The sequence below is a fragment of the Podarcis cretensis genome (genome assembly GCF_951804945.1).
Source record: "Podarcis cretensis genome assembly, chromosome: 5".
Lineage (NCBI taxonomy): Eukaryota > Metazoa > Chordata > Lepidosauria > Squamata > Lacertidae > Podarcis > Podarcis cretensis.
In genome coordinates, this window is record NC_137174.1 from 63,381,338 (window position 1) to 63,490,681 (window position 109,344).

Consider the following 109,344-nt stretch of genomic DNA (forward strand, 5'->3'; position numbering starts at 1 on the left):
AACATTATAGCAACTCTCATGAACCAGTGCAGTTCTACTCAGAAGTAATCCCCACTTTGTTCACTGTGTAGGAACTTCTACTTGTTACTTTGTTAATGCTCCTGTTAACGAAAAACAAATAAACGTCTTTAAAATGGTAAACGCAAGTTGAACCCTATGCACTATACAGTACATTTAAAGCAGAATCATGTGACTTTAAACAGTCATGGCTTCACCCAAAGAATCCTGGGAACTGTAGTTTGTTAAGGGTGTTGAGAGGTGTTACGAGACCTCCATTCCCCTCACAGAATAAATTTCTCAGATTTCCCTATAGTGCGGATGTGGCCTTGATCTTTAAAGTGGCATGTTCACAATATCTGCATAGTTTCTGCAAGTGGGTGTGGAGGATCCAGTGAAGCATGCTCTACAGTGATCTCCTGTATGGTGTACTGGTGAGAGTGCTGCATGTACAACTAGAGTGACACAGTTTCAGGTTTTTGCCTGGGCATAAAGATCACTGAGCAATACATAGCACTGCAGGGAACCTCAGGAGGGGGTGAGAATGGGAGAGGCACTTAAGCATCACTAGAAAAAAAAGGAAATGTATCACATGCCCCCAAGGGGGAAAAAATAAGACACAATTTAGCATAAAAATTGCATATGCTAATTTTTGTATTTAGATACACATTTGTGGGGGCTTCTGTCTTCATATATTCTGCTGTTCAGTCTGCTGATGGGCAGTTACAAGGTCCCTACCCTTCTTATGGGTGAAGCTACCTTTAAACCAGACTTGGACTAGAGGACATCTTCAGATATGTGAGTGACCTTCAAATAGGTCAACCCCTTCACTGCCAGTTATACACATGGCTATCATGTCTAGGTTCCCAATATGTAGAACCAATAAGCTAGCCAGAAATATAGGTGTGCTTGAGCAAAAATCCTATGTTGCCTGAAACAGAGGTGGGGGAAGTATGGTCACTGGTCATCCCCATGTCTCCTTAATTGGTGCCCCAGCCCATGCAGCAACTGTGTTTAATATTTGAGGGCTGTTATTTCTATTCAGTCACCAGAACAGGAGAAAACGTCTTCCCTTGCCTTTATTTTATTGCTTTAAAGTGAGAGCAAACTAGCCTGGCTTGCCTATCCCCATGATTCAGCTGGGAAAATAAGTGCAGAAAATGTGTTTTGAAAGGGCATCAGGCTGCCTTGTAAATCTATGGATATACTCCTTTGTGGTTTTATAGTTCCTTATTCTGATTGCCCCACTTCTTCATGTTAAACCGCTCACTTTTGCTTTCTCTTGCTCACTCCCATCAGCAGAATCCATTGCTGTTATTATCCCTGTAGCTCTATAGCTTTCACAGAAGCGCTTTGGAGATTGAGATATATATTAAAGGTTTTTCCTTACTGACTGCAATAGCATAGTTACACCACTGTGCTTGCTGCTGGGGCCAGGACAGCAGCAGATAGGAAATATGTGTGAGTACAGGATGTTTTGTTTCTTTGCTGACAAAACACCAAATCAAATTTTAAAAGAGACAAAATTATATATAGAGGGAGGAAACAATGCAAAAACTGGATTCTATTAAAACAATTATTTAAATGCAGCTTTTTTTATATAAAAGGCTTACAAATATGCATAAGATATTCTTTGTGGACTCAGTCCAGTTTAGGGTTTGCTAAAGGGTCCTCAACACCTAGATAATGGTGTTAAAAACACAGTGGTCACAGATTCACATTAAAATTGCTAATGACACAACCTTGATGGCAGAAAGTGAGGAGGAATTAAAGAACCTTTTAATGAGGGTGAAAGAGGAGAGCGCAAAATATGGTTTGAAGCTCAACATCAAAAAAACGAAGATCATGGCCACTGGTCCTATCACCTCCTGACAAATAGAAGGGGAAGAAATGGAGGCAGTGAGAGATTTTACTTTCTTGGGCTCCATGATCACTGCAGATGGTGACAGCAGTCACGAAATTAGAAGACGCCTGCTTATTGGGAGAAAAGCAATGACAAACCTAGACAGCATCTTAAAAAGCAGAGACATCACCTTGCCAACAAAGGTCCATATAGTTAAAGCTATGGTTTTCCCAGTAGTGATGTGTGGAAGTGAGAGCTGGACCATAAAGAAAGCTGATCGCTGAACAATTGATGCTTTTGAATTATGGTGCTGGAGGAGACTCTTGAGAGTCCCATGGAAGATCAAACCTATCCATTCTTAAGGAAATCAGCCCTGAGTGCTCACTGGAAGGACATATCCTGAAGCTAAGACTCCAGTACTTTGGCTACCTCATGAGAAGAGAAGACTCCCTGGAAAAGACCCTGATGTTGGGAAAGATGGAGGGCACAAGGAGAAGGGGACGACAGAGGATGAGATGGTTGGATAGTGTTCTTGAAGCTACCAGCATGAGTTTGACCAAACTGCGGGAGGCAGTGGAAGACAGGAGTGCCTGGCGTGCTCTGGTCCATGGGGTCACGAAGAGTCGGACACGACTAAACGACTAAACAACAACAACACTTGATATATGCCAATTTAGAATCAACTGCTATAATTTAAATCAAAATGCATCTCACCATAGTGGAGCACACTGTGAACAGGTGACTTTGGCCTGGATTTAACATTCACTGATAGCCAATGCAAGGGCCCTAGCATAAGAGCAAGAATAATGGTTGTGCAATATGAAACCCAGAGCAACAGTTGCACTAGCAGAAGCTTGTTGTGCAACAGGAAGTACCGGGCCTACAGCAATCTGTTGCACTATTATTATTATTATTATTATTATTATTATACCCTCCCCATCTGGCTGGATTTCCCCAGCTACTCTGGGCAGCTCCCAAAAGAATATTAAAAACACGATAAAACATCAAACATTAAAAACTTCCTTAAACTGCCTTCAGACGTCTTCTAAAAGTCTGATAGTTGTTTATTTCATTGACATCTGATGGGAGGACGTTCCACAGGGCAGGCGACACTACCGAGAAGGCCCTCTGCCTGGTTCCCTGTAACCTCACTTCTTGCAGTGAGGAAACCGCCAGAAGGCCCTCGGAGCTGGACCTCAGTGTCCGGGCTGAACAATGGGGATGGAAACTCTCCTTCAGGTATACTGGGACGAGGCCGTTTAGAGCTTTAAAGGTCAGCACCAACACTTTGAATTGTGCTCAGAAACATACAGAGAGTCAATGTAGGTCTTTCAGGACCGGTGTTATATGGTCTCAGAGGCCACTCCCAGTTGGCAGTCTAGCTGCTGCATTCTGGATTAATTGAAGTTTCTGGGGCACCTTCAAAGGTAGCCCCACAACCAACCTCGAGAACCATGTTGGCTTACTGCTCCTTCTCTTGCACATGCCATTTTGCTAGCACCACTAGCATGTCACTAAGGGACTTCAACTTAGTGCTACATTGAAGTCCTCCTCTTATGCCTCCTCATTCTGTTGTCCAGATACTAATTGTTGATGAGCAACTTCAAGGCTCCACCTCTCCCTTCTTAGGGTTCTTTATCTTTAAATACTGAGACTGAGCTGGACAGCCCTTCACTTTAGAGAACCCTTTCAAATGGAAGAAAGGTGGAATATAAATGGATATTACAGCTTTATTTGCGGGGTAAGAGGTCAGATTTCAGTGGGAGCTTGGGTTGCAAACTATGACTTCACAATGCTGTCACACAGCTTGGTTCTGTTCTTGGCTCATAGTTGTGCCATTAAACTGACAACCTGGTAGGCATTAGTTATAGAAATGGAAAGTGTGGAAGAGACCAGCTTCTTCATTTGGTTTCCACAACCCACTGGCATTCATCTGAACACCTCCACTCATCTCTGATCTATATTTTGTTCCTTCAAGGCAACTTTACCCCTTGTTTACTGTAACACAAAGTAGTCATCATGCAGCTCATCTATCTCGATGTGGGCTTCTGTAGCAAGACTTTTCACATTGTTGTGAAGTGAGACCACTGACGCTTGCTTTTGTTTTTAAGGTGCTGTTTCAACATCATACAATTTCTCCAGGTATTCAAGGCACTGTGTCAATGTATTGTGAGTTTGTAGGTGCCAGTATCCCCTAAATTCCTGGGTCTGATAGATATTAGAATTCCACCAATGCTTGCAGTGCTAACATTGGCTGCCAGACACTGGATTTAGCAAAGTGTTAAGGCAGGCCAAACCACTTTCCTGAGTTCAGGAGATTGCTGAAAGATGGGCCATTAACAGAGAACAAAGACAGGGAAGATGGGCTATCAGCAAAGCAGACTCTGTGGCAGTTGGCAAATGGGTGGATCCCTTACCTGAGCTCTGAGATAGTTAGCTGAGACAAAGCAGAGTGGAGAGTTTAGGGTTGCAGTTGGGGGTGATGTAGGCTGGAGGAAAATGGCTTCAGTCTGTTAAAGGCTGCAAAGTGGACCGAGAGTAAGAGCCATGGCCGGTATCTGTTTTGATCCCAAGTTGTGCCTATGAAGGAAGCAAGACCCTTTTGGAATGCTGTAAGCCCCTCCATCATTTGACTCAGGTTGTATAGATGTGTGAACAAACCATATATCATAAAGACACCACAGTTTCCACTGTTTCCAAAAGGAAACATGAATCCTGGGTAAGCACCTAGTCCTAGAACCCTGGAATCTTGCACGGCTTGGAGATTGGGGTGGGTGGTGTGTAACAGTATTATTTGTATCCTTTCTGAAATTTCTGTTCTCAGCATTGCTAAAAATGACTTGGGCTGATCTTCCATAGAATTTGTACAGCTAACATTGTTACATTCCTGTTTCTTCACAGCAATCTGAAAGATTCCCATCAGGTTATGCAGGAAGCAAACATAACTAAGTGGGGAATTTGTGTTCTTTCTCACTGAATACTGCCCACACAATCTCCACACATTCTTCTTTCTCTGAAAAGAAGTATGACCTCAGTACTGGCCAACACTGTAATGTGTGTTCAATAGCAGGTAGAAGTGACAAGCACTTTGTTGGTACATGCCGAAGGACATCTTTCTATTTCATTTCTACAAACTCAGAAAAGGACATAAGAGATTCTACTTTCTTGGACAAGGGGAAAAAACCTCACTGTATACAGTGGTACCTCGTGTTATGGACAGAATCCGTTCTGGAGGCCCATCCGTAACGTTAAATGCCCGCAACTTGAAGCGCTGCATCTGCGCAGGCGTGCAGTGCAATTTGGTGCTTCTGCACATGCGGGAAGCACGATTTAGAGCTTCTGCACATATGCGAGCAGCGAAACCTGGAAGTAACCTGTTCCAGTACTTCCGGGTTGCAGTGGGACGTAATGCAAAAGACGCAACATGAAGTGGACGCAACACGAGGTATGACTGCACTGGGGGGTTCTGCAACAAAACTCAAAGCACTCATCCAATGTTTGAGGCAAGTATGGATTATATGATGTCTGCATCTAATTTCTATCAAGTAGTCAATAAGCTGCTTTAATTTCTGATACACTGATCTGTGCTTTTCCAAATTTACAGAGGCATTGTCAGCTCCATAAGAAGACACACTTAATACAGAGACCATTCTCCTGTGGAATGATGGCGATACATATCACAGTTGACTGACTTGTCAAGTCACTGCAAAAATTCAAGTTAGCCATGCTTAATTCTGTCTGACACAGAAAAGTAACAAAGACTTACTAGGAAGACTTTCCTCTGTCTCATGTTGCAAACAGCAAATTCAACTGAAAAAACAACTGTGCGCCATCCAAGTCCTTACGCAAAGGTTTTAGTGATTTGGGTGCCAAAATGTTTTTCAGTTGTGCTGATTGCTTTTGTCTGTGCGCAAGATTGTGTTGCTGTTGCAATTTCAGAATTGGACAATATTCTTAGAAGCATTTTGCTTGCAGTCTTGGCTTGCATAATTTAAAGGGTGTGAAGTTCTGTGGTAAACCTGCCCCACTTCTGCTATTGTAACCAGATTTTCTGGGGGGAGAAATGGTACAAAATGATGAAATCTGTTGAATTCTTTTCTGTTGTTTTTCTAATTCCTTAGACTTTCTTCTGTGGCTCCTTACAGCTTACCCCTCTCCCCCCAGCCCGCAATATTTAACTGAAGACCCTTGGTGGCATCCAGTCTTCTCTGCTGGTAGCTGTGTTGACCTTGTGAAACCAGCTCCTAAATGCATTTTGCTTGCACCATTCATCATTAAAACCACACAAATGCATCTTCTTGTTCACTGTGCCACTGTAATGTTCTTCAATGACCACCACTACCTCTCTTTCTTTTGTTTCTGTTTACAGAAGGCTTCTCTGCACCATACTGTACTCTGGATGAATGCTCAGCTCCTTCATGCTGCCTCTCCTTAGACTGTCTCAGCACTTCTTCTAGTCTCCTAACTCCACTGTGCACTGGCCAAACTCCATTTTGCAACATTGACTTGGGACTGGTTTCCGTAGTTTGGTTCTCTACTGCCCAGGCCTGGCAGCTGAGTCAATCAATGATCCCCTTGTAGCTGTGGCTCAAGCTGAGTAGTGATGTCAGGGCAAGAGTCCCTTGTACCGTATTTCCTGACTACCCCTTTCTAGTGTGAGACAGCAACAGTGGCTGGTCAAATCTCCAAGATTGGCCTCAGAAGATTCCTGGAGCTGCAGGTTGATGCTTAGACTCTGGGCCAAACCTGGAGGGCTGGCAACTCTAGTGGGAGGGGAATCGTAGATTTGTAGAGTTGGAAGGGACGATGAGGATCAAATAGTTCGACTCCCTGCAATGCAGGAATCTTTTGTCCAACTTGGGGCTCGAACCCACAACCCTAAGATTAAGAGTCTCATGCTCTTACTGACTGAGCTATCAAGAGTAACATTTTCAGGCTTGCTTTTGAAAATACGTAAGATTAAACTGCCGAAAAGCAAAGAATTTTAAAAGCAGGCATTGTGGTTACATGAACATATGAAGCTTCTGTATACTAAGTTCATAGTCCATCTAGTTCTGTTTTGTCCACACTGACTGGCAGCAGCAATGATGCAGGTAGGTACTGTTCACTCTACACTTTATGGCCTTAGTACCCTCTCTGCTCTATAGGTTTACTTTAAACTGTGGCCATGCTGTGTTTGGGGGCCCTCCTACTCATTCCATTGAGTGGGGCCCTGACCTCCTTTTTCAAAGTCCTGGCCTGATGGCACCACTGGGCATGGCTTTCCAGGATTTTGGACAAGGATATTTCCTCACCCCAACTGGAGATGCCAGAGATTGATCTGAGGACCTTTAGTATGCAAAGCAATTGCTCGACCACTCAGGTATGGCCCTCCCCTTAAACCTAATAATAACCAGAGACATGCATTACACTTTATAACTCTTGATAACAAGAGGGTGTTCCTGAGAACAGATCATATGAAATCTAAAACACAGAGGGTGAGAGAGGTCTCCTTGCTGGTGCCCTGACCGTTATTTTTTCTATCCTGTGTTATTAACTGAACTAGGAATGTTCTGGTTTTTTTCTGGTTAAAACTCTCAGTCTAATTATAATCTAAAATTAAGTTTTGAAAACCGGGCAAACTGTAGAATGGATGTGTTATAGTCCAACTAGCACATGTTCCAAATCATTGAAAAACAGGAATTAAGGAGGCCACACAGAGTTCTTTCTCAGGCGGTGATGCATTGCAACAAAATTCTGCTGAGCAGCTGGTTAGCTCATAAAATTGCTAATTTGCTTATATTGGGATTTACAGTGTCTGCTTCCTGTGGCATTGGCCAAGATGAAATCCCTAGCAAAGAGAATCAGTTTTGACTCTTATCTCTTCTTTATAATGCACTTTTTCAGGAACATTAACAATTAAGCAATTAGTGAGGTTAAATAATTTATACATAGATCTTTCAGCCAAAGAGGATTTTTATTTGAGGCATTGCCTCTGGGAGGAATATTATCTTCCAGATATCTTGCATTTTTTTAAAGGATGCATTAAGATAAGCAGTTTTTGCATGACCTACTAGTGATTGTTATTTGTGCATGGAGGTGATACATTCAGTATTGCACCCTGTAATCTGTCAGTTTTTATTTATATATTTTTACTTCATAAAATGTATACACCGCTTGATGGTAAAAAAAAGAACCTCAAAGTGGTTATCTATATCACATGCCCTGAATTTTTCATTAAGAAGCTGGAAACTGTCCCATAATTTTCCTTCCCTCATCACTGCCTTGCTCTTCCTCCTCTTTTTTTTATTGGCAATTTAGAATATTTTTAAAATCATTGCGCCCATGCAGGGTTTCTCTACAGATACCTTGCTAATTCATTTGAGCAGAAGGTAAATCTGGCTACTTCATGACCCTCCATTAAGGAGGCATCTTGCATTAACTGGATTGGAATGTGTACAGGAGCCAGTTCACAGATACAATTACACATCTATAGCAGCATTCTAGGGGGGGGGGGGGAGAGAAAAACTCAGCCCCATAAATAAGGATGCATACATACACAAAGATTACTACCAGGATAGTGATGGATGAAAACTGACTTGAAATGCAGTAAAAGTGTGTGTGTGTATCTCTCTCTCTCTCTCTCTCTCTCTCTCTCTCTCTCTCTCTCTCTGTGTGTGTGTGTGTGTGTGTACCCACTTCCCCCACAAACTCTGTTTCAAAAAGAAGACAGATGGGTCTGATTTTCTGCATTTTGGTGCTTTAGTGGTTTGGTGCTATAAGATTTATACCGAGATCACCAGCGGAATTTGGGAAGCCGTTAATCAATGTATTTTCAAAGTGCAAAACTTGCTTTGTTGCTTTCCCAGGCAAGTCACTGAAGAGCACCTGAAAATGTTAAGTGCACAGGATGAAAGGAAAGATATTCATACGAAGGTTTTTCTTACTCCAAGTCGCCCTGTTTGGAATCTTGTCAGATTTTGTGAGATCGAAAAGGCAACCAAGTGATTCAGAGAGAGAGAGAGAGGACTGATTTACAGTTAGCAAAATCCATCTCATTCCAGAAGAAAGCCTGCCTGCTTTTTAATGCAGCCAAATTGCCCCCATGAAGCCAGATAATTTGTGAAGCTAAATGAGCCAATGATAGCACAGACTGAACCGTATTGAGGTATGTTGTAGCAGGTCATGTCAATCCGATTGTTCATTAATTTGCCTGACTCACTGGATGAGAATTCAATCTAAGCAAGAACGTGGTGCTTACTCTCATCCCCCTCTGAGCTTATAAGGATAGAAAGGGGAAAGGTGTGTGGTTCACTTTCTTTGTAAGCCAGCTTTGCTTCTCCGGGTTGCTGATGAGGCCATATTGCGCTGGCTGGAGAAAGAAATGCAGGCAAGGAGGTGGTCAGGTGGGTTCAGCCGCTTGGCATCTCTTAATGAGATCCATCTGCTTGGGATGTACAGGATTTGGCAGGATTCCTGCAGGCCTGATGGCCAACTCCTTTGCCAGGCTTTTAAAATGTATAATCATAATGGGGCTGTAATTGGCACAAAGCACTGAAGGCTTTTCTGGCTCAAGTAACAAGTATAACACTATGGCTGAGTCACAGGTGCAAAACACCACGGTGCATCTGAACTGATCCCTGTGATCAGTTTTTTATTGGGGTTGCTGTTTCTGCTTATTAAAGGTTATGTAACATGAGTTTGCCTTGTCCCCCTGAGTAGAAATAAGCCAGGTATTTGGCTAATTGAAAGGCTATGAAGTTTAGGGTGGCCATATGTTCTGCTTTGCAGAAATCCACCCTCCGTTTGATGAGCTATCAGAGGAAAGGCCTCTATTTGAAGGGCTGTCTGGACCTAGATAAAAAAATGTAAGGTGGGAGAGGAGGACTCTTGAAGTTGCCCACTGTAAGTGAACATTTGGACAACAGATTGAACAGCAGAATGCTACCTGGTCACATTCTTCCCCACTAAGAGTGAAATTTATTTTATTATTGAAATTCTATCTGTGAATTAGCAAATGCAGATCTTATGCAAATCTGCCCACTTTTTGGTCTTTTAGATTATGTCTTCCATCCTTTTTGGTGATGCGCAAGCAGCCAGCTAATGAGGTTCCAGACAGCCTATTATGTGGGCAATGCCTTTTCCAGCACTGAAATCACATAGGATGAAAGGGGCAGCACTATATGTCACCAATTTCTTACACAAAAACATTGCTGCTATTTGTTTTACAGGCTATTGTATTTTTTAAAATAGGCTTTTATATGTAACGCAATAGACATTTTCTCCCTTCTTGATTTTATGCCATGCTTTCTGTTTTCCAATGTTGTTAGTTGCCTGGAAACTTATTATGTGCCAAACAACTCATAAATTGACTAAATAATAATAACACTTGGTGTTCTAATCCTACAGCCTTACATGGCACAGCTACAGGCTGTGATCCCATGTGCTCACCATGTGGAGACTCTAAAAGTACTGCATGAACGATGCTCGCTGGGTGTGCCGAATGAACACAATTAATAAAATCTCCCATATGGACATGTTATTGAATTTTAATTTCAGTATTGATTATTTAACTTCATTAAACAGCACCTGCAAATGGACACACGCTCAAAGTGGCTGGCTGTCAGCAGCGATAAGCTGATTGGAGATGTCAGAAAGCCAAGCAACAACTGGAAATGCACTTTAAGCTTCCAACCGTTTGCAGCCGTGTCTTTGCCTACATCACATAGGACAACAAGTGTGGGGCAGGTGGACGTGGTTTAGAGAAAATGGCCTCGTGGGCCAAATTAGGAGCCCTGCAGAAAATGATATGCTTGTTTCCCTCTCCTCCCATTGCTAAACAGCAGGTGTATAGGGACCCAATCTGATGTACACCATGGTCTATTTGGATGAGGGGAGGCAGGAAAGAGGGAATTTAACCCTCTGTCCCCATAGTGGTCCCCAATCCAGCTCGGGGGCCCATGTGCCAGCAATTTATGCTGGACAGAAAGCTCTCATTTGAAGCAGATTTGTGTGCACACGCCCAATTAGTTGCTTGCGGTCACAGGTGTGGATCAGGCCCACTTTGTGTAGCTGTTCTGAGCCACTGTCCTTGAATTCAAGCCGTGGCTGCAAAGCAACACTCTTCTTTTGCAGCCCCAACTTGAATTTTAAAAGTATGGCTGCAAAATTAATGGGAGAGCACGCTAACTTGAGCTGCCAAGTCTTCCTTTGCAGCTGGTGCGTTTTGAACCTGGGGCCTTTTTCCCATCACCCTGGAGGGCAGTAGGAACAGGTGCCAGATTCAGAACGTAGCAGATGTGAGAGTCAGGAGCGCACTTAGGGTGATTCCCCCTTTGCAGGCGCGGCTTGAACTTCCTCCTGCCTGACGTCGTTTATAACACAAGGCACGGGGAAAGATGGCGCTGAGTCACCCAAAATGGCCTGCGGGGCCTAATCAGGGCACGTGGCCGGAATTTCCCAGCCCTGGCCTAAAGGATCCTGATTCCAAATGAGTAAAATGCTTTCTTCCGAGAGTAGGAGGGCTGACCTTTTATCCCTGTAACTGGGTAGGCTAAAAAAAAGGAATCCTGGGCTTCTAAGAAGAGTGCCTCAGGAGGATTGAGCCATGCGCTTCCCCAGCCTGCCAGATGCACCGTAAAAGGCATTGTTCTTCAGCTGGCCAGGTTAGCGCAGCAATGACAGTTCCTCATAAAACACAGAGAGGGACAAAACCCTTTGCCATATGCTGAGGGATGTCTGTGTAAAAAAGAAATGGTTTGGCTGTACACCAAGCTGCACAGTTTCCAAATAGAGTCTGAATCCCAGCGAGAGAAGTTCCAGCTAAATATAGCCATGACAAGAGTTCAGAGTTGACTTTTTTTTCTTCATCAAGTACACTTAAAATAACCTGGCAGTGAGTGTGTTTGCCGGGGGGGGGGGAATTAAGGGGCATTTCCACCAACTCAGAGGAAAACAAAAGAAATGGAGATGAGCAGATGGTGGTGGTGGGAGGGGGGGAGGATTCCTTTTCTGATAGGGATGCCAGTCAGTCCAGAAAGGAGCAACCTAGGAAGCTGCCTTATACTGAGTCAGACCATTGATCCATCTTGCTCAGTGATGTTGACATGGGCTGGCAGTGACGCTGTAGCACCCTGCTTGTGGTTAACGCTTAGCTGGAATGAAATATTCAACGCAGCAATAGAGAAATTAAAATAATAATTTATTTGTCAGACAAATAAATATGAGGCACAGTGGTATATGGTTACCAAGCTCTGGCCTGGCCTCTTGCCATTCTGGCCAGCACTTATATTTCCTTAATCCAGCCCCCTTGCTCCTCCTGTGGCTGCCTCTGTCCAATCAGCCTGGTTGAAATTCCTATTGGCTGTTTGCTAGAACCAATCACAAAAGATACACCCATTTCCTCATGCCCTTTTTTGGGAAACAAAAAGCTATATATTCTTCTATTTATAAATGACAAATAAGTAGTAATATATCTTACATGTGTCTTAACAAGGAACCTTAATTACCAGCTCACCTCTTGCCCTCCTTGCCCTATTGCCCTCCAAAACAAATGGTTAATCTTAAATTTTTATCTTAAACAGATGTCAAGGCAAAAAAAATTCCTTCCAGTAGCACCTTAAAGACCAACTAAGTTAGTTCTTGGTATGAGCTTTCGTGTGCATGCACACTTCTTCAGATACACTGAAACAGAAGTTTCCAGACCCTTCTATATAGTGAGAAGGTGGGGAGGGGTATTACTCAGAAGGGTGGTGGGAATGGGTGATTGTCAAGGATCATCATTGAAAGATCTCCTTCTCTTGAAGGTCTTTAAAACAAAGGCCTGACAACCATATGTGCTCTAATGATGTTTCCTGCTTGGCAAGGGGGGGCTGGGCTGGTGGCTGATGGCCCCTGTGATCTCTTCCAACTATATGAAATAAGAATCTAGCATAAGGATTTAACATTTCTTAGCTTCTAATTCCTTTAAATATTACATTTAAGCCAATATATTTAATACATAACATAAATAACCTTTTAAAAGGAAAAGAAATCTTAAAAGGATCTCAGTTTAAGAAAGAAACAACTTTAGAAAAAGACTTCCCAAAATACTCTCTTCTCCAGCCAAGCCAGTTGCCTTTTTCACTGCTCTTGACCTTTCAACCTTAGGAAAATATGGCTCAAGTTTAATGGGAGGCACATGGTTTTATTTTACTATTTACCCACTCTTAATTATGTTTATCTCTTTTTTTATCTTCTGTAATATGTAGGGTCAGTGTAACCTTGGCTGTCAGCCTGTAATTCCCTTTTTACGACTTTGAGAATTGTTTTCTGCTATAAATCAGGGGGGCCCCTTGTCTAGGAGGAAAAACATTTTGCCAAGGTTCTTAGGCAGTTGCTCTTCTGCCTGGCATGAAACATTTGAAGATCTTTAAGCTCATTTTAAGATACAGGCCCTGATCAAAATATAAGCTTGATAAAAATGCAGGCTTATGATTAGATGCCTCAGCGCTCTGGGGTTTTATGCAGAAAACTTCCCCAGCCATACCCTGAGACCTCAATGATTGAACCTGGGACCTTCTTGCACACATGTGCTTTAGGTTCATTGGGCTGTGCATAGGAGACCTCAGGAAGCTGCTACATTATAGCTAGGGATAGGGAAGAAATTTGATTCAGTTTGCATTTAAAGGTGAAGCTTCCTAATTCCCCACTTCCGAAACGACACGTGAAACACATTTATCGTTTGAAAGTTGCGCTTCTCCAAATTTTTCAGCACAGTTCTCCTGCCAAGTAATGTGCACAGAAATGCATAGACTAGGGTGAAGTGTGCATAAAATGCATAAATTCGTGAAGATAGTGTACAAAATTGAATTATAATTACAATTTGTTTTGTAAAAATGTGTGCATTAGGTGCAAAACTGCAAACAAAAATGCGTAGATTCAGAGAAATTTGCACAAAAACGCTGGTGAATTTTTATGACGACTTTTTTTTTTTTTTTAGAACAAAAAGTTTGCACATCTATGTGGAAATGTGGAGGACGGTCTTTAAGGTTGGAAAAAATGATAAATGGAGAGAAACCGAAATGGGCGGATTCTGCCATCCGTAGTTATAGCATATACCAATCACCTCATGAGAGATGGAGGCAAAAAAGGTGGGTTTCAAAGGCTGTAGTTTTAAAATGAGTGAGAGCTGCTTTTTCCTGCCACATATGATTCACTTGCAAAACACATTCCCTGCGGATATTGTGAAGGTCACTCATATAAGTGGCTCTGAGAAGGAAAAAATAGATAAATGCTGTGAAGATATGTCAGTTGTGAAGGACGTTTAGGCAACGTCATTAGGAGATGCAGCCTCATTCTCAGTTCATTTAGGGAACCCTGAAGAAATTGGGAATGAAGGACAATCCTTTTCAACTCAATTCACCGCACACTGAACAGGTAAGTAAGTCAGAAGAAAAGAAAGAGACCCAGAGGCTCTGTCTTCACTTTTTAGCTCTCTTCTGTCCTCACATAACCCAGGATTGTGTAAACAAATGACAGAAGCTAGTTAAAGGGTTTAAAATCTTTGGATAAGTGATGGTAAAACTTAGGGGTGTTTTTTTCCTGATCACTAGACTGCATTGCCTGTTATGATGGCCAGAAGCAAATAATAATGGTCAGGGCTACTGCAACTTTCCCTAATTGGGCAGAAGAGGGAGTTTCAACAGGTGTAGCTTCTATGACAAGTAACACTTGCTGAATATCCCTTTTCTACACAACTATTAAAAGTTCAGGAGCCTTGTGCTCTTTTGCATCTGGTCATCCTACTCTGTTACTGCAAAAACACTCTTCTTCAAATGCAGTGCAGGAGAAATAATGAGGTTCTTCCGGTGTCCTCGCTGTTCAGAAAATTAGAAAGAATTATTAATATACTGAGGAGTTTGCAACAGCAGCCAACACAGAGAAGAGACCTTTCCTTTGAAGGAGAAGAAAGGCAGCGAGAAGAAGGGAGAGCTTTCAAATGAAAGTCTTTACTAGGACTCGAGGCTTGCAGGGGGATGAAACATAAGCTATTATAAAAGAACGTTCCTGACCAATGGCAATGAAGTGATATATGTACATCCAATAATAAATAAAACTCCCTTGGTGTTTCTATCTGCTATGGATAAAAATACTGCTGGACAAACTCTCTGTAAGTGCAAAGAAAACACTGTGTTTAATTTATAGGGTGCCGGCTATATTTAGCCAGCAGATTTTATGCGGGACTGCAGGCTCTTGGAGCAAATAACTGAAATGCTGTATCTAAAGCAAACGCTCTTTGCCACTGCCTTAAGAAAAATCCTTTATATCCCCCTCATTTGAAGAGAAACATACAACAAAAGGCAGACCAGAGACCAAACTCATGGGCTTACTGCAAGGAAGTTCTGAAGTAAAGTTGATAGGCCACTAAGCCATGGTGTGCAGTGCACTAAATATTGTTTAGAAACCAATCCATGGTTTGTGTTCTGCATGCACACCAAGGTTCATGTTGTGTGTTTCTTTCCCAGCTCCCGCAAGGATCTCTGGATGCTATCCCAAACCACTCAGCCTTGCCCTACTGCTGGCAAAGTGGCACTTCATTTGGATTGCCGTATTTCAGAAAGTAAGGCTGATCGCTGAAGAATTGATGCTTTTGAATTATGGTGCTGGAGGAGACTCTTGAGAGTCCCATGGATTGCAAGAAGATCAAACCTCTCCATTCTGAAGGAAATCAGCCCTGAGTGCTCACTGGAAGGACAGATCCTGAAGCTGAGGTGCCAATACTTTGGCCACCTCATGAGAAGAGAAGACTCCCTGGAAAAGACCCTGATGTTGGGAAAGGAGAAGGGGACGACAGAGAACAAGATGGTTGGACCAGTGGCGTAGCGTGGGTTGTCAGCACCCGGGGCAAGGCAAGTAATTTGCGCCCCCTAACCCGTGGATTTGCCCTAACCCCAGATGTTGCGCCCGGTGCGGCCGGCCCCCCCTGCACCCCCCACGCTACGCCACTGGGTTGGACAGTGTTCTTGAAGCTACGAACATGAGTTTGACCAAACTGCGGGAGGCAGTGGAAGACAGGAGTGCCTGGCGTGCTCTGGTCCATGGGGTCACAAAGAATCAGACATGACTAAACGACTAAACAACAACAACAAAAATTCCTGACAACTACAAAGCCTCCGGGTTTCCCTGGACATTTTGCTGTTTTGGCAAAATTCCCCCATGGCGCTATTTTTACATCTGAAAACCAGGACATGTCAGGCATTTTCCTGACATATGGCAAGCCTACACTTTGTGTGCTGCTTTGGTGCAACTGGATGCCCCCTCCCTCCCAGCAATACAACAGAGGATGGATATACCTTCTTGGAAACGTTTGCTTTGTTCTTAATTGTACCGATTATGCAAAGCATTTCCACTTCTTGCAGCATTCTGCCGAAGAGCTTCCCCTCCTCCTCTTCCTCACTGTCCTTATGTATTTTGCCTTTTGTAAATCATTCCACTTTTTGCAAAATGTGATCAATAATATGGTTCCGTCTGTTATCCCTGCTTTCACCTGCTGCTACACAGGGAATTGGTTTAATATCTAGGATGGCTTATTCAGTTTCCCAGAGGGAAACAGAAGTCCGGAGAACATGGACTAAGCCATGCCTTTCAGAGTTTGGCATAAGGTGAAGCAATCAAGTATTGGAGTCAACTACTTGACCATCAACATACATCAGTTATATCACTTGAAAACTGTTAGCATTTATTTTTGTTCGGCAAACTGGACACATGGAGGCTGAACCCCCAAAATCCCACCCAACCCAAATGGCTTCTCAGTTTGGTGAAACTAATAATCTTCAGTAGAGAGGCCAGATGCAATGAGTTTTTGTTCCCCTTAAACTACCAAAGAAGAAATGTTGGCAAGTGCAGGTTTTTTTACCATGCTGAAAAATCAGCATGTGTTGAAAATCCATCTTCTACACAATGATGAAAGGTACAAGAAGTGTTGGAAATGTAAAGAAGCTGAAGGAACATTCTTTCACCTCTGGTGGACTTGCCCTAGAGTGAAGGTTTTCTGGGAAATGATTTATAATGAACTGAAAAAGGTATTTAAGTATACCTTTCTTAAGAAACCAGAGGCCTTTCTCTTGGGCATTGTTGGTCAGAGTGTGCAAAAGAAGGATCAAACCTTTTTTATGTATGCTACTACAGCAGCAAGGATACTCATTGCTAAAAGCTGGAAAACTCAAGAATTACCCACACTGGAAGAATGGCAGATGCAACTGATAGACTATATGGAATTGGCCGAGATGACTGGCAGAATCCGAGACCTGGGAGAAGAACTGGTGGAGGAAGACTGGAAGAAATTCAAGGACTATCTACAAAAATATTGCAAATTGTATGAATGTTAAGAAAGATGTAAGATTAGTAAAAATATGGCTCCAACAAAGGAGTTATAAAGAATTTAAATTTAAAGTAATTGGAAGATGAAAAGATAAATTGTGGATAAGTAATACTTTATGATTAAGCTTCAATAAGAGTAAGTTAAATCCCAAAATCTGAGATATTAAATATTGAAATTATATTATATGAATTAAATTAAGTTAATAATTTGCTGGTAAAATTTATGAGTTTAGAAAGCAGGAACAAGGGTCGTGAGGAAGTCCAAAGATGAATATGAAATGTGGATATTGGAAAAGACTGTGTTATTATCTATGTATTTTATTGTTAAACTAAAAATTTAATAAATATTTTTTTTTTAAAAAAAGAAAGGTACAAGAATTCCGGTCTCATTCAGGTCACCATAGTTTTCACATAATCACTTCTCTCTCTCAATCTCAATCTCTCTCTCTCTCCAGAGGGTGGAAGCTCTGGATCATGAGAAGTATTCAACACACCTTAGTCCCGTCTTACTCATATAGTGTCATACAATGACAGGCTGGAATGTCTATACCAAGCATAGGCAAACTCGGCCCTCCAGATGTTTTGGGACTACCACTCCCATCATCCCTGACCACTGGTCCTGTTAGTAGGGATGATGGGAGTTGTAGTCCTGAAACATCTGGAGGGCCGAGTTTGCCTATGCCTGGTCTATACCAATTAAGCAGTGGGGGAGTAGGAATCATCATGTGAAGGTATCTCAATTCAGTTGCGTGCTTGTTATCCACATCTGCCTGCAGAAAGAACCATGAATGCTGACTTTTCTATTCTGCTAACAGATGTTGCTCTATTGTGGGTAGATGCAAGAGAGGATGAAACTTGCACATTGCATAGTTGTGCAGACAAGGAACGGTCAGCAGGTATTGCTTATCATGCAAGCTGCACCTGCTGAAATGCTCTACACTGAATGGTGTAAGGGCACTGTCCGAATCTGCATCTGGCCATCCCATGCTCAGATTAAATTTATCTGCTTTCCTTACCTAAGTCTAATCCTTTTCATGTCTGGTAGAGATCATGTGCCCTACAAAACCAGCAGTTGGTGGTGGCAGCAGCAGCAGTGGGGAGCAGTTGTGTCAAATTCTGGCAATACTTCCATGGCTTCCACACTAGTATCCCTTCCCCTGCATTTATTTACAACAGACTGTAACGGTGACACTCTAATTAACACTTTGCCATCAGCACATAGTCGGAACAGTTCCCTAATTAGCACAGCTGAGAGAATAATGGGCAACATTTCCTGCAAACATTTGTGTTTGAAAACAAATTTAGATCAGCTACATCTGTGACCCTTTGCATGCTTGCTTTTTGAAGATACAGATACTGCATCAGCCCTGGCTATCAGGAGCACTTGAAAGAAAAATTACTCTAATAACTCATTATCTGGGGAAGGATTTGCCAGACAGTCCCTTTGTGCCAGCAGATGCTGTTATTGAAAAATGGCGTGGTCCAACTTCCCAGCTCCAAAACTGCACCCTCACATCTTCATTAGGTACATAGGTTAATGACTTATTCTGGCAAAAGGGTGTTTCACATGGTAATTTTTAGGGCAGACATTAATCTAATAGCCATTTCCTCCTCATAAGGAAACCTGGGATCCATAGTTCCCAGAAGATGAGTAGAGAGCTCCAATACGTAATACAGGGATAGCCTAACTTCTGTTGTCTATGCTCTGGTAACCTCTAGGCTAGATTACTGTGATGCATTTTACACTGGGCTGCTTTTGAAGACAGTTCAGAAACTGCAGCTGGTGCAGAATTCAGCTGCCAGGTTGCTCACTGGGGTAACATGGTCTGAGCACATAACACCAAGCCCAGCCTAACTGCACTGGCTACCAATTAGTTTCAGAGCCCGATTCAAAGTGCTATTTTTGACCTATAAAGCTTTAATGTGGCTCAGGACTCCAGTACCTCAAGGCTTGCCTCTCCCATATGACCCAACCCAGATCCTGTGATCATCAACTGAGGCCCTTCTTTGTTTGTCCCTGCCATAGGAATTCCAGAGGGTGACAATGCAAGAATGGGCCTTTTTGGTGGTGGCTCCCCACTTGTGGAATGTTCTCCCCAAGAAGGCTTGCCTGGTGCGATCCTTAGGTGCCAGGCAAAAACATTTCTTTTTCTCCAGGACTTTGGTTTGTAATTAGCTGTGGCCTCCATATGTGGGTGTGATGTTTTAATCCTTAAAAACAGAAGTGTCTTTTAGTTTTTTGCTTTGTTTCCCTTTATCCTGATATGTTTGTTTGTAATGTTCCCCACCATTAAACGGCAGAGTTAAGGACCCAGTGGCTTCCCTGCTGCTTACAACTTTGGAAAAGTGTGGCCGCATTCAGCTGAAGGTGGAAAAGTTTGCGTTCTCATTTTCTCTCTCACACACATGCATAGCTAAGTGGGAGATTATTGTTTGATCATAAGTATATATTTCTTTAGTGTGGGAGTCCAGTGTTGTATAGCAAGCAATCTGTGTGAAAGCAGAGCTGCAACATTGTTCTTAATACCACTTTTATCAATGGAGCTGGTGCAGTGATCAGGCCTGGATGGACCAGTTTCAAGGATTTCTGCTGGCTACAACCAGTGGGGACCCAGCAGGGAGGAGGGGGAGCTCTTTGCTGGCGGAGTGATGCTGCCATCACTCCACAAGCACATGCTGGCATAAAATGCACCTCCATCCCATCCAACCTTCCAGGCCAGCCTGGCACAAAGGAAGGTTGGATTATGACCTCAGTGTGCAAAAGTCTGCATTTATTGTAAGTCTCTTTAAGACTGACTTGTAAGTAAATGCATGCAGATTGATCAGAGAAAGAGAGAACAGTTGACTATTTCCCCTGAAGCATCTTTAGTGACATACAAAATCACATGTCTGTGTCCAAACTAAAATGCCATATTAATTCTATTATAGTAAACACAAAGGCCCCCACTGCTGAGAGCATCTTTATTTCCATCCACATATAGGGTGATTAGGTGAAAAAGAGGACTTTTAATAGTTATGCAAAAGAGGGAATTCCGCCCTACTCACATGTGAATATTCTCCAGGAGCACCTATATTTCTGGTTACATGGAGAAAAATAACCACATCAAATATTTTAGAAGTACATACCTATTTCATTGCAATTTGTATTATTCATATTAAAACTGCTTCCTTAAGATATTATTTATTTATTATTGTTGTATGGTGCAGGATTTATGCGTTGTGTGATGTGGAATGTGTGAAGTGGGTGTGATACAGACTTTCTGGAGTACGTTGGATGTGAGGAGCTTCTATGTACCTTGCCTGTTTGCATTTGAATTCTCTGCCACGGCAGTACACTTATTTGTCCTCTAGTAAACATTTTCAAGAATGTCTTCAATTATCGTAATTCCTTGACCATATAACGTATTTTTCCGTCTATAAGACGCCTCCTGTTGTATAAGACGCCTCCTATTTTAGGGGATTCAGAGTTAAGAAAATGGGGGGAGATGGCCCAGAGTATAAGAAGCCCCCTAATTTTTGACATTATTTTTTAGGGGGGAAACCTAGTCTTATACATGGAAAAATACGGTACTTAGGCTTTGTACATACCATACATTTAAAGCACCTCCCACCAGTGCTTTTTTTTCAGGAGGTACTCAAAGGTACGCAGCGCCAGCACCTCTTTTGTTGTTGTTAAAAAGTGTGGCACTCATTGTAACAACTTCATGGTGAGTACTGGCACCTATTTTTTCTAGGCAAAAAGCACTCCCTCCCACCAAAGAATCCTGGGAACTGTGGTTTACTGTTCAATTCCTAGCACCCATAACAAACCACAGTTCTTAGGATTCTTTCTGTGGGAAATGCACTTTCAGTGTATGGAGCGGCGTACACAGCCCTCATTTGCACGAACTGATAGTTTGTCCTTTTTCTTATCTGCTGTGTGTCTTTTCTCTGCAGTGGATTTCATTATCATCTTTGGAATGAGACTCAGTCTTCCCCATCTGTAAAATGTCAGCTGCAGTCCAAACCTCAAGCAGCAGAAGCAGCAGGGCTTAACAGAACAGCAGGGCCACTGCCACATCCACAGCTCTGCTACTCAACCCGGGCAGGCAGGCCAGAAGGTAAACTGTTGTGCCAGCCTGGACTTTGATGCTGTTATGTGATGGCGGCTGGGCTGGCTCAGGTCCCAGCAGATCCTGAGTTGGCACAGCAATCCCTGCATGCAAGCTTGGCAGGTGAAACAGGAAAGTCCTCTGGTGGAGGACACTGGAGTCTGGCAAGGCTCCTATCCCTCCCTAGGCTGGTGCAAAGGGCTTTGGACTGTAGCCCTAGGACTTGTTCTAAATCTCTTAAAATGTTGTTTATAAGTGTGACATAGTGATGGGGACGTGCCGTAGCTGAGTGGTAGAGAAACTGCTTTGTATGTGAAAGATATTATCCAGATTTTATGTCTGGCCTGTCCAGGTAGGCCCCCTGGGACTTTCTTACCTGAAACCCCATAGAGTCACAGCCAATCAGCATGGGCAATGCTCAGCTTGACCGACTAATAATAATAATAATAATAATAATAATAATAATAATAATTAAATAAATAAATAAATAAACCTTTATTGTCACTACACCACCTGTGTGCAGTGAAATTAAATGAACCCCTCTCCCCACCCCCTCACATACACTCAGTCTTGTTTGCGCTCTGTGTGCTTGTTAGAAGTCACTTGCACCACTGTTTTTTTCCATTCAGCAGCCCAACAGCCCACGGATAAAAACTGTTCTTTAACCTGTTGGTGCAGCTGACTGTACTTCTGTATCTCCTGCCCAAAGGTAGGAGATTAAAGAGGTGCTGGCCAGGGTGTGAGTCGTCCCTAAGAATTTTCCTCGCCCTCCTGAGGCAGCGGTCTACTGAACTCAGGGGACAGTCCAGTCCTCACTATTTGTGTGTGATCCCTCAGAAAGTCTTTAATCTAATCACAGGTGGTAAAGGTCCAGGTCCATCAGCTTTTTAATAAGAATGATCATTTGGTATCCTCCCTAAGCTTTCTGCTATGCACGTACTTCTGCTTATGACATGCATGTGCCACAGCTGCCATCAAGGATGTGTTCAGTTGATCTGTGGTGGCCCCCTATCATGTGTGGATAGTAAGGTGGCCAGGTTAAATATTAGCATTTCTTCCCAGGATGAATAAATTGCCTTCTATGGGTTTTGCCCCCAGCCCTGCTATAATCCATCCCCTTGACCAGGTTGCTATCACAATACTGTGTGGACATCTAAGAACCTACCTAGCTACCCCTGGTTTAGCATTTCCTTCTCACAAGGGAACAGGAGGATCCAGACTGATGCAAAAGCTCCTAACTTGGGAGCCTTTGCTTTGCTGAGTAAGCTCTTCTCAGCAGCTCTCTCTGGGGTTCATTTATCATTTTGATCAAAGAAAACAGTTGTTCAGCAGGACCTAGAAAAGTGGTGTTTAATAAGGCCATTGCCTTCCAAGCCATCAATGAAAGCATCCTCTCCCTTTCAGATATTGGATTGATTCATGAGCAAGGGCAAGGGCTAACAGGCAAGGGGCTCCTCATAAATAAAACACACCCAAGTCCAGCCTGTGAGAATTGGTCTCCTGTACTAGGCACTTTTCAGGGGAAAGCCATGTTTTGCCTGTCCACTCAATCTTTTCCAACAAACTGTACCAAGAAAAGGACCTTGGGGAAACAGAGCTATTCTCCCATCCAAAAATCTCAAAGGCCAAGTGGATGGGGGGGGGCAAGAAAAAGGCTGAGTGTGGTGAGCTAACAGATGGGAAACTTGTAAATGTCTCTGCAGCTTTCCCCTTGATTAACAAGGGATGGGCAAGCTGGGAAGGAGACAGCTTTGACTGTCTGCTGAAATATGCTTAGGATAGAATCCAACTCATATTTCAGCTGAGCTGGCATGCTAGCTCAGTTGGCACACGCTGCCATTGGCTGCCTCTAGCATGGCTTCTGTGAAAGGATTATGTCCTGACTTTCAGATTAAAGATTGCATTGCACTACCGAGACAACAGTGCCTCTTAGAAAGCAAGGCTTCAGGTTCTTTTATATACAGTCTTCCATTAAACAGAATTTGTGAAAGTCTGAGTGCATGTGGCAGATAGCTTTTAGCTACCAACACAGAAAGCTCCTCAACCAACTTGTCCTGAGGAGTCAGCTGTGATGCAGTCCTGCCTCCTGGCTTGTCCTTCGGTCCTCCTGATTTGCTTCTTGGTCTTCCTGACCACTGGCTCAGTCCAACGAGTCCTGTTGGTTTGTTCCCAGCTTGCCTCACACTGCTGCCCATAGCTCAGTCCCAACAGCTGCCAAGCTCTACAATGCCCCATCTACCAGTGATGTGACTTGGGTGGTTTTGGTTTATAGCACCACCAATATTTGAGTACACTAGTCACTACTGCACAGGATTTGAGGTTGGTCATAAGGCTTCACATTTTCTCTGGGTCATTTATTGAGGTTAAAGTGGTTGATGTATGTAGGGCAGCTTTCACCAACTGATTCCACAGTTGTTTGGGGTTGCAACTCCCATTGCCAAAACATTTGGATGGCATCAGGTTGGTAAAGGCAGGTGTCTATATAGACATCTTCCTAGAATGCGGTGGGATGAACAGAATGTAGATGTGATGGCCCCATGTGAGAATGTGTGTTTTGAAACATAATTTATGGATATCCTAAACATGGGGAAACAGGACTAGCTGCTCACTCTCCAGGTTTTGAAGGGGAGTGATTGCTCCCATCACCTCTTGGTATTGTTCAAACTCTAACAAAGCAAGATGAGGTGGACTTCAGTGGGAAATTGAGATGGAGCTTTGGTTCTGTGCAGGACTGAGGTTTCATGTCCATGATAATTTCTGAGACAGTGGGTGCAATACCACAGCCTTAACACGGCTGCACATGCGGGATTTGTATTTATTAAATTTTCTAGCTCCTCCCCTACTCTACCATTTCCTCCCACGGGGGACTCAGCTAGTTTACAACATTTTAATATATAAAACAACACTCTGAAGCTCGATATACATAATGCTGGTGCCTGAAAGAAGCCCAAGCATGCTTTCTGTGGACAATGCACTGAATGAGGTTTAAGAACATAAGAAAAGTCCTGCTGGAGCAGACCAAAGGCCAGCATCCTCTTTTCACAGTGGCCAACCAGATACCTGTCGGAAGCATGCAAGCAGGATGTGAGTGCAACAGCAGTCTCCCCTCCTATGGTTCCCAAGTAGAATTTGGAAGCATTCTGCCTCTGAAAGTGGATGTAGAACATACTCATTGTGGCTGGTAGCCTAATTCCTCCATGAATGTATCTAATTCTCTTTTAAAGCTATCCAAGTTGGTGGCCATCACTACGTCATGTGGAAGTGAAGTCCATAGTTTGCGCTGCGTGAAGAAGTACTTTCTTTTATTGGTCCTGAATTTTCCAACAACCAGCTTCACTGTAAGGCTTCAATCCAAGGTCAATAATGCCTACCTACTTTCTCTTAGCTGTGGAGAGCATGCATTGCTGGATTTAGGTGGGATCCACTCCAAGGATTAGGGTATCCTAGTAAAGGGGTCAAAGGGGGAGTACCTCTGTCTGAATACCAAGGCAGGGGCCATAGACCCCCACCTACCCAACAGCATCCTGGAAGGACTGTCCAGAATTGATGTGCATCATAGAGTGGTCCTTTATCCAGGATTGATCCTGATGACATAACACCAGTCCTGAGAGATCTGCATTGGCTCCCAGTGCGTTTCTGAGCACAATTCAAAGTGTTGGTGCTGACCTTTAAAGCCCTAAACGGCCTCGGTCCTGTATACCTGAAGGAGCGTCTCCACCCCCACCGTTCAGCCCAGACACTGAGATCCAGCGCCAAGGGCCTTCTGGCGGTTCCCTCATTGCGAGAAGTGAGGTTACAGGGAACCAGACAGAGGGCCTTCTCGGTAGTGGCGCCCACTCTTTGGAACACCCTCCCTTCAGATTTCAAGGAAATAAGCAGCTATCCTATCTTTAAAAGACATCTGAAGGCAGCCCTGTTCAGGGAAGTTTTTAATATTTAATGCTGTACTGTTTTTAACACTGGATTGGGAGCCGCCCAGAGTGGCTGGGGAAACTCAGCCAGATGGGTGGGGTATAAATAATAAATAATTATTATTATTATTATTATTATTATTATTATTCAGCAAATTGGGTTGGTTAATTCAGGATACACACCCAATGCCTAAGCCAAGACCTTCTGACATTTGTAAGCAATGAAGTTGTGACCTATTTGATCCCAAGTGGCTTGATCCGTCTTTATTACTTCTTCCCATGGTTCAACCCCGACGTTTGCAGGCTCACTGTGCCTGGGCCCGCAAATGACCTCTAGCGAGAACAGAGGTTCTCAGCTTATTTCTCTTTCATCTGGAAAGAAACAGTTGTGTAACCAATAGCAAAGGAAATGCAATAAGTAAATAAATAAGTCTTGTTATGTATTGTGGGTGGAGAGTTCAAAGTTCCACAGAGAAACATAGTAAGCTGTGAATGACTTCAAAGAGGCTAAGTAGCTGAAGAACATATTATAATTCCGTTTCCTTGTGAACCAACGAATTTATCTAGCATAACTACCTTCTTTGGGCAGAAAGGGGAAAAAGGGAGAGAGAAAAAGGAAACGACCAGAATTATTTGAGAAGGACGCTGGCTAGGCAAGTGAGGATTTCCATTAAATACCACCAGTTGACTTCAGAATTCTCTTGTACAGGGGCCAGTTCCCTTGAACTGGTCTTCTTGTGATCGCAAGCCTATCAGAAAAGCTGCTCTTAAGTTCTGTAAGTAAAAAACAAAAAACGGAGGGGGCCACCAAATGGGAGTCTGAGTCAGAGTGCAGTGGTGGTTGTGACGTGCCTTCAGATGCCCCACTGGGACTTGGGCTACTGGAAGTCCATGACAGCTAAATTTGATAATAGAGCCCCATCAGAGAGCAACAGGTGTGTATTAGAGGTCAGAAGGATGACATCTCTAATTATTACACTGTGGAGATTTGCTCAGTGGCAGGTAACAGCAGAGGGCCAGCCTTTTCTCCCCTAGCACTGGTTTTTGATGTGTCCTCTGAAGTGTCATTGGTAATTGGATGCTGAGCAGATACCATTTCTTCACTGTTGCCTAGAGACTCACCTCAGCCCTGTTCTACATGCCCAACTACCATTGGTGTCACTGAACTGAATACCACCAGTTGGTCACATACTGTATGTACTCTAGCAGAGTTATACAATGGCTTTGCTGAGGCAATTCAGATCCTTTACATTTGGGCTATCTAGGTACTTAATTTATGGCAGAATATGGAGATGCACTTCTACCCTAAAGATATCACAAGAGATTCCTGGGATGTTCTCAGTGGCTGCTCCCAGACTTTGAAATTCCCTTCCTAGAGAAGCTAGCCTGGCTCCCCCCCACCCCCCCTTGTCCTGTCCTATTCCAACAGGCCCTCAGGAACTGGCTGTTCTTTTCAGGAAAGGGCTTTTATAGTACTGTGCTGTTTTTATTGTTTTTGTCATCTGCATTTTAAAAGATTTGTTTTTTCAGTTGGGTTTTTTCATTTATAAGATTTAATTAATACATTATAATAGAAAAAATCTAATCTAAATGGAAACAAAAGCAAAGAAGAAGAAGAAGAAGAAGAAGAAGAAGAAGAAGAAGAAGAAGAGTCTTCTTTCACAGGTAAATCTTAACTTAACCAACACAGAGAAAGGCGAACCCTCTAACTCTTACCTGGGAGCTTCCCTTTCTTCTCTCACACAGGGCCCTTAATCAACTATCCATCACCTCTTTACCTCTTACCCCCTGACATCGTAAAGAATTGCAGCAGTAATCAAAAAAAAAACTAAAGGAATCTTTATGAAAGGGAATTAAGATAATGGACCTAAGGGTTGCTAAAGAATTATTAAACAAGGATGCAGGGATGGGGAGGTATGGGGAAGTCAAAAGAAAGAAGGGTATGAAATGATGAGATTGAAATTATACTGTTTTGTATTGTTTTTGTTATCTATTTGAAAAATGAATAAAAATTATTTAAAAAAAAAAATCAACTATCCATCACCTTCATCTGCATGTTAACCCTTCCTTAACCCTGAGTAAAAAAGGTAAAGGGACCCCTGACCATTAGGTCCAGTCATGACCGACTCTGAGGTTGCGGCGCTCTTCTTGCTTTACTGGCCGAGGGAGCTTCTGGGTCATGTGGCCAGCATGACTAAGCCGCTTCTGGTGAACCTGAGCAGCGCATGGAAACGCCACCGTTTACCTTGAATAGAGGACCACAAATAGTGCAAATGATTGGAACAAAGCAAAAACAAAAGAAGAAAAAGAAAAAGAACAAAGAGATAAGAATGTTAAAGGAAATAATAATGAAACAAAAATGTAAAGAAAGGTAAGAAGAAAGGAGTAAGCAATAGTTTTAACACTATTTTGTAGCACCCTGCTTGTGGTTAACGCTTAGCTGGAATGAAATATTCAACGCAGCAATAGAGAAATTAAAATAATAATTTATTTGTCAGACAAATAAATGAGAGGCACAGTGGTATATGGTTACCAAGCTCTGGCCTAGCCTCCTGCCATTCTGGCCAGCACTTATATTTCCTTAATCCAGCCCCCTTGCTCCTCCTGTGGCTGCCTCTGTCCAATCAGCCTGGTTGAAATTCCTATTGGCTGTTTGCTAGAACCAATCATAAAAGATACAACCATTTCCTCTTGTCCTTTTATGGGAATCAAAAAGATATATATTCTTCTATCTATAAATGACAAATAAGTAGTAATATATCTTACATGTGTCTCAACAAGGAACCTTAATTACCAGCTCACCTCGCCCTATTGCCCTCCAAAACAAATGGTTTAATCTTAAATTTTTATCTTAAACAGATGTCAAGGATCTTGAGTTCACATCATCATTGAAAGATCTCCTTCTCTTGAAGGTCTTTTAAACAAAGGCCTGACAACCATATGTGTGCTCTAATGATGTTTCCTGCTTGGCAGGGGGGGCTGGGCTGGTGGCTGATGGCCCCTGTGATCTCTTCCAACTATATGAAATAAGATTCTAGCATAAGGATTTAACATTTCTTAGCTTCTAATTCCTTTGCATAATTACATTTAAGCCAATATATTTAATACATAACATAGATAGTCTTTTAGAAGAATAAACCTTTTCAAAGTAAAAAAGGAAGGAACATTTTACAGCCTCAAAATAAGATAGAAAGAAAACCTCTTCTCCAGCCAAGCCAGTTGCCTTTTTCACTGCTCTTGACCTTTCAACCTTAGGAAAATATGGCTCAAGTTTAATGAGAGGCACATGGTTTTATTTTACTATTTACCCACTCTTAATTATGTTTATCTCTTTTTTTATCTTCTGTAATATGTAGGGTCAGTGTAACCTTGGCTGTCAGCCTGTAATTCCCTTTTTACGACTTTGAGAATTGTTTTCTGCTATAAATCAGGGGGCCCCCTTGTCCAGGAGAATAAACATCTTGCCAAGGTTCTTAGGCAGCTGGTCTTCTGCCTGGCATGAACATTTGAAAATCTTTAAGCTCATTTTAAAATACAGGCCCTGATCAAGCCTTAATAAAAATGCAGGCTATGATTAGATGCCTCAATTTGAGTTTAATTATTTTTTAATTATTATCTTTTCTATGTTTTCAGCTTCTTTATTTTATCTGCGTTGTTTTCATTTGTTGTAAGCCACCTTGAGTCCCTGTCTGGAGAAAAGTTGGGATAATAATAATAATAATAATAATAATAATAATAATAATATCTTGGAAAGTAAAAGGACCCATGCCCAATTCAAGGAGGGACAAAGAGGATCTCATGCACTGGGTGGCTGGTTAGGGGTACAACAATGCAGAGTGGGAGAGAGAGAAGAAAGGTTGGCGTGCTACAGCACACACTTGCCAACTCCTCCTCTCTCTGTGCTGCCCACCCTCCATCCACCCACATAAATGATTAAATGATATGAGAAAAGCCACACACCCCTAACAGAATGGCCACAACAGTGCTGCTTTTTCAAACCATAGATGGAATAGCAGAATCATAGAGTTGGAAGGGACCACGAGGGGCATCGCAAGATTTGGGGGGCAGTGGGAAGGTGCCGGTACTGCATACCATTGAGTACTGCCAGAAAAAAAGCGCTGGCATCATGGTAGCTGAAGCTTAGGGAAGACTGAGCAGCTACAAGGTTGTGATCCCAAGCACATATGTTTAGAAGTAAGTCATTGCAGTTGTAGATTGAAATCTATAGAACCTGCTTCCAAATAAACTGGGGTCCCAGTGGCTTGTGCCTAACATTTTATAAAAAGGAAAAGTCTCTATGTGAAATAATATTATATCAGGACAATGACAATGACTCTGCTTTTGCCTCTTATAGGATTACCAGACTTCAGAATACCAGAAAAGGATGCTTTCTAAGGACCAATCTGTCTTTTATTATTGCATCAATTGAGTTCAATAATGTCCTCAGAGCAAAGCAGAGGGTCACTGGAGTTAAAGCTAACCTGATTCCATAATCTGTGTGTACTTTTCTTGAAAATTAAATTTTCCTGAGCCAACGGAGGGGTTGTTCACCAAATAACAGCAAAATCCAGTTCAAAGTGTGAGCACCATGAAGTACTGCAAAACAAATTTGGTCTTTTCTGATTTCAGCACTTGAATGAGTTTTCTCTGCTCCATGCAGTTTAGAGAAAATATTGTTTAGTCTTTCAATGGTGGCCACTTAGCAGACTAGTCTTATTTACATTGCAAATCATATATGGAACAGAAATAGCAAAAGACACACAGCTAGCTGACGTCGTCTTCCTTCCAGGACTGATTCTATTTAAAGTAAAAGACAATGAACATTCCCCGCCCCCCCTCTATTGCCAAATCTCCCTCTTTAGAAACCATACTCAGTCTGGGGTTAGGAACTTACTCCCTGAAACTTTCTCAGTGTCTCCATTAATTTTTCACCTTACATAGTATAGTATAGCTTGAAGCATTGTGAATTCCTGCAAAACCACTTAAAGCAGAAGTGATTGTGGAATACACACACACACACACACACACTACCTTGTGCAACTGCCAGTTGTTGGCCAGTTGTGTCTTAACTATCCAGTAATCCCTGCTTGCACACTGTTTTGGCCAGGGTGCTATTTTCCTTTGTATAAGAACAAGCATGAAGGAGGCCTCCCAGCCTGTTCACAGGTCCTTATATGATCAGTGAAAACAGTTGGTCCTGGCAAGTATTAACTGCTCTCAATCTTAACCTGATAACTGCCATTTGTCCAGATTTTAATTTGTCTGAATTAATTTTAAGATGTATTTTAATTAATTGATGCCTGTTTTTATGTATACTGTGTTATTTATATGATGTTAGCCACTCTGAGCCTGGCTCCAGCCAGGGAGGGCAGGGTACAATTATTATTTTTACTATTATTATTATTATTATTATTATTATTATTATTATTACATTTTGGTTGGCCTCATAAAGGTATTTCTCAAATACAGCCAACACAGCTCCATTTGCCTTTAATATTGTTATGAGTCTGGGGTATTAAGCTGGGTGCCAGACCTCTCTAATCCCTGGATTCAGCAAGTATCAGAATTGAACCAAGCCTTCTAATTCTTGTAACAGCCAGACTAGCCTCCTGGGGAGGTGGTAGCCTGGGTGAGAGCCATTAAGGCGGCCAAACGGGCTTGGTGCAAGTCAGCAAATGGGTAGGGCCCCTTCCTTCAACAGAAAAAAGCCAAAGTTGAGAACAGAGAGTTGCGGTGATGTGACCTAGAAGCAGCAAGGCACAGAGAGAGTCAGAGCAATGTTTGAGAGCAATGTTTGATTTCTGTTTGAATCCAAGGCTGTGCCTATGGGAGAAATAAGACCCTTTTGGGGTGTTTATGCTGTGAACCCCTCCATCATAGGCTCAGGTTGTATATATGTATAAATAAACCATATATCATAAAGACACTACAGTCTCTGCTGTGCCTTGATCCAACCCTGAGACCCTTGGAATCTCGCACTGCTCAGAAATTGGAGTGGCATGAAACATGTAACCTCTAGGATCTTCACATGTCCCTGGGATTTTGGATGTGAGATCTGTCTCTTCTGGATTTGTGAGAAATAGTAACACTATCCCACTACCATGTGAAAACTGCAGGGAACAAAGAGACCTACAAAGGCAAATTGGATCCCACCCTCTTAGAGAGGAGCAGGGCTTACTTCAGGGTTTGAAACAACTGCATAGAACTTGAAATCACTGAAGACCACAGTGGCGGCAGCGGGGGAAGGCATATTTGATTGTCTTCTCAAATCCAATTTGAAAAGTTGGGAAAATCTGATCTGCAAGATGACTCAAAACATGCACATTTTATTTGGAACTGAAGCTATTGACATAGGTCAGAGCTTTATTGGAGAAAACAGAGGACCTTGAAAACAGAGACAGGCAGCATGTGGAGATGATGGGTTCAGATGGGGGAAAGTAAATGGGAGCACTCCATTAAGTGAATAAAAATGAGACCAAAAGTTCTTTAGAGATGACCCTGTTTGTTTTCAAGAAAATGTATCATAACATCACTGATAAGGTCAACTATGTTATAGGGCTGGGACCCCCTTCAGAGGCTGTACAGCTTGTAGGGCATATAATTCCACACTGTATTCTGGGCATCAGCACAAGGGGCCCACGTTATTGGAAGCTGATACCATCTCCTGCATCAAAGCTGCAGCAATAGCCACTACTGTTCTGGCAGATACACAGCCTGAAAATCCTGATTATATCTATTAACTTCCCAAAGCAGCAGGAGAGTAACCTCTGTGACCACAGCAGCTCCCATTCTGTTCTGCCACTGATACCTAAATGTGCACAATCCAGCACAAACTAAACTGGCTGAAGTTCACTGAAATCAACAGGTTTATGGAAATACATTTTGTGTTCTGCAAAATAAGATTACGGCAATAACTGATGGTTGTCTAACAGCAGTATTTAAAATGTTAGCATTCATTGTTGTTTTAGCAGCACATTCCATTTTTGTCCATAACTGAATGATCTGAGCAAAGTATAAGATATAGTTAAAGAAAAGACACTCTGCTTTTCTAGCACTTTAGATAAGCTGTAATGCTAAGAATTAACTGGAAATTTAAGACAAAGCGGAATACAGTATTCCTTGTTTCTTCTGAAGCAACAGCAAAACTCCTTAAAATCTAATTTATTCTAGCATTCCATGTCACAAGATAGTACAACACACTGAACGCAAGTTTTGAGAAAGAAATTGTAATACATTTCTCAAAATTAAATTAAAACAAACTTGGTAAATGCATGTTGGTTCAATGTCTGAATAAACCTGAAGAATCTGTAATTGAGGAAACACAATTATTTGAAGGACAACTCGAACTGGGAAAGTTATGTTAGTAGAAGAGCAAAGTGATAATATTTAACCACTGTGTTGCTGGAATTGCAAGTTATATAATGTAATGGCAATGCAGAGCTGGGGAACATTTTACAGTCACAGAATCATACAGTTGGGAGGGACTTCAAAGATAATCTATTCCAGCCGCTTATTGATACAAGAAATCACCTATTACAGAATTTCTGATAGGTGGTCATTCCCAGGGAATAACTGATGGGTAGAGGGGATGCTTAATTCTTCCTCCGACCAATGATTCTCCCTTGAAAATTGCCCACCCAAGGTGTCATAACCAACTTCTCTCCAGATAGGGGACTGAGATGGAGGGGGCATTTGCAGAGGAGAATTTATGGGTGTGGAAAGATTAAGAACATCACTAGCATCTATTGATATCCTCTACCAAAGTCCCCTGCCTCCACCTGCTTATGTCACATCAAGAAATGAAAGATTATGAATGTGCGTTTGTAGACATAACATGGCTCTGTCCTGAGTCCCTGACAAATCAAGAACAAGTAGAATATATACTTTATAGAAAAATATCAAATAGTGTATGGTATCACCAAACATTCATCATGCTAGTTAAGTGGTTTTAGAAAAGGCTTTTGACAGTGTGGGAAGGGTCCTGACAGTTAAATACCAGCAAACTGAGATACCATATATATGACATGAATAAAGCATGATTTACATTCCAAGCTTAACCATGTTTATTCAAAACTGCTCGAGAGATTCAATGGCATTTACTTTTTAAGAGAATATGCTTAGGCTTTTCAGCCTAATGTTGCTCAAGAATCATTATACTGTAGTTAAAAGAAATATTCTTATGCAGCAGCATTTACAGATAAAACCCTCAAAATCCTTAAGATTAACAAAGAACAATCCCTGCATGCTAAAGTTTTTGTGCTTTCTGTAATAACAACATAATTCCCACATTACTTCATACTACATATGTTAAACATGACTATTACTCTCAATAATTAATCTACCACCTATCAGTGGTCGCATACTGAGGATAGTAGTGCTGAACTGACAAGTCTTTTAAAACTAAGCAGCTCTTTAAATCTTTCTCCTTTTGTGGTTTTCTATCATTTTAGATTTTAGTAAAACTACACTTTACTATTTCCTTTTCACATGGGGAGGGTAGTCAAAAATTGGTTCATCAATACTTTTGTCTCCCCACTCCACAGGAAAACCACTGGAGCTATACACTCCAGTGCAGGAGAGGGGGAGCATGCAACGGTGGGAGAAGGATTTGTTGCAATTCACAGACACTTTCCTAATATTGCTCTTTTAGAGTTGTAAAGCAAGAAAAAGTATCCAAAGCAACCAAAACAATGCAACAAATGTTATAGCCTGAACTGAATGGGAGTTGTGTTGATGACAGTAATTCATGTCAGGTTCAAATGACAACCCCTTGCACTGAAAGAATGTGTGAGAGGGGTCAGAGCCATATCGACTAGTCTCCCTGCCACATTTGGTGACCATAAACCTTCCATGCATTTGGAGCACATCAGAAGGGGTTCTGAGCATGTAATGGTGTATGCACATAGAGCTTCTCAGTGCAAGGAGGAACCCTGATTGGTATATGTGTATACCTTCTGACCCGCTCCAACACGCTTCCTGAAGAACCAGGTGCGCAGCCTGGGAGTCATTCTGGACTCACAGCTGTCCATGGAGGCACAGGTCAATTCTGTGTCCAGGGCAGCTGTTTACCAGCTCCATCTGGTATGCAGGCTGAGACCCTACCTGTCCGCGGACTGTCAGAGGGGTGCATGCTCTGGTTATCTCTCGCTTGGACTACTGCAATGCGCTCTATGTGGGGCTACCTTTGAAGGTGACCAGGAAACTACAATTAATCCAGAATGCGGCAGCTAGACTGGTGACTGGGAGCGGCTGCCGAGACCATATAACACCAGTCTTGAAAGACCTACACTGGCTCCCAGTACATTTCCAAGCACAATTCAAAGTGTTGGTGCTGACCTTTAAAGCCCTAAACAGCCTCGGTCCAGTATACCTGAAGGAGCGTCTCCACCTCCATCGTTCTGCCCAGACACAGGTCCAGTGCCGAGGACCTTCTGGCGGTTCCCTCGCTGCGAGAAGCCAAGTTACAAGGAACCAGGCAGAGGGCCTTCTCGGTAGTGGCGCCTGCCCTGTGGAACGCCCTCCCACTAGATGTCAAAGAGAAAAATAACTACCAAACTTTTAGAAGACATCTAAAGGCAGCCCTGTTTAGTGAAGCTTTTAATGTTTAATAGGTTATTGTATTTTAGTGTTTTGTTGGAAGCCGCCCAGAGTGGCTGGGGGGACCCAGCCAGATGGACGGGGTATAAATAAATAATAATAATGATAATAATAATAATAATAATAATAATTAATTATTATTATTATTATTATTATTATTATTATAGTGTGGGGGCACAGCTGCCAGGTACATCATCAGAAAGAAGAGCTAGTCCCCGTGGCCATGTGACTACAATGCGCTTTTCAGTGGATGTTGGGAAGGTTTTGCCCAAACATCCATCACTATCCAATAAGTGCCTCTTGGCAGCTTCTCGGCTACCTTCTATAGGACAATCAAATATACAATGTCCAGTGTTCACTGTATTTTTTAAAATTGCAACATTTTAAGGTTTAAGTGCTAATATTTCCACTTCAGAAATTACACTGATCAGGAGAGGGATCTAGGTTGCTTGTAATAAATAAATAAATAATAAGGTAGTAGTCATGATTAATACGCCCCAATGTTTAGAGGCAGAATTCCTTAGATTACTAGATGCTATAATAACAGGACATCACCTTCATGTCCTGCCTTTGAGTTTCCAGAAGAATCTAGCTAGCTACAGCTGGGGGCAGAATGTTGGACTAGACTGACCTTTTGCCTCATAGAGCAAGGTAGCTCTTCTTCATGTTGCCACATACCTATTGCACAATTAGAAAAGGATATTATCATTTAAGATCCCTGGTGCTCAGAAAATAAACAGTGAGTTTTTATTCTTTTGCATAGACTTGGATATATCGGTAAACAAACAATATAGTATGTCATAATTTAAACCACTATTTGCAACCGGGGGGAAGTGAGAAGATCAGCAGGCAAGTTAGGTGATTTGGGGCACTCTATGCCCCTTCAGCTACTCTTCACAAATGAATGCTGGCCAAAAAAAATAATCTAAAAAGTAATATCTCAAATGAATATTAAGGGCCAAATTGTTAAACGTGTCTTTGCATCTCCTGTGCAGGTTTTTCCTGTTTGTGTTTTTAAAAATCCCTGAACATTAAATGCTATGAAACCTTTTAATGTCAAGTCTCGTTTGGCCCTGAGTCAGAGTTTTAGAACAGACAGCATCCATCTATTCCGGTAGTGGGGGGGTTTCTGGCAGAATTACCAGAGAGTCTTGTCCACAACAGTGATGAAATTTCACAAGCGGAGGAGGAAATATGTTCTCCCTAGGACATTGTTTGATTATACTCATCCATCATGCAGCGCTGACGGTGAAGACCAATTCAGATATATATGCACACCTTGTCACCGTTCCACAGCCAGACAGTTATACCTTCATATTAAGCTCATATCAGCACACCTTCAGAGGCCCTATTTGTTCACCTTTCCACTTCTCAATCCTGTCTTGCAGAGTTGTCTCCTTTTATGACATAAACAACATGTTTGGAATAAAAAGCCAGCATATTCGCCCGCTGCACAGCTTGTTCTGCCCTGTGAGTTCATATCTGCTGAAGCAACTCGCATCACCAGCAGCAAACATGCTTTGTACTAGGGAAAGGGCACAGAGGGCTGCAGCAGCGCTCAAGAGAGAGTGTACATGTTGGCTGATGAGCCTTCAAGTGATTGATGCTGAGCCAAGGTCTATCGTCGGGGTGGGACGGTAAGGGGGGCTGTCAAGCAAGTCAACCCAGTGTCTCTGCCCCTTTTGCCGAACTTTTTGGAGTACCCGTTGATTCCAACTGATACAATAGTGACTGAAAAAATAGCGAGGAAGTGTGGGAGTGTTTCTTTATATGGCCTGATCCTATGATCTGGGACTTAGTTATTGGAAGGATCAGGATCTGGCTCGAGGGTCCCAACTGTGGCACTAGACTAGAAATTAGGAAGCTGCACCAAGAGCTCTCCATCAAAGCTAGCACAGAGCTTAACCACACTTCCTCCTTTCCCATTGCCTTCTAGGTGTGGCACAAGCAGAAGTGTGGACAAACACATCCACAAATGGCTGTTGTGAGGATAAAAGGAGGTGAGGCATATATGCCACCCTGAGCTTCTTGAAGAAAGGGCAGACTACAAATGCAATAAGTACATACGTAGCTAACTTATCCTGAATTAGGCCCTTGGTCCAGTTGAGCTCACTATCGTCTACTCTTATATAGTGGTTCTCCAGGGTTTCAGACAGAAGAAGCCTTTCTCAGCCCTGCTTGGAAAGCCAGAGATTGAACCTGGGACTTTACCATGCTATGGTCATTCCATGATTGTTTGATTCATTCATTTTCAAAATTTATTAATTTATTTCAGAAGGTTTAAGCCCCACCCTTCTGTTGCAATCCCAATGCTCAGGACAACAATAATGAGTTGGCCATGCCAGCAGTTGTGAATGTTGTGATAGGAAAATAGCCCATAAAGCACTTGAGTGTGGCAGAGGCTTTAGCCCAGGGATAGAGAATCTGTGGTCCATGCAGGTGCTGTTGGAAACCAACTCCCAGCAGTCCAGCCAGAAATAATATCCGGAGGGCTGCATGTTTCCCATCCCTGTCATACGTGATCTGCATGGTTTGCATGCAGAAGATGCCAGATCCAAACCTCTTGTTTTCAGAAGGATCAGGGAGTAGGGTGGGGAATAACCCTGGATCGCTAGCTGCCAGTCAGAGTAGTACACAATACAGGGCTAGCCGGCCATCTCAGCGTAAGGCAGCTTATGGTTCTGGCAATAGGGATGGTGAGACAGGCAAACAAGCAGCCTTGCAATGCAACATACCAGAAGCATTTTACCCTCCTGAAAGCCATGTATGCCGGTGCAACTGCAAACCTACCTTCCACAAAATCAGATGGTTGGGAGAGAGGGAGAATTTGGAGTTGGATACAGGCAAGTCTGGAAGACAGCTCTGCCTGAGACTCCAGGTACTCACTCCTAATAGTCAGAGCAAACAAGTCTAGGAGGCAAATGGAGGAAACATTTGCATCTCCATATGCAAATGTATATAATATGTTCAAGAAAGCCAAGCACCTCATAGATATCAGCTTCTGAAAATTGTGTGTTGCAAAAGGTGCTTTGCATGATGCAAAACTGACAGCAGAAAACAATTGGTCGTAAAAAGACTGTGATTATGAAGTCACATACATTCCCTCCCCACAAATTGACAAGCCTGAATTTGAAGCCGCTTAAACAATGGCACACCGAATATCAATTTTCCAACTCTATATCTATGCCACTTCTGTTACGGGGTGGAGGGGAGCCATTGCAGTTCTGTATATGGTTGTTTGTGGCTGTATGCATTTATAGATGTATTCAATGTTTTACAATGAATCATTTACATTTCATTATTTAAATACATCCTTATCCATTTAAATTACATTTTACCACTTAAAATGTTACAAAGGCATGTGGTGCCCCCAATGTGCAACAGGTTGTCTTTTACACCGTAAGTCACCTCAGACACTACTTGGGTAAAAACTCCCAGTCCTTCTCTCATTCCTCCTTTTAGATGTCTATAAAGAGGGTTGTTCTTATACCCATTTTACAGATGGGAATTGAGGCTCAGCCTGCAATATTGCTTTCAAAAGTGGCAAACTGGCGGTGGTTTTCGTTTTCCTTTTGCAAGCTGAGAGAAAAACACGAGATGCATTCCATACCATAAGACGTGCCAAGTGTTATATATAAAAGACGTTCCGGTTTCATGATTATGTCTAGGCCCCTTCAGACGTTAAAAAAATTATTAAAGCAGGTGGTATTTTGACACAGGAACTACCATGTGAGATCGGCATGCACATCACTGCATGTGGTACCCTTGCGTGCATTGCTGCCCTGTGTACATGCTCCAGGAAACAACAATTGGGGCCTTGGCTTTCCAGCCTTTATATACTGAGAGTAAATGCTCCCCACAACAAGCCCCAAAGAAAACCAAAAACAACTACTACTACCACCAAACGCCCCTACATTTCTTATTCACATGTGATCTAGTCCAGTGTTTCCCAACCTTGGGTCTCCAGCTGTTTTTGGACTACAACTCCCATCATCCCTTGCTAGCAAGACCAATGGTCAGGGATGATGGGAAATGTAGTCCAACAGCAGCTGGAGACCCAAGGTTGGGAAACACTGATCTAGTCATGGGTTGCGCAGCACTTCACTTCCTGTGCCTGTCCATCCGCCAGGGATGCTGTGACACATGAAGCGGCCTTGAGCGCCCTTGTCCCTGCGCCACCCTCACTCTCAGGAACTCCGGGGAATGGGAAGCATCTTCCCCATTGCCTGGTGCCCTTGCCAAGTGAGTGTGGGCTTCTGAGTGCAGCTGAGCCCAGAGACTCAGCTGCTGCGGCTGCTGCCTGGCATGTGCCTGCTCCTCTGGGACAGGAAGGCAAGGCATCAGGAGCCCTGGGGCAAGTCGAGCAAAGCAGCAGGCAAACTCCTCTTACCTGGGCGCCTCCTGCCCGCCTGTGGGCCCATCTAGTGGCCTTGGGACCTGGCGATGCCCAGGCAGCCCCCGCGCGGCTCCTCTCTGGTGCCAAGGCCCGCCGCTGCCCGAGGGGCCCTTCCCCGCCAGTGCAGACATGCTGAGCTAATTTTATCGGTCCCCTTCCCCCATCGCCGGGGGAGCCTCCGTCCCTCCTCCTCCTCCTCCTCCAGCCCCCACCTCCTTTCCTCCCGTCCGCCGCAGCCAGGCAGCAGCAGCAGCGCTAGAAAATAGCACATCGCCCACTCATCCCCAGGCTCCTTCTTCAAGGAAAATATTTATATTATTATGCCACAGAGAGGGTTTCCATGGCACTGATGACTTTCACACTGTTGCCGTGACAACCACTTGAGGCCATCTTGGACGGGCTGAGAATACCCACTTCCTAGACAAATAAGGCGAGCAGCCGCCTAGGGGAGGGGAGGCCAGGGGTGGGGTAGGGGGAGAGGATCGCCCTTCTCCCCCTCGGTCCTCCCCCTCGGTCTTCTTCTTCTTCCTCTTCTTCTTCTTCTCCTGGCCTATTGCTCTCCCCCTAGCGGAAGCCCGACGGGCGTCTCCGTCGACAGGCGTTTCTCGCGCAGGAACCGCCAGCGCTTGGCGTCAACTTTCCGGCGCAAACGTCTCGAAATAAATGAGACTCTCTCTTTTGAAGGGCAGCCCCTTCAGCTTCTTCGTGTCTGCAAGGCATGGGAGTGGGTGCAGGAATGCGGGGGCAGCGGGAGGAAACAGGGCCACAAGGCTGCCCCCACCCCCCCACCCCGAAATATTTCTCTGGATGCAGAGGAAGTAAAATTGCGCCGTGCGCTCAGTTAGGGTACCATAGCTCATGAAGCTGGCTTATGGAGTCCAAGTGTGACGAGCTTCGGGTTTTTGTTTAAAAATTTTTTTAAGGGCTCATTGGTTGCCTAGATCCAGATGCATATCGAAGGTCTGGAAGACCTATTTCTGCAAGTAGCGTTACCCAAAGAATGTTCAGCTGCATTCCCATATGGGTTGCATCAGTTGAGAGCGCCTTTAGTAACCTGAAACTGGTAAAGCGCGGATGGGGAGGACCAATGACGCGCGGGAGAAGTAAAGTGTGCAGCGATAGTGGGCGGAGCCAGAGCCTAAAATGGGCGGCACCTTCCCATCTCCCTCCCTCCCCCGCACTCTTTCTCACTTTCTCTTGTGGTCACCTGGACATCCTTCTTCCCCCAAAAGCTGGACTCTTGTCCCTGATCTTGTTATATGCAATTCGAAGCGAGGTACAAAAACAACAACACCTTGGCAAATCTTGATTCTGTGATGGTCTGTAATTTCCTGAGTTTGTCGAATATTCCTTTAGCATTCCAGTAGAGTAGATGAAGGGAAAATTCATTCATAATCATGAATGCCAATTCACAAGATAGGGAAGCCATTTCTCTGTCTGCTGAGTTTTTATGGTTTTTAAGGACTGGATCATCATTAAGTGCTACATACAAAACTATGTCACATATGTTATGGTACTGCAATAAAACTGCTAGCGCATTTGCAAAGCTAAGCTGAGCTCAGTATGGTTTTAAGTTGGATGGGGAACAAAAATTGAGTTACATCTGGTCCCTTCCAACTCTACAATTCTATGGTATTTCATGTACTTAAATATGCTACTGATGTGGGGGCAAGACAGTAGCATAGCGTGGGTTGTCAGCACCCGGGGCAAGGCAAGTAATTTGCGCCCCCTAACCCTAACCCCCAGATGTTGCGCCCAGTGCGGCCGGCCCCCCCGCACCCCCCACGCTACGCCACTGGGGCAAGAGAAGGGCCTCAAGACGACTGATGGTTTGTTGGTTGGTTGCATTTATATCCCATCTTTTTCTCCAAGAAGCTCAAGGTGCTGTTCTCCCACTGCTCATTTAATAGTCACAATAAATTCTACTCAGAGTAGACCCATTGAAATTAAGTTATTCATCCCCATTAATGTTAACGGGTCTACTCTGATTAGAACTAATGTTGGATACAACCATATGTTTCACTTTGGCCCCAGGTTACTTCTCTGGGGGCTTGTTGACACTGTGTACTTTTGCTCTGAAAGGGGTGCTAGAGTTTTATCCTCCACCACTATCACTCCCCCTTTTTTTTCTTTCTCTACATGGAGTCAAGATAGATGCTGATCAGCTTAAATGAAAGCAGGCAGTGCATGGTGAACAACATTTCAAGGACAACAGGTTCCTGCCCTCCATCGCTTGTGTAAGAGCTGCTGCCATCTTGCTACAGCTGCCTCCAGTTTTCCTGCTTGCCGTGAAGGACTGGAACTTTGATTTTTATGCAGCTCTTAACAGGGATTGAAAGCGATGGGGGTACACGGTTAGATTGAGCGTGGTGATGGGCTCTAGATATGAAAGTGATGAGGCTCATCCATGTGAGCAGCAATGTCCTGGATGTGTAGTTTTAAGCATTGGATCCCAGATTTTCTTTATGGTATCAGCAGAGGAAACTATGGATCTCAGGGATCTTGCATTTAAAGATCATGGAAAACATGAAATTTTTACTGTGTGTCCTTGCTACACCCATGTGTGTTGGCTTTGTTTTCATTTTTAGCTGAGCAATTCGGACATTTAAAGCATCCCCCACACAAAGAATCCTAGGGGCTATAGTTTGTTAAAGGTGGTGAGAATTGGAGCTCTGTTGGGGGTAAACTAGAGTGCCCAGGATTAGGGGAGTGAGAGGGACATGCTTGAAATGCATGTGTGAATTGTGCTAAGATGATGAATTGGTAGAGGATACATGTAAAAATTTTGAGAAACCAGAAAGGCCTGTGCCCTCCAATCATGCTTTTCACCAGAGCCAGGATGTGCTGGTGGATTTATTATATTATTGTCCAGTCTGCTTTGGTGCCCTTCCCGATAATGCCACTCAGGGTTCAGTCAGTCTCTCCATCTCCTCTGTTCTCCGCTGCCATGTTGTCTCCCTCCTTTCACCACCGTGGGAAATCAGACAGTGCATTTGGCCATTCATGAATGAAAGAGAAATCAAAAACAAACACATCATATTTATAAATGGAGACAGACCGGGTTGGGGGGACTTCCTGTCTGAAATGACAGGCAATCTGTGGGAATGAACAGTGTTTTCTTTACTACTATATTAATAATTATTTACATAGCTCGGTTAAGCCTGAAAAGGTCTTTATTATTGCTCATTCATGTCCACCAGAACCCTCTGAGCTAAAATCATTACTATGTTCATTAGGCAAGAACCAAGAGCCCTCACAGAGCAGAGTTATAATTTTGAAGACAGATCTTCCAGGCTCATGGCTACACCCTATTTCCTAGATAACATATTCAGCGCTTGAAACATGAACTTCAGCCTATCCACTAAGAGACAGATCCACACCAAACATTTAAAGCATATTCAACACACATTTAAAGAACGTGATTTTCTCAAAAGAATCCTGGGAATTGTAGTTTCCCATTACACAGAGCTACAATTCCCAGTACTTTTAACAAATTACAGTTCCCAGGATTCTTTGAGGGAACTCATGTGTTTTAAATGTGCATTGGATGTGTTTTAAACCATCACAACCTATCTTCCTATATACATAAAAATCTAAGGCTATCATTGTACAAAATGGTTTACTTACAAAACTTTTCAAAGGTTGGGTTCATGTACTTTTCCATAAAGCAGTCAGAAAAATTGCACAGGCAGTAAAACACTGCTTAGTTACAAGAGGTAAAAGTTTCTAAACTATTGGTAGAGAAAAATGCTAGTTTCAAACTTTGTTCTGGTCTGAAACAAAAGAGGCTAGTTACAGCCATATGCTGGAACAACCATCTCAGAGCTTCTTACACACTGAAATCCTGATGGAGAGAGACAGATAACAAATGTCTTAATGCACTAATTAAATTCAAACGTGCTAGAATTCTATGAGGCTGGAATCCTACAGCCTGGAGACTGACCTCAAGCAAGACAACATGCCACTGGGTGGAATAGCCATGATGATCATTCCTGATAGATGTACCAAAAGCAAGTTTGGAAATAAGTCCTCACTCAGAGAAAGTGTCACTTGTTGTATCCTGTTTTTGTGTGTGTTTTAGGAAGTCAGGGAAACAGCAGTCCAGGAGGCGCAGTAGCTGTGTTTCTCTAAGATTCTGAGATGCACCACAATGATGAGTTGTGGTGGACAGCTCAAAGAAAGCAACAACTCAGTATGGAGCAGCTGGAGTGCGGGAGGGGAGAAGGCAAAGACCTAGTAAGGGATCAGAAATAAAACTTCCAAGATAATAACATCCTTATATACTTAGAAATATTGAGTTCTGCTCACCTCCATGTCTAAAAGGTTATAGAAGAGCTGCAAATGGTGCAGAAAAGAGCAGCCAAAATGATCAGGGAGTTGGATCACATTCCCAGTGAGGAACGTTTAAAGCACCTGGGGCCTTTTGCTGTGGGGACGACGACTCTTAATTATGTTCTTTTGGCTGTCTCTAGAATCAGTACAGCAGCTGGCAAAATCAATGTAATAGTCTGGGGTGCCTGTTCAGGGCTGGGCCTACCCTAGGCAGAGTGAAACAACTCCTCAGGCAGCTGATTTTGGGTGTCATGAACAAGTAGCAAATTGTAGGTTATTTAACTTATAGTCACCAAACTTTTTTTTGCTGCCAGGCACATTAAGAAGCATTTGTGCTTCAAGTGCCAACATAACTTGATTTGCCTTGGGTAATGTGCACCGAAACTTAGAGGAGGGGAATCATTTGCTGTTCTGCCTCCTGCATCAAATAAGTCTTGGGCCTGCCTTGCCAGCCCCTTCCATACCCAAGGAAGGAAGGAAGGAAGCAGAAATGTAGCTGGATAAAAGCTCCTTCAGTGAGGAGCTTGCTGGGGAAAGCTGATCAGTTATTATGAGCTCCCTAGTGAAGGACACACTGCAGTGGGTCTGGAGAGCTTCTCCTTCAGAGTGGGGAAATAGGCAGCAAACTAGGCATGGGATACCTTCAGCTCATGGGGCATCTCTCAGGCCATTTTATGCAAGCCATATCCATCTGACGTCATGGCCATAACCATCTATCTCATGTGGCTGTTGGAAATAACTGGAAGGGAACCCAAGGATCATCTAATCCAACTGATTCTCTTCCTCAGCTTCCAGCCCCTCCCTCTATTCCTCCAGAATTTCTTTATCGTACAGTAGCAAACCCACAGCGGATCCTATCTTCTGCTTCACTGGGGAGAGCCACACAGCCTCTCCAGATTTCCCAACTCTTCCTCCTCTCCCTGCATCGCATTGTAAATGAGCCTTCTACAGCTTCGTGGGGAAAGGGGAAAGATGGAGCGCCTGATTGCTATTCACTTTTTGATTGTTCTCTCTGGTTGAAGCCCAGACATGCTGGGAGGCTGGAAGCCTCAATGGCGCCCCTCTGGAGGATTCATCTGGGGCAGAAACCCTGGCTAGACACCCCCCACCCCACCCAGCTACGGCTCTGCTTGTGGGCATTCTATAACTTCACATCAGCTGGCTTAATGCCAAGTAGGGGATGAATAAACAAAGGCAGAACTCTCAGACAGGCAGCTGATAAATGCCAGTTTTTAGCTGATGAAAACCACATCCATCCTTGTCCAGGTCCTAGTCCTCTCCTTGGAGCTTCTTCCACAGCCTGCTTAATTAGATACTCTCATCTAGAAAATCTATATGATGGAACAATATTGTGGCAGAAATGAACACACCTCCATTCCTGATCCATTTGAAGAACATCGTCTCTTAATGACTGCAGAATCCATCAGAGGATGCAGATGCCAGAGGAGGACCATCTATCACAGTGAATATTATAAAGCAGCTAGAATCTTGTGGCTTAGAAGAGTTTCTGGGAAATGAGGAGTTTCTTGGAATGTAACAGTGACTCACTGAAAGGATTTACCAGCAAGTAGATCCAGGTTGTTAGACATTATCAGAGCCCCATAATGTTGGGCAGTTTGCATACTGGAAATGCATGGCGGCTATTGCTTTCATTGTAACTGTTCTCCCTACTCCTTCTATTTCCTTCCAGCCAAATCATCCCCTGTGGCTGAGGAGCACTAATATTTTCTGTTGCACCTATCAATGACAAGGCTTAATTACTCTGAATAACTGTTGTAAGGATAGGGCAGTCTCCTGTTCCAGCACCAGCTCTGCAGGGTAGGCTAGTACACCTGGAAACTCATCCTAGTCCTCTCTCTCTCTCTGCTACAACCATTCATCAATGTATCCAAGGCATTGTGCCCTCCAAGGCATTGTGTAGACCCAGTTGCCTAAGCCATAAGAGAGGTTAACTAGCCTTTGAGTGTGTTCAGAAACCAGTACAGCCCAGTAATCCAATTAAGCAGTTTATTCAAAGGGTGAAAAGGAAGATGAGAGGAGAAGCAGCCAGTATGCTGCTTGTGATACAAAAATACTGGTCTAAATAATCCTATACTTAATCCAAACTAACACTGCAAGTTTATGCTGAATGGTCACCTCTGACCCTAACAAACTTCAAGAATATGTTGCAGGTTGGGGGAATGAAGAAGGGCAAATGACACTGTTTGCAACAGTCCACTTTGGGGGGCTTGATTGACAGCTGGTGATACTCCACCAATCACAAGCCAGTCATATTCACCAGGTAGAGGGTTGACAGCTTTTGCGAGTTGGGAGATGGCTATCAGGGCTGCCACATGTCCGGATTTCCCTGGATATTATTGGGATTTCAAAGGTGGAATTTCCGGTACTTTGTCCTCGATCTTAGGCAAGTAAATCGGAAAAAAGCTCAACAACTTTCAGGGTGTCCTGGTTTTTACTTTTTGAAATATGGCAACCCTAATAGCTATCTTAGTGTTGGTTATCAGTGAAGTCCCCACACTCCACCTGTTGCTGTGTATTTGGGAACACTGCAGCAAGGATATGCCTGACTCACTCAGGCAGAATGGAGGGCGAGTGATTAGAGCTTTTCTCCACAGCTGGTTTGCTAATCAGTGAAGAACACCCCTCCCCATTCTTTTTCACCCATAGTGTTTATCATCCCCGTAACAGTCATCTTTTTCAAACAAAGGCAATAATTATCCACAAATTTACAATTGTTCCTTGTCAGTTACTCCATTCTTTGTTTCACCTTGGTCATACACTCATGGCCTCACCATGCCAGCTGCATGCTGCAAAATCTCTTATTGTTTGTTTGGATGTTTCTGAAAACCTGATGTGAGACATTTTGACCATATTTGCATAATTCCACCAATGTTTTTCTAGTCTTTCTTCAAAGAGCATGAGCAAAAAAAGAAAGAAAGATATGCTTTGCTGGTTTAAGGTGTGCTCAGGATGCACACTGTGAAAATAAAAGTTCCCCAAGTGCAGGTCCCTGGTTGATGACAAAGGGCCTGCCTCTATGTGCCCTTAAATTCTGGTTCTAAAAATGCAAATAGCATCAGGATGGAGGGCTGGAAATTACTGGGATTACAGTATGAAGGGGGGACTTAACTCTTTCCTACGGAATATTCCTCCTCTGAAGTTGGTATTTGCTAAGCAGGGAAATCTCCCATTAACACTTAAGGTCATAGTACAGCATCTAATGTAGAACATAGCTCCACCAATGAAACACAATTCACATATATCAAGATGCACAGCATGGGTGGGTGTCGCGATGACTATAGAACCATGAGCACATAAGGGGCATCTTGGTGTCAGGGAACTTTTGTGGAAAGGGCACTTTGCAAAAAGCAGGTATGGGGAAATTGTGGCCATCCAGATGTTGAACTATAACGCTCTGAATCTCTGACCCCTGGCTATGCTGGTGGGGACTGATAGAAGCTGGAGTACCACAGCCACAGGTCCCCCATACTTGGCAAAACGAAGCACAAGCAGCCAAGGAGAACAATGAAGAGCAAATTATTGACATTTATGTGTCCTTAGGTGTCTTGCTGTACTCCAATCACAAGCGCACATAGGAACTTGTTCCATCCCAGCAGCTATAATGGAGGCTAACAAGGACTGCAGATGCCAGGGGGTGTACCAGTGAGATTGAGACCATACCTTACAGCAAAATTCCTGAATACCCACAGGGTTTAGGATTGTAGTCGTTCTCAGGAAAACTCAAATCTCTCAGTGGCCACTGGGTCCTGGGATAGGGTACTGATGTGCTGTGTAGCTGCAAACAAGCATAACAGCCCGGAAGGATGTCAAGCATTCTGGTGGGGATCTGCCTCTTTTCCTGCCTCTCTGTGTTGCCACTACTCCCACAAACACCAGGAAAGGCCTTAAGCAGAAGAGTAGGTGGGCACTGGGGGGAACTCATGAGGAGAGTACTTGAGGATAGGTGTGGGAGGACGAAAGCTGGAAATTTTTCTTCAGCGCAAATTTTAACCCAAAGTGGAAAAGAATTTCAGGGTGTTAAAAGCTCAGCTCTTGTTTGAATTTGATCAGCATCCCTTGTGAAAAATATTCAGTGCATCTCTTGCCTTAGGCCCTTATCCCCTCCTGAGTCCTCATGGAACTCAATTTTTCACAAGTGAATTTTGTCCATTGCTTTTATCCAGACAATATTCTGTTTATTTTCTTTCCATGCCTGTTATTAAGCCCTCCTGTTTCACAGGGCACTTCCAGATTTTCAGTATTTTCAGGTGGGATTCAATCACCTATCAGCAAATCCAGTTTGTGCAATTAAAGTTGTTTTGGAGGACTTGTGTAACAAATCTGCTTCTTCAGTGGATTGAAATTTTGATATAACATTGTCTAAACCTCTCACAAGCAAATCAAAATGAACGTCCTAACTTCTCTAAGAACTAATTAAGATGAATGCTCAGTATTCCAGGTCACCTGGAAAATGCCCACAGTTCTTCAAAAAACCAAACATACACAACAAAAATAAACTTTTAAAAACCATTGTGAATTCTGCACTGACTGAAATCTTATGCCTTTCCAAAAATTTCCCAGGGGGGCTGTTAAATAGCTTTTGGAAGACAGTCTTCAAAACAAGTTAGCTAACATGTTCTTTTCAGGCTTTTATATATACTTCAAGATGATGGCACCATCGTGTGGTCATTTTAATTTTCTTTCTTTTTTACTGTTAATACTGTAATGGACAAATTAATCTCTGTTGTTACACTCACTATTTTAACCTCATATAACGAAGTAGATATTATTCCAACAGACACATCTTCTTGTGATCCAGATGTAAATATGGAAGGGGACACCATGGTGTAACTGCAATGGCTGAATTCCATTTCTCTCCAACACGCTTTGCCATATGAAAACTGGGTTTTGCTGCTCAGTTTATTGTTGCTTTGACACCCCCCCCCCAAAAAAAAACCACTATAGGAATCTCTGTCTTTCCACACACACAAGGAGACACCCGTTTAAATTCCCCTACAATGCTTCTAGTGCTTTGGTTGCCTTATTCCAGCATAATGCTTATATCAGGGTCCCGGAGGATTGAAATGGCAGGCACCACCAGCAATAGTTGCTGCTAGACTGACCTCTCTGTCTGCTGCTGAGCCTACCACTCTCAAAGATCAGGAAAGGATGGGGAGCTGAAGAAAGGAGGAGATGGCGCCCACCATGCCACGGCAAAAGGTAAGGTAAAAGGTAAAGGACCTGTGAATGGTTAAGTCCAGTCAAAGGTGACTATGGGGTGTGGCACTCATCTCGCTTCAGGCTGAGGGATCTGGTGTTTGTCTACAGGCAGCTTTCCAGGTCATGTGCAATGGAACACCGTGATGGAAGCCAGAGCGCACGGAAACGCCGTTTACCTTCCCGCCACAGTGGTACCCATTTATCTAATTTCACTGGTGTGCTTTCGAAGTGCTAGGTTGGTAGAAGCTGGGACAGAGCAACAGGAGCTCACCCCGTTGCACGGATTTGAACCGCTGACCTTTTAATTGGCAAGCCCAAGAGACTCAAGTGGTTTAGACCACAGCGTCACCCACATTCATGCCAGGATAAAGGACCCACCTAGGTGGTGGGATGCTGAAACTCCCCACCTGGAATTGGCACCAGCACCATGCAGTATATTTTTTTCTTTTATTTAACAACTACCCTATAGAAAAGTACTGGTGACCCCAACAGCTTGCTTAATTTTAAATTGGTCCTAATACTCATATCATGCAACTATTGCTGTTTGGATATTTCCCCCCCAATGGACCAACAAGGCTGATTACTTTAATCAACGATGATTAAAACCTGAGCAGCACAAAAGCTGCTGTCTGACAGAGCTTACCCTGGGTAAAAGACATATAAATGGGACGAGGGGGACCAGTGATCTGGGATAGAGCTCAAGCTTTGCACAGGAGGCAGTGAGGACCACCAACTAGGATGGCTTTCAGAGGATTGGCTGAATTAACGGAGGACAAGTCAAGCCTATCAATGGCTATTAGTCACGATGAGGGCTATGGAGGAGGCTCCTTTTACCCTCGTGCAGAAAGTCTGTAGTTTGATCCCTGGCACCCCTGCCCCGTGTCCCCCCCTTAAAATGGATTAGGGAAATGTGATGAGAAAGACTCCTCACTGCTTTATGATCTTGGAGTGCAAGCCTTGCCACGTGCTTTGCGTGCCCAAAGTCCCTTGTGTGTCTCCAAGGAGGTAGGGCTGGGAAAGAAAGACTCCTCTCTAAATCCTTGAAGAGTCACTGAGCTAGACGGATCAACGAGGGGGAGACTTGGCGCAAGGCAGCTTCCATCCCGTGCAATCATAATGCTGTGTAAACCTCCCAAGTCACTCAATTCGATGGCGCGGCGGGCTTCTGCTCCTCTTTTCCGCGCGCGAGAGGACAGGGCGCCTCGCAGAAATACCCGTACAGTAATCTGAACAGGGAACGCCTGAACTCCCAAAGGCTGCTATCGCTGCTGCTGCTGCTGCTGCGGCCATGATGAGGGGCGCCAAAGAGCCTTGTGGAGAGATGGAGAGCGCGCGCGATTGGGCGGCACCTAGAAAGCGCTTTGCCAGAGTAGCATTCGTCCTTCGGCGCGGTTGTGATGGTTACGGCTTCCTTGCGGGAGCGCGCGTTCCCTCGGCCCCACCTTTCGGGGGGGAGCTCCCAGTTGTCCCGCCCGGCGCGCGCTCCCGCCCCGTCAGTGAGGAGAACGGCCTGCGCTCGAGAGCGCGACTGAGCGTGTGTCACGGCGGGTGTGGGTGTGTTTGTTTCCTGTTGAGCTCGGAGAACTGAGGAGAAAGAAGCGCAGTGAAAGCAGAAAAGTGTGTGTGTGTGTGTGTGTGTGTGAGAGAGAGAGAGAGAGAGAGAGAGTGTGTGTGTTTCCTGGCGCCAGAAGAAGAGGGAGCCTGGCTTTGCGGGGCGCCTTCTCCGCCATGGGCCACCACTGCCTCCGAGCCTCTCCGCGGCCGCTTCTCCTGCTCTGCGTCCCGCTGCTCTTCGCTGTCGCCCGCGGAGCCCCCACGCCCGGGCCCGGGGAGCAAGCAGGTGAGAGACCTCGGCCGTGGCGCCCCACCTCGGGGGCAGGGAGTTGTGGGAGGCCGAGGCAGCCGCGGAGTTTCCCTCGGCAGCCCCGGGCCCGCTCCTTTCCCCGCCCCTCGCCGCTTTTAAACGCCGATTGCGCGGCTCTCCGGTGTGGACGTGCCCTTCGTGGCCCGTGCGTCCTTTCTCATCTCCCCTTTCCAAAACAGCGCCTCGTTTCCGACGAGGAGCGGCGCCGCCGGGGCTTGCCGTGATTTGTTTTATTTTGTTAGCTTTATTGCGCTCTGTGACGCGTTGCCAGGGATCCGAAGTGTTTTCCTGAAAGTTTGTTTTTATGGCCGCGTACGCACGATACCTGGAAAGCCCGTTCGAAACGCAGCGGTGAGAATACGCGGGGGCAAACCCTATAAATCATGGGCGTAGCCAAGGGGGGCACCTGCCTCCCCTGTCAAGTACTGTAAAGGATTGAAAATACTTAACTGAGGTTATGATCCTCCCAACAGGAAGACTGTCCCCCATGTTAAAATACTTAACTGATCAGATACCTAGGTTCCCCACCCCCAAAGCCTATGCCCTATAACCTAAGGGCTACAATGTGAAAGGGTGCCTCAGCAATATGGCAGATTGAATCCAAGCATCATCATCATTATTATTTTAAAAAATAGAGATGGAAAACTGTTATCTTAAAAAGGGGCTTCTTTTTTCTCACATGAAAGGGATTTCCTCCTACCACACATTCCTGCTTCAGAACTACAGTGGTACCTCAGGTTACATACGCTTCAGGTTACAGACTCAGCTAACCCAGAAATAGTACCTTGGGTTAAGAACGTTGCTTCAGGATGAGAACAGAAATCGTGCTGCGGCGGCGCAACAGCAGCGGGAGGCCCCATTAGCTAAAGTGGTGCTTCAGGTTAAGAACAGCTTCAGGTTAAGAACGGACCTCCAGAACGAATTAAGTACTTAACCCGAGGTACCACTGTAATTTTTTGCACACATGCAAGTTTGATTGCCTAAGATTTATGAAAACTGGTGACAGCTCTAAAAAACTGTACTGGACTTAGCGGCTTGAGAAAGCACTGGTGTAATCAGTGTCTGGTCTCTGTTCTTGTTCGTTTGCATTCCTTAAGTTGGAACTGAAGCATTAGATTTACCGTGAGTAAGGTTGGTTTCTTTAGTCTCTGAATTTGAGGCTGAGTTCATTTGTTCACTGAGCTAATGTTATGTGTTTGCCAGGCAATAAATAGTTTCAGCAAAACTCCTGATATCCAGCCATGTGATACAGATTAGTTGCTCCTTAGCACACTTTGATCTCTTGATAGTATAAAGAGTTCTATTGGTTAATGTGGGAACTTCAGATCTCTGGAGAAACTGCAAGTCCAAAGTTGGCTGTTGTACTGTAGTTTGTTCTGGGCTATTCCTTGTGTGGTCTTGGGATAACAGGGTTGCCATTTCTGAATTTCATGATGTGGCAAATTGCTGTATGCAAAAAAGTTTGTTTAGGGTTGAAAATAGCGGGGTTTACCCTTATAAGCATGAATGGCATTGTTATGGTGCTTGTAAGAAGCACCATGCCATATGCTTTGCATACAGAAGGTTCAGTCCCCTGTCATCCCCAGTTAGAAAGCTCATATGGTCAATGTCTAACTTAGTATAAGTTATCCTATATTTCTGGTGTCAGTTTTCACTTGAGTAAAATACATGATAGGATATGGCTATAGCATTGCTTTCATAGTTTACGTCAGTGACCTGCATTGACTAGTTCATTTGAACTGTGTGTGGGCATAGGGACATGTCACTTCCTTTAACCCAGATGTTTCCTTGGCCAGCATTTGCGACTTAGTTGACAGCATTGTGCAGATGCTGGAAACCGAGATGAGTGCCCTGTTGCTAAACCACTTCCTTGTAATTGAGCTAAACCAGGCTGTGTCATGTGCTCAGGGTTGTTCTAGAAGACACTTGCTTAGAACTTTATTCTGTAAAGTTGATTGCTAAACATGACCTCATTAATCAACTGCACAATTGTACTGACACTAATGTCGAATCTTAATGGCATCATATTACACCTACTTTGTGTACCTACCTGAGAGCAGTTCAGCACAGCATATATATATACAAGTAAATAATAGCCATACAGTAGTTTAGAAGCTTCCTCTTTGCCTGAATTTTAATGTCTAAGAAATGATTGTTGCAAATTATGGGAATGAATTTTGGACTGTCTTAATTTTCTGTCCTAAAATAGGAAGTAAATGTTTACAACCATGAGCAACTTGGCTTAGATTCCTGGCATCAGGGAATCCCACAAACTTCTACAAGTAGAGTTCAGCCTTATTTTTTTAAAATAGCAAAATATATTATGGGAGAAAACTGCAATAGTGAGTGACTAACTTAATGCAGGGGCGTGGGTGGCGCTGTGGTGTAAACCAATGAGCCTTGGGCTTGCCGATTGGAAGGTCAGCGGTTCAAATCCCCGCAACGGGGTGAGCTCCCGTCGTTCGGTCCCAGCTCCTGCCAACCTAGCAGTTCGAAAGCACGCCAAAGTGCAAGTAGATAAATAGGTATCGCTCCGGTGGGAAGGTAAACGGCGTTTCCGTGCGCTGCTCTGGTTTCGCCAGAAGCGGCTTAGTCATGCTGACTACATGACCCGGAAAAACTGTCTGCGGACAAACACCGGCTCCCTTGGCTAGTAAAGTGAGATGAGCACCGCAACCCCAGAGTTGTTTGTGACTGGGCTTAACTGTCAGGGGTCCTTTACCTTTAACTTTATGCATTGTCAATTATAAACTAACACATCGTTCCTCTACTCTCTCACAATAGGCTGCCAACAGTACACAAACAAAACATGTGAGGAATGCCTGAAAAATGTCACGGTAAGTGGTATACAATTGCAGAATGCATATTGTAATTTGAAATTGTCTATGAGCCTGCTGGGTGCTGTGATGTTAAAGGCCAGCCCAACCCAGAACTGTTCAGGTGCTCTAGAGTGCATCCACAGGGCTATGCTGAACCAAAGGTGAACGGTTCCAGAAACCCTGCAAATGCAATCTTGGTAGTCAAGATAACCCCAGTTAATTGGTAGTTGCAACCATGAGCTCATATATGTTCATATTCACTTGCTTTGATATAGGCCAATTCGCTTGCTTTGATTTTATCCTTATCTGTGGGGTTGGGGTGCTGGGCTCTGAGCCCAGAAAAGGGGAACTATCTGTTATTTGGTTATTTGCCATCTATGCCCTCATCCGGTCAGGTAAAGTGATGGAAAGTGCTGGCCAAAGTGACATATGCTGTTTGGGTATAAAGAATGTATAAACATTTGCTTGGGCCATCTCCTTGCTCCAGTGTCCTTCCTGCATCTGTAAAGGCTGGGAGACCTGGCAGGCTGACTTGTTGAAAGACTACACCTCTCTTTTAATAAAGCACTAGAAGTGATTGCTCTGGTGCTTTTGACATCCTCCTTAGGTATCCCTGCACCAAACCACTCCCAAGAGCCCTCCTTTGGGCTGGTGGATCAGGACTGGGGCTCAGCAAATACAATAAAAGGAATAATTCTGCATGTGCAGTGAGAATGAATGCATCAAATTGTTTCTATTTTTAATGGGGAAGCCTCTTCCAGAATACAAGCTTTGTCTATGCACAGGGAGCTGTTGGCTTAGCACAGGGGTGAGGAATCTTATTACCGTTGCCCATGCTGGCAGGGGGTGATGGGGTTTGTAGTCCAACATCTGGAGGGCCATAAGTTCGCCACCCCTGGCTCAGATGCTTCTTCACTACACAATCTACTCTACACACACTCAATAGGATGGTCAGTGATACAGAAACAAGCTTGTTGTGCAAAAATTATCAAATCTTGCTTTCTCAAGTAGATTTATAACATCCTGTTTCTTTCTATAGAGACCAGTATAATATTAAGGTAAAGGTAAAGGTACCCCTGCCCATACGGGCCAGTCTTGACAGACTCTGGGGTTATGCGCCCATCTCACTTAAGAGGCCAGGGGCCAGCGCTGTCCGGAGACACTTCCGGGTCACGTGGCCAGCGTGACATCGCTGCTCTGGCAAGCCAGAGCCGCACACGGAAACGCCGTTTACCTTCCCGCTGGTAAGCGGTCCCTATTTATCTACTTGCACCCGGAGGTGCTTTCGAACTGCTAGGTTGGCAGGCGCTGGGACCGAGCAGCGGGAGCGCACCCCGCCGCAGGGATTCGAACCGCCGACCTTTCGATCGGCAAGTCCTAGGCGCTGAGGCTTTAACCCACAGCGCCACCTCATCCTGGGATGAATAGATATGAGGCATAGGCACCACTCTTCATTATACAGTATACTTCAAATAAATTAATTAACTAGTCCCCTTCCTCAACAGATTTAAGTTGCAAGCCTGTGATCTCTTACTTGCAAATTGTATTGTGAAAACCCTCTTCCAATTCTTGAGAAATGTTTCTCAATCAGTTGCTAGTTCGTCCAACTAAAAAGAAATCACTGTTAGTTGACAATAAGTGCAGATTCATGTTTAGGCAAGGAAAGAAGGGTCGTTAAGTACAAAAATTTGAGAGCCAGCATCTTTGAGTTATGTATGAACTGGAGATACCTGAGAATCATCCAATGAGTATTTTGATCTATAATCTACCAGATGTTGCTTCTGAGCAACTTCTCTATGACCTGAACTTGAGCAGGGTTTTTATACAAGTCTCATTGTACTGAAGCATCCAGATATTGATTTTTCTTGCAGTTGTCTGGCTTTTCATATTGGGAAAATGCAGGAAGACTTATTGCATTCAAGTCCTATTGAAAATTTAGTCAAAATAGTTTTTAAGGATAGCAGAATTTGCTGCCAGTTTTGGACAAATGCACTATTAGTTTATAGAACTTATTTGGACTCCCCTGCCATTCCCTATAGAACTGATGAGGAATCATTTTCAGTCAAAAAGCTGCATTCCCTTCTGGGCAATTACTAAGGGACTACATGCCAGTGTGGGCAGGGCTAGAGGCAGAAGTGTGTATTTTACCTTTGTACAGTAGGTTTGCTTCTACACACATTCATGCATCACTTTCTGTTCTCACTTCAGGCAAGCAGGAAATATTATTGAAGTTCCAAGGACACATTCCAGCCAGGCAAAAATATTCGAGAGCCAGCTAAGAGAACAGTGGAGGGCTGCATTTGGTGTCCAAGCCTGAGGTTCCCCATCTGTGCCTTATAAGCATAAAAAATTGCACTAATCACCCAGCAAACAGATTAAGCAAAAAATGGCATCTAAATATGAACATGAGGGCTTAATTTGGGAGGGGTGTGTGATGTTGTTGTGGCTATTTGACTACACAGTGCTTTAACATGCCAGATGCATTGTTTAGAAAGCACTGCAACTATGGAGGCCCTAGAGGTGCACAGTGTATAATTCTGAGTCTTGGAAAAACCACTTCCAATTTGCTGCCTCTTTCTGTAAGAGTCTGAATCTAATGTTAGTCCTTGACCTCTAGGTGCTTTTGACAGGGTACCCTTTGATCACTACAACTTTCTGCTTCTATCTGTGGCCACTTTATACAGTTCATTTACTGATCTCTTATAATTCCCAGTTTCCACATGGTAAGATTTTTATTTGGTACTAATACCATGCATATGTAACAGCCAACTACATATTTTAATGTGGCTGGGATTGTTTTTGTGTGTGGACATGTTAAATGTGATCATGTGTTTAACACAATGAGTAGTTTGTGTCTCTGCTGAATTAAGGGAAGCTTGCTTCAAGTAAGTACAAAGGATTGCAGTTCTAGACTAAACAAGTTTTATGATCTTTTAAAATGACCTACATTTGATGCTTTTTTCAGATGGGATTACTTGGCAAAACGAAACTCAAGCAGACCTAGTGCTTCAGTAGTGCAGTGTTGGGACTAAGGTTGAAGCAGTGCTCTTGAATTCTTGGCAATGCCCTCTAGTCAACAAGATTACATAGAAGCAATATTGATAATGTTGGCATACAGTTGTGTTCCTTTCACTATCTTTGGGCGATACCCAGCTAGTTCATTCTCAGAATAGACTGGTTGAAATCAGTGGCTTGAAGTTACTTAAGTAAATATATTTCAGTGGGTCTCCTCTAAGTATGGATATTGCCCTTCAACTTTATCCTACTCAGCTGGTTTGTTTGTTTGTTTGTTTGTTTATCGGCTTGCTGTATTTTCCACCTCTTCTTTTTCCAGTGTTTATGGTGCAGCAGCAGCAAACAATGCCTGGAATATCCTGTTCGAAATATCCTCCCTCCCAGTTCACTTTGCCAGTTGAGTAAGGCCCGCTGGGGTGTCTGTTGGGGTGAGTAACTTCCAGGAATACTGCATGTGTGTCATTGGCATTGCAATTTTCTTTATAAACAATTCCTGGATTGCTTCTTGGATGCAATAAATATTCCTCTTCTCAATAACTTTCTTTAATATTATTTAGGGTATTATAGGTAAACGTATCAGAAGTTTGCAGTCTCCTTGCAACATGGGCAGATCAAGTTACTACAGCTTACAAGTTGATAGAAAGGAGTGGAACTCCTTTACTTGCTACCAGAAGCAAAATGTTCCGTGAGATTATTTTACAGGCAGAGATATTTTTTTTTCTGGATTAAACAGCAAATCATTACTGCAGCAAGATCATGGGGATTCTTTCTAGTTACGTTCCTATATCACAGCAAAGATATTAGCATTTTTAGTGGTTAGTTAGGTGTTACTAGGATAAGCAGAGTATGATGATGATTCTCCCAGTGTTTTGGTAATTGGAAGGTAAGCAACTTCTGAACATGAAGATTCCATTATGCATTTTGTGGTCAATAGTTTTGGATAGTAAATGCAGCTAATCCTTAAAAAAGAAAATTTAAAGCTATTGTGGTAGCAGAAGGCTCAGCATTATAGATGTCTTAAAGAGGACATTGCCCATGCAATGGCTCATTTGTATGAAGCTGCTGCACTGAGTTTGTCCTCCATGCTTTATCTGGGCAAGTTTGCAGTGATTTGTGTAGAATAACTTAGGCCTATTTTAAATTCAGTGTTTGTTTGTTTTTTGGCAAATGGCTCACTCACTACTTTTCTTGTGTTATATATTTCAGTGAATTTTGAAGCTCTCATAATTACAATGTCCGTGGTGGGAGGAATAATCCTTATTGCTCTTTGTGTTTGTTGCTGTTGTTGCTGCAGGAAAAAAAAGAGCAGAAAGCAAGTATCTGAACATGTTCTTATTTTTTATACCATAAATACCAGTAATATACTTACCTTAATGATACCCCTCAAGTTATGGCATACCTCATCATGTATGTCCTAAATTCTCTTGTTTTGTGCAGACCTGATAAGGAGGATGAGAAAGTTGCCAGAGAGAGAGAGCAGAGAAGAGTAAGACAGGAAGAAAGGTAAGTTGCTGTCAACCTACAGATGTTGTCAGGCCTGCTGCTATCTTCCCTTTTGATGTTAAGACCAGATGTTTGCAGAAAACATCTGGAGTAACAGACTGTTGCAGGTGCTCTTAATACATTATTCATCTGCTGTAATACTTAACGTGTTGGCCTTGGAGGACTTCAGTGTTTATAAGCATCTGGAATTATATTGTAACCTGCTTGAAGGTCCTAATCTTCAAAAGCACTTTGAAGATTCTATTGGTCAAAAGACAGGGTATAAAATTAATCTTGAATGTAGTTAGTTGGGAGCTGTCTTCTCACTAACATAATTTCCTTCCTACACAGGAGAAAACAATGTATACAAAATTATTCTAAATTGCAAACATCCTAAGACATGTTATATTTCTTGCAGGAGAGCAGAGATGAAATCAAGGCATGATGAAATCCGAAAAAAATATGGTAATTGACAATGGCTAGCTGTCAAATGCATAAGATGCTTCATCTTAGTGTGCTATATATCAACATGCGATAGTTACCACTTCAACTCATTACCCGACGGAATGGTGTCCCACAGTTTTTGACTGGCCTTGGTAACCAAGCCAAAAAAAACCCTGATTGCCAGCAATCTCTCTCTCCCATCTATTGCTCCTCCACACAAATGTCAGGAAATAAACCCTGCTCCCTAACAGTTCAGCTGTTCCAGAAATACTAAAGACACTCTGCCCTTAGTAAGGGTACAAAAGTGACTGGAGTTTATGTTCTCTAAGTGTATCATTGAACTGATTTTGCTTAAATGGTAATTTGGGTGTTGGTAATTCTGATAAGCTGTCGTCAGCTTTTTCTTATTATTAGATCAGTACCCCTGACACAAGAAACAATCAGTTCTGGGTTAATCCAAAACGTTATAAACATAATTTATTGTATTATAACTCTTTAAAATACTTGTCCAAAAACATGTTGCAAGAAAGGAGTTGTTGGTTTTTTTTTAACCAGATGCCACATTGTGTGGAATATTTGGATAGGCAAACTATTGAGAAATGCAGTTCACTAGACTTTGATCCTGCCCCCTACTTTCACGAATACTGGCAACCACTTTTCATCACCTCCCTTGGCTACTTCCTTTTCATATTTGCCCCTCACAAATATCTTTGATCTCTGTGTTCTAACCAGATGTTATTTTTTTCCAGGTTTGTTTAAAGAAGAGAACCCATATGCCAAATTTGAAAACAACTAAGATTTCTTTTGAAAAGCCAAAGTAAGCTCTGCCAGTGCTGTCTATAGAATGTGTAGTACAGCTGCTAAAAGATCCAGTAAATTAGATGCCTTAATTGCAAATGGAAAATTGGTCTTACTAGAAGACAGCTGTTAATAAGCAGCAAGATAAACGAACAAGCCAAACATACCTCTGAAAACCAGATGGCCTAGCAGGCTGGAGATGTTAGATTTTTCTTCTTTCTGTCCTGCAGGTGTCTGTGCTCTTACATAGTATAGCATAACCTTTGTTTGCTGGTCAAATGTTGGAACAAATTTGTTCATGAAGTGGAGAGGGACAGTGCACATTTCTTCTTGTCAATCTTTTCTATGGTCAACAAATTATAGCTATTTTTAATTGAAGGGTAGGAGTTGGGTGGTCATATCAAAAAACGAGGTGGGTAGACTATGTGAAAGGAACATAAGCTTTAATTGTGCCACTAGCAAAAAGTGCCTAAATTGACCTTTAAAAACATTCTGTTTGCAGCACAGATGTTTTTATAGTGTGATTGCGAAGGTTTGCACTTTTATATATTAATACTACTTTTTCTTCTGGACTACGTATGCGTGTTCCTTCTGTTCCTTTGCCTCTTTTAAATCACTTCAACTACAGAAATAGTTAGACTGATTTATGTTAGTAACAGTGTGATACAAATGCTTTACTGGTGCTGATTAAATGGCTGCTTGTATTGGAATTTTAAAGGCTCTTCTTATATTTAAGAACTTTGTACTGCTTGTAATTATCTGAAGCAATGTATAATCTTGGAAAGAATGTCCTTAGTAACCAAATCAGAAGAATGAAAAGGTTCCTTTTTTGAAGTAAAGAACCATAATGAAGCCTTGGGGTTGATTTCTGCTGCCTAGAGTAAGGCCTGCCAATAAAATATTTGGCTTGATGCAATAGCCTGTTTTTCTTCAGGCTGTTCTACGTCAAGAGTCCTATGCACTGGAGTTTCTTTATGAAGACAGATTAATAAGGAAAGTAACTTCTTAATGTTTACTGTCAAGTGGAAGAGTGGATTAAAACAAAACCGTGAAATAATGATTTGGAGGACTGGCTACACTTGGAATGTATAAAGTTTGTTTCCAAGGAAACTTTAAACACTACATTTGCCTGGAGTGAAATAGCACCTAGGTCATAAACACAGAACTTGTGAAAAATGTGGAATGATATTGTTATTTTCCCCCACCCCAAAATTGAAAGCATTAGATAGTATAGAGAAATTAAATGTCTGATTTTCATGCCCACACCCTTCTAAAAACACACATACATACGGAGGTATATTAGTTAGTGAAGTAGTAAGATTCCATTGTAATCTTAAACTTTTTATATATGTTGTCAAAGTCACAAACACTCTATTCATTTAAATATCTTTACTCTTCTGTTGACATCTTAAAAACAAGTTGAAATCTGCCGAAATTTGCCGACAATGTGTAGTAAATTCCAGAAATACAGGATATTGTTTTATAAAAACTTTCATACAATTATTCTGCCATATTAACAAGTAAAATGAATTATTTACTGTAGCAAAATTTGTAATTATTTACTTAATAAAATAAATATTTAATATCTTACATCTCTTGGCATTCTATCATTCTGTTGCCCTCTTAAGCAAATATAAATAATAGGGAATTATTGTACCACATGGTCATACAATCTCCTTTTTCTGAAGAATATGAGTATGAGTGGGGAGGGATGTCATTATCTGAAGAAAGTGTTTTTTAGTGACAGAATCACAAATTTGAAAATAAAAATGCTTAAGGCTTATGCTGACTGGTGTGTGTGTGCTCTCTCCTCAAAGAGAGGGTATGACTGGCTGGAATTCTGAACAGGCTCCACACTGCAATGTTTTGTGGCAGGTCCCACATACATGTATAACATCCTCAGGTTGTTGGGGCTGGCAGCCAGTCCAAGAATAAAGCCTGCTAGCAATATATAACACAATGGAAGATGGCCTTGAAATGGGAAGTGAATGAAATGTGTCCTTTCTTCCTTCCTACTCTGCCCTAACGGTCAGGGGTCTCTTTACCTTTACCTTTACTCTGCCCCAAGAAGGCTGAACAATAATACCTTTTGGGGATGGGGATACACTTCAACATTCCACGCAGCATGTTCACCTTGCTCTGTTTATCCACATATATGGGCTATCTACATGACTTAGTAATCAAGTTAGTCTTTACAATACTATTAAGATCTCACTACTTTACGTTGGCTGTTCTAAAATTCTAATACATGTTCTTATTGCCTGGATTACTGTAATGTTTTGGTTCCAGTTTCTCACTCTAAATGTCTTCTATCCTCAGCTCTGTGGCCATCTAATATTTTGCTCACTAAAGCCACACCACTGCACCATTCATTCACTCTTTTTGAGTTTAGTTCAAACTTCTTGGTATTGGCTCTTCTTTCATCTCAACACTAGTCATATTTCTTTCATGTAATACAGAGGTGGGGAACCTGTGAGACGCTGGCAGGGGCTGATTAGAGTTCAGCAATTCTGGAGAGCTACAGATTTCCCTGTTCCTGATCTAATACTGACTTACCTGCTTAACCTCTGGTTTCTTGTGCCATTTATTTCTGCCAGTTCTCTGCAACAGTTCATGCACCTAGTGCATGCACCTGCCTTCCATTATTATTATTATTATTATTATTATTATTATTATTATTATTATTAAAATTTGTATACTACCCTATATACACAGGCAGTTCACAGAATAAAATATGGATATAAAACCACAAAACATACAATCAAAACAAAAACAACCTAATAACCTCCCCCCACATTTTTAAAGGGCAATAAAAGCTACCTAAATGTCTCCTCTTCTATCATTTCTATCTTGACCTTTTAACAGTCTTCTCTCTTCCTAGATTTCTGCATTGTGTGCAATATTTAACAAACTTCCCATCTTCTTTGTTGCTTCTAATATACGTACAACACTTACGAAAAGCACTTCATTAAAAAATGACATATAGTGAGGCTGTGTGCTGAGTGAAAGTGCAGTCCTACAGGTATCTACTAAGAAGCCTTATATGGCACAATAGGGCTTACTCCTTACAACAGAGCAGGGGTGGGGAACCTGCCCCCCTGCAGATGTTTTTTGGGAGTACACTTCCCATTATCCCTGACCATTGGTTATACTGACTGAAGCTGATGTGAGTTGTCGCTCAACATCTGGAGGGCCAGAGATTCCTCACCCATGATTAAGGGCACAGGATTTCAGCCTGAGAGAGGGTCAAATAACACTCATCTGACTGCTTTCAAGATATTCTTTGGGAAGAGATCAATGAGTTTTTATCCTACTTAGAATATTTTGTACCTCTTCAGGGTGAACTACCTCACCACCCCAATGAATCCCTCTCCTCAAATATGAGTTCTATCTCAAAGGAAACCATTGGGGAGGTTTTAGAAGTTTTGGAAGTTAATCACCCAATGCGGAAATATTTCCCAGTTGTCCCAAACCAAATTTAGGTACATGTTGTTCCTTAGTAAAGGGGGAATAGCTGCATTAGGCAGAGAGCGTCAGGACTACTGTGCTTAGAACTGATATTCTTTTCTCTACGTCGCAGATTGCAGAGAAGAAGGCACAGATGAAAGAAGCAGTGTTTATATGCCACACTCTAGAATTTTGAAAGAAAACCAGAAGTTAAAAGATTTATTTACCATACAAAAAACTCAGTCAAAGCCCTAAGTTATGCTTTTGATCAATTTAACAAGACGCGACATGATCAATGTCTCCACTTCCTTGAAATTGCCTCAGAACTCCCAACAAGGCTCCATTGTTTATGTTGCACATATCCAAGGTACTTATTAAGATGTTTTGCCACAACTACTGGTACAACATACCGTGCAGGGGTTGCCCAACTTACTGGATTAGCAGTCACATAACACAAAATGGCTGTCATGGGGGAGGAGCACAGTGTAACAAAATTAAAGTACAATGCAGAACAGTCATTGCTGATTCACCTTCTCCCTCGACCTCACAAATGCAGAGGTCTGCACGCATACAACACTGTTAAGAGGCTGCACACATAACTGTTAGGAAGATTTGTTTGTAAGGACACATTCCCCAATACCAGGAGGGATAAAAGGTTCCCACCCCCCACTCACTACACACACAAAAACCAGAGACAGATGCATCTCTCTCTCTCACTCATGCACATACATGCACCTCTTTCTCTCTGTCCAAGTGCATCACTCTTACAATTCATGCATACAAACAGATCACACGCACACATATCTCTTCCTCAGACACATAAACCTCATGGCACAAAACTTGAACAATTGAATTCTTTCTTAGTTCTTCCTAAACCAACCATAGCACAAGGAGACACTGATGCTGGGCCAAATGAGCCAATGGTCTGACCCAACAGGGTTGTTTGGGGTCATGGAGGCAACCTGTGTGTGACCTTGATCCCCATCAGATATGGCTGAGTGGATACCATTGCTATGGTTGGTTTATTGCCCTGTTTTGTTATGAAAGTAAGTCACCTTCCATCATCTTCAAAAACCTTCCAAATTCTAAGGATATTTGCTAGGAAAAAAGTACTGGACTGTACTGTACTAAGAAGACTGTAAAAAATCCTCTTAGATAAGTGGAATGCCTTTTTTTTGCCTTTGTTTTCTTCATACCAATTTCTTGTCTGCATTCAGTGTCATTCAGATATAGCTAATTTCCTGACAAACTACTTGGCGGAAGTAGTAGTCTATCTATTTGTATGGCTGGTAAGAATGTATTTGTGTACCAGAGTACTGGAATTTCTGCCTCTGTAGGGGTGAATTTGGCAAGTCAATATAAAAGTGCAAATATCTGGAAATAATTGTCAGATTTTATTTTTAAATAATATGGAAGTTGCCAAGAGAAATATTAATTCAGTGATCTATGAAGATTCTTTGTTGCTTTCAATAAACAATTTTTACTTATAAAGCAAAGGACTTAGTGGCTTGGCTCAATAGATCTCTGAGAGCCTTTACAAGTGGCCACAAGAATACTCTCAAATGCTCTTTTAATTCTAATCTGGCTTCGTATTAATGAGGGATAGTAAGATACCTTTTAGAGTTGCATATAGCACTAGTGAATATTGGAAATGTGAAATGAGAAACTCAAGTCTATTATTTTTATAAAATAGCATTTCATTTGTAAATGTGGCTTTTTTAACAAAAAGGTTCAATTTTCTGTGAGAATGATTAATTACTCTAGTTTCAGCAAAATGACATACGCTTACACAAATTCTTATTGCTGAAAATGAAAGAGTAATTTCTGCACCTTTTCTAATTTGGATTAACTAATTCCTTCACTAGTGATCTCTAATAGCTTACCCAGATGATCAGATCAATGTCGTCCCATGCCATTTGTAGTCTTTGTAGTGTAAACTTGTAATAGCCTTACTGCTCCAAGTGAAACATCCATGCCTCGTTTTCTTTCCTAGTCATATAAATATGAATACTGCACATAAAGTACAGTGTGCTTGCTCAGCTTATTAAGAGCCAGAGGAGCAATTAGGGGCACTGAAATGTTAAGAGACATGAAGCTGATATTAGGCTTTACCAGAGTTTGTGCTTAAAGAGTTTCAGCTCCTTTGGGAGTCCAGCCTTTGCAGCATGGGTGCACCTTGGCATAATTTCAAAATTGCTCTGCAACACTTCAGTTCAGACCTCTGGCAAGAGTGATTTGTCCATCACATTGCGGCTTGCTGTTGAAACAGAGCAAGGAGAGAAAGAAGGGGTGACCCCACCCACTATTGGCTTCAATCCTTGCTATGTATTACCTTGCTCAGGGAATGCAGCAAAAAACGTTCTTTCATAGGCTAAATGCTGGTGTGAGGGACAAAATATTTATTTCAACTATTTGGAGCCCACTTAACACTACAGTCTCTAGTGTACTGCAAGTTTACAAAAATAATATAAAATCAGTTATAATTACCAAAAAATCAGAAAACTTGTATAAAAAATACCTGCTAAAAGAAGTATTCACCAAGTATTCATCAGCAGGTAGGTATGATGCTGCTCTGATGCTATGAGCCTTCTCCAGTTTTCTGTGCTGTGAACTAACTTTGAGCTGTTGTGGCCCACTGCAGCTTAATCCAAGTTGTAAACTTGTTTATAGATTGATAGAATCGTAGAGTTGCAAGGTACCCCAAGGGTCATCTAGTCCAGTGTTTCCCAACCTTGTGCCTCCAGCTGTTTTTGGACTACAATTCCCATCATCCCTTGCCACTGGTCTTGCTAGTCAGGGATGATGGGAGTTGTAGTTCAAAAACAGCTGGAGGCACAAGGTTGGGAAACGCAGGAATCTCAACTAGTTAATACATGACTCGTCTCTGATGGCAAGTAATGTGGGGTTGTTGTTGTTTTTTTATTTACTGTCTTTCATCATTTCATTATTAGATTGTATTTGTAAACTGCATTGTTGTTGTTTTTTATTTCAGCCAAGCAGTTTATAAATTTTATGAAATAAATAAATATTTTGCAATTTGCCTAGTTTGTTGGCCTCCCAGGAAATATTTAGCTGCCACGAATGAATGAAGCGTTTTCTTACAGCTTTTACAACCAAGGTAGGCTTGAAGCGCAGCAGCTAAAAGGTCCTTATGTGAATACGTGTGGAAACAGAAGGAGACGTTGTCTGTGTACGAGAGCAAATGCGCGATGCCTCGAGTCTATTTCTATAATCGGCTTCTTAGGCCCATGACGTTATATCTCCGAACAGGTCATATAGGGGGGCTATGGAGGGCGACCCTCCTCCATTCCCCAGGCCTTCGCCCCGCCCCCTCCTTCCTCCCGCGCCCTGACGTGGCTCCTCCCCTTCCCCATCCCCCCCCACCCGCGCACCTTCTGCCGCCCAAGCGCTCCCGCTTCAGCCGGCGATGACGCACCTTCGGCGCCATCGCCGCCGCCTCCTCCGCCCTGGCGAAGCGCGCTCCCGACGGGGAGAGCATCGCTCGGGAGCGCGCCTCGGGAGCGCGCCCCGCCCCCACGTGACCCCTCCGGGACCAACCGGGAGCCGAAGATTGCGGGGAGCGGAGCGCGTCCTCGCGGGTAGTTGCTGCGGGCGGGAGAGGAGAGCGCAGGAAGACGGGGGCTCCGAGCGCGTGCGGACTCGCTCCTTGAGAGGTCCCTGCCTGACGCGACGCCATGTCCGAGGAGAAGCCCAAGGTGAGTGCGAGGCCGCCCCAGCAGCGCCCCCCTCCCTCAGCCGCTCGGGCCCCGTAGGCCGTCTGCCTCCTCTCGGGCCCCTTCCGAGCCTGCCTGCCGGCCGGCCCCCCTCAGGAGAAGGGCGCGAGGCTCGCCGTGGGGCTGAGGCCCCGAGGGTCTGCGTTCCCCCGCCCCGGTTGTGAGCGGCGAGACCCGGACCCGCCTCACCGGGAAGGAGGGCGGCTCGAGAAGGGGCGGCCCGACCGCGCTCTTCCCCCGCGGAGCTCCCGCAAGAGTTCGGCGCCGCTCCTAGGCCGCGCCGCTTCTCTGCGAACTCCCATCCTGGCCCGCCCCCGCCGGGTTCGCTATTGTCGAGCCAGGCCGAAGGCGCGACCACCACGTGCTCCGCAAGGCAGCGCTCTCTCGCCGGGGGCCGGATCCATCCGGCCTCTTTCCCTCTCCTCGCCGCCTGCGGCCCCTTTACCGCGTGCTCTTGGACCGAGGTCTACGCGGAGCGGTGTCCAGTAATTTCCAAAAGGTTTTGCACCTAAGAACCCCCTTCCCCCGCGTGCATCCATATAGCGAGGGAGCTGCCCTAGACAGAGCAACCCCATTGATCCCGTTGCGACTTGAGACTCAATATGCATAGGATCTGGCTGCAAGTTTGAGGAGAGGTTTTCAGTGCAGTCAAGTGCTGGCCATTGAATTCAGTGGAGGATATCTCCCAAGACGGTATGCAGAGCATTACACTGTTCTGTTTTGCGCGTGTGGAACAATCGCTATCCTCATTGTAATATTAGAACAATTTAATGAAAGATGATACGTTTAGCGTTGTCCCCATCAGTTGTAAGCCTACATCACAGAGTCGCTTAAAGGTGAGCTTTATAGATGAGTGGTGTTTGTAGGCTGAAAATATTCAGATAAGCAGGAGTGAAAGCATTGAAAGTTTTTTCAGTTGTTTGGATGGTATGTAGCTTTTTTTAAAATTGGCTTTTATCCACCCTCCCCCCATAGTTTTAAAAGCAGAGAGGGATCATTCTAAAATTGAGTCTTTTTGCAGACTTGTGGAATACCTACACTACATTTAAAGCGTATTTAACACCCATTCTTTTAATTCCCCCAAAGTATCCTGGGAAGTTTAGTTTAAGAGTACTGTAATAGGTAGTTATGTGAGGGAAACTGCAATTCCTACGATTTTTTAGGAGATTGCCTAGTACTGGAGGTTGTTTTCCCTCCTGCTACAGGCGACCGGTGGTGGTGAAGCTAAGACCCCAGGGTGGCACATCTTTGACAATTTATTGACTATTAATTGCACTCCAAATTTGGAGTAAGAGATGTAGTTCAGTGAAAGAGAATCCACTTTACAGGCAGAAGGTCCAAGGACCAGTCCCTGGCATTTTCAGGTAGGAGATGAGAACATTCCCTACCTGAAAAGCAGAGAGCTGCTACCAGTCAGTGTAGTCCAGAGCTAGTCAACCATGATATCCTCAGATGGTTTGGACTGCAACTCCTATCCCTTGTTCTTGGCCATGCTGGCTGGGACTGATAGAAGTTTTAGTCAACAACATCTGGAGGGTGCCATGTTGGCTACTCCAGGTTTAGAGAATACTCAAGTAAATGGATCTGAATCAGTATAAGACAACTTACTCTGCTGCTTGAGGAAGGCTTTCAGTTTGCATCATGACTAGGCTGTGGATTCTTATAAGCATTTAAAGTTCATTTCGAATAACACATACAGCTAGGGAAATGTTGTAATTGGTGTGAGACTAACACTTGGGATCAAGCTACAGTGGTACCTTGGGATGTGAACGGGATCTGTTGCAGAGCACCGTTTGCATCCCAAACAGAACGTAAGCCGCGACAGTGTGTCTGCGCGTGCCGCGTTCCACCGCTTCCGTGCATGCATATGACGTCATTTTGACTGTAAGCACGAGCGGCAAAACCCGGAAGTAATGCGCTCTATTACTTCTGGATCGCTGCAGAGCACAACCCGAAAATGCTCAACCTGAAGCTTATTTATCCCGAGGTATGACTGTACTAGAAATTTATTAAAACTGCTAGTTGTTTAATATGCTATGTTGTGTGTTTAAGCCTACAATCCTAACCCCACTTACATGGGAGAAAGCCCTTTGACTCAACTATGATTTATGAGTAGACATGGTTAGGATTGCGACCTAAGTATAAGCTTACCAACAGTGAAAGTATAAATACAATTTAAAATCTTTCTAAGGGTAAGCCATGGAGGGGGGGATTTCAGCAACCCTCTTGGGAGAAGTTTTTATGCCAACCTTTTCTTTCTATCACTTGCTGTGTTGCTCCCTGGGCTACTCAGTGGAAAAAGAAGGCAAAATTGATGTTTGTAGATTTCACCTCATTTTTTTATCTTGAAATCCTAACGGAATTTCCTAGAGTAAAAAAATCTAGAGTCCAGTAGCAGAAGAGGGCGTTTTCAGACTAAAAATGTGGAGGGGTTGCTAGATAATGCAGTGAGGCTGCATTACATATCATCTGCAGTTGTGTTACAAATCATACCTCCAAACCAGTTGAGGAAGCAGTGCTTTGTTAATTCATACCAAAATGGTTGTGCTGCAGTCACAATGAAAGATCCGAACATTTCTACAAGCCAATGCTCAACAACAGGATGACACATGGGGAGAAGCAGAAATACCCCATTCCAAATTCCTTTCAGCTTAGTCACATGGCTTAGCCACCCTGCAGGGGTTACACCATCCTTTTGCCAGTGTAAGTCAAACTATTTTTTTTACAGGTTTGTGTGTCTGTGCCTCTGCTGCGTTTGGGCTGACTTAATCAGCAGTAGCTCCACTACTGAATAGAATTTGAAATAGGAGTAAGTTGTACTGGCTTCCTGTAGTTTGGTTTGCTCTGCTCTTTTTTTTAATTTAATAACATCTGTGTGCTGCTTAACTGTAGTGCAGCAGCTGTGAAAAAGGCAAATTCCATGCTTGGGGTCATTAGGAAAGGAATTGAAAATAAAACTGCTGACATTATAATGCCTTTATATAATTCAGTGGTGTGACTATGTTTGGAATACTGTGTACAGCTCTGGTCACCTCACCTCAAAAAGCATACTGCAGAGTTGGGAGTGATTCAGAAAGGTGCAACCTAAAATGATCAGGGGGGTTGGAACAATTCTGCTATAAGGAAAGGTTGCAGCATTTGGGACTTTTCAGTGTAGAGAATAGGTGAGTAAGAGAAGACATGATAAAGGCATATAAAATTACGCATGGTGTCAAGAAAGTGGATAGATAATTCCCACCCCCTTTCTCATAACAGTAAGAATTTGTGGAGATCCAGTGAAGTTGCAAATTTGAAGAGTCAGGGCAAATTTTTAAAAAAGTACTTCTTCACACAGTACATAATTGAACTATGGAATTTACACCCGTAGGAGGCAGTGCGGGCCACCAACTTGGATGGTTTAAAAGAGGATTAGACAGATCCATGAAGAATTAAGTCTTATCAATGGCTACTAGCCATGGTGGAGGCTATGCTCTGCCTCTGCAGTTGGAGGCAGGAATGCTTCTGAATGCCAGTAGCTGGAAATGCAGGTGGGAAGAGTGCTCTTGTGCTCAGGTCCTGCTTGCAGGTTCCCCACAGCTTGGCCATTGTGAGAACAAGATGTTGGACAAGGTGGGCATTGACTTTATCCAGCAGGTGGTTTGTACGTTCTTTTCTGAGAAATCTTCTAAGTGCTGCAGGTATCAGCCAGGTTCTCTTGTCTAATGCTCCCCAAATACTGATCTGAACTTTTATGTTTTGTTTTGCAGGAAGGAGTGAAAACGGAGAATGACCATATCAATTTAAAAGTAGCTGGCCAAGATGGATCAGTGGTCCAATTTAAAATAAAACGGCACACACCACTAAGTAAACTAATGAAGGCCTATTGTGAGAGACAGGTAAATGAGTTAACTATATTTTTGTTTTATTATGCACTTGTTTATTGTGAGGTACGTAAAAAGGCTCCCAAGCCCCCATGGCTTATTTGCCCAGATAAATTTTGATGTTAGAATATTTTCTCAAGGCATACAAAGTTCTGATGCCTTGGTGGTGTAAAACCCATTATGCTAGTGTGTTGACGCATACAATTATCCCACATAATCTTTGATGTGCTTGTTGAATTCCTTTCATTTGCAGTGCTGAATTTATTAGCTTTGTCCTAGAACTTAAATTTTCAAAAATTCAGTTACTGTAACCAGTTTCTTCCTATCTCTTGTTTCTTTAATGGAGACACCAAGGAAATATCCTGTGTTGTGAGACATATCTGCACAAGTGTCAAGTCATAATTTATCTCATTTATGTTATGCAGTGTTAAATTGAAGTATGAGAAAACTTCATTTAATGGTGCTGTGTGGTGTGGATAAACCTGGGTGCTCATGAGATTACATTAAACCCATCAGACACATAACGTGTGTGCATTCAGCTTTACGCATTTGGCAAAAAAGAGTAAAATTTAAAAAGCGGGTGGGCATCCAAGGGAAAAAGGCTTTGGCAATCCCACCCGCCATTGCACCCAGTGTGTTTTGACTGTATGTGATTTTGGCTTCTATGTACTATTCTTGGAATGTAGTCTCCACATAAATTGTGGATTTACTGTATACTGCGAGGTGGGAAGCCATAGGCTAAGGGAGCCAAATGTGGCCCTCTGGCTTTTCTTGCTCGGCTTGTGTTTGCCTCTGGCTCTAGCCATCATTTGCAGGTGGCCTCTAGAAGGTTGCCTAGATAAGAATGTATTTGATTCTGCTGTTCATAGAAAGTCACCTCTACACTTGACAAAGAAAAGACACCGTCCTAATTACATTGCATCTCCAGCAGCTCTACTGAGATTGCTAAATTAGACAAGTTTATAGAAATGTTGCATGAGGCAATAAAATTCCTGAGAGATACTTGGCTCATGAAGTGTGTATCCTCAATCAGCTTTCAGTTTAATTCTTTGAAATACTGATGTCTGTGAGCAATATCCATTTTGACATTAACTTATATATGTGGATTTACATTAACTGTCATATTTCAGGGTTTGTCAATGAGACAGATTAGATTCAGATTTGATGGACAACCAATTAATGAAACAGACACACCTGCACAGGTAAGAGAGAGTGGTGTTTGTTATACAGTTGAAGCTGAGCTTGTGGCTACTGCCTGTGTCTTGGAATTTAGTTAATTACTTCAAATGGGAATTATGTTGATTCCTAGAATAAAATGTTACTATGGTGAGCTAAATCATTATTAACAAGAGTCCATCAAGGTGGGAGAGAGAAAGCAATTAGAGATTATTAGAGAAGCTGCAGGTCTTCAAAATTCACAGGCAGTTTCCACTAGTGAGGAAATGGTGTGTAAGGTTTCTGGGGTGTAAATAAGGTTGACACAGACTGATAAGATGACAGATTTTGGTAGGCTCTCAGTGATTATTAGAAATACATATAACAGATCCCTTTACTGGAATTAATCCCAGGCATGATGTAATTCCATGCCTGTGGTACTTGATGGAATTCTCTCATCATTGATAAAAAATATTAATCTTTTCTCATGGAAACTTTCTCCCCTGTATCAAATTTATAGTGTAAGCGTGCTACAAATTTCCCCACCAAGCCTTACTGAGGCTGAAACACTGTGCACATTTATTTGGGAATAAATCCTATTGAACTCAGCAATAACTTCTTCTGAGTAAAGATGCTGGGTTGTATCAATTGACGTGCCTCCAGCAGATTTGTGAGGGGGCTGCAGGGGGTAGGATGGTTATGGAAAATCACTTCCCTCGCCATTCTTCTGATAGAAGGCTCTACTGGATCAAAGAGTCTTCCATTTCAACAGGACACCAAATGGGCATGAAGAACTGCACTGTAAGTATTTGGCTGGAGGGAGTGCACGAAAATGCATTCTTAGAGATGGAATCTAAGGCAATACCCCACAAGAAAGATAGGAATTTTGGGTTAAGAGAGCTGTAGCACATATGAATGTGTGAGCTACTGGAAAGATCTGGTTTCTCCAAATAAATGTGTTCCAAAATCGATAACATGTGGTCTTAATATTTATTGTTAGTCTGATTTTAAATGTTCTCACTTTCATGTAGGATGTGAAAACTGATGCCTTTCTTATCCTTATTTTATTACTATTTCTAAAGGTTTTGAAAGCCATTAATTGGAATAGGAAAAAAGTTTTAGTCCAAGCTAACCGTTTCGCCAGACCATGCATGCTGGCTGGCACCAGAAATACTTGTTTTATCCTATGTAAAATTATTCATGCAAGTTGCTAGATTTTTCTGTATGTTTATAGTTGAGGATCTGTGTCTACAAATTTTGCCTTGCCTCTCTTTTATCTTCCTGAGGTCCTATGACCTGTGCACAGAATTTGGGGGAAGAGAGGCCTGCTTGCTCATGTTCTAGGTTTTTGCAGAAGTTCCAAGCAGTGCCTGTGCCATGAGAAGCAATAGAATCCATCCATCCTTCCACAGGTTGTGGAGAAGGGAGGGTACTTTTTGAGTCAGGAGCTGTATATCTGCAGGAACTAACATCAGCGATTCTGGAGAAGTTGAGTGAGGAAAAGTAGTAGTAACTTACTTCTGCAAAAACCCACTTCTGAGAAGAATAACCATCCAGTTTCTTTCATAAGCTGTGCTTATGGAGAAAGCACTTGGCAGTACCTTTCTGTTTCCACTTACGAAAGTTGTGGAAAGGGAGGAAAGAGCATTTTATCTATTTATATGTTTGTTTTTATCAAAACAATTCACAAGGTGTAAAATGTACAGCAATAGCAACTGAAAAAATGTAACATTTAAATAATCAGTGACAATAAGCAAGTATATCATAACAAAGTCAATCCACAAATTAAACTAATACAGATAAATTAACCCAATTAACAGCTTAAAACTGAACAGGAGAGAGAAGAAAGCCTGATATGGAAATACAAATAGTAGTACAGAAAACTAAATTCCATAAGGTATTTTATTAAGTTACCACAGTTAACATACACACACGGGATGGCAGCCACCCACCTATCTTCACTAAATTTCTCTCTTGGATTTATTTGGAATGACTGTGTTAGCGGCTTTCTTAGCATGCCCTCTGAGATGTGCTTTATGCATGCTAATGTTGAGGGGAAATGCACTGTAAATGCTTGTGTATCATATTAAGAAAGCTGTAGGAGTTGGCAGTAGAAATAACCCAAGAATATTTAGCCTGCCAGATTGTGAAGTGTTGGACCAGTAAGGGTACCTAGATAATGATTTGCTAAGTATATGGTTTCCTCTGTTTTTAGGAGAGTGGTGAAGGGCATTGTTCCTTCAAGGCTATATATTAACCTTCCAAGCCACATCCTCCCCAACCCTGCTTTGCACCCCCCCCCCCCCAGTGTTCTTACCTGAGTAGAATGTGTCCTTGAACTCCAGTAATGTTTCTTGCTTGCTTGGATAGAGTACAGAGATGTGTTGAGTGTGGAGAAACTAGCCTGCTGTACAAAGGTAGAATAATGCTTTTGCCTCACCACTGGCATGTGGTCCCCAGAGGCTTGTCCAGAAGGGAATGCCTCCCTTGGGCTGAAGAAGTTCCCCATCCCTGCAATACAGCAAGCAGATGTGGTTGCAGAGTTCTCTTTAATTCTAGAAACCCAATATGAGTTTGTGAGAGATGCAGCTTTTAGCACTGGAATGGGGAAAACTGGTGCTGATAAAATAATACATCTAAACAAACCTCTACACAGTATGCTTCCAAACATGAAGTTAATTATTTGTACCTGTAGCCTACCCTTCACCAAATGATCCCAAGGCAAGTTACAAAAATCTCACAGCTAAAACAGGTACAGATACATAAAAAACATAACACAACTGCAAAACAACAGACCAGCAACACAGAACAAGAGTGGAGCAAGAGAGAAGGCATCTACTGAACCAGAGGTCTGAATTAAGAGGTTTTGGTATATTAGAAACAAGATTCCTTAAATATTATTTTTAAAACTCGTTACTTTTTTGTCTTATTAACAGTTGGAAATGGAAGATGAGGATACTATTGATGTGTTTCAACAGCAGACGGGTGGCATGTGCTAAATATCCTGTCCTTTTAGGAAGAGGAATGTAAAATTTCAACTCACTTTATCATCTGTCCTTGGATTTGCTATTAAATAGTAAACAAATGAACATGCCAATCATACAGGAATCTCCTCATGTTCTGAAGACATTTATCCAAATTCTTTTCCTGTCCCTGATATACTGCGTGTGCAAGTTGAAGCTGCATCTGTGGGAAATTACTGCATCATAAAAATGGGCCCAGTCAAAATTAAATTTTCAAATAAGTAAAATACCAGTTGTTGTCTGCTGTCATCTTGTTTCTATAAATTGATGGCCTAAATACAAGCCTACTGTAAAAGAAGGATACTTAGCCCTGGCTTTCCTTGTTTCTGTTTTACTGCTTAATTATGTAATGTAAATATTGAAATATTTTTCCTTGCAATAGTAAGTTTCTCAAAACAGGTGGGTTGAGAAAGAGAGGATTTTACCATTAAACACATGTATTACTTTAAAACTGTTAATGGGATATGCAGAAAGGACAGTACTTCAGATACATGCTTAGTGACAGTTTAAGGTAATGCAAATGTACATGTGCTTTTTCATAATAAAATAGCATAGAATAAAACAATTTTTTAAAAGTAAAGGAATGTCTTTGAGTTTGTCAGCAGCTGTAGCATTTGCTTAGGTTAACTTTCACATCTTCTATTTAACTGTCACATGTCCAACATTGAGCACCAATGTCTTTGATAAAATGTTTAAAGAATGGACCAGAACCCGGATCGTCTTAGGAAGCGATGGTGTTCAACTAATTTTAATGGAATTTGTTTAGGAGAAATTCTGAACAGATTGTTCCCAGTGAGAATCACTCCTTATTGATGTATTAGGCAATAAATAAACTTGTGTACCTTTTTCTGACATCTCTCTTGAAAGCTGAAATTTTAACTATTCCCTTAGCTGCTACTTTGAAATCTATAGGCTGGGATACAAAGGACCATGTGCCATGTTGTGTGTGCACATCAGGGATTTCTGCAGTCTCTTCCTGCTATAACTTCTCATGTCTCCTGAAAGGTTGCCTTCTATAGGAGGAGGACCCTTTGGAGTATTGTGCAATACTGGAGGGCTGCAGAGGAGAAATGTGTCCGGTACCTGTTCCCCATGTACATGCAGAGTCTCCTGCTTGTGCCTGGGGCTCTTTGGATAACCACCATCAATTCATAGATATTTTAGTTATATTATAATGAGTAAATTAGGTGTAGCTTTTAAAAAATATGGTATCAAGTGTGCAAGAAATTCTGAATGTAGTGATACATTCTTAAAGAGGCTTGCTGTGTCCTACATCCTCAAATATTTTGAACTTCAAAATAATGTTTGTAGTGACAACTGGCTTGATAAAATTTAATTTGCAGAGATCCAAAAATACAAGGTTCATTCTGTTGACTTTCAGGATGCTGTTCGTTGCTGCTTGAGAATGTCACTTCCTTTTAATCTCTACCCATCATGTGTTAGATTATCTGCTTGCAAGAAATCCTGTTGGGAAAAAAGTCTTTTCTGTTTCAGTTATATGTTGTCTAAGGAGGGGTATTTTAAAATCTGTCATTGTTATTCACAAATTTTTACATTTGTTGTCCTTTACTACTGTACACAGTAAATATAGTTTGTTACTCTGTCTCTTGGCTTATGCTTGATGCTGCTGCATTTCATATGACTGTACTCAAAGCTGTATCACTGAAATGCTGACAACTTATTCTTATGTACATCTTTTATTAAAGTTCTTTTATTGAGAGTAAGCCTACTGTTCAGGGCATAAAAATCAGTTTTTCATAAAATACACCCTGGAGGTGTTTTTCTTTATTAACTTACAATTACATGGTGATATTATTTATCCTTAATATCTCAGATGAAATGCACTTACTATTTAGAAAAACGGATGGCATGGGAGGAAGTGGTGATGGTGGCTTAAAGGGCAAGGCCATATTTTGTATTCAGTATTTCAGAGATAATTGCACATCAAACACCCATTTCAGGAAAACATTGCAGATCCATTTGGAATTGCTTCTATATGTAATTACACCTGGACCATACAGCTGCTGCTTCTGTTTAACTTGCACATAAAAATTTCACATTTGAGTAATTTAGCTTTAGTGTAAAATTTGAGTTGTTGGAATGATATCTCACAATATGCCTTTACCACAGTAGTGTGCCAAAGCCACATTTTTGCAGTTGTAGCTTGATGGTGGGCAATGCTTAAATCTTTCACTTTGACACTATTTTGGGGTTGTAGCTATGGAGATGCTGTCATTACTTGCTAAAAGTCTAGTTACCTGCAGCTTTTGTTTCAAAACATTTGGGTTGTTGGGAGTCCTGCAGAATCTTTTCCCCTCAACTGTTTGACACCATTGGCATTGGGTTATTATTGAGTCTGTATACAACAATAATAATTCCTATGCCCCACAAATAACCCAGAGATGCATTTTAAATAATAGGACACATCCTACTTATGTAAAAACACCAGGCAGGCCCCACAAAAAAAACCCAGAGATGCATTTTAAATAAAAGCACACATTCTACTAATGTAAAAAACACTGATTCCTGGACCGTCTGTGGGCTGGATTTAGAAGGCGATTGGGCTGGATCTGGCCCCTGGGCCTTAGTTTGCTTACCCATGGTGTAGATCATGAAGTACATACTACTCAGTCTCTAACCAGGTATTTGAAATGTCCACATGAATTAAACACTTTTAAAAACAGGGTATGAGCGTGTGATAGTAGGTGCAGTGTGAGGATATGGAACCCAAACTAATAAGAATATCCCACGGTACAGCCACGGTTTTGTTTCTTTTTAATCATTTTTTATTTTAGAAATGAATTCATAACCATACCAAATGCACATCCATGTAAAGAGATTACTTTGTCCCCCCCCATAGGTTCAATTGTCAACATTTTCAACTGCATATTGTAATCCATATTTTATGTCTATCCATATTGTCCATAGCATTTGTTCCAAGTGAGATTAAAATCTTGCTAATGTTTTCATCTGCTTTACAGTGGTCTAAATAAATTATAAACTTTTCACATTTCCCATAATCAGTTTCAAGACAGCATGTTTAATTGACAAGTACTGAGTAAAAGAAAGTTAAATGATTCCAAGCGCTTTGGCGATTCCCTTTCTATTTTGTGAAGAAGCAAAAGTCTGTTTCCTAGTACAGCACAGATTCTCCCTGTCTTTACAGTGTGTAGATAAAGAACTACACAACTTTTAGAAGACATCTGAAGGCAGAACTGTATCAGGAAGTTTTTTATGCTTGATATTTTACTGTTTTTATATATGCTGTAAACCGCCCTTATTGGCTGGGGGAAAACAAAGCCAAATGGGCGGAGTATAAATATTATTATGGGCGGGAGTTTAGTAGTAGTTGTTATTTTATATACATCTAGATTACAATGGAAGCGAAATTAAGGATCGAGTAATTCCGATTGCACGTGACAGTTCTTAAATTACGGGAGACCGAAGCTCGAGTTCTGCGGCGCCGTCACCCAGAGCGAGATGGAGGTTGTGCAGAGGTGAAGCAGCTCGATTGACGCATGCGCACAAAAGTAATTCAGCTGGGTGGCGACATACAGGTTGGCTCACAGAGATAAGGTATGGGAAATGGCACATATCGTGGACATGAATAATTTCTGTGTTCATCTTGTTAAAATCTCCACCAGGGTAGAAACAAGCACTCGCTGGGGCACCAGCATACCTTCTTAGAAGGAAGCAGTAAAGAGAGGAGTATGTACTCTTTCTAAACTCGAATAGCTCCGCCAGTGCAAACACAGGAGTGCCCTATGGTTGAGAACGATTTAGACGGAAGTGGGCATACACACGAAAGTTCATACCAGCAACAAACTTAGTTGGTCTTTAAGGTCCTACTGGAAGAAATTTTTTTTGTCTGTACTGTAATGTACTCCACATCCCGCTGCAAGTTGGGGTTGGCACTGAGGCTGAGCAAGATCTTCTTTGGCAATCACTCGTAGCAATGCAGCCCAGGGCTGCTATCGCCCACGTCTTAGATGGGAGTATTGCGGCTTCTAACAGCCCTTCAGCGTAATTCGCTGTCAGAGGAGGGAACGAGACTAGGTTGGCTTTCCATTCATCACCTTATGCAAAACACGACCTCTCAGGCTACACAAACGATTCCTTCCATTCCGAGGCCAGATCCAGCGCCCACTTGCACGCAGAAGCCCTCGTGCTCCGTTTGGTCCGTTGACTTGCATACCAGATGGGTTGCACTTTGGACAAAAACTCTGAAAAGACGCCACGTTTCCCCACGAGTGGCAACCAAGCTAGAAAATCTATACTGATTTGGGTTGTGAGGCCCGCTTCCCAACGTCGCCTATGGAGAACTGCGGGCTTTCTTCACTGATTACCATTATTCCTGCTCCCCTCCGAAGCGAGGAATGAAATAAAGTCAGAAAAGTCGATGGAAAACGTTTGAGGTTCGCTCTACCTATTTCTACCTCTAGGGAGAGAACGAAGAGCCTCCTCCGGGAGCGGCCTCTCTATGGTAAAGGTCAACCGGAAGTGGCTCCTCGGATGGTTCCGGTGACCCGAGGCGCGACAGCTGGCGCCGGATCCGACTCCCCTCGTCACTGCCTGAGCTATGGCGGGCACGGCGCTGAAGCGGCTGATGGCGGAGTATAAACGTGAGTGGGGAGGCGAGGGCAGGCGCCCCCGGGGTCTCTGAGGGAGAGGCGGGAGCTACGAAGCGGCGGCACCGGCCGTTTCTCCGGACTCCGTTGCTGGGGGTGGCGGTGGGGCTGGTGGGTGGCAGTCCCGGCCGGCTTCGGAGCGATGCTTCCGAGTCCCTTGGCCGTTGCTCCCCTCACTCCTCGTCGAGCTGCTCCGTCCAGTCACGCCAGTCTCTGGCACCCCCAGCCAGGGCAGACATTCAGCAGGCGCAAGGGAAACTCCCTTTGCTGGATCGCACCAGCGGAGGCCGTGAAATGGGCTTTGGCTTTTGGAGCCTGAACTGCCCCTAAGCCCCCACATCAGTCCCCTGTAGGTGGAAATCTGGTGCGTCGAGAGAGAAGAGTTTCTCTCCAGTGCCATCAGGCCCGCCCAGTATAGTCAATGGGAATTGTAGCATAGCTGTCAACTTTCCCCTTTTCTTGCGAGGAATCCTATTCGGAATGAGGGAATTTCCCTTAAAAAAAGGGAAACCTTGACAGCTATGAATTGTAGTCCAACATTGTCCAAAGGGCCATGGGTTCTCCAAGCCTTGGTTCACTCTATATAGTAGTATTCTTCTTGACATGTTTTTTTTATGTGCAAAAGGTGTGGGGTGTTTTCTTTAGGCGGTATATCAATTTCCTAAGTCCCTTTGGTGGTTTATATTTGAAAAACAAAACAAAATTTTCATAATGGCATATTGTAATAATCGCTACCGTCTGAAGTGTTAGCAACGCAGCCGAGACTTCAGCGCTTGCTTCTCTTTTGTGTCTGAAGTAGACAGCACCAAACAGAGGGTTCTGCTGTGCTGTTCTATTTAAGAACCTGAACAGAAATACGAGAGTTAGTTTTTGCTGTGTGGAAGGCGTTTTGTTTGGTCATTCAGTTACCAGTGTGTAAGAGAACTTGGAATGATGATGCCAAAAAGAAGGTAATATTTTTCATATAGACTGCTTAGGAAGTCTACAGTAGACAAACCTAGTGCCATATTAGCTAATCATGAGAAACCCTTAACAGGGCTGTCAGCTACGGTTGCTGCAGTCAGCTATGTATCCCAGTGTTTGACATTTGCCCCAGGTGCGTGGCATTTCCAGGTAGGACTAAAAGAGGCTCCAGCTCTAAGTTCTGGAAAGATGCTGCTCATTGAGTATTGAGCTCAATAGATCAATGATCTTACTCTGCATAAGGCAGTTTCTTGTGTTTCTTGCAGCAGAGCCTATGGGAAAGCGCTGGACTAAGGGAAAAAAATCCTGTTAATATAGCAGTCTTGTCAAATTTATATCATTAGGTATAAAGGTAAAGCTACTTTCATGTGTTTAACTCTGAATGGTAGTACATAAACACAAAAATTAACAAATACATGGCTCACTTATGTGGGATGGAAATTTCTCCAGTGCTTTATTTTCCACAGAAAAGTTTCTGTTTCGTAAGTTTAACAGTAACAGTGAATAGAGGCCAATTGCAGAAGCAGTACAGTATTAAGCAAGGTGGACTTTTCAATATACTTTTTTAGCTTTGTTTACTAAATACAAGTAAAATAAATGTGCTAAATAAGACCACTCTCTAGGGCATCAGTTAGCTTTCCAATGCAAGTTAGGGTAATTTGCAAATGAAATTCATTTTTCCTGGAAAAAAACATTAAATATTCATATGATTCTATGATTTTTAATTGTATTTTAATAGATTATGTTATGTCTTACATTTTATTGCATTACAGTTTGAATTCTATGGAGTAAATATAATAAAATAGATATGAAATAAAGGGAACAACAAAAATACAATTAAAAAATCATACAACATCTACCAGAGCACATGATAATTGCTTCCATAGGCAGAAAAATCATTAAGTAGTCTGCCAAGACCCTCAGCAATCTTCAAGTAGTCCATGGTGGGGGGAGTTTGAGAACCACTTTTTTTTAAACAATCATTTGATGCTGATATTTGCATCTTCTCCACTAGAGAGAGCAATAACTCCTCTTTTCCCTCGACTTCTCCTGTCCTCTTCTCCTGCCCTCATCTCACATTCTAGATCTTATTGTTGTAAACAACTAGAAAAGTGGTAAGAATATGCCAGCCTTCCTCATCCTGTGACTAATGTGAGTTGCAGTCCAAAACACCTCTGCAGGGTCCTAGGTTTTGGAATGCTGGAGTCTGCATTTGTTAATGAACACTGTGGGTCAGATTCAGCTAACTGGCTCTGCTAGCACAACAGGCCTTTTGCCCCTGTCAGCCCCAAGGTGCCCTGCACACAGCCCCCAAATTGGCTTGTAGGGGTGGTCAGTAGAACTCCCAAGAGCAGAGCATGGGGGAGGAGAGAGGAAATTGTTCCACCAGGCAAGCAGAAATGCTTGCACTGATAGAACATGATGTGGAATTCTTTCCAGTTTAGGAATCAGGAAGCCTAATAGATTCCATCTGCTAAAATAAATAAAAACTTGAATAGCTGTAAGATCGCATGCTTAATGCTTGCTGACTGTATTCATATACATACTTTTGCATGCCTCAATATAAATGATAGAATGCAAGCTTGTTTTATATATAAAACAAGTCATCTCTGTGGCAGTGAGAACTAGATTTAAGAATATAAGAAAAGCCTGCTGGATCAGACCAGTGGCCCGTCTATTTATTTTTTATTTTTTAAATTTGTATACTGCCCTTCATCCATGGATCTCAGGGCAGTTCACAACATAAAAATGCAAGATAAAAACATAAAACAACTAATAAAAACAGCACCCCCCAAAACTAATAACCCCCTCCCTCAAACACATTTAAAAGGGTATAAGATGCTAATCAGTCAATGACCTATTTAAAGAGGAACATTTTCACCTGGTGCCTAAACGTATAATGAAGGTGCCAGCCAAACCTCCTTGGGGAGCCACTGCAGAAAAGGCCCATTCTTGTGTTGCCACATCTGGATCTCTTGTGGAGGAGGCATGTGAAGAAGGGCCTCTTATGATGATCACAGGGTCCAGGTATGGAGAGAGGTTGTTCTTGCAGTCCTGAGCAATTTAAGGCTTTATAAGTCACAACCAGCACTTTGAATTGGGCCCACAAACTAATTGGCAGCCATCGCAGTCCTGTATCCTGTTCTCAGAGTAGTCAACCAGATGCATCTAGGAAGCATGCGAGCAGGACCCAAGCCTGACAACAACGGTGGTTTCCAGCAACTGGTATTCAGAGGCATACTGCTTCCAGTGGTGGAGGGTGAACATTTTAAAGAGAGAACTGGGTTTCCATGAATACTGATAATGCATGCTTACTTGGAAGTAAGTCCAGTTGTATTTGATGAGGCTTATTCCCTTGTGAATGTGCTTACCCTAACAAACAAACAAACAAGCAAACAAACAAACAAACAAAATAGCAGGATATAAAGTTTACTCTTGTTCTAAATCATTTCCCTGTGTTGAGTTATCTGTTATTGCTGTCAGAAATTATTGTGGCCATATAGATTGTTTTTGTGGTATTAATTAATGAAACGAGGAAAAATACTTTAAAATATTTATTCTTAATTTTAGAGTTGACCTTGAATCCACCAGAAGGCATAGTAGCTGGTAAGGAATCCTATTTATTTTATATCTGTATACTTTGACATTAGAAAACCTTAAATAAAATAATACATTTTGTCTTTAAATAGGGCCTATGAATGAAGAAAATTTCTTTGAATGGGAAGCTTTGATAATGTAAGTTTATAAGCTATTATTCTTTTAAAATTATATCTACATACATTTTGCTGGTGGACCTCAGAGAACAAAAAGTAATCCTATGTGCATCTTTTAATAAATGGAGTATCAAGTTTAGGGATTCCCCTGAAACAGTTCAGGTTGCATTTATCCACCTGCCAACACAAGTCTTCTTAATACGTTCTGAAAAGATAAAAGCTTTGCCAACTTGCAAAGAGGGCGAGTTGTCGAGTTCAATAATAATCTCGTTTTCTTGTCTTAAATGAAACAAAAAGCAATGTTTGCCAACCAAGCAGGCTTCTCCTTTTTGTTGAATTCATATGTACAGAAAGAACTTAAGAGTTTTGCATGCCACCACACCTTCTGGGACAGACTCAGATAATGAAGAAGAGAAATAGTGTTAGTGTCTTGAATTTCACCTAGTTTATTCATAGCCACGTAGGAACAAGAAAGACTTTTCAGCATTGTGCTCTCACCTACGAGGTGTTTTTTTTAATTGAGATGAAACAGGCGGTGAAATTGTTGAGGTCTAGCCAACCGTAGGGGAGTTATTTTCCACGTTTATCTTAACAAGGGTTTGTGCATCCCATTTTCACTCAAAGGGGACCTTGGCTGTTGTAAAGACTTGGCCTTTCTTTACCATAGCCCCAACTTTTGGGGTTTGTCTTGTGAAGTTTGCAGATGGCTCAACTTGCCACTGCCAGGGAATGTCTAAAAATGTTTCAGAAATGAAGAGTACAGACAATGGGAACACAAACAATATGACACAAGTCTCAAGATCTGGAATTTCTCTAAGTCCAGTTTTCCTCTTCTGAAGTGCACTCTTTCTGTGTTATTTGGCAATGTGCTGTATAAAATTTCAGATAGGATCATAGCTCTGGAAAATTGTAGCAGTACAGTATGCATTAAGACACACTGGAAGAAATGAAAATAGTCTCTATACCATTGATCTGGGAGGCTTTTTCTAATGAGAAAGGCGGGTGTTAAAGTAACAAGCTACCTGTTACAAGTTTGCTGCAAGTTTTGATTGTGTGGCCATAGCTGATAGAATAGAGAAACACACGCTTAATTTTGTGCATCAGGCAAATTGCAAGAAAATAAACTTTGGATTATAATAAACCAGTGCTTTGGAAGGAAGTGTGGCCAGTATACAGCAGGGTCAATTTTGTAGCTCTTAAATACCAAATGTTATTTTTCGCCTTGTAACACATGTACACATGGAAAGAGTACTTTGAACATTTTTTCAAGGAATTTGTGTATCAGCATCTTCCCTTCCCATTGTGGTGGTGGTGTAATCAAGGGCTGCACTGATAATGAGAGTGCCTAATTTATGAGTGGCACCAATAAAGATTAAGCTAATAATAATGAGGCATCTTTGTTCATTTACTTTGGTCCTCTGTATTAAACGCTCAGTTTGGAAGAACTACAGAGCTGTTTCATGACTTCTGAAAAATTTAATTCTATGTAGATGTGAATATCAAAGTGTAGAGTCTGAAGTTTCAGGAGTGAGATTAGAAGGGTGATGAGAATGACTGCTATTCAAACATACCAGAATTACCAAGCCTTGCATTTCATGATGAAAACTAGTATTGCTGAAACATCATAAATTGAATATTTCAGTGTGGCTAAAGCTGAAAAGAAACACTGTTTGGCATCTGATCCTAATACACTTACGTGGAATAAGACCGAATGATTTTAGCAAAAAAAAATCTTATTTAGTTTTGCTGTGTCCATCTCATGGCCAGTAGTATGTCCACTTTGGTAAAACTATGCTTGTTTTTAGGGCCTGAAAACAAGTGCTGTGATCTTGTGCACAATTTCTAAAGCAAATAAATGTTCACCTTTGATCTTGTCACATCAAAAGTGCAAATAGGCAGTGTTAGATAATGGGAATACATAAAGACTTCCAGCTTCATACCGTGTGAGTGCTGTGTTGCATAAATCAATTAACTTGATATGTGAGATTAATGTATTTTCTCTCTCTTATCAGGCTATTCTCACTTAGCTTTATTAACTTCAAAACGGATGGCATTTGAAAACTGTTAGTGCTCATTATCACAACAGTTTACCCCACTAAAATGATACAAAAGTATTCATTGTTAGAACTTGGCTAGCCTAAAGGCTGCTCTTAAAAATAACAAGTACAAATTTAAGCCAATATTTCAAAAAGCTGTCTAGAAATGTAATTATATTTCAGTTTAGTGTAAATGTTTACTTCATTGTGGAATTCCCCTTTGTGCATTGTAAGATTTTGGGAGCAGGGATTGCAGCTGCTTTCATAAAAATTGAAAAAACACACAAATGTGCTTAAAAACAATTATTATAGCATTAACTGACCTCCCATAAGTGTTTGTTCTTTTGTTCCATATGTTTATGTGAAGGTTTTCTACCCTTTTATTTTCTGTAATTGTATGTTACTGTTATAATGTTTTTGCTTATGCTCTAAGATACATGTAAATTTATGGCTGTTTATCATAATATTTTTATGTCATGTATCATTGAAACGCAAGACACCACAAACTTTTGAGAACTTCCAAGTTTTTCTTATATCTTGAGCTACATGTGAATGGTGTTTCAAGAAATAAGAGCCCTGCTAGGACCCCTCAAGTCCAGCACTCTGTTAACCAGATGCCTATGGGAAAACCACAAGCAATACATGAGATTCCTGCTCAGGACTCCCAGGAATGAGTATTTAAAAGCATATTGAATTTGTCTATCCGCTCTTTAAAGCCAATCACATTGGTGGTCATCACTGCATCTTGTTGCGAATTCAGTAGTTTAACTATGTGTTGTGTGAAGAACTACAGTCGTACCTTGGATCCTGAATGCCTTGCGAGTCAAACGTTTTGGCTCCCGAACGCCACAAACCCGGAAGTGAGTGTTCCAGTTTGTGAATGTTCTTTGGAACCCAAACATCCAACACGGCTTCCAATTGGTTGCAGGAGCTTCCTGCAGCCAATCAGAAGCCGTGCCTTGGTTTCCAAATGTTTTGGAAGTCAAACGGACTTCCGGAACGGATTCTGTTCAACTTCCGAGGTACCACTGTACTTCCTTCTGTCACTCTTGAATTTTCCAACGTTTAGCTTTTTTGAATGACTCTGGCTTCTAGAATTATGGGAGAGGGAAAAAAATCTCTCACCATCCAGGCATCATTTTATACAGTTCCATCAGGTCGTCCCCCCATTCACCTTTTTATAAACTAAAAAGCCCCATGTTGTAACCTTTCCTCATAGGGAAGTTGCTTCAGCCCCTTGATCTTTCTGTTTGTACTTTTCTGCACTATAGTTTATATTACTGTATTGCACCTAATTATCAGCAACCATTATGTACTGAGAGCTGGAAGAGTGATATACAGTCTGTAACAAGTGACTACTTGCTCAGTGTCGCTATTTTAAAGTTTATGGGGGTAAGGTGGAGGAAGTATTAACGTTTAACCCCTTAGAAATTGTAGCAGCAAAATTACCTAGACTTATTTATTATCACATTTAAAATGTAGCAAGGAAGCCTAGTGGGAACAGTGCTTAGATTAGGAATAACTTTTCTGTACAGGTTTATCATTAAGCAGTGAATTTATGATGTGCTATAGATCTAGGTGTATGAAAGTTGTGTCTCTAATGGCTGATCCAAGGTTTTTGTTTTTATTACTACTACTTATTTGTAATGCTTATTTGTAATGTAGTGCTCTGGTCCATGGGGTCATGAAAAGTCGGATTTAAAGTATTGGTATGTTCCTGCTAGTTCCCATAATGCTAGACAAAGAAAGGAGGCATGCTATTTCTCTTCTCCCAGAAGTGAGTAGCTTTTCTTGTTTAATATCAAAGAAATAGCTTAGATTGGGAAATGGTAGTTGCCTTACAAATAAAAGGCAATGATCAACTTTGATCCAGAAAGATCAACTGCCCAGGCAAATAATTTTTTTTCTAGGACCAAAAAACATCCATTTGGTTCCAGTCTAAATTTGCAAATGATTTTAAAAAAATACCTAATTGCATCCTACAATGCCATAATAGGAGGCATTAAGCATGTATTTTGATTTTATGGTGGAAGCTATATCATTTCTCCCTACTATGGTGACAGAGGCAATTTCCACGTGGGGAATGTTGGTTCAGAATGTTGCTTTGATAGTTCTGTGCTACCTAATATGGAGTCAGAGTACTGGAAAAGTTCTAACTTAGAACTTGCTCCCAGCACCTGGGAAGCTGAAATAATTTTTTCTGCTACATGTGCATAGAAATAGTGAAATAACTGGCACAGCCTTATTTAATTTCACTATTGTACCCTAACCTTTTAACAAATACTCAGGGTATATTACAAGCAAAATAAAAACAATGAAGAATGATAAAAAATAAATTGGAGCTAAATCAAAAGTATAAAAACAAAGTTACAAAGCTGTTACTTTTTATATAAATAATTTATTATCACTATGATTTAGACTTCTTCTTTTGTAGTAACTTGGAATGCATGCCAAATATCTTCTACTTCAGTGAATAGAGCGTTCATCACTTTTCATTCTTAATAACATAGATTATGGTTCCTTTAAGAGGTTAAGGTACCTGACACTGCCTATAATAGCAGAGGTTACTGCCCCATTCATATACATAAGGCTTACATTTGCAATTTCTAACACCTACTACATCCATGCTGTTGTCTCTTTGGACATTCACAGTACAGCAGAAATGCTTTCTGCTAGGGCTTAAGGGTTGTATCCAACAGTCATACACTGAATAGACCCGTTTAAATCAGTGGACCTTAGTTAGAATGACTTGGATACAACCCAGAGTGAGCAACATATATCTCATTATAAACAGAGGAACACACACACACACACACACACACACACACACACACACATACATATATATATATTCAGAAGTAAGTTCCACCAAGATCAGTGGTTTTTCCCCAGGTAAAGTATGGGATTGCATCCTGACCAGACCAAGGGAAGCATAGTGGAAACTTCAGGTGATTGAGGATCAAAAAACACTGTTCTTGTAAGCAGATAAAGGTTCTTCTAAAATAAAACATCTAAACATAGCACTTGTCAAAATTGCCTATAAACTTTGTTCAGGAGTGTTCAGAGCATATAATAGTGTTGCAAGGCCATCCCAGTCCAGGAATCACAAGTGGGTAGAGTGATAGAGTTAGTATAGTCTTGTTGCTTGAGTGTTGGATCTGAATGTGAGAACCAGCATCAAATCCTTGCTCAGGCATGAAACTATCTGGGTGGTCTTCGACAAAAGCACAGAAATTAAAGGGTGAAATAAGGCCCTCCAAGGGGTTCTGCTCAATGCACTTAAGCAATATTAGGTGAACAGATTGGAAAGAAGAACCTGTTCTGTTTTTGGAAGGAGAAACGCGTAATAGTGAAGTTATACTTGGCTAGACTATGATGGCTCCAAGATTTATTTTGCCTAGGTGATTGTTGAAGAAAAAAAGGAGGGGGATATTTTTGTTTTCTAGAGGAGGAGAAGCTGTTTAGACCCAAGAAGAAATATGCTAGAAGTGACAATGAGAAAAAATGAGAGGCACAGGTTGTGCATTTGTAGGAGGGAAATAAAATAACAATAGAGAGGTAGCAAAGGTTGAAACTTCTTCTTCTAATACTTACTACTTATGAGGACTCTAATTCTGAAATTCACCCCTATGTTTGTTGTTGTTGTTCAGCAGTGCTCAAAAACATATGTTCATTACTGTCTAGAAAAGCTATGGGCATACAGGTGGATGTTTCCACTTTGAATGGTTTAGCTTGCCAAAAATTATGGTCAGTGCTTGGTGTGTATGTAACCCCATTTATAATCTGGGTGTGCACCTTGGGTATACTTACCTTCAAAGTCTGAAGTCTGGCCAGCATGCACATCCTAATTGCGTATCCTGAAGTTGCTTTTATTACTTGAGTTGTTGTGTTAAAAACTAACGTGCACATCTTTCCATCAGACCATTATAGAAATAATAAACATTGGTTATACAATGCCTTGCAAATGGCAGTTTCTGACACTTTTGTCCATGCATTATAATAGTGTCTTCAAAGTAGCAAGATCAAGCACCTGTAGGCTATATCTCTTGACGTGCAGGCACTAAAATCTGGAACATGCCTTGGAGACAGATTGAGCATAATTGAATAAACACACCCTGGTAATTAAGCAGTGTTGTGACCTTCCTAGTAATTTAATGTGCAAGCTTTGATTTCTCTCCCTTTCAGCTTCTTGTTTTAGATTAGAGAGGATGTGAACAAGTTAACTCTTTATAATCAAGGCTTCCTTCTAAGAAAACAGCATTAATTTTTCAGTACACATTGGGTTTCACTGTAAACAAATAAGCCTTGTAAATAAGCTCACCAAAGTTACTTGTCTAATATTTTCTTTAAGTGGCACAGAAAGTAGGGTAAATGTGCTTTCCACAAATTGGGCTGGCAGTTGACATATGGAGCTGAGGGACAAGCTTCTTGTCTTCTATGACAAACTCAGAAAATTAACAAACAGGCTGAGAACAGCTAAAGAGACCTGTCCCTCCTTTGCCAGCCCACTCACTCACTTGCATGGAATTTCTTGTCACCTGTGGTTTCCAAGCAAGCTGTTGGGAGAAACAGGACCAGTTTAGTACCTATAGTGGCTCATGCTGAAGCAGCTTCTGTAGAAGTGGTTACCATCCAGCATGGAAGCTCGCATGCTGTTAATTAGCTATGACAAATCACCAGTTGTAGAATGGTAAGCAGACGAGTGTAGGGCTGTGTGGAGTGGACAGAGTTGTCTCTGATGGCCTCTTGCAGAGACCAGCAGGAAGCCCCCAGATGGGTCTTTTCTAGGGAGGGAGAAGGGCTGAGGCAGCCCATGATCCATTGGAAACTAAGCTTGCTGCTCTATGTCATGTGATAGCATTGAGCCTAATCTGGGCCTGATCACTTGGTTGCAAAAGCATAAGTGTAAGAATAGTGTGTCAGAAAAGCTGTATCCTTACTATTAGGTGAGAAAACAGGGTTTCTGATTCTCTCCTTCTGCAGTGAAAGTTGAGCCAAGTAGTAGCTTAGCTGTAGTATTTAGTGATGCATTGCCATTGAGAAAAACTTAGCACTCACCCCCTGCTGCCAAAAAAAAATCACTTTCTTAACCTGGTATTAGGAATCAGACCTCCAATATTGGATGTTACAACTTTAAAACAAAACACAATAATAACAGAGAGTTAATCCTATTTCATATTTATAGTAACAGGAGTACAACTGTATACAGCTTATGTATGTAAAGACCCCAACAGGTGGAGTGATTTAAACTGAGGCTATTTTAAATCACAAATTATATATGAAGTTAGGTGAGGGGCAGGTGGAGATGCGGCTGTCCATGTACAGTTGCATGCTGCATTAGAAAGAAAAATGTAAGCCCAGCCAAATAGGGCTTGCCATTACTGCTGACCAGCTGATTGGTGGTAACTTCAAACCCCACTTGAATAAACTTCAGATTTTTGTTCCTAGTGTGGCTTGCCATAGTACAAAGGAAAAAATGGCTCGTAGTAATGACATGTGGGCAGGCCCTGAGAATGGGGGAACTCAGGATCTGGCCCACTTGTTGTTGTTTAGTTGTTCAGTCATTTCTGACTCTTCATGACCCCATGGACCAGAGCATGCTAGGCACTCCTGTCTTCCACTGCCTCCTGTAGGTTGGTCAAACTCATGTTTGTAGCTTCGAGAACACTGTCCAACCATCTCGTCCTCAGTCATCCTCCTCCTCTTGTGCCCTCCATCTTTCCCAACGTCAGGGTCTTTTCCAGGGAGTCTTCTCTTCTCATGAGGTGGCCAGAGTATTGGAGTCTCAGCTTCAGGATCTGTCCTTCCAGTGAGCACTCAGGGCTGATTTCCTTCAGAATGGATAGGTTTGATCTTCTTGCAGACTCTCAAGAGTCTCCTCCATCTGGTCCACTAGCTGGATCTACTTCTCTGCTGCCATAGCATACAGAGCGATGCAAGTTATCCTCCAGGGGTCATTTAATGATTCCAAAATATATGGCTGTTAAACTGCCATTAGTTAACTGTCCATTGTGGAGGAAGCAAGTGGTGGTGATCCCTGCAGCACAGACTTCCCCTGCTTCTTTAGCCTTGGTTCTTGAGTATGATTGCTGACTCAGTAAGTTATCTATGGCAGTGCCAAATGTACAGCTGCATCAAAGCACTATGACTACAACATCAATTATAGTTTATCATCAACTTATTTGTGTTTAGGAAAATATATATAAACCATCCACTCATAAAATAGCCAGGTGGTGTACTACAATATATACACATAAAAACAACATGCAATAATCGTAAAACTGACTCACTCATTTTGGCAAAATCTAAACAACTGAATGGGTCTGTCAGCATAAAAGATATTCAAGAGCTCCCTGAAAGTTAGCAGCAAGGATGCTTGCCAAATCTCTACTGGATTACATCTTGGATATCCTCTTGAAGATTGATCTGTTTGAAATGGAGAATACTCTCCTAAATAGTTTATAGTTATTCAATTTATACAGTCTGGAAACTACTTCCATGTTATAATTGCATGTATCTACTAATCTAGAGACTTCCTTGTGCTGCTGAAATACTTGATTGCCATCAACTTTCATTTTTAGTAACTAATATTTTGGAACTAGTTTGAAAGTGGTGCCAACTGTTTCCATGCTGCATAGATGTAATGTTTCTTTTGTTTCAGGGGCCCAGAAGACACATGCTTTGAGTATGGCGTTTTCCCTGCTATTCTGAGTTTTCCTCTTGATTATCCTTTAAGTCCTCCAAAGATGAGGTTCACATGTGAGATGTTTCATCCCAACAGTAAGTTCTACCAATAGGTGCCTTGATGGTTTCTACATTGGTAAAGAATGTCATCAAGTCCAGCTATCTAAAAAAAGCTTAATGGACACTTCGGCTATCTGGACCTACCCTTTGATTTTTGTTGTTGTTCATTATTACACAATTAGAGAACCATGTACTTAGTCACTGGTTAACACCTTTTAACTATGTTTTACTCGTAAGCCACTTTGAATTGTGGTACAAAATAAAGCAAAGTACAAGATGTGATCTTCTGTATACCATATACCCTTAATGTAAGTAATTTCATAATGTAAAATGCCCTGAAATAGAATGGAGAAGATAGAAGGGCTGAGCTAGCCTGGGATCTGCTGGAACCTAAGCTGGTCTCACTGCCATCACATGATAGGATCAGCAACCTTGCTTCCCCATCTGAACTTCTGCCCTATCCACCTTGTGTCCATAAAGTCCTGTTGGTAGGGGAGAGGAGAGGTTTGAGTTACAGCCTGAGATTACAAATACTTGACATATAGATTTACCAATGAGATTAATTTAGTTCGTCAGTAGCTCCATTTCTGGTGATATTTTGTCTTTGTTTGCCCAACTGATAACAGTAACTAGTTGGTCTCTGCATAATTCCCATTGTCTTAAAAGAAAAAAATCACAGGGTTGAGACTTTCTGAATTCCATGTCTTTAATAACAGGAGAGCTGGATACTTCTCTAGGAGCATTATAGGCAGATGGATAGGTACCATGAAGTAGCAATTGGAGAAGAAGAACAATGATGCCCACCAAAAGCATGGACCAGATTCAATTAAATAATTGTTCTGGTGGGAATCTGTGCAATCTGGGCTTTTCTCCCCTCCCCCCCCCACCTCCTAAATCAGCTCTGCAGAGGATGAGTTAACAGTGTAATGTTGGAAAATGTCGATCAGTTCTCTTACCTGGGCAGCTGTCTTTCCACAAGGGCCGGCATTGATGCTGAAATCCAGCATCGCCTGAGCTCTGTGAGTGCAGCTTTCTCCGGATTGAAGCACAGAGTGTTTGGGGACCGGGACGTTAGCAGGGAAACCAAAATGCATGTTTACAAAACTATTGTACTACCAACCTTACTGTATGCTTGTGAAACATGGACTATTTATAAAGGCCATTGCCACTCTTAGAAAGATTCCATCAAAGGTTCTCTCTGAAATTTTTTACATGTCATTTGGGGGGACAGGCGAACTAATGCCAGTGTACTGGAAGAAACAAAGAACACCAGTGTCAAAGCAGTGATTCTTTAACATCAACTTCGTTGGACTGGTCATGTTGTTCAGATGCCTGATTTTTGTCTTCCAAAGCAACTACTCTTAAAAAATGGAAAGTGTAATGCAACAAAAGAAGTTTAAAGACTCTCTCAAGGCAAATCTTAAAAAATGTAGTATAAACACCGACAATTGGGAGACACTGGCCTGCAAGTGCTCCAGTTGGAGAACAGACTTTACCAAAAGTGTCATGGACTTTGAAGACTTTAAGCTCAGGACGAAAGGGAGAAATGTGCTAAGAGGAAGGTACATTTGGCAAACCCTCACTTTGATCAACTCCTACCCGGAAACCTATGTCCTCCCTGCAGAAGAACATGTGGATCCAGAATTGGCCTCCACAGTCACTTACGGACTCACTCTTAAGACCGTGTTCATGGAAGACAATCTTAATCGGCTGCGAGTGCTCACCAAAGAAGAAGAAAGAAGCAGCAGCAGCAGCAGCAGCAGGGCATGTGAGGGAAGATGGTTCCATCTGGCAAGCAGAAATGCTTGCACTAACAGAACAATTGTATTAGCATGATGTTGAATTCAGCTCTGTGTGATTAACTCTCTTTTCATGCATTATTTCCCCTAAGTTTGACTATTGGGACTTTCAAAGCATATCATCTTTGCATCTTATATTCATGTTCCTCTACAGAATAGAGATCCATCAAAGTCTTCTCTCCCTTTCCCTCAGCTATGGATAGACCAACAACAACCATTCCCTACCCTAAGGCTGTAATGAGGGAGTAAACACAGTAACCTATATATAGCACTTAACAAGTTTCAAACTTGCACAGAAATTAGCTGAAGGGGAGATTTGAAAATGTGCCTGGCAGCTTTCTACCACCCGTTTCACTCTGCTGTTATTTTGGGTGGAGAGTAGCTGGACAAATGGAAGAACAACCCTGGGGGGCATGAGAGAGAAAATAAAAGTGAAGAGCCAAATCTCTCTCCCAGTCGGTTAGAAGAGCAATACCAATTTATATTTGTAGCATGGTCTTTCTCCATCTCATTCAAAGTGAAAAACAGTAAAATGGCACAAAACACTAGTGCAAGGCAGACTGTTAAAAGTGCACCAAAGGTTTGTTGAATTTTAAAAATCTAGCATCTTTTAGGCTGTAGACCTACTTGTTAGGGGAGTATTTTGGGGAGGCGGAACTTGTCCTTCTATTTTAAGACACCTTAAAATAAGAACTAATGTCAGTGTAATCCTATGCACGCCTAACTGGAAGTAAATTCTATTGTGTTATATGAGATTTATTCCCATGTAAAAGGATTAGAATTGTAGCCTAAAATGCATAAACGATGGAAGTGTTTGGACAGAAAGCATGTGGGGAAACATATTACACTGGAGAATTTGGAATCCCTCAGAAATTGATCTATTGACCCCTCCTTTTTATCTAGAAAGATGTGTGTTTTAAGAATATTAGCTCTGTAGTTGCAAAAAGTATACTGTTGCCTCCTAGATTCTTCCACTTTCTTTCTGTTTTTCTTAAATGACTGTTGTGTAGGGGAGGCTAAATAACAAAATACTTTTCTTCTCCACAGTTTATCCAGATGGGAGAGTTTGTATTTCTATTCTTCATGCTCCTGGGGATGATCCTATGGGCTATGAGAGCAGCGCAGAACGATGGAGCCCAGTACAGAGCGTGGAGAAGATCCTCTTGTCAGTGGTCAGCATGCTGGCAGGTATGAGTTCATCTCCAAACACAAAGCTAGGAAAGCTGTTCAAGCAGCAACCAATTAATGGGCTGCTAAAATAACAAGAGTTTCAGCAGCCACCTTAGAAGCTGTTTAGCTATGGTTCTCTTTTATGTCGTCTACTGTTCCCTTAGATTTGGCATTGGCTTTTCTTTAAGATAAATTGTGTCTACGAAGAGAAGAAGTGACCAATTTAATCAATGTCTTGCTTCCACCTTCCCAAATGTAAGCAGTCCACCTTCCCAAATGTAAGCCTTTATGTTGCTACTTTTGAAGACTGGAGAATAAGGCTGTCACTGGCTACTAGCCACAATGACTATGTTGTACCTACACTGTTGAAGACAATATGCCTCTGAATGCCAGTATCTGGGATTCGCAGCTGTTGTGCTCAGGATCTTCATGCAAGAACAGAGTGCTGGACTAGATGGGCCTTCGGCCTGATCCAGCAAGGGCTCCTTAGGATGAGTTGAAAATCCTATGTTCAGATAGTTCATTGTTTACCTAAATAGAAGAAAGTTGTTACTCTCCCTCTATGGCAAAGTGCAAGGCAAGCTGATGAACTGCAGTATGTTCAGACGACAAGGGTGAAAAATACTACTCATTCTGGCATTGAAATAGTCATTATTTGAGGTCTTATTTCTGTAAGCCACTGCGGACATGAATGGTATGTGCTTATGCACATAAACTTTGGCTTAAGTAAATCTCAAGGAATTGTGAGATTTGCTTTAATTAAGAAACCACCATTCTACTAATTTGCTGTCAAAACAGCTACAAATTTAACAACAACAACCAAATACCAATTCAAAATCAAACTTATAGGTCCAATTTAAATGAAGATGGAGTAGCTCAGACCGTCAAATGTGGGTTGCCAAACTAAATTGTTCAGTGAACCAGCTTCACCACCTAACCTACAATCCTGGAGTTGTTTTCAGTCCCTATATGTACTGGCAGTTTTCTGTGTCTGTTGATGCCTCAAATTCTGCGACTCCATTTCTTTAACACAGTACATGTGCAGTTGTGGTATAGTGTAAATACTTAGTAGCCCCATTAAAATATTGGTTGGGTCAGTGATCCATGTATAGAGTCCAGTACATTGTGTACCTTTCAGTTCTGCAAGGTGGTCTAGGGTGCCAGCAATCCTTGGAAGCAGTAGGGAAGGAAATTGAAGAGGCAGAGCACCAGTCAGAGTCTTAGGGTGCATTCAGATGTAATGCTAAACCCAATTTTTCTTTTATTTCCCTTTTCAGAACCGAATGATGAGAGTGGAGCCAATGTGGATGCTTCTAAAATGTGGCGGGAAGACAGAGAGCAGTTTAACAAAATAGCCAAGCAAATAGTCCAGAAATCACTTGGGCTTTAAAAAAAGGAAGGAACTGAGACATTTGACAATCATAGTATTTGATCTTTTATCAGGCAGACACATGGCAGTACTCCGTGTTGATAGGAAAAAGCAAATCTTGCAAAATTGTTGACTGGGTGTCTTAATACCACACACATCCTCTCTCCCCCCTCTCTTCCCTTTTTGTTTACTCTTTTGAGGGCGGGGGATCTTCCTCCATCTAAGACATGTAAGTAGCTGCAATACAAGTGGATTTAGTCATAGGAGAAAGGTTGCATAGTGCTGTGGTTTCTTTGCACTAGTGAAAGCATGGGAGCATTGCATAGCGTCTGTGTCTCTTCAGTTATGTTTATATTTTCCTAACCCTTTTCAGTGCAGTACTGTGCACTTTCTGGTAATGGGGTTGAGAAGATCTATGAATTAATAACTGCCCAGAACCATGGAAAGCTGCTGAAACACCATTGGACTCCCTTGTCTGGAAATGGAGAAATGCCGTTCTAAGGATGTCTTACTTCATAACTGGATGTAACTTTTGAAGGCCTCAGATTCTCTCCTCCTTAAGACCACAAAGCAACCACACCTGAAGTCAAATGAGAACATAGTTAAGCTGCTGGGCAAGAGTATTTTGAGAGCAAGTGAATTACTGTATCTAATTGAGGTAAATCAGAGAAGAAGTGGCCAATGTAATCAGTGTCTTGCAGCAGTCCACCTTCCCAAATGTAAGCCTTCATGTTGCTACTTTTGAAAGCCTTCAAGCACTATTGAGTTCCTCTTAAGACATTATTTGAACTTGGTACAACTCCAGAAAGTTTGATAAATAATCCTCATTTCTAAAATGTATTGGTTTCCTTTAACAGCTATGTCTACTCATAAGATATGCTGGAAATACCTTGTATTGCAGCAGAGCAGTCTTTCCAAAGTTAATCTTCCGTCCTCAGCTGACAGCACTTAAACCTAATGCAAAGAGGCTGTCTTGAATCTAATGTCACCCAAAATGTATTCCTAATAGAAATCTGGAGAACAAAATCAAGTTTGAATATTATTTGAATTAGAAGGACTTGATGGTATTCAACTTCAGTTACTCTTTTATTTTCCTGAGTGTGCTGTGGGAGGGAATCTTTATCTTGGAAACACTAGACTAAGTAGTACTAGACATCCCCTAGTTTCTTAGTCTAGTACCAGGAAAATAAAAGTTATTGCTTTACTTTCTTACTGGCTGGGAACAACTGAGCAGTAAACTGGTTCTTGATGTGTATTTCAAAGCCAGGTTATATAGCAGGTGACAACCATTTCTTACTATGTCTGTACTACTTTAGAATGCCAAATTTAAAGTTACATGGCAAGAAATACTATTAATATCTCTTGCTTAAGCTTGCATTTTAATTACTTTTATACTGTTTACAATTTAATCAATTTCTGATTGAGAGGGATTATCATTCTCTGAAATTTCATGCATTGAAATTCAATTTCATATATTTTTTTTTACAGTGGCATACTTTCCAGGAAAAATAGCTCTCATAATGTGATCAGTCCACAGCAGAAGCTGAATCTAGGCATTTTTTTAGCAGCATGAAGCCCTGACTTCACGAGAGTGGTTTTCTGTGGGAGTTGTGCCTGAATTAGAAGACCTTTCTACTTTAAAAGGTTTTGAGAAAGAGAAGTTACTTTGGGCATGGATTAGGGGAGGGTGGAAGTAGTAGTATTTTTCCGAAACAACAAGTGGTGGTTTTCATGGCAAATGAGAGGTTTTTATTTATTCTACAAGTTGTAATTTAGTTTGACAAGTCCAACAAGACAGCAGCATGGAAAGAAGGTGCTCTTTGTTTAATGGTGATTACATATGGGAAAGCTGTCCTGGTCTTACACAGTATTCAAGTGTATTTAAACACATTGTTTTATATTGGACATGAATATTGCCAATGAAAATAAATGCATATTTTCCTTAAAGTACAAAATCACTTGTACTGCTGTTTTTGGGAGATGTCCTTCTTTAACACATGCTACATGTAGAAGAGAGTGTATTTACCTCAGATTCAATGCGACCATGAGAGAATGTGGGGGTCTTACAGATTGTAGAAAATGAATTGTAGAGTTGGAAGGGACACCCAGGGTCATCTAGTCCAACCCCCTGCAACGCAGGAATCCTGTCCACAGTCATCCTTGGGTGGGCTTAAACCAGCAAGAGACATACAGTATATTTTTTTGCTCCACGTGTGACCCACACTCACTGAAGCACATTTACCTAGAAACAGCAGGGCAGATACATACCAGTTTGTAAAGAAAGAACCTCAGTGATCCTCTGTTTCATCTGGGATTTGATGGGCAAGTGTTTACAGGCAGGGGGGTTAACTGTCTACCACAGGGGTGAGGAAACTCTGGCTCTCCAGATATTGTTGGACTCCAGTTCCCTTAATCTCTGACCATTGGTCGTGTTGGCTGGGACAGATGGGAGTTGGGGTTCAACAATATCTGGGGGGCCTCAAGTTAACCACCCAGCAGCTACAGTTCTTCTCAGCCATACACATACATACACTGAGTTCACAACAGAAATACTCAGATATAATTATCAGCTGTGCTGGCTGACAACTGTTGAAGACAGATCTGAAGAAGAGTTTGGATTTGATATCCCGCTTTATCACTACCCAAAGGAGTCTCAAAGCAGCTAACATTCTCCTTTCCCTTCCTCCCCCACAACACACACACTGTGAGGTGAGTGAGGATGAGAGACATCAAAGAAGTGTGACAAGCCCAAGGTCACCCAGTAGCTGCATGTGGAGGAGCGGGGAAGCAAACCTGGTTCACCAGATTACGAGTCTACCGCTCTTAACCACTACATCACACTATGATCCAGCATAGACAGTCTTCTGTTTTCATACAGTGGCCTAAATACTTGAGCAGGTACCTATGGTGGGAAACTAGGTAGCGACAGGTCTTTAGCAAGCACCTGCTTTTTGTGGCAAGGTATGAAGCATTTTTTTTAGCTTCTTGAACTAATGCCCAATACATATGTACTATTTCATTACGAGGGGAAATGAGCACATGTCTTTAACTTACATTGTAGATGGATGAGCTTGCATAACTTAACTGGGAACACTTGAGCCTCTTGGTGTGCTGGCAATGAAGGGAACACATTATCGTGTGTGATTCAGCTGCCTCTGTGTGTACGAAATTTAGAGATGATTAGACTAATGTCGGAAGAAGCCATGAGGAAATCGCAACCAGGTCTAAAGCTACTTTTTGCTCCAAAATACAGTGGTGTAGAACTGCAGCTTTGGGAGAAGACTGCAACGCAGTGCTTCGAAAGGCCGCTGCTCTCAAATCTTATTAGTGCCAGAGTAAGAATAAATTTTGTCCTCTATTCTTTTAACAAGGATATGTGTGTGTTAGCAGGCTCTGCATCCCTAGCTCCTGGCGACATTTCTAATTGGTGTACCTTTTCTTTCCTCTGAGAAACAATTACTGTAAAACTTGTTCCTCGGCAGATGTTACGAATTTTTTTTTTAAAGGTGTTACTATTAAATACATGCAAGCAGCTTTTTAATCTACAGTTTTCACCTTTCTGCTTAGATTGTTTGCTTTAGGCTTTGTAGTTGGAAAGGATGCAAACAAATGCCTCTCCCCTGGCAGCAAGGGCTGTGTTAGGACACACAAGACACACACACAGGCAAGGGAGAGACTTAAACTAATCATGTCTTCTATCCCCCACCCTGCTTCTTTGAAAAAAAAAAAAAAACCCTGCTGCATTAAATATGTTGGAACCACATAAAACAGTTGACGCTGGAGGGCAGGGCTGATCTCTGGATTCTTACTGCCTTCTTGTGTTTGGCCCAGTTCTCACTTCGCGATTATCAGCATGTTGAAAGAAATATGCGTGTTCTACAATCTAGCTGGCATGCTAGCTTTAAAGTTACTACATGCACTGCAATTGACACCTGTCTTAGTTTTTCGTTTTGTTTTTTACTTTCAATTTTCTTGGCAGGGTCCCGCTTCACAGTTAAGGCATGAGCAAAAGAGATCCAGTTAAATCTGACACCATGAGCTGCTGACAGTTCATACATTACTGAGGAGTTAGCACCCTACCAATAGGCCCCAGCCACCACTGTAACCAGCCAGCTGACTTCTGTGTCCTTCAATTCATGGTCCTTTGGCCCTGTCCAGGAACTGAAATCTATGCTCTTATAGCTCATTATATCTCTATATTATGTCTCATAAGTAGTCCTTTTATTTTCTTGTCCCTTTGCCGCCTCTCTTTGAGAGGAAGGTTTTTGTCTAAGCCAGGGGTAGGCAAACTAAGGCCCAGGGGCCGGATGCGGCCCAATCGCCTTCTCAATCCAGCCTGCGGACAGTCCGGGAATCAGCGTGTTTTTACATGAATATGTCCTTTTATTTAAAATGCATCTCTGGGTTATTTGTGGGGCATAGGAATTTGTTCATATTTTTTTTCAAAGTATGGTCCGGCCCACCACATGGTCTGAGGAACAGTGGATCAGCCCACAGCTAAAAAAGGTTGCCGACCCCTGGTCTAAGCTGTCATAGAATAATTCCACAAGAAACATTATAAACATTATAAAGTTGGAAGGGACCCTGAGAGTCACCTAGCTCAACCTCCAATCATACTCTGGGGTGCTTTCATTAACTGCTGTGCTGTCCACCCTCAGAAGGAGTGGAATATGCTCATCTGAATCCCTTTGGTGCTGCTGGACAAACGTTGCCAGTTCTATCCCCAACATGTGGTTTAACCATGCCATCCGACTGAGGCCTAGCTTGGGTATTCTGGGTATTGTCCGCTTTCTGGAACACCCTTGACTCAAAGTTCCTGTGTTGATCAGAGTGCAATTCCCCCAGCACTTGAAAATCAGAAAAAGAAAATGGGCAACCAAGGCATTTGCCACTATTACAGCTTCCTGTTTTTTTAATAGCAGACGCATTTGGCCACCGTGTGAAATAATCCATGCAAACCAAGATGTAGCAGTTGGGTCTTAGCACAGCCACTGCCACATGTTCCATTGACGCATCACCAGGTGTTGCTGCATTGGGGCTCTCTGTGCTGGGAAGAGAGCTTCTTTGTTATGCAGGCATCACACCTTTGACACCAACTGTCCATGCCAGTTGAACCTCCAACATGTGGTTAAGCCTCTCCTAAATGCCGAAGAAAATGACATTGCAATTCCAGTAGATTTGGAATTAAACTTGCTGCATAGCCTGCCTTTTGGAGTTTATATCCTCTCAAGATGGGTTACAACAAATGCTACAGCATCAGCATTCCAATCGTGAAAACAGCAGTAGTGAAAACAGCAAATAGAATGGTGTATGCATATTTAGAGATTACAGCATTCATTAAAATTTGGACGAACCCAAATGAGAACGATTGGTTTCAATGGAAGTACTGTCTCTTGTGGCCTCAGGTTGGTACCCTGGATAGCGCCAGAAGGAAAGCATTAAATCTAAAGCCAATCCATGTAAAATCCTGCAAAAACGTTGCTTTTCACTCCTTCGGCCACTTGGTGGTGCCTCCAGTTTGTCTAAATGAAAAAATCGTTCCTGAAATGAAATAATCATGTAGGCCTCAACTATAAGAAACATGGAAAGAATGCAAGAGTCAACCAGTCCAGTCAGTATGGAAACATGCTCTGCTCTCCAGGAACAGATTGTCCCCTATTCCTTGAGACTAATTTCCAGTTGCTGGCCTTGAACATTCACAGAGCTAGAAGAACTTTTAACGGGATTGCAAGAGTATGAGACCAAGAGAATGAATTGGAGCATTTCACATTGGTGGCTTAAACTGGTTTTGGCTTAAATTAGCCTGCATCATGAATATAAAACCTGTATTACCTGTGCAAAGGTGATTCTTATGTGGCATATATGGTGAGCGAGGGAATCAAAAGCTTAAGATGTTTCGCAGCTGTGAAAATGTCTTCAGACTCTATAATAGAATGGCTAAAATGTTATATACAAAAGAATAGTGTTTCAACTCAATGGATTTGGAATGGAGGGCATATCAAACACAGCCCCGGGCCTCTGATAACTGGCTATCATGCAACCGCGTCTGGAGTCCTACAGCTGAGCTATATATGACTTTCATAATGTAGCTGATTCCCTTTAACAATACATGGAGTGAACTAGATTAGAATCATTGCAGGGAGTTGGACTAGATGATCCTCAGGGTCCCTTCCAACTCTATAATTCTATGATTGTGGTGGGGATAGGGAAATTTAGCCCTTTGCTGCTGCCCAGTGGCGTAGCGTGGGGGGTGCAGGGGGGGCCGGCCGCACCGGGCGCAACATCTGGGGGTTAGGGAAATCCACGGGTTAGGGGGCGCAAATCCATGGGTTAGGGGGCGCAGATTACTTGCCTTGCCCCGGGTGCTGATAACCCACGCTACGCCACTGCTGCTGCCACAGCCCAATCAGAATTGGACCCCTTCCTGCACCTGCTATTTGCAGTTGAGAAAAATATGATTGCAAACATATCTTTGTTGTGTTCATGCATATATATATACAGTGGTACCTCGGGTTACATACGCTTCAGGTTACATACGCTTCAGGTTAGAGACTTCACTAACCCAGAAATAGTACCTCGGGTTAAGAACTTTGCTTCAGGATGAGAACAGAAATCGTGCTTTGACGGCGCAGTGGCAGCGGGAGGCCCCATTAGCTAAAGTGGTGCTTCAGGTTAAGAACAGTTTCAGGTTAAGAACCGACCTCCGGAACGAATTAAGTACTTAACCCGAGGTACCTATATATATATATGTATATATATATATATATATATATATGCACATTTTATGGGTACTTTATAAAACTGTAAAGCAGCCATTAGATGATTCTTCAGATGCATTTCAACGGAAGCAAATATCAGACGAAAAAGATAATAAAAGTTTGCTTTGTTTACATATTGATATTCTGTGGCTGAAAATGGGAGTGCCAATGCTTGCACAGAATTGCTTGTGTAACATATAAATGGCCAGTAACAAAATAAATGTAAAATAAACAACTATCTGACTTTTAGAAGATATCTGAAGGCAGCCCTGTTTAGGGAAGTTTTTAATGTTTGCTGTTTTATCATGTTTTTAATATTTTGATGGGAGCCGTCCAGAATGGCTGGGGAAACCCAGCCAGATGGCCGGGGTATAAATAATAAATAATAAATAATAAATAATAAATAATAAATAATAAATAATAAATAATAAATAATAAATAATAAATAATAAATAATAAATAATAAATAATAAATAATAAATAATAAATAATAAATAATAAATTGCTACTAGTAGTATTACTGCTACTACTAGTAGTGTAGCACCCTGCTTGTGGTTAACGCTTAGCTAGAATGAAATATTCAACGCAGCAATAGAGAAATTAAAATAATAATTTGTCAGACAAATAAATGATAGGCACAGTGGTATATGGTTACCAAAGCTCTGCCTGCCCTCCAGCCCTGATGGCTAGCACTTATATTTCCTCAACCCAGCCCCCTTGCTCCTCCTTTGGCTGCCTCTGTCTAATCAGCCTATTGGCTGTTTGCTAGAACCAATCATAAAAGATACACCCATTTCCTATTACCTTTTATGGGAGACAAAGAGCTATATTTCCTTCTATCCATAAATGGCAGACAAGTAGCCATATATCTTACATTTGCCTCGACAAGGCACCTTAATTACCAGATCACCATTTGCCCCTGTTGCCCCTGCATTCCAAAACAAATGGCTAAAACAGATGGCTGATGGTATTAAGTTCTATCTAAATAGAGATCTTACTATTTAAAGGTAAAGGTAAAGGTACCCCTGCCCGTACGGGCCAGTCTTGACAGACTCTGGGGTTGTGCACCCATCTCACTTAAGAGGCCAGGGGCCAGTGCTGCCCGGAGACACTTCCGGGTCACGTGGCCAGCGTGACATCGCTGCTCTGGCGAGCCAGAGCCGCACACGGAAACGCCGTTTACCTTCCTGCTGGTAAGCGGTCCCTATTTATCTACTTGCACCCGGAGGTGCTTTCGAACTGCTAGGTTGGCAGGCGCTGGGACCGAGCAGCGGGAGCGCACCCCGCCGCAGGGATTCGAACCGCCGACCTTTCGATCGGCAAGCCCTAGGCGCTGAGGCTTTAACCCACAGCGCCACCTACCAACTCTTAATTAGTGTTTTTGCAGCTTGATTGTATTCTGTAATATGTAGGGTCAGTGTAACCTTTGCTCCCAGCCTGTATTTCCCTTTTTACAACTTTGAGAAACTTGTCTCCTGCTTCTGCTATAAATCAGGGGGGCCCTTGTCCAGGAGGATAAACAACTGCCAAAGTACTTAGCCAGCTGCTTTTCTGCCTGGCATGAAACATTTGCAAATCTTTAAGCTCATTTTAAACTACAGGCCTTGATCAGATGCCTCAGTAGTAGTAGTAGTATTCTGCGAACAAAATGGCACTTTGAATGTGTGGCAGCCTCCTTTAGCAGTTGGGTCCTGTACTGCATGAGCAATCAGCTTTTAAAACCAAGGGGAGTTTAAAAAGCAATTTGTGAGAGGGCATGGATGAAGGTCAGTGATTCAAAGGGAACTGGAGTAAAAAAGAAAGAAAAGGCATCAGACGATGTGTTGGCACAAGTGCCATGTAAGTGTCTAACCATCTTTCTGGATCCTAGGCAAATGCCATCATTTACCAAGGTGAAAATATACAACTCTTAATTATACATCCTAAGGCCCAAGCTCAACAGTTTACATGCGTAATAAAAACCCTATTAACTAGTTGTTCCAGACAAAGCGACTCTTGGAGCGGGAAGCTTGCAGCAGAGAAGGACACACGCATTTGAAGCCCCATGAAAGCAGTTAGAGTGGGAAAGTGGCAAAAAGAAGGAACATCCCTTTCCGCTACTGCTTCTCCGCTGCAAATTTCTCGCTCTCCAAGACACTTTGCCTAGAAAAAGGAATCCCTGGGCTTTTATTGCCTATATTTGCATGGAATGCAAATATAGCTTGCCCTTGATCTTGTAGTTATGGTGCTGCAGAAAACAATACGTGAGCAAGCCGTCGTCTGAAAGATTGGCTATTGTGCCAGCCAGTACTTGCTAGGGGTAAAACGGCAAAGCAGCCTAGAGATACCTTCAAGGCTTGTGGAGTTTGAATGTTGTTAGGGAGAAGAACCACACTAGCAATTACTGGCACTTTGCAGTGGGATTAAGGCGATTGCTCAAAGTACAGCCCAGCAGCCGCCTGCTGTTGCTGTGCAATTACAGGGGGTCTGGCTGTGGCAGGGCACCTCAGAACTATTCCTGCTTTCACCTGGAGAAGCTGGAGCTGCCTGGCGAATAGCTGTGGCTGATAAGAGAGTGACAAATGTTCATCCTGCTACATCTGGATGACTCGGGATCTGTCTCTGTGGTCTGAAGGCAACCTGAGACCCCTGAAACAAAACATTTCACAACCGCAGTCCCCAGCTAAGGGCAAGACTTGGGACTCCTTCCTTCTAACAGCAAACCCGAGTGACTTAAGTGCCAAAACGATTTGAACCATACTGAAAAGGTATCAGCATGCACAGGTGAGCCAAATGTATGCAAAAAATAGGGTGTGTGAAACCCCAACTCAGTGAGAACTAGGTATCCTCAGAGGTCTCTGGAAGCCATCACATGTTGGTGTCAGTTGGGAAAGAATCCCTTATAACTTGTTATGGTATCTTGGAAGAGGGCATGTCTAGATGGGACTGAAACTGCCTTGGTCGCGCTGGTTGATGATCTCCAGCGAGCTAGGGACAAAGGTGAGAGATGTTTCCTAGTTCTGCTGGATCTCTCAGCAGCCTTTGACACCATCAACCATAACATCCTTCTGGACCGTCTAGAGGGGCTGGGAGCTGGGGGCACTGTTATACGGTGGTTCCGCTCCTTTCTCCTGGGCTGTGTCCAGAAAGTGGTGCGGGGGGGATGAGTGTTCAGACCCCTGGGCTCTCACTTGTGGGGTGCCTCAGGGTTCTGTCCTCTCCCCCATGCTTTTTAATATCTATATGAAGCCGCTGGGAGAGATCATCAGGGGGTTTGGGCTGGGTGTTCATCAGTATGCAGATGACACCCAGCTCTACCTCTCCTTTAAATCAGAACCAGTGAAGGCAGTGAAGGTCCTGTGTGAGTGCCTGGAGGCTGTTGGAGGATGAATGGCGGCTAACAGATTGAGGTTGAATCCTGACAAGACAGAAGTACTGTTTTGGGGGGACAGGGGGTGGGTGGGTGTGGGGGATTCCCTGGTCCTGAATGGGGTAACTGTGCCCCTGAAGGACCAGTTGCGCAGCCTGGGAGTCATTTTGGACTCACAGCTGTCCATGGAGGTACAAGTTAATTCTGTGTCCAGGGCAGCTGTCTACCAGCTCCACCTGGTACGCAGGCTAAGACCCTACCTGCCCGCAGACTGTCTTGCCAGAGTGGTGCATGCTCTAGTTATCTCCCGCTTGGACTACTGCAACACGCTCTACGTGGAGCTACCTTTGAAGGTGACCCGGAAACTGCAATTAATCCAGAATGCGGCAGCTAGACTGGTGACTGGGAGTGGCCGCCGGGACCACATAACACCGGTTCTGAGAGATCTGCATTGGCTCCCAGTATGTTTCTGAGCACAATTCAAAGTGTTGGTGCTGACCTTTAAAGCCCTAAACGGCCTCGGTCCTGTATACCTGAAGGAGCGTCTCCATCCCCATCGTTCAGCCCGGACACTGAGATCCAGCGCAGAGGGCCTTCTGGCGGTTCCCTCATTGCGAGAAGTAAGGTTACAGGGAACCAGGCAGAGGGCCTTCTCGGTAGTGGCGCCTGCCCTGTGGAACACCCTCCCAGCAGATGTCAAAGCAATAAACAACTATTTTACTTTTAAAAGACAACTGAAGGCAGCCCTCTTTAGGGAAGTTTTTAATGTTTGATGCTGTACTGTTTTTAATATTCAGTTGGAAGCTGCCCAGAGTGGCCGGGGAGACCCAGCCAGATGGGCGGGATATAAATAATAAATTATTATTATTATTATTATTATTATTATTATGGCTTGGACCATAAAAAGGAGCGCAGCTCTTAGGCCCCATTTGCACTACACATTTAAAACAGTACTGTACCATTTCAAACAGTCATAGCTTCCTCAAAGAATCCTGGGAAGTATAGCTTGTAGATGGTGCTAAGAGTTATTAAAGGTAAAGGGACCCCTGACCATTAGGTCCAGTTGTGACCGAGTCTGGGGTTGCGGCACTCATCTCATTTTATTGGCTGAGGGAGCCGGTGTACAGCTTCCGGGTCATGTGGCCAGCATGACTAAGCCGCTTCTGGTGAACCAGAGCAGCACACAGAAACACCGTTTACCTTCCCGCTGGAGCGATACCTATTTATCTACTTGCACTTTGATGTGCTTTCGAAGACAACTGAAGGCAGCCCTCTTTAGGTTGGCAGGAGCAGGGACCAAGCAATGGGAGCTCACCCCATTGCGGGGATTCGAACCGCTGACCTTCTGATCGACAAGTCCTAGGCTCTGTGGTTTAACCCATAGCGCCACCTGCGTCTCTTACTGAGAATTATTAGGAGGCCCCTATTCCCCCTGCCACGTGACCCGGAAGTGTCTCCGGACAGCGCTGGCCCCCGGCCTCTTGAGTGAGATGGGCGCACAACCCCAGAGTCTGTCAAGACTGGCCCGTACGGGCAGGGGTACCTTTACCTTTTATTCCCCCTGCTACAACTCCTAGAGTTCCCTGGGAAGAGGCATTGATGCTCTGCAGGTCTGGTTCAAGACATTTTGGCACCTGAGGAGGACCACAAAATGACGCCTCCCCCACCAAGGAAGGAAGGGCGAGAGGAGATCTTACATCGGGAAGAAGCGAGGAATAAAGTTCTACATTGGGAATAAGGTAAGAATCAAATCACCCTAACCCAACTGTTAAAGTGGCAATCAAATGCCATGGGGTGGGGGGTGGGACTCTGAATCATGCCGGAAGGATGCGGGCCCCAGGAGACCCCAGAGGGCAGCCCCTGCCATTTCCTCCCTGGGGTGGGAGGAGATGAGCAGCACCTCCCATTCACCAAGAGGCCATTGGAGAGGCGATATCGGGGGGGGGGGAGGCATCAGATCCAGCCCCCAAGGAACGTGTTGCAGTGGTGATGCATTCCTTGAAGCCTGATCTGGTCCTGCGGATCCTGCCACCCAAGGCAGTCATCTGACCTTGCCTCATACGTGGGGTGGCTCTGACTCTGGGCATTGTAGTTCTGTGAGGGGCTCTCTTAGCTTAATTTTTGTGTTGGAGAAGAGATAGCAGAGGGGGGTGGCAATGGACTGGTGGAGCAGAACAGAGGCGTCTCTTACACCTACACCAACATTCTCACTCACCTGCATGGAATTCCTTGTTGTCTATAGTTACCTGCACAAACATTTAAAGCACATTTGCCGCTTTAAGGATCGTGGGAACTGTAGTTTGATAAGGTTGATGGGGCTTGTGGCTCTGGGAGGGGCACGCTACAGTTCCCAGAATTCTTTGGGTGGGGGGAAATGTGCTTTAAATATATGGCATGTATACAGTCTATGGCTATCAGCTGAGTGCTTAAACATCAAAAGCCTCCGTCACACAGACCAGGCCAAATCTCAGCTCCTCTTCCTAAAAGTGTGAGTGACTTTGGCAGACAACTCAGTTTTCCAAGCTGATTTTTCAGTGGCGAAACTACTATTCATGAGACACTTTTCTCCCTCATTAAAACCCCAGCGCAACCCTTCGGGGCATTCAGAGGCATTACGACAATCTCCCAGCTATAAAGCACTTTCGGGATTTCACTCTCTGGTGAGCGAAGAGAGAAGATAGGCTCATTCCCTTGGGTCTCTTTAAAGGAGGTGACTTCAGAGGCCTCACAAAACTCTTAAAATGTGGATCCCACTCGGTAAGAGGCCAGTAAGATTATGGAGTGTACTGGTATATAATTAATGTTAATTATATGTTTTGCTGTGTCATTATAGGGCATGTGCTTCCGCTGGCATCACATGTGTAAATTGCTTGTGAAGCAAAAGGAGAGGCCACACTTTTGTGCATAGCAGAAATCTGAGGATTTAGGGGCAGATGAATAGATTGAAGCAAAGGCTGATTTCATACAGTCATTGTGAAGTGGTAAGATGCAGGTTTTAGTGGATGCAGTTTAGCTCCTAGGAATATTAGAAAGTGAGACATATGATCACATGTGACTCAGCATGTTTACAGATTTATGGGCTGCGTGCATGTACAGAGGTACTGTAGCATGCAGGCCTGGATCTAGACACATCAAAAAAGTGTTTCAGAAAAATGTGTTGTAAACCTCAAAGTGGGGAATCACGTTGGTGAAAGACTGAACTCCACAGCGCCGCCTGGTGTCACAGTGTTATAACACATATAATGCGCTTTTTCTTTACTAATGTAACCGAGTCCCAGTTGCCATATTAATTCAGGGGAAAGGCCAGGCCAAAATGGATGCTTAATACAGCTGTGCTGCAAACAAGAACAGTCTAGAACAACCACATGACGGATTGCCACCATTTGACACAGTGCCACCTATAGTTGGAATAGCAGTATAACAGTTAACGCTACATCACAGCAGTGA

At 42.5% G+C, this 109,344-nt stretch overlaps 3 protein-coding genes and 4 long non-coding RNA genes across 12 annotated transcripts; 4 read left to right on the forward strand and 3 right to left on the reverse strand.

Moving 5' to 3' along the window:
* The first annotated feature begins 3,990 nt into the window (after nucleotides 1–3,990).
* Nucleotides 3,991–10,354, forward strand: LOC307216643. Of its 2 annotated transcripts, XR_013839247.1 has the most exons (5): nucleotides 3,991–5,343; nucleotides 5,445–6,933; nucleotides 8,689–8,987; nucleotides 9,611–9,724; nucleotides 10,229–10,354. It is a non-coding gene; the product is annotated as an uncharacterized lncRNA (long non-coding RNA). The 2 variants fall into 2 exon arrangements; XR_013839246.1 differs by having other exon boundaries at nucleotides 3,991–6,933.
* An 18,420-nt stretch (nucleotides 10,355–28,774) lies between these two features.
* Nucleotides 28,775–39,608, reverse strand: LOC307216537. Of its 3 annotated transcripts, XR_013839124.1 has the most exons (4): nucleotides 39,169–39,608; nucleotides 35,334–35,456; nucleotides 29,663–29,828; nucleotides 28,775–28,870 (listed from the first exon to the last, which is right to left on the reverse strand). It is a non-coding gene; the product is annotated as an uncharacterized lncRNA (long non-coding RNA). The 3 variants fall into 3 exon arrangements; XR_013839125.1 differs by lacking the exon at nucleotides 29,663–29,828 and having other exon boundaries at nucleotides 39,169–39,601; XR_013839126.1 differs by having other exon boundaries at nucleotides 28,775–29,828; nucleotides 39,169–39,590.
* A 2,415-nt stretch (nucleotides 39,609–42,023) lies between these two features.
* Nucleotides 42,024–50,109, reverse strand: LOC307216541. The gene is made up of 4 exons (XR_013839130.1): nucleotides 49,658–50,109; nucleotides 47,188–47,302; nucleotides 43,118–43,166; nucleotides 42,024–42,135 (listed from the first exon to the last, which is right to left on the reverse strand). It is a non-coding gene; the product is annotated as an uncharacterized lncRNA (long non-coding RNA).
* A 129-nt stretch (nucleotides 50,110–50,238) lies between these two features.
* PTTG1IP (PTTG1 interacting protein) lies at nucleotides 50,239–60,738 on the forward strand. The gene is made up of 7 exons (XM_079976945.1): nucleotides 50,239–50,566; nucleotides 53,375–53,427; nucleotides 56,744–56,852; nucleotides 57,631–57,736; nucleotides 57,862–57,927; nucleotides 58,325–58,371; nucleotides 59,100–60,738. The coding sequence occupies exons 1-7, from the start codon at nucleotides 50,455–50,457 to the stop codon at nucleotides 59,144–59,146; spliced, it is 540 nt and encodes a 179-aa protein (XP_079833071.1). The 5' UTR covers nucleotides 50,239–50,454; the 3' UTR covers nucleotides 59,147–60,738.
* Nucleotides 60,739–64,923: 4,185 nt separating this feature from the next.
* On the reverse strand, nucleotides 64,924–65,905 carry LOC307216546. Its single transcript, XR_013839135.1, has 2 exons — nucleotides 65,445–65,905; nucleotides 64,924–65,326 (listed from the first exon to the last, which is right to left on the reverse strand). It is a non-coding gene; the product is annotated as an uncharacterized lncRNA (long non-coding RNA).
* A 221-nt stretch (nucleotides 65,906–66,126) lies between these two features.
* Nucleotides 66,127–76,091, forward strand: LOC307217375 (small ubiquitin-related modifier 3). 2 transcript variants are annotated; one of them, XM_079978493.1, is made up of 4 exons: nucleotides 66,137–66,311; nucleotides 70,076–70,204; nucleotides 71,320–71,391; nucleotides 74,281–76,091. In XM_079978493.1, exons 1-4 carry the CDS (start codon nucleotides 66,291–66,293, stop codon nucleotides 74,341–74,343), a joined length of 285 nt encoding a protein of 94 aa, XP_079834619.1. In that variant the 5' UTR covers nucleotides 66,137–66,290; the 3' UTR covers nucleotides 74,344–76,091. The 2 variants fall into 2 exon arrangements, with proteins under 2 accessions (XP_079834620.1, XP_079834619.1); XM_079978494.1 differs by lacking the exon at nucleotides 71,320–71,391 and having other exon boundaries at nucleotides 66,127–66,311.
* A 2,745-nt stretch (nucleotides 76,092–78,836) lies between these two features.
* On the forward strand, nucleotides 78,837–97,745 carry UBE2G2 (ubiquitin conjugating enzyme E2 G2). 2 transcript variants are annotated; one of them, XM_079976946.1, is made up of 6 exons: nucleotides 78,837–78,989; nucleotides 82,530–82,565; nucleotides 82,649–82,694; nucleotides 91,370–91,488; nucleotides 94,299–94,439; nucleotides 95,699–97,745. In XM_079976946.1, the coding sequence occupies exons 1-6, from the start codon at nucleotides 78,947–78,949 to the stop codon at nucleotides 95,809–95,811; spliced, it is 498 nt and encodes a 165-aa protein (XP_079833072.1). In that variant the 5' UTR covers nucleotides 78,837–78,946; the 3' UTR covers nucleotides 95,812–97,745. The 2 variants fall into 2 exon arrangements, with proteins under 2 accessions (XP_079833072.1, XP_079833073.1); XM_079976947.1 differs by lacking the exons at nucleotides 82,530–82,565; nucleotides 82,649–82,694 and having other exon boundaries at nucleotides 78,906–78,989.
* Nucleotides 97,746–109,344: the final 11,599 nt, after the last annotated feature.

What these genes read in the sequence shown, in the direction of transcription:
- UBE2G2 (XM_079976946.1), top strand. Translation starts at nt 78,947, where the DNA reads ATGGCGGGCACGGCGCTGAAGCGGCTGATGGCGGAGTATAAAC. An exon ending in ACCAGAAGGCATAGTAGCTG is followed by an intron (nt 82,566 to 82,648) that starts GTAAGGAATCCT and finishes GTCTTTAAATAG; the next exon opens with GGCCTATGAATGAAGAAAAT. An exon ending in AGTGGTCAGCATGCTGGCAG is followed by an intron (nt 94,440 to 95,698) that starts GTATGAGTTCAT and finishes TTCCCTTTTCAG; the next exon opens with AACCGAATGATGAGAGTGGA.
- PTTG1IP (XM_079976945.1), top strand. Translation starts at nt 50,455, where the DNA reads ATGGGCCACCACTGCCTCCGAGCCTCTCCGCGGCCGCTTCTCCTGCTC. An exon ending in CGGGCCCGGGGAGCAAGCAG is followed by an intron (nt 50,567 to 53,374) that starts GTGAGAGACCTC and finishes CTCTCACAATAG; the next exon opens with GCTGCCAACAGTACACAAAC. An exon ending in CCGCTGGGGTGTCTGTTGGG is followed by an intron (nt 56,853 to 57,630) that starts GTGAGTAACTTC and finishes TATATATTTCAG; the next exon opens with TGAATTTTGAAGCTCTCATA.
- LOC307217375 (XM_079978493.1), top strand. Translation starts at nt 66,291, where the DNA reads ATGTCCGAGGAGAAGCCCAAG. An exon ending in TGTCCGAGGAGAAGCCCAAG is followed by an intron (nt 66,312 to 70,075) that starts GTGAGTGCGAGG and finishes TTTGTTTTGCAG; the next exon opens with GAAGGAGTGAAAACGGAGAA. An exon ending in AAACAGACACACCTGCACAG is followed by an intron (nt 71,392 to 74,280) that starts GTAAGAGAGAGT and finishes TCTTATTAACAG; the next exon opens with TTGGAAATGGAAGATGAGGA.